This window comes from Astyanax mexicanus, chromosome 10, assembly GCF_023375975.1.
Source record: "Astyanax mexicanus isolate ESR-SI-001 chromosome 10, AstMex3_surface, whole genome shotgun sequence".
Taxonomy (NCBI): Eukaryota; Metazoa; Chordata; class Actinopteri; order Characiformes; family Acestrorhamphidae; genus Astyanax; species Astyanax mexicanus.
The window spans coordinates 4,900,758-5,002,980 of NC_064417.1; the positions used below are offsets into that span (position 1 = coordinate 4,900,758).

A 102,223-nucleotide genomic window follows, 5' to 3' on the forward strand; every position below is an offset into this window, starting at 1 on the left:
TTGTGTGCTCAATTGTATCTTCACTAGGATGAAGAAAAGAACAAATTAAATCAGACAGATGGATTTTGACAGTTCTCAATGAAATGCAGATCCACCCTGTCAAGCAAAGAAAAGCAAAGTGTATTTCAAGCAGCAAACGCAGACGTTTCAATCTGTCTGACGCCTTTTTACTATTTCGTATTCCACATTGTGAGTGCCAGTCAGAACGGCTGCCGAACTCGCCGCAGAAAAATAAATGTCAGCGTTCACAAAGCACTGCGTAATGATGGCTTAAATCACAAAGTAATTCATTGTTTTCTTCAGCCGTGCATGACCACATGACGGTGATGTCAAATCCAAATGTTAAACACAACAGAGGAAAGTTCTGCACACACACACACACACACAAAGATCAAACCCAATCCACCCGCAGAAGTTGTCTTTTATCAGGACCTGTTCATATAACTGTAGTACACTACACTTAAAAAAAAAAAACAAAGCTCCTACAAATGGTTTCCATTTTACCCCTTGGCCCAAAAAATGAAGCCCTACCCCTCAGTTTTGCATGGGCCTGATTAGAAGTAGGGTGTCCTGATTCTTGTTAGAATGGAGCAGTAAGGTTGTGGAACTGTTAGAGCTATAGGACCCTTTAAATAGAGATTTTTGTAGAGGCACACTCCAAACAGAGAGTTTAGAGAACTACAGAACCCCTAAAGTGAAATCATGTTAAAAAAAAAAATGCCTGGCTATGACTTTTTAATTAATCGATGGGAATAATAACCTAATGCATAGAATGAGATAATAAAGGCGTGGAAACAATATCCTAATATGTGGGAATGAGATAATTAAGTTGTGGGAACTAGCTAATTTAATCGTAGCCATTAAGACGTTGTCACAAATTCCTTTAGTTTCACAACTAACAAAGCGAGCAGCTCTCAGGGGTTGTGTACAATATGGCTATCAGATCAAAAGGTCAGACAATCCAACCGTACATATTATTAACCATTCATTCTAATTTACACCCATCCATGAGCCGCAGAAACCATCTAGACTCTACTCCTGCTGTTATTTTACACTGACAGAGCACAGAGTCGCTGTCGTTCCCCGTCTCTTCCACTGTGTTATAATATCACTGACAGTTGACTGTGGAATATTTAGTAGTGAGTATGGGTGGGAGATATGGCTCTAAAATAATTTAATTTTTGCGATAACGATATACTTGGCGATATAGAAAAACTAAAATAATTCATTAATTTCAGGAATGTAGTATAATAGTATAACAGAATAATCATAATGTGACAAAATAAATAATATAGCATAAAATTATATAGTGCAGCAAATAATATTGCAGAATATTTAGTGCATGCATATAAACTAAACTAAACTAAAACAATTATACAATAAATACACCTAAAGCTTCACAGTAAATAATAGACTACTTTTAAGACAGAACAGCCCTATTATCACGATATGGATTTTTAATATCACGATATTTCTGTGTTACGATATATTTTATGCAATATAATATTGCCCAACCCTAGAAGTAAGTATTCAAATTTCACAACTGGACTTATTGCACAGGTGGCATATTATCACTGGTTCAAAAAGATTTTGGCTTTGAACCGTCCCTTCCAATTTAGAATGTTTTCCATCCATGCCAATGTGAAGGTTGCATCGATGTTTGCAGCCAGCGATGGTTACATAATTGGAAATTGACCTATTAATTTTCATATATTTCATTTTCAAATATTTTTAAGTACTCCTATTAGTTTTTAAGGCATTAAATGGATTGGCGCCATCATATGTCTCCTTATGATCCCAGTCATTCCTTAAGATTCATCTTTAAGTACCTAATTCAGCTTAAAGTACCTGAAGTTAATAAGTAGAGAAGCAGTGGTGAAGCGGAATTTAGTTTTTATGCTCCAAAAAAATTAAACAGCTTACTTGTTGAGATCAGACAAACAGCATCAGTAAACAGTTTCAAAAAGCAGCTAAAGATATATTTTTATTAACTTTGTTTTAATAATTGAGCCATTTGTTTTATTATATAGGGACATATGTAACATTTTTATTACTTTTTGTTTAATTTATTTATTTAAATACATCATAGTTACAACCTTTCGTAACTTTACCTAATATTTTATTTGCCTTGTTTATAGTCTTTATAGCTTTGCAATTTTTATTATTTTACTTTCTATTATGTCTTTCTTTTTAATTGTTCATTTTACTTTACTTTTACTGTTTTTCCCTTTCCATTTTCCTTTTTATTGATGTTCTGATTACCTTTCTGTATTAACAGCACTTTGAGCTGCATTTTAATGTATGAAAGGTGTTTTATAAATAAAGTTTATTATTATTATTATTAATATACATGAAAGGTGTAGAAATTAGCCATTAGATTCAAAGTCTGCAGGATGGTTAATCTCCAGGAGCAGGGCTAAAGAGCACCACTGATGTCTTCATTTTTACTAAGAGCTCAAAACTATATCAACCTTCAGTACTGATAATAAAGAAAGCTCATATGTCCTCACGGCTTCTAGAAACACCACATTAAATAACGCCAGCCATGGTCCTCCGCAGTGACCTATGATCTATTGGGAATTATTTAACACAGTTTGATTTCTATAAGGTCTATAATAACTTTCATGCGATGTTAACAGTGATGTTAAAATTGTTGGCTGGAGCGTTCCTTGAAAACTGACTGTAGTCTTCTGCCCTTGGTTATAAATGTAGCCCACACAGCGGCGGTGTAATTTCTGTTGGTGACACACTACCTGCCATTAAGACCTTGCTCAAAACAAAGTACTTAAGAACAATGCCAGCCAGCCCTGAAGACGAGAAGAAAATAAATGAGAAACATCAGTGCGGGCAGATGATTCAGTCGGCTTTATTGAGGCCTGAGACCTTGTGTGTAAAGTGGACAGATGGAATGGATTTCTATGCACTCATAAAAGCATCTCTCTCTGTGGCTTATTTTTTTCAAAAGATAACTCTTAGAATCAGACGCCAATTTAAAGCAAGGTTAAAATTAGGAGATTGCTGCTATTACTGAAAAATTAATCCGCCGTGTGCAATAAAGCCACTGAAGAAATGACCTCAAGGTTTATGAGTGTCTTCGCTCCAAACTCGAGGAGCAATTTCTGACTGTAATTTAAATGCATTACAGTTAGTAAGCAGTGAATATGGCACTTAAATACAAGAAAACAAATGAGTTAAGATTAGGTTAAGACCAATGACTGTATAAAACAGCTCTGAAAAGATTAGCCAACACAATCTAACGCCTCTGCTGACTGGTTGCAGTAGACGTAGTGTAACTCCGCCCAGCCTTATATGTATTTGTTTTAATGGCAACACACTGTATATGAAGTACTTTGCCGTTTTTTCTAGTAAGACTGCTGTTAACGTAAAATGGCCAATGTGATTTAATTTTTGTTAGTGTAGTTAGACATGCCAAGGTTCTCAGAACAGTCAAAATATAGTTTAAAACATGATTTTTCTTTCTTTAAATTGCCACTATCCTGGGCTCTGAGTGGTGCCACTATGATCAGGAGATCCCCAGTTCGAATTCTATCCCTGTAGCTTGCAATCAGCTGCCAGAGCCCTGAGAGAGCACAATTTGCTTTGCTCTCTCTGGGTGGGCAGATGGAGCTCTTTCACCACATCACTCCACAGGGTAATATCAATCAGCACAAGGCTGCGTCTGTGAGCTGATGTATCAGAACCGAGTCGCTGCGCTTTCCTCCGAGTGTGCTAAGATGCGACACGGCAATGCTGCATCAGCAGCAGTTCGAAAAGAGGCGGAGTCTGATTTCACATGTGTCGGAGGAGGCATGTGCGAGTGTTCACACTGGTGTTGGTGTACACTAGTGATCGGGGTAGTCTTAAGGAGTGGGTTGCGTAATTGACCGTGTAAATTGGGGAAACAAATAGAAAAAATAAATAAAAATAATTGTCACTGGCTCATGCTGACTCTTTTGCAGTAGCTTGGGGTTAAACTGGACCATAGTAGCTATAAATGTATGGATATGTAAATAATTTAGTATGATTTATGAATGCATAAACTGCATTAAAATGTTAATGCTGAAACATGACTCTGAACAGGACAATTTTCTTGATATTTAGTGGAAAAACCTGCCTGCTTCTGGTCGTTTAGGCTGCAAGGTAAACTCAATGAAGGCAGTCTGGGACACTTGGCCTGGCAAAAGCGGTCAGGCCTACAAAAAGTCATTTCTATAGAACAGAAGGGAAAGGAACCATGGCGTCCATGCTCATATACAGTCAGAGGTTAAGACACTTATATTTGTATCATACAGCTAGAACATATTCTATTCATATATAAGTCTATTAATTAAAAATAGGGCAGGATGTAGGGTTACAGTCTATAATATACGAACAGTGATAATACAAAACATCTCCCAGCTCTGATGTACAGTGATGTGCAAAAGTCATCAAAGATGACCCCTTTACTCAGCTTCCTATCAAAAACAGCAATTAAGCACAAGTTATTCAATCATTCTCAAAACAATAAGCGTTAGAAAGTAGATTTACCCAAAACTGTAGTGTTAAAAATGTTTAAAAGCAAGTAAAAACCATCAAAACATCCCAACTCAAATAATATGCTTTAAATGTTTTCTTATGTTTGTTTTAGGACATATGGAGAAGTTGGTGTTTCCTACAGAATAGAAGCTGCAAGAGGTAAAATTGATATTACATTGAGAGATTGATGATTCTGGTTCAGTCACTGTTAAAAAGTAGCTTTTTAAAGACATTATTTTCTAATGGCAAAAAATTGAATAGCATGTTCTGAATGGAACAGGTCAAATAACGAAGTGTGTGTAGTCTGATTTGCACAGAACTGTACATCCATGTAGTTACACTACTGGATATTGGATTGCATTGATAATTATTTTTTTTAAACAGTGTTAGAACAAGAATACAATAAAAACGGAAAGTTTCAATTGGTCAGGAACAATATTTCAGGCACTTTGGAATAAAGAAGAGACAAAAAAAATAAAAATCCTGACAACATCCACAAGTTCAGTCAGGTCATCACACAGGAAAAATAAAGCTTTTACATGGGTGTAATAAACAGAGCTCTCTCTCTCTCTCTCTTTCTCTCTCTCTCACACACACACACACACATACACACACACACAGTAATCATTATTAGAACACTGGCTTTTCATTCTAAAGAAGGCTAAATTAAAAAGCTAATCCTCTAACCATCCTCTGTGAGCATCCTGACCAATCACAGTTCAAATAATTAGTGTTTCTCAACATAACGTAGTGTTTAGCAATGCTACAATACTGCCTCTCCATACTGTGTTTTAATATCCTCCCAATCACAGCCTGTTGTGATATAATCCCAATACTACACTCAATTAACAATACAGGTGATTAAATTACAGGCGCTACAAAGGTTTTTTTTCTCCATAAAAACACCAGGTTTGGTTCCATTAGAAACATTTAATAAAAGGAGGTGTATTTGTGAAGCAGGTGTATGTGTGAAAAGCCTTTTTTAAAGGTGTAAAAAAGAGTCAATGTAACATTTCTTTACCAATGTAAATGTTGTTCATACTAGGGCTGCACAAATATATACACATTTTGTTGTTCTGCTACATATGATTATAGTAGGATATTTTGAAAATTACAGGAATTTATAGCAGGTTCTCCAGATGTCAATAATCTACCGTATTTTTCACACTATAAGACACACTTAAAATCCTTTTATTTTCCCAAAAATCATCAGTGCACCTATGTACACCTTATGTATGAATTTTGCCAGTCAGGTATTAAGGAGCAGTAAAGACACTCCGCTGAATACAGCTTTATACAGGAGTTTCAGTGATGTTTCTCCAGCACTGAGACTGGAGCAGTATAAGCATTAGCCGCTAACTGCAGGGCTAGCTCTTTTGTGCTAGCTGATAGCACCCTGGGTTACTGGAACACTCAGGTTTCCTCAGTGTTGCACTGTTCACCAACAATATTTGAAAATCTAAGCTTCCTGTAAATAAACAGAAGGGCTTTACTGACCCAAATAAACAGTTTTCATAAACGAAATCTGTGTAGATTAACATAGAGTCCTCATTTGACCAGATATCAGATGTTCATGTTTATTAATACTGTGCCTTATAATACAGTGGGGTCTATAAAATACCCTAATACGTCATGATATTAATAAAGCAACCTGTGTAGCCAAGACTGGAGTAAATACATGATTCAATGATTTTATATTATATCAAGAAAGTTGTAGAATGATGTTTATTATTTAATTTGACTTGTTAGTGTTATTTAATGTGACCTGTGATGGGAATATGTTGACGAACACATTAGAATAATGCTCAAATTAAATATATATATATATATTTTGTGCAACCCTGCTTCATACAAACAGCTGTTAAACAAAAATGGCTCTTTGTGGAACCCTTCCCACATAACCCTCTGTATCACCCTTTTTATAAAGGTTTTATTTGAGATATGTGATCGGATAAACAAAATTGGTTCCACGGAAACCAATTTTGCATCTCGAAATAAGGATTAAATTAGTCAATTTACAGGTTTCTTAACAACTGAAATGTTCTTCATAGCTACAGCTCTTGAAAAACAATGATTCTTTGTAGCACGTTCAGATTATTTGTGATTTTATGGAACCAAAAGTGGTTCTTTATATAGCATCGCTAAAAAAAAATCTGTATTTTAAGGAAATGTTTTGGAGATATCATACAGTTCACACACACAGACACACACACAGACACACACACAGACACACACACGCACAGTACTGAAGTGTTCTGCATATTAAAAGTGTTCTGTAGTCATGAACGCCACAGAACTGCAGTGCTCTACAGTAAAGCCCCACAGCATCGTTAACACAGAGGTTCCTCAAAGTTGCCAGTGGTCCCGACAGTGTCCCCCCTCAGTGGTCCTGCTCATAGCCCAGTCACTCCACATGCCTGTATCTGGTGAAAAGGTTGTAGAGAACGCGAAGCGTGGACTTCAGGTCGCAGTTGACGATATCTGAAAGGAAGAAAGCCAGATATTTAATTAAACAGAGCTGCTATTTACTTAACACATCAAATACAAAACATACAACTTCTTCATACAATACTGCATTCAGCGCGATGAGGCGCGCACGCTTCCCTCTCCTGTGGACTGGAACCCGCCGAGTGCTTTGCCGCGCAGCAGCATTCACCAGCAATAGAACAGGAGCGAGCCGTTCCATTTTACAGCCAACAAAGAAACACCATCTTCCACAGCGTCCATTATCCTCATCTCCAGAGCTCTATACATACAGTCTACAGCCTCTTCACTCCTCAACGCATGCACATGCACATACACACACACTCTCACAGTCTCACACTCTGCATGTACAGCACAAAACCTACTCCTAGACACAAGGACAGAATGTACCTGCTGCACACAGGACTCAATGAAACATTTCATTTTAAACAAACCATGAAAGAGAGATAAATACAATTAATTAAAAGCATTCCAGACCAACCAGCTCCACACGCTGTATTTACCTCACGTGCCCCCACACAGCGACGAGGACAGAAAACTGAATGGACATCAGTAAAGACTCATAGCTTCCCAGTAATACATCTGTCCCCCTCATTGTTTTGCGGGTGTCGTAACCTTATAGCTTAATTGAATGCGAGTGTGTGTACACACCGGCACAGTGCTGTCAGCCAGAGCCAGTCCCAGTAGTGCTCTGCAGGATCAAATCAATCACTGAGTGCTATTACAGCAAAGCTGCCACACGCCTGCTTTTAGCATTAACTTACTTTCACTCCAACACACACACACACACACACACACACACACACACACACACACACACACACACATTACTATTTTTTAAGTGAATTCGCCTGTTTCAGAACATTGACCTTCTATCAGCAGCACGTTTAAAGGAATGAGCTGAAGTTAATATATACAAAAAAAAAAAAAAATGACTAAACTCTGTATATTCTAGCAGGCTCAGTTTAAACCATCTTGCACTGTTCTTATTTAATAGTTAATAATAATAATAATAAAAAAAAAAAGGTTTTATAATTAGTCAAAAGTGGGCTGCAAAAAAAACAATACATTGGTAACACTTTCTATGAATGTCTCCTCTTCATAAGACTATAAACACACTGATAACACATTATAATGTATTTATAAGGCATTATATACACGGCTATACACATTTCTATGAATGTATAACAAAATCTATAACAGCCATGTTTATTATGCATCATGAAATGTGATCATAATGCATCAATAGCTGTGTTTATAACATTTTATACATCAATATCAAGAAACTCAGTTCCAGCTAGCAGACCATGCCAAAAATGATTTAGTATCTCAAAATGACAGCAAATAAATATATACACATATACAATAACTAATAAAAAAATAATTTAACAAAATAAATTAATACATTTCAAGAAAGTCAGATATTATTAATTTTGCAAAATAACATCAGAAATAAAGGAAAATATATTTTTATTTTAAATTGGACAGTTTTTTTTTTGAGTTTTTAAGCTTCTTTCAATTTGCTTCTATTTGCAAAATGTCTCAACTACAAATTAATACGCTGTGACTGTGTACACTGTCAATCACTAAAATACATAATTATATTGTAATAAAATGTTAGCAATAGCATTATTAATAATAATAGATTATTATTTAAATTTAGAGAAGGAAAACACAGGTAAATATAGTTTCAAATTTTATTTACCTTCAGGTCTGGGTTTGGGTCTTTCCAGTCCACCATCCTGCATCAGCTCGAAGGCGAAGGACACGTTATGCACCTGTAGCAGAGAGAGGACACTGTAATAAAAGCCATCTGTGCTGAAAACTAAAAAAAAAGTCTTTCCAATAAAACATATGTTAAAGTTTCTCTAACTTGGAAAACATCTGTTCTGTTTGCATTGTTCTCTGATATATCTCATCTTATCTTAAATATAGAGCATCTATTACAAAGTCAACACAACAATTGTGATAGAAAGTTGTTCAGTCAGAGAGAAAGAGAAAGAGAGAGAGCAGGTTCACTAAGAAACTTCACTTCAACTACACACTGGTTTACTCTGGTTTTACTCTTTGGTTTCACTTCTGAAGTCTCCATTGCTCCACCAGACACTCCATTCAGTAAAACTCCATTTAGAAAGAAAGAAATAAGCACTGCCACTTTAAAGCTGTTAATTTGAGACAAAATGCTACATAATGTACTTTCAGTCATCACTTTTTCTGCACTTGTTAAGCTGTGAATAGCTGGGCTCTGCAGAAAGCTTAGCTTTACTACCTGAAATCCCTCACTCTCTCCAAACATTCAAATTTGGACAGGGTGTCAGAAATCCATATCAATGCACAGCACAGGCTTTATTTCTGCTGTGAATACAAAGCCTGCAGTTATAAAAGATGGATGGCAAACAGAGCTATAAAGCTTCTAGCAGGTGACAGACCACAGCACCACCAGAGCTATAGTGCAAATACACTACAAGTCCAAGGCCCAATCCCATTTTGTCCCTTGGCCCTTCCACTTAGCCCTACCTTTCTGTTTTGCAGGTGCATGCCTAGAGTTAGGGTATTTTGTTAGTGTTGGGGCTACATGGCCCTTTAAAATAAGAGTCACACTCAAAACAGAGAGTTATAAAAATCAATTGCAAGATGGCAGTGGCACAAGTGACCAAAGAAACAACAAATTAGTATTTTCCTTGTGAAAAGTTACAATCCACTGTTATTACCATAGTTTAATGTGTAGGCACTAGGGGTGCCATATCGTATCGTATGCAATAATATCGCAAACATCTTTTTAGCAAAAAATCACACTGTTTTCAATTCTCATTATATATCTACTAGAGATCGAGATTGATTATATCTGTCCAGTATCATTTATTTTACTTTAATCCTGGATATATGGAGATATTTGGAGTGCATTATTATTAGTTTCATGACATTCTGGATCATTGACTTCGGTTACAAATCTGATAAAATTCTTGTGTTTTCTAATATCCCTCTCTCTTTTCCCACATCTCGCTCTTTTCCTACATCTCGCTCTCTCTCTTTTTCCCTTTTCCTACATCTCTCGCTCTCTCTCTCTTTTTCCCTTTTCCTACATCTCGCTCTCTCTTTTTCCCTTTTCCTACATCTCGCTCTCTCTTTTCCTCCCTCCCTCCCTCCCGCTTTCTCTCTTTTTCCCTTTTTCTACATCTTGCTCTCTCTTTTTCCATTTTCCTACATTTTGCTCGCTCTCTTTTTCCCTTTTCCTACATCTCTCGCTCTCTCTCTTTTTCCCTTTTCCTACATCTCGCTCTCTCTTTACCTCCCTCCCTCCCGCTCTCTCTCTCTCCAGCTGAATGCTAATCTCCGTGTCACTTCTCCATTTCCTGTGCGGAGGCAGATTACAGCTGTACTCTGCTGCTACATGCCCAGTTGGCCCGGGCCGGGCGTGCTGGAGTCGACCCAGGCGGCCGGCTGCCTTTCGGCTGGGCCAGCTGACAGGACCAGACCCCCAGCAGCCCAAGCACCCCGAGGAACCTCAGCACTTCACATTATAATGCTTTACAACAATACACAACCAGTCCGAGTGAGCAGGTTTAAACCCCAGCCTCGCACAACCGCCCTGAAACTCACAAGCATCACTTTCAGATGTTTCACTGAGACTCACGTCTTTACCTCCACTATAGACTGTGGACCCCTGAGGAGCTCCAGGACGAGGTTTGAGTTTTGGTTTACTATAATGGTAATGATGATCAAAGCAGGGTGTGGAACAGGGACGGCTGGTATGACAATCAGAGCACAGAAAAATGAGTATAAAAGATTCTTCTCAGATTCCTTTTATATCTGTTTATAAATAAGAGTTAATCTACTGTTAAAAAATAAAAAATATATTATAAAAAATAAATTAATTCACAGTCTAAAGGGAATCAGATTTCGGCACAACACTCTGGTTTGTTTAAAGTCTGACTCAGCTTACTGTAATTATCTGAAAGTCTAAATCATGTAGAAAAAAAAAAAAAAAAAAAAAAAAAAAAAAACGATAACAAAAAAAAAACATTGTACAAACACGTTCAACGTAGCACTACTGATGTGTTGTGCTTCTTCAGTTTAGAAGTATTTGTTGCATAATGAAATATATAAAGAAATAAATAATAATTTTTGCCAATTGAAACAATTGTTCATCCAATTGTAAATTTAAATCAACCAAATAAATAAACAATTATTTGGATTTCTGTTACTTTTTGGGCTTCAGAGTTTCCATATTTTCTCAAATTTAGAACTATAAAAAAATAAACAAACAATAAATAAATAAATAAATATCTGGATTGTATTTTATTTTATACTGCTCTATTTCTAGCAGCTCTGTGTCATCATTTTGACATGGCATCTAAATATTCTTAAATTTGTAACCACGTAAAAACAAATAAAAATATTTTTGGATAATTCTCTTTTCTGACAGCAATGGTTCAAATTTACAATCACAGTTTATTTCTTACTAAATAAATAAATAAATAATACATAATGCATAAATAAAGTAAGTAAATAAATGGTATCTCATCTCGGAGATAATAATTCTTTCTGACCATGCTAAATTTCAAGATACTATGTAGGAAGCTTCCCTGAATCATTAATCACAGATATAAAACAACATACCGCGATGTGTACTGATATTGTTTATCCTACAAAACACTCATGTCTGGTCCAAATGTAGGATCCCACCTTTTGTTCAAAGTTTTCAGGAGTGAGGAAGAAATTGTAGAGAGGAACAAAGTAGCCCTCCAGGAGTCCCATCAGAAGCACCAGGTACACACCATCTGCAAACTGAACACACAGAGTAATTACAGGGATCTTGTATAATTTTAAAATTCAAATTTAATGTTTTTCAAGACCCCCAAAAAGTACTCATAATTTCTTTAATAAAAATGATTTATTGTATTGGAAATCAAAACCTAACTTTTCCCATTTTTTATATTTTTTTTCTTCAATTTTGTTCCATTGTGATGCAGAACATGTTAGCATGTTAGCTAGCTTGACACTAATGTTAGCTAGCTCTTTGCTAACTCTAGTTTTTCTCTGGTAATGTACCAAACTTGCCGCTAACATTAGTATGTTAGCTAGCTCGCCACTAAAGTTAACTCCGCTAACCTTAGTTCTCTCCACAGTAACGTTAGCTAGCTTGTTGTTAATGTTAGCTAGCTCTATGCTATCCTTAGTTCTCTCCAGAGTAACGTTAGCTAGCTCGTTGTTAATGTTAGCTGGCTCTATGCTATCCTTAGTTCTCTGCCTATCTACGTTAGCTAGCTCACAGCTAACATTAGTATTATAGCTAGCTCACCACTAAAGTTAACTCGGCTAACCTTAGTTCTCTCCACGGTAACGTTAGCTAGCTTGTTGTTAACGTTAGCTAGCTATCTGCTAACCTTAGTTCTCTTTCCGGTTACTCGACGCTCGATGTTAGTATGTGCTTTCCCACCGGCATTAAAAACACTAAAATTTAATACCTTGAGCAAATTTACAGTAAATTTAAAACAATTCAAGACATTAATTACCCAGATCTTAATTTAAGACAGGTGGGAACCCTGAATTACACAACAATACTACGATGCAATACAGCACCAACACCAGAGCATACGGTCACAAACTAAAACAGATTAATTAGCCGATACACAAAGAATTTTTGTTCCAAGTTTTAGCTGCAGTCAGTACCTGAGTGTCCAGTTCAGCCACTTCCAGATTCAGCTTATTCAGATGTTTGTTGACAAAGGTGATGAGAGTCTGCACAGAAGGTCAGAAGATCAGAGGATCAGGGGGCTTTCAGTCTGTTAAAGTGGTATCAGTTCAGAAATCACAGACTATGGTCATGTTAATTAGTTACCTTCTTCACCACGCTCAGCTTGTCAGGGGCGTGGTCAAACAGGGTGTCGAAAGCATCACGTTCTAAAGACAGAGAACAAAAGCTTTCAGAACCTGAATAAGAAACACAATGATGCAGCATTAAAACACAGACTCATTAGTGAAGCCACAACACTTACTTACCATGTCTGCCAGATAATGCCCTGCAATAAAAACACACAGGAGTCAGTTTGGTTCATGAATGGGAGGACAAAAGAACAGAAATCTTAAGATAACCTGTAGAGCAGTCACCCAAAACATGGAGGTACTAATTCTACTTGCTATAAAAAGTAATACATTTTGCCTGATCTGATTCTAAGATCTTTTTAAACCTCTTTCTATACTCAGCAGCATCTACAACCTTTTTTTTGAAGGACTTTTTGGATCTGATCATGTTTTTCCACTCACTTTATCAATCAATAGCAAACAAAACTAATGTCTGTGGTAGAGCTGGGCGATATTGTATTTGCATCTCAAAAAAATAGAATATCATTGGTAAGTTGAAAAGCATTAAATCAGTTAAAAATGTGAAACTTGTATATTATATAGATATATTACACACAGAGTGATCTAATTTAAGTGTTTATTTATTTTATTGTTAATGATTATGGTGTACAGCCTATTAAAACCCAAAAATCAGTGTCTCAGAACATTTTAATATAATATAAGACCAATTGGTACTTTTTACAGTGTGGGCAGTGTGCCAAGTCCTGCTGTAAAATGAAATCTGCATCTGTAAGATTTGCTGGGAAAACACTGCACTGACTTTAGACATGATAAAACACAGTGGATCAACACCAGCAGATGACAGACATGTCTCTCCAAACCATCACTGATTGGTGGAAACTTCACACTAGACCTCGAGCAGTTTGTACTGTGTGTCTCTCCACTCTTCCTCCAGACTCTGCTCCCATGATTTACAAATGAAATGTAAAATTTACTGATGATCAGTGATGGTTTGTTTGGAGAGACATGTCATCTGCTGGTGTTGGTCCACTGTGTTTTATTATCAAGTATAGTATTAGTACACTACTGACAGTCGAGTAGGTCACAAACCTATATTAAAGCCCAGTCATGCAAAAATATAAATAAATACATAATAATAATAATAATAATAATAATAATAAAAAACTGTAATAAACTGTGAAACAATCAGAATCTTGTTTAATACCTTCATACACATTTTTGGTTATACCTCCCAGCACTACTTACTCAGTATTGCCAGTGATCTCCTCCTGAATCTGACGGGACTGAAGGATTCCCTCTCGTTTCTGTTAAAACAAAGAAAATGAGGATTACTAAATGGAACCAACACACAAATAAAGAGAATAAATAACAAGCAATAAATGAAGGCTGAGGATGTGCAGTGCTAAACAATAAGAAGTAAAAAGGTGTAAAATCATTGTGGTAGGAAAACGTTAACTTGCAAAGAGAAGAGGATAAATTCTGTTAATGTATTTTAAAACAATCATGGCCATTATTAACCTCTTTACAGGCCTTGGAAAAATACAGGCTACAGGTGTAGGTGATAAAAAGCCATTTTTTCCTGCAGTAAAATAACTTCTTTACATTCTGAAAATTTGAGAGCTTTGAAATCTCCTACAGGACACTTGGAGAAGCTGCCCGTTTTCTCTTTACTTGACTTAATAATTTCAGATCAGTAACAGGATTCAGACCCAAAATCTGCAGGTTTAAAAAACAGATATAAAAACTTGACAACTGTAAAAAATGAAAGGTTTAAAGGACATTAAATGTTTTTTTTGTATTCAGGAAAATACTGATTTTAAATGACGTTTATGAAAGTGACAATTTTATGATTGTTATTGATTATATTTTAAAATTTGCAGATTTTCTTTTTTTTTTATAACAAATACAGTTAGGATATGAAGTGAAGTTTCCTTTTATGTAATGCTTAAATATAAATCCCCAAGATTTAGGCATGTATTATTAGGCAGAAAATTAACAGAAATGCTGGCCTGTTTGCAGTGAAGCTGAAAAATAATCTGATAAAATCAAGAGAGTGTTTATTAATGAATTAATAAAATATTTTTTCCTGTGGTTGTTTGTCGTGCTTTGTGTGCATTCACTAAAAGAGAAAATGTCCCACAGCTGTGTCCATCTGAGAGCTCTTACCTGAACCACCACCACCTGAATGGACACATGGTCAGGCAGGCGGATTGGAGCTCTGAAGTGCTGAGACAGCGCCACCAGCAGGTGCAGAATGGCCACCATGCTTTTAGCATGAACCGCTAATGAAGCAGCAGCAGAGAAAAAAAGGAGAATTATTGACAGCTTCATTAATAATGTTTTATGATTTAATTTAGAATAAAATGGAAATGAATATGAGAATATTATGAGAACAACCCTAAAGCAATATATTGTGTATCCCTAAAATCATATGTAATGTCAACTCTTTTAGAACAACAAACACGCATATCTAAAACTGTCGTTTTTATTACAGAAAGCCTGTAAACAACAGTAACCTGCAGCAGTAATAATGACCGTCTATTATGCCATTATCTTATTTTTAGATAAGAAAATCATGGTCCGATTCTGAAGTCCGTCAACGCAGATACATGAACATTTATAAAATGTATAAATTGGGACTAAATTTACCTGGATTAGCATTACACAGAAATATAACATTTATTTCGTAGGATTACAAATTTAGCAACATAAATAAAACACAGTTTTATCAGAACATGCTCTTCTGGAGTTCAATAAATACCGTATTAAATTAAAATCAGTAAGAAACTTATCCCTCTCGAGAAACTGACTCATGACCTTAACCACCAAAGTCGGACAAATTTTGCAGGATCTGGGAACTATTTTATTCTTATTTACAGAAACTATAACTTAATTTGTTTCTGGAAGAGAAGGCCTAACTGCTCTTTAATTTTTATTTAATTCTATCCATTTCATACATGCTACTCCTTTACCTGTCTCCTGTCAGATTGCTAACTGTTTATTTATTTCATGTGTAAATAAGTAAGTTAGAAACTAGTGGTGTCAATCGATTAAAAAATGAATATATAAAATTAATCCCAACAGAATTCTGTGATTAATCATTAGAAACACTACATTTGGTATTATCAGTGTCAACCCATTAAAAAAACCTGTATTATCAAAACCAGATTCTGTGACTAAATCAGGGATAAAATCATGAATACATTTTTTAATGCTGGTACTCAACTCTATTTTTGGGGAGGGGACAGCAATAATGGTTTACTGTGGTTTACACCTACAGCTACACCTGGTAGATTTACTGTATTATAACATCTCAGGGTAGTTTTGATGCTTTTTAAACTGAGTTGCTGAATTTAACTGAGAGTTTAAATGGAGAAAATAAATGCTAGCGTAGCCCCATATTCCACACTCGACCGTTTTTAAAGAGAAATCTCTGATACAAGATATGATTCTGATATTTATTTACATGCCTAATACTATTATTAATGTTTTTGTTTGATATAACACAGTGGATCAACACCAGCAGATATCAGACATGATTCTCCAAACCATCACTGATTGGTGGAAACTTCACACTAGACCTCGAGCAGTTTGGACTGTGTGTCTCTCCACTCTTCCTCCAGACTCTGATCCCTTGATTTACAAATGAAATGTAATTTACTGATGATCAGTTATGGTTTGATAAAGAGAGACATGTCATCTGCTGGTGTTGGTCCACTGTGTTTTATTATCAAGTCTAAAGTCAGTGCAGTTTTGTTTTCCTCCAAAATCTTACAGCACTTCATGCTTCCCTCTGCTACTGACAACTTTTATGAAGATGTGGATTTCATTTTCCAGCAGGACTTGGCACACTGCCCACACTGCCAAATATAACAATTGGTCTTATATAATATATAATAATAAAATTTTCTAAGACACTGATTTTTGGGTTTTTATTGGCTGTGAGCCATCATCATCATCAACAATAAAAGAAATAAAAGCTTAAAATAGATCACTCTGTGTGCAATACATCTATATAATATATGACTTTCACATTTTCAACTAAATTACTGAAATAAAGTAACTTTTCAACGATATTCATTTTTTTTTAGATGCACTCATATATACATACAAAAATTATGGCACCACAAACGGTGAAATTGGAATGTGATGTTATATTCCATACAGCGCACTTCAGTAAAGCTACTGCTGTTATTCTAAAGCCTCTGAGGTGCTTAAAATAGCTGAGTACCTGGGAGTGCAGGGATCTCTAATATACGCTTTAAGCTCTGTATTAGAGGACCACCAAATCATTCCATTTAATACAAAATCAATAATCTTGTTAAACGCTGTGACCCATAACGTTTAAACGGCAGCTGATCGACACACAACACTTCTGCTCTGAGCTTCAGCTAATTGCAAACACACAAACCCAATAGACCAGATGCTTTTAAGTGTTTCTGCGCTTTTAAAGCAAAGCTGGCATTTTAGAGTAAAGCTCCACAACTGTCTCACATTCCTTTATCTGCTTTATTCCTTTACTCCTGCACGTCTGAAAGCACACGGGAACGTCTACGTCCTGAAGGCCAGCACACACTAATCTTCTTTCTTAAGTGCAGACTAGACCACCTAACGCTTCCTGCACTGTCCCGAGCTTCTGAAAGACTTACAGTCCACGTTCCACTTAGTGTTCCTGGTGGAGACTTTTAGAGCATCATTGATGCGCTCCAGAACTGTCTGCAGCTTCTGCTTCTGGGCGATCTCAGACTGCGTCACTTCTGCCACGTTCAGCTTCTCACCCTCCAGCTTCTCTGAACGGCCAGAAAAACAAAAGGGAAGAGTGATGAAGAGTTTGTCCACAGATGATTACTAACACTGGCATTCCAAAAGTAAAGAGTAGGAAGTACATTTTTGCACCTTTTGTCACCTTAAAACCACAACATTAAACAGACCAACACAAATGTAGCAAATACTTGTGAAGTGAAACAAAAATGTTACATTTTTATTTTATTTAAAAAAAAAAGTATTTAGCCCCCCCCCATATCAATACTAAGTAGAGCCTTCTTTTGGGGGTGATGTCTCTACCAGCTTTGTGCATCTAGAGACTGAGATTTTGCTCATTATACTTTGCAAAACAGCTGAAACTCAGTCAGGTCAAATGAAGAGCATGAAAAACAATATTCAGGATTTAGGTCAAAACTTTGACTGGACCTTTCGAACACATGAATATCTTTGATCTAAACCATTCCACTGTAGCTCTGGCTGTATGTTTAGGGTCATTGTCTTGCTGGAAGGTGAATCTTCTTCCCAGTCTCAAGTCTTTTGCAGCTTCCAACAAGTTTTCTTTTTTTTTTTAACAGGACTGGTATGTATTTAACTCCATCCATATTCCCATCAACTCTGACCAGCTGACCTGTCCCTGCTGTCCCTCTACAGATGCTTTAAAATTCCTTGGTCTTCATGATGCTGTTTGTTTACTAGTGTTCTCTAACAAACCTAGGAGGCCTTCACATAATATGCATATTTTTACTGAGACTAAATTACTCTAAACTCATTAATACATTTCTGAAGGCAATTGATTGTACTGCATTTTATTTAGGAGTTTCAGAGTAATGGGGGCTGAATACTTTTGCACATCATTTTTATTGGATAGATTTTTTTAAAAACATGTATCATTTGCTTTTCACTTCACAATTATGTGCTAATTTGTGTTGGTCTATCACTTAAATTCTCAATAAAATAAAAAAAGTGTGTGGTTACAAGGTGACAAAATGTGAGAAGGTTCAAGGGGTATAAATACTTTTTACATTTTTAGCAAGCCAATGTCATTAAATAATAAATAAATAAAAAACCCTCACCAAAGAGCTTCTGCAGAACCTGCCCATCATATAAATCCTCTGCCAGGTCCTTCACAATGATTCTTTCACCCACCAGCACGTCGTTGATCCAGTCAATAAGCACCTAATTAACAAATTAACAAATAAAATATTACAGATACTGATTTTACATCACAGACTTGTTTCATATCTCAAAGTTTCTTATTCTAACCTTGATCAGCTCCTGAAGTTTGCGGTCGTTCTTGGAGTTGGGGTCCACCATGGTGCGTACCTCGTTCTCCTCTGTTAGAGGACGAAAAACACAAGAGATAGTGAGATGTGACAGATGTGTAGTGAAAGTTAACTGTTTTTTAGTACTGACCAAATATACTAAACAATGAAGTAGAAGAATTCATCAGTTAAATGATTAAACATTGTTGTTCTATTCTATAAAGGACAACATTTCTTTCAAATTTCAAATAAAAATATTGTCATTTAAAGCATTTATTTACAGAAAAAGAGAAATGGATAAAATAACAAGAAAGATGAGGAACTTTCAGACCTCAAATAATGCAAAGAAAACAAGTTCATATTTATAAAGTTTTAAGAGTTCAGAAATCAATATTTGGTGGAATAACCCTGGTTTTTAATTACAGTTTTCATATTTCTTGCCATGTTCTCCTCCACCAGTCTTACACACTGCTTTTGGATAACTTTATGCCTTTAGTCCTGGTGCAAAAATTCAAGCAGTTCAGTTTGGTGGTTTGATGGCTTGTGATCATACATCTTCCTCTTCATTATATTTTAGGGGTTTTTAATTTGGTAAAATCAAAGAAACTCATCATTTTTAAGTGGTCTCTTATTTTTTTCCAGAGCTGTAAATTCATTTTTCAGAGTACTGTTCTAAAATCTGACTCCCGTTCACATACACATGCAGCAGTATAGCAGCAACAGCTTACACTGCTAACTCCTGTATCTACTGTAACTGTCAGACCGGTCACCAGACCAGATAATTACATTATCAAATTATCTTACAATATCAGGACACGACCTCAAAACGATTCACTTATCGAAAAGGGCCCATTAATGTGAATGAGCACGAGTGTGTTTGTGTGCAGAATGTTCAGTACCCAGCATGGTGTCCTCTGGATGCAGCTCGTATGGAGTGGGGCTCAGGGGCAGGTTTATGGCGTTCATCCCCTCCTCCTGCAGCTCCGACACTACAGTACACAGGACAGGACACAACAGAGGACAGAGCACAGAGAGAAAATAACACAGATATTAGGGTCGTACTTTACTGCACCTTTAAACTGCTATGCATCAAAGTAAACACTGTAATTCAATTGCACTGATTTTGCAATGTATACAGTTTTATTGTATATGTCCTCCTACATAACAGCGATTTAGGAATGCACACTACAATCAATATTTTGCATTGATTGCATCTCCCCAGAATTTATAAAGAAAATGCTCTGTTCTAAGAGATAATGCACAGATAGGTGCAAACCCATACACTAAAGTTGCAGAAGGATCCCAATGAGTCTTGTGTTATCTATTTTAAACAGATGATATCAACATCTAATTACAATAATGATTTAGTATAAAAGCAACATTCACAAAAGAGGCCATGCAAAGCACAGATGGCCAGAGGATTTCCAGTTTGTAAGAAACATAAAAATAAAGTATTGAGATGATTAAAGAAACAGATTTGCATATTTCTCTCTGAACTCTTTAAACAAATTTGAACGACAAAGAGGCACTGGGAGTCTGTAAAGGGCAAGAGTTCAAGCATAAGCTAAACACTCGTGACCTCCCATTCCTTTTTTTGACAATTACTGATAGAACTACATGGGCAAGATTTTACTTTGAAAAAAACTCCCTCAAATCCCTACAATACAGCGTTTAAAAGTTTTTAAAAACGATTTCGGTACAGATACGATACTTTGAATTTGCTACCGATACCCAAACAATACTTTTTTTCTATACCTTTTTCTAAATTTTAACAAAAAAAAAAATACAAAAAAAAAGATACTTATATGAGTAATCCCATTCTATTCTGTCGCCATGAGAGACTCCATCTTTCTGGATCACAAGTGAGCATGGTTGTGGCACTTTATTACGGACAAAAATCACTGCTTGTGCTTAAATTACAAATATTTTTGTGCGAGTGAGAGAGAGGAAGAGACAGCGCTAGTAAGAGACAGTGCAAGTAAGAAATAGGAGGAGACAGCACAAGTTAGTGAGAGACAGTGTGAGTAAAAGAGAGGAAGAGACAGCGCGAGACAGCGAGACAGTGCAAATGAGAGAGAGGAAGAGAGCGCGAGTTAGCAAGTGACAGTGTGAGTGAGAGAAAGGAAGAGACAGCACAAGTTAGTAAGAGACAGTGAGAGTGAGAGAGATGGAGAGACAGCGTGAGTTATCGAGAGACAGTGCACGTGAGAGAAAGAAAGAGACAACGCGAGTTACGAGAAACTGCGTTACAGAGTTACATTCATAAATACCACTGCAATACAAAAGCCTTATGTTAACCATGTCCAGAAGTGGCGTCAATGTCCCTGTGCTCGGATGAGTCTGGGGTGAATCATCACACAGTGGAAATGTGTTTTCCAGTCAGATTAATCAGTATTCCAGATCTTTTAGGGAAGAAACAGATGTGTGCTTTGGACCAAACCTGAAAAAGGACCATCCAGATTGTTATCAGCAACAAGTCTAAAAGCCAGGTTCTGTAATCTTATAGGGTTGTATCAGTACACTTCAGTGATGGCTGCATTTACACAGAACAGTATATTACATTACCCCAGATTCCCATGTAAAAAAACTAATGCCATCCAAATATGGATAATGGCAGGTACATAGCTGACCACTGGCCAGATAGCTCAACTAGGCCTAATGCTGAAGTAGCTGCTGTAAATTACCACACATCACTTAAGCAGGAGGTGTGTGTTTTAGGCCTCTGGATGTTTTTACATTCTCCTCCTAATGAAGCAGTGGGTGAGCAGCTGGGAGTGTTCGGGAGGAGCTGAGAGGGTGTTGATTGCTCGGATGTTGTCCGCAGCAGGCGGGAGGGTTTTGAAATCCAGCACAGGAAGTTCCCTGCTCTACAGGCATGGCTGGAGATGGTAGTGTGTGCAGGGGTTCGTGCTGGGTGTTAGCAGGGGTGAAGGGATCTCAGCCTTTGCGCATGCTGTTACTGGCTGGTGGGGAGATGGGGCTGTGAATAAAACACTCACAACAGTGATATTAATATATACATCTTAATTAAAGTAACTGTTTCTGTTACAGTCAGAACAAGTCACTTTTGCAACAATTCATATCTTATTTGAGACAATATTTGATCCAGTATTTCAAACTCAATCCAGTTCCGATCCTTTGTAATAAGGATGTAACAGTATAAAAAAACTAACGGTTCGGTATGTTTTTGATATGGTTGGTGGAAAAAAAGCCTGGTGTATAGCCTCACCTTTATTAACTTCATAATAACAATGAACCTTCATTATAAGCAGTTTTGTTTTTTGGGATGTAATGTTTTTAATGTATTTTTAATGCTTGAAACCAGGGTTCTCTCCTACTGTCACCATGAGAGGCTCCATCTTTAGGATCTTGTTGGAACAAAAAAAAACAAAACAATACACATGATTGTGGCGCTTTATTTTTTTTTTTAACAAATTAACAGCATTAAGCAACTATAAATACATTTTTAGGCAATTTCTCGATGCATTTCAGTGTTTGAGTTCTTTTTAAGAAATATCAGCATTAGATTAGATCAAAAATCAATTATATTAGTGGTCACCCAAGGAGTGATGTGGGGAAAGAGCGCCATCTACCAACCAAAGGGAGCAGGGCCAATTTTGCCCCCTCTGAGCGCCCGCAGCTTGACGGCAAAGCTGCATGTGCGGGGGTTCGAACCTGCGACCTCCCGCACATAATGGCAGCGTGGACACCTGAAAAACGTAATCATTTATTGGCCTCAGTTTCTAAATGTTTAAAATACTACCATGTGTACGATAAGGTACAATATACTGTCGCTGTCCAATGAAAAACACAGATGCAGACAGTCAGCAGGGAAATGTTTTATGTGATTCTATAATTTTTGAAAAGAAATGCTATGCTAATGCTGCTAACCAAGCTCATCTCTGCAAAAGCAAAAATGTCTCGACACATCCGGATCATTTTCGTCATCTATTCTTCAGTAAAGCTCATCCAGCCTCACACAGGCTGCTGGGATGGAGTGTGTTTGTGGGCGGAGCCTGATCAGAACTGATCAGATGATATGTGCAGGAATGCAATCGCATTACAGTATCTGTCCATATAATACAGTTCTTGTGTGTGTGATGATGTAGAATGATGGTGGTGTGAAGCTGAATGATGAGCTAAAAAGAGCTCTTACCTGGACAGAAAGCAACACAGCCCATCCTTCTCTCTCTCTCTCTCTCTCTCCTTCAGCATCATCCTTTTCTGCAGACACGCCCTCCGCTCACTGTCATTCACACATATCCCCTTCCTTCTCACCTACTGACTGTCATCTCTCTCTCGTCTCTCTGTTTCTTTCTCTATCCAGACCTTCTCTCTCTCTCCCTCCCTCCCTCGTCTCTCTGTTCCTCTTTCTATCCAGACCTTCTCTCTCTCTTCCACTCCTCAGTCTGATGCTGATAAACTGGCTGTGACAGTGAGACGTGACTCGTCTGATCAGTAGAGTGATTCTGCCTTCACAATGAATTACACGAAACTCAACATCCCCTCATCACTATTCTCTACACACTCTACAGAGAGAGAGAGAGAGAGAGAGAGAGATGAGGAAGAGGGGAAGAGAGTGAGAGGGGAGAGAGAGAGAAATAGTAGTAAAAATATGAAGTTTGAAAGTTTAGTGTTTCTGCTTGGGTAACTGTTTGTTAGAGATGTAGTTTTGTTTTTTGTATTTGTTTAAATTACTTATATTGACAGTTTGTATACATGACTTTTATTTTGACACTTTTAGTGACAGTTCATTTATAGTACTCAACTGTTTTTGACATGGCATGTTTGTACGAATGTCTTATATTGAAGCGGTTTATATTATTGTATTAGGGGTTGCGTACTATTCAATAAAAAGAAAATAAATAAGAAGGAGCCCAAAAGTTGCCCATTTACAAATAAAAAAATAATGAAAAAATGAAATATTAATATATTTCATATATATTTGAGAATAGCTTATATATTTAAAGAATATAGATTAATATTATTTTTTTCACAATATCTCCCACATTTTTTCTGTATTTATTTGCTTTAAATCATACAGTATTCATAATCAGAGAAATTGATTGACATCCATTACAAGCATCTTTGCATTTTTCAGATATATTAATTTTTTATTTAATCATGAATCAATATATGTATGTATATATATCTAGGGTTTTGGTACACAAAAGGGGTGTAGTACTCATGTTTAAAGAAAAGAAGTGGTTGAAATGTATATATAATATTCATTACTAATCAGTGCTTCTTTTACTTAGCATATTAAAAAATATTATAATTAAAAAAGACGTTCTAGTATGTTTATACATAATTTTACACAATTATTTCTTCCCCACAGGAAGAACCAGTTTAGAACCAATATTAAAAACACCTCCAGACTGGTAAATAATAAATGTAATTACTAAAAAAGTCTAAAAACACATTTCAGTGTAATGCATCAGGCTTTGAATAATTTATTTTCTCTTTTTTAAATCGTATTAATAATTACACTTTCTTTATCAAAACCTATCAATAAGGATATAACAGGGAAATAAAAGTCTCCTAAATAACAACTGTACAGAAGTCCACTTATCATTTAATACTCACATAATAGACAAACAAATGGACAATGAGATGCAAATAATCAAACAGTAAAAACAGCTAAACATATAGTTTTTGTTATTGTGATGAAGTTATATACAAATTACATAATCAACTCTAAATGTGTGTGTTGTGTTGAAGTGAGTGCAGACTCATTCCTGACTGCTAACATCTCTCTCTACCCTACATGGTAACAATACACACACTGCCTGGGCCTGCAGCTCTGCAGCTCACCCCACTCCACTCTACTCTACAGGACCTGAAGGAAGACTGTCAGACAGGGCTATGAGCAACACACCACTGGTACAGAAAAAGGTGTTGAAACTTGCTCTGTGTTGTGGATTATTAGCTGTTAATCAGAGCGTTGTTGCTGGCAAGACCTGGTAGGTGTGGCGCCATTACTAACATTACTGAAATAAGCATGCCTGCAGGACACGTTTTACTACATCACACAGCACCACGATTACACCAACAACACATCATAGAACATTTTTATATCCATTCTCAAAATCAATATATTTAGCAATTTATCTCTCACAACAACTCTATTGATCACTTTCTTCCAATCAATGTACAGTATCTCACAAAAGTAAGTACACCCCTCACATATGTGTAAATATTGTATCAAAGCTTTTAACAGGACAACGCTGAAGATATGACACTTTGATACATTGTAGAGTAAAGTATTCAGTGTACAGCTTGTATAACAGTGCAACATTTCTGTGTCCTCAAAATAACCCAAACACAGCCGTTAATGTCTAAACTATTGGCAGTGAGAAGTGAGAAAATGGCCAAATTGTGCTCAATTAGCCATTTTCCCTTCCTGGTATCATGAGACACATTAGTGTTACAAGATCTCAGGTGTGAGATTTCAAGATATCAAGATTTGGTGTCTTTGCTCTCTCATACTGGTCAATGGAAGTTCAACATGGCTCCTCACAGCAAAGAACTCTCTAAGGCTTTAAAAAATATAACTGTTTTAGAAGTATGAGTCCTGCCAACTCCCAGATGACCACTGCCTTGCTAAAAAAAATGGCAGGTAAGAGGGTAAAAGTGCTGGTCAAGTATGTCTCCAGTCCTAAATCCTATTGAGCATCTCTGGGGCATCCTTAAACTGAAAGTAAAGGAGCGCAAGGTCTGGAGAAGTGCAAGAGGATTTTAGGGCAACTTGTGAAGCTCTAGTGAACTCCAATTTGACCATTTGTATGTGATATTTTTTATATGATATTTTGAGTTCATAGTTGAACACAAAGCTGAACACTGACTACTTTACATTGTATCAATGTATCATATCGTAAGTGTTGTCCCATAAAAAAGATACAATCAAATTTTCAAAAATTTCCATCTAACTAGCTGAGAGTTTATAATAAACACAGTGGATCAACACCTGCAGATGACAGACATGTCTCTCCAAACCATCACTGATTGTGGAAACTTCACACTTCACACCTCAAGCAGTTTGGACTGTGTGTCTCTCCACTCTTCCTCCAGACTCTGATCCCTTGATTTACAAATTAAATGTAAAATTTACTGATCAGTGATCAGTGATGGTTTGAAAAAAAGAGAGACATGTCATCTGCTGGTGTTGGTCCACTGTGTTTTATTATCAAGTCTAAAGTCAGTGCAGTTTTGTTTTTTTTTCCCCACAAAATCTTACAGCACTTCATGCTTCCCTCTGCTGACAACTTTTATGGAGATGCGGATTTGATTTCATTTTCCAGCAGGACTTGGCACACTGCCCACACTGTCAAAAGTACCAATTGGAGAGACAGTTTTTTGGGTTTTCATTGGCTGTAAGTCATAATCATTAACAATAAAAGAAACAAACGCTTAAAATAGAGTTTCGCATTTTAACTTATTTATACTAATCTCTGAACATCAGTTTGCTGAGAAGCTCCACCCATGTGATTCAAATATATTAACTCCTCAGCAGACTAATCTCAACTCCTGTACACAACTCAACTCCTCCAATATAGCTCCACTAAAGCTCTCAGCATCAAAACAAACACAAAAACACACACAGGCCGAGCTTTCCACAGTATATTCTGGGCTGGAGCTGTAGACTCTGCTCTGTGGAGTTGCTGTTAGAGCTGAACTCAGAGCGCAGTTCAGAACTTTTCTCACCTTCTTTCGCTTTTTTTCTTCTGGCCAGAGTTCCTCCGAGTTTCCCGAGAAAAGAGTCATCCTTCTTCCTGGAGGAGGGAGAGATGGGGGTCGGAGATTTTGGGGATGAAGGAGATTTCTGAGGGGAAGCCGCCATTACTGTAGATTCTACCTCTAAAACTCAGAAACAGGAATTCTCCTCCTTCACACCCAGAGCCAGAAAAACAGTCCTCGCAGCGGAAACGGAATTCCACACACTTTAGTCCCGCCCTCAACAGGCGAATTTGGGATTTTTTTTTCCCGCCTGTATTCCGACAGGAGCCACCCGTATTCCTTCAGGCCCCGCCCCCTCAGCGGAATTGGCTGTTTTACCTTGGAGTTCTTTAATGTAATGTAAAAAAAATATTTATCAAATTAAACTAAACGTAAAACATAAAATACAATAAAACGGAATGTTGCTGGAATTAATCAAACTTAAAATATGTCGAAAATATTCATATTAATTACTCTAATTAAAAAACACCTAAAAAATAATGAGTTTCTTTGATTTTACCAAATTGAAAACTTCTATAATATAATCAAGAGAAAGATGGATGATCAAAAGCCATCAAACTGATGAAGCTGAACTGAATTTTTGCACCAGGAGTAAAGCAGCATAAAGTTATACAAAAGTAGTGTGTAAGACTGGTGGAGGAAAACATGATGCCAAGATGCATGAAAAAAAACTGTGATTAAAAATCACCAGGGTTATTCCACCAACTTAAATTCTATGAATATGAACTTGTTTTCTTTTAATTATTTGAGGTGCTAAAATATAAAAAAACTTACTGTAAATAAACAGAAGCACTTTACTTACCCAAATAAACAGTTTTCAGGAGAGAAATCTGTGTAGATTAACATCCAGCACTCATTTGACTTTAAAACTATTTTTTTAAGTATAAAAATAGACTAGAAAATAGATGTTCATTGAAAGCATGCCTTATAATACGGTCTGTAAAATACGGTAACTATTAACATTTCACCTACATGTATTTAAATATTATTATAACTGAGTGATTTAAATTAAATAATTTATAGTATTTTCTTAGTGTGAATAGTATGACATTTTCAGTATGATTAATATGATCTTTTTAATCAGAAGGATAAAACGAAATAAAAAAACTACAGTCAAGCAGGCTTCAGTATCCAAACTGACAGATGCCGGCTCTAATAAGACGTTCCACTGCAGGCTTTCAGGGAATTTCAATAAGACCTGAATACGAAATAAATAAAGTAAATAAATAATTAATAAAAATGACTCAAATCTTTGATATAAACATTATAACCTGATTGTCAGCATTTCTTTACATTCAGTTAGGTTGAAATAAGAGATAACAGAAAGCCTTTTAAAAGCAGCGAAAAATGTTTTATTAAATCAAACCAGCATTTGGCTTCATTTTAATCACATACATATAATTACACATATTTCGCATTGCTGTAAGAGAGCGAACTGATTCTTCTTCAGCAATGAGAACACCCTTAAAGAGTAGACTGGAACACTCATATATATTAAACTTAGATTAATTACAAAAACATCAGCAAACAACAGGTACAGTCATTAAAGTCACATTCAAACAACTCAGTAAGACAGCACCTATAAATCATTCAGTCAGGAACATTCAGAGCATGAGCACAAACATGAACATACACAGTATTATTGTACCCCTGTGAGATCAACATTTATTCAACTAGGCAGTTTCAGTGTAAAGCTTAGTGTCCTTACAGTGTTTAATAGTGATTTACAGTGTTTTACAGTGTTAAATAACCCTCATCTGAACCTCTTTTTAATACAATCAGTTTCTTCTGAATACAGTGTAGAGTTTAGGAAAGGCACGCATCAGTGTTTGGATTAATTTACTGTGTATCAGGAGCAGCAGTGGGCAGTAGTGAGTGAGAGTCTTTGGGTTTTGGTTCAGACCTGTACAGCCAAGTCCAGGACAGAGCTTGAATAAACAGTCAGTGTATAGAAGCCTGTTTCAGTTAGTTTCAGTGTATCAGTAGAAATTGCAGTATTTTTACAGTGAACGAACATAATAGTGTTCCAAAATTCCCATATTTGGAAAAAGTCAAAATGTACTGCACAAAATTCCCCATTAATGTAGTAGGTCAATATATACTGAACAGAATCCCATATGTGAAAAAAAGCCATAATGTGTGGGGAAAAATTCCAGTACATGGAAAAAGCCATGATGAACAAGACAAAATTCCCAATTAAGGAAAAATCCCCAATTATGGACATGGCCAATATATGGAAAAGCCATAATTTATGAGGAAAAAATGTAAATATAGAAAAAAAAATTCCCATATATGGAACAAGTCAAATGTGCTGCCCAAAATTCCTATTTATAGGCAAGGCCAATTTGTACTGCACAAAAAAATAAGAGACCACTTAAGTTTCTGAATCAGTTTCTTTAATCAAATCAATATTAGGTGGAATAACCCTGTTTTTTTAATTACAGCTTTCAAGCGTCTTGGCATCATGTTCTCCTCCACCAGTCTTACACACTGCTTTTAAATAACTTAATTCCACTCCTGGTGCAAAAATTCAAGCAGTTCAGTTTGGTTTGATGGCTTGTGATCATCCATCTTCCTCTTGATTATATTCCAGAGGTTTTCAATTTGATAAAAGCAAAGAAACTTATAATTTTTAAGTGGTCTCTTATTTTTTTTCCCAGTGCTGTATGAACAAGGCCAACATTAACTGGACAAAATCTCATATACTGAAATAAAAACAGTAATGGCTGGGAAAAAATCCACACACATGGACGGAAATATAGTTTTAGAATGAATTGCAGTGCCAGTGGAAATTAAAATGCTTTTTAGTTTGGATCTACAGTAATTAGGCAGGGTCTGGGAACCTGGTCCTGTACCCCAAATTTACACACATCAGAAACTGTGCACACAGGCCCATGCTATAACCATTAAACATACATTGTGAATGCTGATCTAGCATCGAACGAGAATGTGCTCAGTGCTGCTCCAGGAGTCCTCCTGCCCTGCACCACTTAGACCCCCTCCCTGATCCAGCACAATCACCTCAGCTCAGGAGAGCCTGTTAAACACTAAAATGCACAGAGCAGGACAGAGCTATTCCAGGATCACAATTATAAAAACAGCTGAATTTGAGAAGGTAGGTGGTTTTTATTCTTTCGTTAACATCTTGACTTGACTTGACATCAGCTGCTTCTATAACTGCTGTCACTCCACTCATGCCCAGTGGAACTGGTATCCCTTAGACAGGATGAGGCCCTCTAGGTCCCGGTCCTCAGCTTTCTCCTGCAGACGCTGCTCCTCCAGCAGACTGACGAGTCGATCCCTCTCCTCCACAGCCTTCATCACCTCCACCAGCAGAGCCTGCTCCTCCACCAGCTCCCCTGCACTCTTCTCACAGTCTGCACCAAAACAGGCACATTAATATTAGTACCATCAAAACTATAGCTAATATATACTAGACCAGGGGTTTTCAACACATGTTCTCATGGTTATTAAGTTAAATAATTATTATTTATATAAATAGCCTTCAAAAACCCATTTAAACATACATATGCATATGTTAAACAAACATCTACATTTATAAAGTGATTTTAGGAGTATTTTTTTTAAGAAAGTGAAGAGGAACATGACTAAAATAAATATCAAAACTGGACAAAATAAATAAAATATTTTACTATATATTCTTTACTATTATTATTATTATTATTATTATTATTATTATTATTATTATTATATATACCCCCACTATAAAAGACGAGTACAACGCAACCCACTTTTGGGTCCCAATGCACCAGAATCGCTGTACTAGACAGTACAAGGAACCTTTTTTTTTTTTTTTTACATTTACGTTTATTATTATTATTATTATTATTATTATTATTATTATTATTATTATTCATAAGCATTTATACAATTTGTACACAATATTAAAGGATGAGGATAATATTTTCTCTAGTAACTCATTACATGATCAGGATGTATCATCAGATACTAAGGAACATGCTGAGTTTAAGCCCTGGCAGCTCTTTTCAGCAAAGCTTCAGCCAGTATTATTTATTTATTTATTATTTATCTGAACTGTGTGGTACATAACGGCAATCTGTGTGGGTTGTAACCTCCGAATCTTTTCACCTCCATCCCCCATTCCAATTTCCACATGCTGGGTTGCCAGGTATAGACAGCAGCACATAAACAGTGTGCTACGGCCATGAAAACGGGTAATCACTGAGCTTCAGTAAGGTTGCTTATTGCAATATATTCACTGATCATCTACAGAGTCATTATTCATCGTCGCTTTCCACTGTGCAACCCTGGCAACTCTGGCAACCCATGGAAGTGTACCAATGAAGATCTTCGCAACTGAATCATGAAGGTAATGATAGATATGTTACAAATATCGGCGTTTAGCTGAGTAGCAATTTTTGCCTAATAAATACAAAGCTACTTGTATTACATAGATTCAGATAATGACTGGGTGCCTCAGAATCCTGTCTGACCTGTGGGGTATGTATGCGTGGCCTCCTGTATTAAATATGGACATGATTTCTCCCAGAGCTGCTTGTCTGTTTGCACACACAGTTCTAGCAAAGTTTTGCCTGCCATGATCATTACCACCCACTGCACTGTCCACTGTGGGTGGTAATGCTTTCCATACTGTATTTCTTGCTATGCACTCGACTCTGTAAATCATGGAACATTTAATGTCCACACAACTTCAGAAATGCAATGTCAGTCTTCTGGCAGCCACTATCAGGCACTGCTCAAACTCAATGAGCCTCGAACAAGCAGGTCATGGTTAAAAACCTGTTTTTCTGAATAAATACTGTTCTACAATAAAAGGCACTCCAATTCCTCCTCAACAATAAGTACAGCTGATATCAAACTATAAGAAATGTAGGTTGCAGTTCCTACTGCTGAAGGTCATGAACCAGTTTATTCATTTTAAGAGGTTGTTACTATTGTACACAGGTGAGTCACATCCTGAATAACCTTCCTCCTATCATCTGTGAATAAATGTCTTGTGTTTAATAAGATTCTATATTTGTAATATTATATTTTCTCCAAATAACAAAAACGTTCACTATGATAGATGTGAAAAAACAGGGTCAAATCTTTTTTTATTCAATTATTTCTACATAACCCTGCAAAAATTGTTGTTACAGTGTTTTTGATTTTGTTATATATTGGACAGCAGTCTTTGTATAGTTATGCATATCCAATAGCAGCCAGGTGGGCCTAAAAATAAGAGAAATGGGATTGGGCCTGAAATATCACCAGTTTCATCCCCTGAAGAGGCAGGATGTGAGTGGGACCCAGGAGCAATGAACCAATGAAACTACTGATTGCTCCCAGTGCATTGTGTGTGTAGAGTATATAATCACTACTGTGTGGGTAACGCGAGTGTGTGTTTGTAAAAGCATTCTAAGAGGCGAAGCATATAAGAAATTCATAACATTATACCCATGAGGTGTATTAAGAGTTTACTGGCTTTTTATGAATGCTCCTCTAAGGTAATGGAGCAGATACACTGTGTGGAAATAATGTACTCGTTAATGTTAATTACAGTAAGTACTACTATAAAACTGCATTTAAACAGGTGCTTAGTCTACAAGCTTAAATTAAAACAATGAACTCTTTTTCACACATTCTTACTTTAAACTGGACTAGAAAAAAGGGTTTCTTCTATATACAACTGTATAACTGCACATAGAACTGTGTTCTATAAGGGAATGACTGGTCTGTCTGTACTAAAGTGGCCATTCTAGAACTAACAAAAAGAAGAAATCAAATTCATGTTTTGCATAAAAATAACATTTTCCTGGAGGCACTGGACCAACCATTGACTTGCAAATGAAGATTCTATCATCTTCCTCTGTTGACATGCAAAAACAACGCTGGAACATTTTATTAGATAATACATTTTTTAAGAGCTGGGATTTCTATCAATTTCAGCATGTTTTACAATCCAAATAAGATTTTAATATTCACAAATATAAAGAAAAGAAGTGGATGTGTGGTATGTGGATTTCAGTTAGGTATAACTGGTTCAAAATTGATTTGTACACATTTTCTCCATTTACTAATCTGTAAATAAAGTCATTAAGGGTGGTGGTATACACCAATAATCCATAATCAACTTTCTATTTAATAATTTAACTGGTGAGTTTAAACAATTCATATTTTTGTCTTTATAGTTTGGAAGACTTTAATATTAATCTACAATGCTGATTTTTTTTATTATGAAAAAAAAAAAAAAAAACACTAAATTTAACATGTGTCCAAACTACTTTTAATGATTTGGGGATGTAATTAGCACTGTTCACTTTAACCATCAGTGTTGTTAATAATATGGCTGATCTGTATGTACTGTTTGTGCACGTTTTCCTCACCTTCAACGGCCATCCTGCGTCTGAGCTCCTGCTGCAGCTGACTCTGTCTGTCCTCCAGCTCCAGTTCCTGAGCGCTGCATCACAACACACACTGTTACACACACACATAGCCTTTACACAACCTCTAATACACTATCAGCACACACACAGGAGCACTGTCCTTCAAATCCAATCCTTTAGTTTTGCTATTTATTGCTCCAACACACAGGACATCCATCACTTTTTTGCATTTAATGACAATATACAATATTTTAAGATGATGCATAAGAGATAGATAAAAGCTTTGACATAGGTTCCAAAACAGTACATTACTCATATACTAGTGCATCTTAAAAGTTTAATTTAAATATAACTGAAAATAATTTATTTTAGTAACTCAGTTAAAAATGTGAAACTCATATATAATATATACGTATTATGTGATTATACACTTTTAAGTATTTTTTCCTTTTATTGTTGATGATTATGGCTTACAGCCAATGAAAACCCAAAAAACAATATCTCAGAAAATTAGAATATTATATATTAAGACCAACTGGTACTTTTGGCAGTGTGGGCAGTAAGTCCTGCTGGAAAATGAAATCTACATCTCCATTAAAGTTGTCAGCAGTAAGTTTTCTTACAAGATCATCAGCTCTGATTCATATCTGGCCAGTTTGTTCTTTTCCAGGACAAGTTTAAACCAGGTCTGCAGGAGTTCAGCCTCATCTGCTGATGGGTCATCTGGGAAAAAAAAGAAGAAAAAAAAAACATTGAAAAACATCAAATAAACAATTTGAACAGTGTGTTATTTAGCATTATTTAGAAAGAGAACCACTGATTATCAGTCTCAAGCAATCTCAATCATCCTACTCATGAATGACTTCCTGGGATTTATAGATTAATAGCTCAGATAATTACAAGGGCCTAGATTAATCATTTTCAGATGGGTTAAATTTTTGTATTTTAAAGAATCTCTTCTTTCAAATATGCCACAGTGCTCACTGAACGATTGAGGAGTATGTTAAAGAGTATGGAAATCTAGGACATTTAGCAGATTTAACCCCTACATGTTTTAAACACCTCCATTTAACCCCTTCATGTACTAAATTCTCCTAACTTTCTCTGATATGGGGCTGTACATCTACGAACTACATCTGATGTACGCATGTTTCATCTAAGTAATAAGAATACCCCTTTTACTGGATGTGCGTAGAAGGTTAGCCTAAAATACAGTATAAGAGTGGATGGGAACACATGCATCGTCACCGCCTTACACAAAGGCCTCACTAGTAAGACTGTATCCTATTTTAAATTCTCAATTGTCCTCCGCCTACGCCGACCCACTTTACAGTCATATGGAGGGTGTGAATGTCAATCACAATGCATCCATTCAGTCTAAAGCCCTGCGTCCTCTAAGCTGACACAATCATCTACACAGACCAGCAAATGCAGGGACAAAGGCTGCTGGCCTGCTGCAGTTCTTCAACAGAGTAGATGCTCCTGATCCACTTATTCACTGAAATCTGTTGCAAGGCTACTGTCAGAACTCACTCCCGAGGACAGCAGCTGTCTGTTTCCCTCTGCTACTGGAATTTGAAGACAGCACACAATGTTCAATGTCCCATTTTTCTCCCCAATTTAGCTATGTCGATACTCCCCCTATCACTAGTGATGCCCCAACACAAGGAGGGTGAAGACTAGCAAATGCCTCCTCCGATACATGTGAAGTCAAACAGTCTCTTTTTTTAAACTGCTGCTGATTCAGCATTGATAAGTAGCATCACAGTGCACTCGGAGGAAAGCTCAGCGACTCTGCTCCGATACACCAGCTCACAGAGACCTCATGCTGATCAGCATCACCTTAGGAGTGATTTTAGGGCATGACCAGGATTTGAACCAGCGATCTCCTGATCATAGTCATAGTAACAATTTAGTCCGATGGATGACCCGGAGCCCTGAGAAAGATTTTTTAAAATAAAGCAAGCCAAGGAACAGTCCAGAGTTACACTTAGTAAAGAATGGCATTTTTTAGGGTTTTAAGCCTATGTTTGGGGTTTAGATGGGGAGAAGTTGTTTGCTATGAAAGTCTTTATCCATCCATCCATCTGTCCATCAAAGAACCAACATTGTCTGTTCAGAATACAGTAAGTTGTCGGTGTCCAATATAAAACAATTATCCCCACCAACTTCACAGAAGAGAGATAAAACTTTCTTAAATATACTGTAAGTGAAAGTCAAAAGTCAAAAATGTAAAAAGAGTTTATTTCAGGTAATTTTGGAGAATTTGTTTTGGTCCATTTATGATCCATTCATACATTTTGACCCAGTTTTAAGAAAGAGTTTGCGTGTTTAAATTATGTAGTAAACTAAAACTTGACAAAAATGATGCCTGTTTTTCACTGGAGAACAAAGCTATGCAAAATAAATAGAGAGGGCAAAAATCTGTGAGATGGAAATTAATTTCATCCATCCTTCCATCCATCCCAAGTTTCTCTATACTCTTGTCAGAATGAAAAATAAATTAATTTCAACCATCTGTTCACCTATTTACACAATCATTACTACCAACTGCCAACATCACCTTGTCAGAATATATGCTAGATATAGAAAGACCAAAAATCTGAGAGACATAAGAAGGTATTTTTAAAACGGAAATGACAAAAGAAATTTCATCCATTCATCCATTCAGCCATTCATTCACACCATCACTACAACTACCAGCATCACCTTTTCAGAATATATGCTAAAGATATAGAAAGACCAGAAAAGCTGACAGACATTAAAAGGTATTTCTAAAAAGGAAAATGGCAAAATAAATTTCATCCAAGCATCCATCCATTCATTCATCAATTCATCAGTTCAGCCATTCATTCACACAATCACTACTAGTACCAACATCCTTTTGTCAGAATACAAGCAGAAGAGAGGCCAGAAAAGCTGAGAGACATTAGCAGGCATTTCTGAGAAGGAAAATGAAAAAAGACTGAATTTCCCCTCCCCTAAAAGATGTTAAAATTCAATTTACCGTTCCGCCAACAACACGCGGCAGCTTTCAGAGCCATGATTATAAACTCATTATACAGACAGGCAGGGTTAGCCTTTTTTCATCAGGAAGAATTGAGGGCTTTAATAACCCCCACGTATATCAACATTTGCTAAAATAATGAAACGTCACATTTTCAGCCCATTTTAGAGCACTTTTCCTCTTTCCAGTCTATTTACAGGACCCATTACCTCTACAATCATTTCAGCACAAATTACACTCTAAATGGCTATTTGCTTTAAATGCAAATCGCTATTATTTGAATCTCTAATTTTGCCCTCATATACACGCGCACAAAACCCGCACACCAAAAGAGCACAGACCGGGGAGTGAGACGACTAATTGGAGGGGTACACTTCATACTCTACAAGCCTATTTCAACTTTGCAGGATAACCTTGCGTCTTTCTTTCACTTCAGAAGATGAAAAGATAAAGACACAGTCTGAGCAGCAGCTGATGAAAGCTGGGAATAATCACGGCGTACCAAGGCTACCTGAAGACCTCCGACTTAAGCGTTCTGCTCACAGAGCGCCGAAGAAAAGTGGCTAAGGCTGCATACCTCAGAGTGACACTTTACAATTGCAAACAGTCCGAGACTCGGGCAAACTCAGGGTGAACTGCAGTTATCTGTCTAAAGTAAGCAGATTTCACATTTTCTGAAAGGACACTGAAGGTTGTACAGAAAAAAAGGACTCAAGTCTTGAATGTGCTTTTTGTTACTGGTGGTAGGGGTTTAGGTAAAGGCATGGTTCACTCAATTTATTTATTTTACTCCAACCTCACAAAATGTTGCTAAAATCAACTCAGACCTATGTGGTGTTTTGCACTGAACCTAATAGGCTACCGTATCCTATCATCTGTACACCTGTCACCCCAAACACTTATTCAGAGGCATAAAGACCTTTGTACAGTAGCAGTTTTTTAAACTGTTGTATTCAGACACATAACGTTTAATACACAACTTGTGTAACATTAGACAATTAATAATGAGGAATTGTAATGGTATTACTCAATCTACACTTTTTCTGTCATATGTTTTTCTGTCTGTTTTGTTTTCCATCTGATATTAGTTTCTTTTCCTTTTGATCTGGTTTGATATGGCCTGCTTTAACACAGGTTGTGTTAAAAAAAAGAAAGCTGAAGTGTTGTTTACTCATTTCTCCCCTAAGAACCTTCTCCAGCGTGACTCCTTTCTCCTCCAAAACTCGCTGTTTCTCCTCCACCTCCTCCAGCTGCCTCTGTATAGCCTGCACACACAAGCACACACTGTTACAACCCTTAACTGTACATGTTATAAACCTGCATACTGCATAGGTTCTAGATGATTAATAGAGATGCTTGAACTATATTCAAAAAATACAAAACATTAACAACCGCAATAAAATTCTAATATAATTTCTTATTTATATCCATTTGTTTGATAAAAAAGTGTGTGTTTGTACCTGTGCTCTGTGCAGTCGTTTAAGTTGCTCCCTCTTGCTCTGCTGGATGAGGATTTTCTCCTGCTTCTTTCTCTGTCTCTCAGAGTCGTCAGAAATAGACTACAAACAGAATAAAACAAAGAGAGAATATATGAAGAGAAATGCAGCCGTGGAGGCTCAGCAATTAGAGCACTGGGCCATCAATGACAAGGTTGTGGGTTTGATAACCAGTTTGGCGGGCCGCCACTGTTGGGCCCTTAACTCTTAGATTAGAAATAGATTAACATTATTAATATTAAAGTGTATTTTTCCTTTACAATGCTCAGGAACATTACAATAAACTCAAATATACAAATACAGTAGGCAGTAGTTACAATAACTAGGGATGCATGATGATATCAGAATTTTATCATTATAGGCTGATCATTTCTTTTTTTTTTAATCATCAGAATTGGCCATCATGGCCAATATTTCAAACCAATACTTGCTGACTTATTTACTGTATGCTGAAAAATGAACTGGTCTGGAAAAAATAAGAGATCAGTTAATTTAAAACCTCTGTAATATAATCAAGAGGAAGGTGGATGATCACAAGCCTTCAAACCAAACTGAACTGCTTGAATTTGTGCACCAGGAGTAAAGGCATAAAGGTATTTAAAAGCAGTGTGTAAGACTGGTGGAGGAGAACATGATGCCAAGATGCATGAAAACTGTAAATAAAAACCAGGGTTATTCCACCAAATATTGATTTCTGAACTCTTAAAACTTTATGAATATGAACTGGTTTTCTTTGCATTATTTGATTTCTCACAATTTCTCATGTTGTCTCATGCAAATAAAAATGCCCAAAATGACAATATTTTTATTTGAAGTTAGGGAGAAATGGTTTCCATAGTCTATCAAATATAACAGCAATGTTAATTTTCCTCAAACATATACCTATAAATAGCAAAATCAGAGAAACTTAAGTGGTCTCTTATTTCTTTCCAGAGCTGTATATATTGGATCACAGGCTAAAATACAAAAAAAAAAAAAACAGATGCACCGTAATGGACAAAAAGAACAAACTGGCTGAAACACTGCTGTGAAGAGATGCTAGTGCTTAAACTTATGTTTATGTATGTTTTCTTAATATTTAAGTATTCATTGCCTAATAGTTAGTAAATAAAATACACAGATCCATTGTAAAAGAACAACCTGCTTGCTTCTACATCTATTATCAATTTTCAGCTTCACTGAGCCTATAGGAGCACTTTTAATATCCTGCTTTCACCCTGTTCATTGAGAACAGGACCCCACAGGATAGACCAGAGCAGCTACTGACATGGTGGTGGTAGTGTGTTAGTGTTGCACCAGTATGAGTGGATCAGGCACAGCAGTGCCGCTGGAGTTCTTAGACACTGTACCTACTTATTTTTCACTATTTATGAAAGTTCTTCCTATCTGCTCCACCTTGTAGATGTAAAGTCAGAAGAGACAGAAACTCATCTGTTGCTGTGATGATTATGTTAGGGATTCTCTAGTTATTTTTCAGTGGATGAGAAATTAAAAATAACAAGACAAATAGGAATTAGGAATACTATAAAAAGTAGAAAAACCCAATATCCAGCGGAGGTTGCATTTCTAACATTTCTAAAGAATTTCTTGCCAAACAGTCCTGCCTCTGTAATACTTGTATAACAGTGAAAAATAAAAAAAAATAAAAAGACACAGAATGATGATGATTGTGGGGAGGGTAGGATCATTGTTCACATTCATGCTTTTGTACTCAGATGTAAAATAAAAGAGCTTTACATTTAACCAGAATTCACCGGACCAGCACCTTCAGTCTGCTTTAGAGTCAATTCATAAAGGCCTACAAAAACGGCAATGCTAAATCTATTCAGTGGCTACTTTTCAAGCAAAAACATCAGGGGGCAAGGCTGGTCACTGAGATGCATTGTGTCTAGTCAGCTTATAAAAGCGGTAATGTTAAAAGATGTGTAAGAAAGGAAGATATATAATAGTCACTGTTAGAGTTGGTCTTTACCCGTGGTGCACCAGACTCTGGGCCTTCCTCACTGGAAGAGTAGTCATCCTCCTCGTGTTGCTGCTGCTGTGTGGAGGCTATGAACACAAGGCAACAAATATTCCTTGTTTAGTAAGGAGGACATTAGTAAGTCATATTCATGGATAGCAGTACAGACTGGCAATATGACAGTTTCATCTCATAGTGATGAATTCACTTTACTAATTATGGGAGAGTTCTTAGACAGCAGTGTTTTAAATTAATGGGTTTGAGGATAGAGGTCTTGTGATGAATGTTTCAATCCTGCCTTCACTGTGAAGTTGTGATGATCTGGGGAGCATTAAATTCGATAGTCACCTCTAGTAGCAAAGATGTCAAAAGTATTCACATTCATTACTCTGTAGGTAGAAGTTCAGATACTAGTGTTTTAAAATACTTCTGTAGAAGTTGAAGCATCAACTCAAGCTTTTTACTCTTTCAGTAAAGGTGCAAAGGTACTGGTTTTAAAACTACTTAAAGTTTAAAAGTAAAAGTAATGTAAAAGGAAAAAATAAAGCCATTAAGAACAAAAGCTTAGGTGGTACCACAGGATCCTATAGTGCACTGCCTCCCCTCCCCAAAACACTTTTTCTAGAAGCCATAATGACTAAAATGTTATATTAAAATGTTATAGTTAATAAATTTGGGATGCACTAGGCTGTTTACTGTTTCAGCTGTATAAATGCCCCATTGTAAATGACTGTATTTTAGTGGAATGTAAATATATTAAAGAAGCTTAGTTGGACTGGAGTTTGTCTGGAGTTCTCTTGAGTCCACAGGATGTGCAGGACATCCTGTGGCCACATGTTGTCTCTTGTGGTAGGGTTTGCAAATGGATTTTTTTCAGCAGGATAATGATCATTCATAACCACAGCAAAGATTTCCCAAGAACTTCGCCTCTGATTGCAACAATCTCTTGGTCTGGAAGGCTGGCTTTGGCAACGTATGAGTGTGCAGGATGTACAGACCCAGCTGTACAACATCAGTGGACGAATATGCTACAGGATGTCATACAGAATCTGTATGCCTCCATGGTCAAATGCATCTCATCATGTTGTATGTAGGCTAGAGGTGGCCCTACAGGGTACTAGAGCCTCTTTTCAATTGCTTCTTTCAATTGCACAAACTTATTGATTACTTTCTAGCTACATTTACCTTCTAAGCATAACTAGTGGTGCAAACGTCAGACCCTGAACATGGATGGTATGGGCTGACTGAGTACGTCTGTAGCAAGGGGAAAACTGTATTTGGATTTTAATTAGATTTTTTTCAAATAAAATGCTAACAATAGACATTTGGCCTCATGGTCCGAACCTCAATGGGAGCCAACTAAGCAAAGCTGCACACAACACTGGCTACATATTTACAAAGCAGATTGAGGATCAGCGCTGCTGTTTTGTGTTTTGATGCATATCGCAGTCGGCGCAGTCTGTGCGTGCTGGATTTTAACCATCATCACATGCTTTCACAGATTCCAGGTGGCATCTGAGGTTAAGCCTCACACTGAGCTGCTTTTATTGCACTGCTTGAGTTAACTCCTTAATGACTGGACACGTGAGTTAAAAAAAAAAAACAAACACATTTTGTTTTTCTGGTCACTTGCATCCAGCTCACTTGCATCCAGTTTCCAATCTTGGTCCTGGAGCAGCATAATAGTGGGCCATATAATATGTCCCAAACATGAAAACATAATACTTCCCAAAAACAATATTTTTTTCCCATTTCTGAGGTTAGTCATTTTTTAAATGGGCAACATGTAGAACTACGAAGGCAATTCAGATTCAAAAATCTGACAGCATCAATTTGTGAACAAAAAGCTCCTACCAGGAGATTTAACAGCACTTCATGCTTCCCTCTGCTGACAACGTTTATGGAGATGCCCATTTCATTTTCCAGCAGGACTTGGCACACTGCCAAAAGTAATTACTGGTCTGATTTTCTGGGTTTTAATTGGCTGTAAACCATAATCATCAACAATAAAAGAAATAAATGGTTAAAATAGATCACTCTGTGTGTTATACATCTATATAAAATATGTTTCACATTTTGAACTGAATTAATAAAATAAAGTAGCTTTTCAATGATATTCTATAATGTGTGTCATACAAACGATAAATATACTTCTAGTGTTCTAATATTGCTGTAACCTATCGTTACACCACGACCCATTCAGAGAATGATGGGCATAATCATCTTTTATCATTTTTATCCCATCCATATCCCTGCCCTGCACATTTTAGTGCTCTCTCTGTTCAACATGCTCCCATTAATTCATGAAGGGCTTGTAGAGTAGCTGAATGGTGAAAAATGAAGGTTTAATTTTCCTTATTTTGCTCACACCTTTGTTTCTGAATTTGGACAGGATGCTCAAGATGTCTTTGGTCTGGTTGTCTGTCTTGCCTCTGCCTGTTCCCTCATTCCTCTTCAGCCTCAGAGAAGAGAAGAAGTTAAGCTTCCTGGGAGGCAGTGAGGCCATGTCATCTTTGGTGCCGCCTGGTGGCTTGGTTGTGGTGAGAGACACCTGCTCCAGCATGGTGGTAATCTCGCTCCTGCCCTTTAATCTGGATTGGCTTCCTTCAGTAGCTGCTCTGGATCGTTTTCTCTCATTATCGTCCTCCTCTTCCTCCTGAAACTGCGTGGAAGCACCGAACAGCGAGCTGAAGCTGAAGGATCCCTCAGACAGAGGCCTGGCTCTGGGAGGCCGGTTCCTCTTGATGACTTTGGGGTTGTTCACTGAGCTGGAGAAGGACCTCCTCAGGACATTAGCCCATATCTGGAAGAGTGGTGGGCTGCGTTCAGTATCGTTCTGAGGCTTCGGCTGGTCCTCGGTGCAGACCTGGCCGTTCTTCTCCGTTCTGTCTGTGGTCACGGCAGCTTGTGAGAACTGTGTGGGATTGGCCAGTTCCCAATTCAGCAGCTTCTCCCTCTCAGATGAGGACAGAGTGAGCTTCTTCTTAGGGCTCTGCTGGTTTGTGGAGTTATATGAGATCTCGTTCTGCTGCTCTACAGATGAGGTGCTGGGTTTAGGGGGGGATGAGATCCCATGAGTGCGATAGTGGGGAATCTCTGATTTAGCTGCCTGATCCTGCTTGTCCTGTAGAGGGCAGTGTGGGTCTTCAGGATGCTTTGAAGACTTTGCAGGAGAATCCTGTTGAGTTATAGAATAAACGGGAAAAAAGAGTTTTTAATATTTTGAATAATATATGATTCATGAACAATTCTACATCACTAATATAATAATACAAAATATTATGTGTACTATTATATGCATTATAAACATTATAAAGCATTATAAAAATGCATATGTGAAGCCATTATTTAGCTTTTGGCTGGCTGATTACATTTTTGGAATTATATAAAAGGAAATTAGTTACCCTATACTTGACCACACAAGTATATTATTTTGTTCATTACTAATCCTATGTAATATTTCATATTGTGTATTGTACACAAAGTTTGGGAGTATGGGTACAAGGAAAATGTAAAAAAAAAAATGCTTAAAATCTTATTTTCAAATATGTAAAATAATGTAAAAGAAAAAGTAAATTACAAAACATATTTTATTATATTATTATATTAAAATAAATTGTATGTACATATGAAACCACTGACACATATTTGATTAACGTCAAGACTATACAAATGCAACAAAATAAATAATAGTAAAATAAATAAAAAAATAATAAAGACATAAAAATATATGTATACGTTTATGGATACTTAAATCTCTTTTTAGCAGCTAGTGCATAGTACTGTCTTTTTTCAGTCATATTGCACACTTTCAACGTAAATTTTCACTTACACTGTATAGTATGTAGTATTGTATTTGTACTGTAATTGTAGTCTAGGTGGAAGTGCAGACTAAGCATTTATTCTATTACCAGTATTCTTGTTCTTCTGCTTGTTTCTCTGTGTTTATGATACTGACTTCTGGAATCTTGAATGAGCACCTAACTTGGTACTTCTACTCATCAGTAGATGTAGCATGGAATGTACTTTCTATTGAAAGGCAGCAGTCCCCCTGTCCCTGATTTTCCCCCTTTGCACCTCTCAAGCCCTTTGAGTTTGTCACTGATCATAACACAACATCAAATTGTCGCTAAAGACTTGTTTTTGTCAGCATTCTTTAAAATTTCTGCAGTGTCTCACAGGTGCATGTATCTCCTCAAAGTCGGAATCTTCTTCTATGAGCGCGTCGTCTTGTCCTCCTATTCGGCTACGGTCCAGCGTCTTAACCAGGATCAGTGGCAGAGCTTTTATATATATATAAAAAACAAAAACAAGAAATAACATAATTTAAACCAGGATGTCTGGATTGTAAAAATGCAATAATTATTTTATTCTTTTACTTTGATAGAGAGGTGGAACTATGAACAATATTTCTCCCAAATTCCAAATATAAATATCATAATTTAGTTTATTTGCAGAAAATGAGAAATGGCTAAAATAACAAAAAAAGATGCAGAGCTTTCAGACATCAAACAATGCAAAGAAAACAAGTTCATATTCATAAAGTTTTAAGAGTTCAGAAATCAATATTTGGTGGAAAAAAACTGTTTTTTAATCACAGTTTTAATGCATCTTGGCACCATGTTCTCCTCCACCAGTCTTACACACTGCTTTTGGATAACTTTATGCCTTTCCTCAAGCAGTTCAGTTTGGTTTGATGGCTTGTGATCTTCTATCTTCCTCTTGATTATATTGCAGGTTTTTAATTTGGTAAAATCAAAGAAACTCATCATTTTTAAGTGGTTAAGTGGTATTTTTTTCAGAGCTGTATAATATTTATGCAATGTATATACACTCACAGGTTTTTTTTTAATGAACAATGACTGAATATGGTGAAGAATAAGAGCCGTGTAAGCAAGTTAGTAAATGATTGACCAACAGCGCCATCTAGTGAACAGTAACAAGTATTTACAAAACCTTCAAACATTAATTGTACTGTCAAGTTTTACTTAGTATTATTCACTTTTTAATTGTAATCTTTTTTAAAGAATATTTGATTAGTCACATAGCTCCAACATGTGCATTGAAACACGTGTAGGATTATTGTAATGATGCCATACAGTCAGGTGTGACCTAAAGCTGTATTAAGTTCTATAAATAGAGTCTGTGCAACTTGACGTTATTAATCCAATTCGGATTATAATGAAAGCATGAATGAACACAAGCCATATGCTACTGCAGGTTCAGGCAAGAAGCAGAAGTGACCGAAGCCTCTATAAACCCTGAGAGCTTTCAGAAGGAATGATCAAGAATAACATTATGACCACATACTTTTTACACCCATCATCCATTTTCAGCTAAAATAAGCACACAAGATAAATCTGTAGCTCTATGTTTACAGAGAGTAGAAGTTGCGTGTAGAAACCAGGTGGTGGTTATAATGTTATGCTTGATCAGTGTAGATTAAGTGAGAGATTTATCTTACTGTTTCTGATCTTCTTCCTCCAGCTGATGTTTCTGTTTGTGATCCCACCTTTGGCATAGGAGCGCTCCACTTAAAAAAAACAACACACATAATACCCAAATCAGCATCACTGTCTGTATAAACAAGAACTCAGTGATGACTAAACATTATTTTAAGTATTATTATAGTATTACTATATAAGGAATAAAATAAACATACACTGACATGGCAGATATCATGGGAGAGGACTAGAATTTATTTGTCTCCTGTTCCATGCAATCTGACGTACACTATAATGCACGTGTTGGGCCTCAACAATTCTAGACAGGTTTCTTGCCACAATTATCATTTATTGAGCTGTCCACCTACAAAGGTATTGCCATCTACTAAGTATTTTTTATACACATAGCTGTGCATCAGAAATACAGCTGTGAAACCATTCATTTTTGTATAATTTTTCATTTTTTTTACTTTTATAGTTTTACTGAGTAAATAAATGCTAGTAATGAGCTATTTTATTTTTTCATGAGGAATAAACATTGTCTGAGTGCACATATACAGCTCTGGAAAAAAAATAAGAGACCACTTTAGTTTTTTAAAATCAGTTTCTCTGATTTTACTATTTATAGGTTTATGTTTGAGTAAAATTCTTTATTCTATAAACTACAGACAACATTTCTTCAAAATGCCAAATAACAATTTTGTCATTTAGAGCATTTATTTGCAGAAAACGAGAAATGGCTGAAATAACAAAAAAGATGCAGAGCTTTTTTAGAATATTTTGCATATTTAGAATAATGCAAAGTAAACAAGTTTATATTCAGAAAGTTTTAAGAGTTCAGAAATCAATATTTGGTGGAATAACCAGTTTTCATGCATCTTGTCATGTTTTCCTCCACCAGTCTTACACACTGCTTTTGGATAACTTTATGCTGCTTTACTCCTGGTGCAAAAATTCAAGCAGTTCAGTTTGGTTTGATGGTTTGTGGTCATCCATCTTCCTCTTGATTATATTCCAGACGTTTTCCCTTGGTAAAATCAAAGAAACTCATCACTTTTAAGTGGTCTCTTATTTTTTTATAGAGCGTTAACAGTTAAAGCTTAAGCAGCTGCTGTCTGTCTGAAAGAGAATCTGCCTCTGAACTCAATGTTCAGGCCAGCAGCGTCCCAGCCAAAACAAACACAGCCAGACTGAAGCTCTAGCCTCACTCCACTGCTCCCACACCCACTGATAAGAGAATTAGAGGGACGGAGGGGGAGAGAGCGAAAGAGAGGGAGAGTGAGAGGGAGAGAGGGAATCTCAGGCCTAGAGAGAGAGAGAATATGAACGCTCACCTTTGTTGAGCTGTGGAGAGTTTGGTTTGAGGGATTCAGACTCGGCAGGACTGTCCTGAACAGTGGAGTCCACAATCCTGCAGCAAAGCAAGAGAGAGGGTCATAAAATAAGACATTAGTTGAACATTTCCTACAAACATTTTTAACCTAATCTTTATTTTCTGCCTCTTTCACATACTGTAGTTCATTACTACATATTAAGAAAACAAAAACATCCTTTGCTGATATTGTTAGTTTTTTTTTTTTAAGGCTACATAGCTGTTTAGTCCCAATCCCTTGAGTTCCCTTCACACTGTGAATGCGGAAATGCTCTTACTTTCACTATTATACATATCCATGAGATCTAGTGGTTTTCTACAAATTGATTTCACCAAACCTTTAAGTGATTGCCAATCACAATCAACCAAGATTTTTTTTCAGACCACATTCCTTCCTCGAAAATGCTGTTTCCCCACAGTCCTTACACTTTTTAATAACGTAAATATAATTTTAGTAGTTTTAGAAATTTCCTTAGATGTTTTCTCTGTTAAATGCATGCCAATAATTTGACCCTTCTGCATCAGATTAACATATTTTCACATGGTTGTTTACATAACCTGGAATTGGACTCATCCCCTCTGAAAGGAGACCGCATCACACCCGCCCAGTTGAAAATGATTCTTCTGCATGCTCGGTGCAATTACCCATTCTCACCAGAATAAGAAGCTACTCACTGCATCAGTTAGGGTTAAATAACTTCGCAGTAATTTTCCAATGGGAGGCTCTTACCTATTTGCTTAGTTAAATGCAAGAGGTGACCTTTTATTTGGCCAGGCAGTGATTAATTTTCAGGTTACTACCTGATTACTGTGGATATTAGAAATGTTTAGGGAATTGCACAGTAACCTGAACTGTCACTACAGTGGAAAAATAAAATAAAAAACACTGTATTTAATTTTCTCAGTATTTTTCATTTTGTGCCAATGTAGTCCGGGTTGGTTTAACCCTCCAGTAGTGTGTACGTGTTTTAGCACTGCACCTTATTTCACTAATGGATTCAGCTCCTTAACACAGCAGGGAGCGAGTTAGTGCAACCTGCTGTTTGATTACATGCTGAAACAAACACTGCAGGCCTTTGGCACAGTTACTCAATTATCTACATCCTAAGCAAGCGCTCCTCAGACTCTCATATTCATATATTTCCTTATTTATCCATCATATAATCTCTTTCAGAGAAACCTATAGGATCATATGCAAGGGTCTTGCTGTTCCTCTAATCAAGGGTCTTCAATTAGGGGCACTTATGTCTCCAGGTTACAAATTTATGTAATAAGACATTTTAACTAGCTTTGAAATTAAGTGATGGAAATGGAAACAAACCTGGCAGTAACGAGCCGCTCTTCAGCAGGAGCCTCGGTCGCTATGCTGGGGTTCTGCAGACTGTTCTGGACCGGGCTGCGCAGCGTCACAGTGGATGATCGGACTCCTAACATGTCTATATATAAAAAATATATACATGTACACAAACTACAACTGAGAAAACAACCAAACCAGAGTCACTCATCATCTGTAGGAGCTGTAGAAAATGTTGTCTAGAACTTATTATATACATGGCTATAAGCTTAAGGTTTAAGGCTAATTAAAATACATTGTTAGACATCGTAGGAACATGGACACTGTGGATTATTATTTTTTTTCTAATGTGCTGAATAATAAAAAAAAATGTCTTTAGAATTCTTGAAAATGGCTCAGTGTATTTTTTACATTTATAATATGTAACAAGTGTTTGGGGAAAGTCATTGGAAAGCATGTTTATGATAATATAATATACAATATTATAAACACACAGACACAGAGGCAGAGGCTGTATCCACCGCTGAGACACGCAGCATTTTTAGCTTCCATGTGCTATTGATAAAGTCATGGGACAATACTTATCCCTCGTCTCATGAGATTTGGCATGTCGGTATATATTTTCTACATTGTCTGTGTTTTTACTGATTGTGCAGGCTAACTGCTCTGTTAGCTCTTTGGCTATCTTTCTCCCCAGCCATGCCTACCTCACTGTGCCAGATATATATTTTCTTCCTATAATTCAATGGTTAAAACCACACTGTACTTAACTTAAATAAAACCTAATATACATTTAATTTAACTAAAACTCAACAATTTATAAAACCTGGTATGATACGGAAATTGCAAATGCAAAAACACTGTTTTCAACATTTACTTTAACGTTTTGCATTGCAGGCAGTATGAACCCAAGATAATTTTTGTTTGGTCATCTTCATTTCATTTGTTAATATACATCCATCCTTGCATTTCAGACCTGCTATACAAGACAACATAATTGGAATAGGGGATTGTAGGGCATCTAATAAGGTTTAAAAAATATATAATAAAATAAAATAATTATGTGATTTTAAACATAATGTGATTAGAACTCATGATTTGATTTGACGATTAAAGCAATTTGGAGGAGTTTCAGTGGGTAGAGGGAAAGGGCACAAGCCTAAGCTGAACACCTGAAATTTCTGCCCTCTAAGATCATGGCACTGCATCAGGAACTGTCCTCCACCAACAGCTGATAGACCAGCTGAAGACATCTAGGATGGACCATCATGTAGCAAACACATGTGCTGTGGTCAAACACTTTTGTATTTTAGATGTTTTTTTGGAAGAACATTGCGCTCGGACAACCCCCGAAACAGTCAGTCAATCGCATGACACTGCAAAATGGTGAAAGTGTTGCAGGTCAGCAATGCAGGAAGAGAGAAACATGTATATTAACAAATAAAATTAAGTTGATCAGACAAAACATTAAATACCTTCGGTTCATACTATATGAAAAAGTGTAAAACAGTATATTGTTTTTTTTTTTTATCCATACAGTGCCAAATTATATAATACTATCTAATTTTGGTATGCATAATAACATTGTGTGTGTGTATAAATGTGTGGATTAAAGTATAATTTAAGCATTCAGCTTTAAGGTTAAGAAAAGGACAGAGAACAGGAAAGGCCACAGAGTGAAGTTTGCCCAAAAAGTTGCTGAGAGTCGCAGTGGGTCTGATGCAAGTATGCATTGTTTTTTGTTTTGGACCTGATGTTGAGTAAGAAGCCAACTGTACCATAAATTGTTGCGTTAAAGCTTTAATTAACTGACCACCAATAAACTGTATTAAATGTTTAGGGCCAAAGTGAAGAAAGTGCACTTTACTAAAAGAAGTATTAGAAGAAAAGTAAAAAATAAATAAATAAATAAATGTTACATGTGAGTGCGTGTGGAGTGGATGTGAATGGTGCATGAGTGGGTTATTGGGTTGTGACGGAGAAAAGAAAAAAAAAAAGCAGAGAGCTTTTTTTTGTTGCCTGATGAAGCCTTTGTGTTGTTAGTATTAATAATCTAAAATAATTATTCCATTGGCAAAAGTGGATACCTTGAATTCTCTAATACAGTACAGTACTTTTTAATACATGTAGCTTTTTGGTAAACAAAAGGCAGAAACGGAAATAGATTTGAAAAAAAATCAATTTATTTAATACTTACAGGCTTTAAATAATAAATAAAAACATTTTATTTTTCGCTGAGAAATGTACAAGCTTGAAGAAGGGGAATTATAAATAGAGCTAAAATTTACAAACATGAATCGAGAAACTGTGCAAAAAAAAAAGCTAAGATCTTCCTTTAAGTGGTGACCTCAGAGCAAGGTGGAGGTGTGGAGTGGGACGTGGATAGTAAAGCAGCCTCTGCAACAGGAAGTGACATATGGGGACAAAGAGGAGAAAGGAGAAGGGTGGGGTGGGAAGTGGTTATGTCATGTAAAATAAGAACAGTGCAAAAATTAAATAGTAGGTTATAAAGGCATCCAGTGCTCTCTTATAAGCAGCAGACCTGCAGGTATGTGTGGGTAGGGGGCACTAGTGCTAGGCACTTCAGTTAGTGAGTTAGTTCTGTTAGCTCAGGGGAAAAGGGGATGCTACTATGTGGTCTTGGTCAGGCACAGCGACTCTTATTACAAAACATGCTTAAAATAATGCATTTCATACAGAAGACCCAAAGCCACGTTCTCAACACTTTCAAAATGTGGTTAATGAGGGGTTATATGAAGCAGGAGAGGCAGCGGAACAAGAGGAAAGCAGAAGACAACACCCTGATCATCTGACTCATGCAGGCCAATCACCTTCCTGCTGCCACCATTCACCAGTCACAGTCATTCAGTCAGGGGTTGGAGCATTGGAAACTTGAAACAGACCAATGAATGAAGTGGAAGAGAATGGAAGAGAAATGTGGAATGAAGAGAAATAAAGGAAAAAAAGGAAGTTCTTAAGTGTGAATATATATATATATATATATATATATATATATATATATATATATATATATATATATATATATATATATATATATATATATATATATATATATATATATATATACACATATAGCACTTAGGAATACAAATATCATAGCGCGTCAAATATCATAGTACATACAGTTTCTTACAGTACTAGAAAATGCCATGTAAAACTTGAATACTGCAAATCTTCCTCATCATCATCAGTCTTTGTAAAGCATAAATACAAAACAAAAAAACAATACTGTTTGGCATTTCCATTGCACGCAACAAGGTCAGAAAAAAAAACACCATGCAGATTAGTTTGTTCTGCACGGCCCCTCGGAAGTAAAGTGCTCTTTATAGATTCGTTTTTGGTCACTGAGTTATTAGACACTGCAGTAAACACAAACCAAAACAGGGTTAATCACGTATTAATACATCATACAACGACCGGGGACTTCTTAAACCCTATAGAATGTGTGTAGAATGTATGAACGAATGTTTCCCATTCCTGAATTTGAGGGCTGAGCAAATGTAGAAGCAGGAAAAAGGTTAAACTTTTAGGGTTGGATTAAGCCTAGGCTAAGACTATACAGCATTTTTAAATAGATATTTTCCATTGAAAGGAAAATTCAAATCACTAGGCTTAATCCCGGTCTGAGAAGCTGTCCTTAAAAATAAAGAAGCTTTAAATGGTGCTTTGTGTGATACCATAGACCAGTGTCTCTCAATCCAAGTTCTGGAGGCACCTTGCCATGCACATTTTAGTGGTGTCTGTGCTTTAACACACTGACCAACGGCATTAAAGTGCTTGTTGACCAACTCATCAGTTGAATTTTTGTGTCTGAAATGCAAGAAATGCTGACTTGATGATGCCTTGCTGCCAATACGATCTCACTTAGAAGGCAGTTGACAATACACTGCTGGATATGAGAGATTAGCTGTGCTAACATTAGCTGTTAGCATTTTTAAAAAATAACACAGAAGCGAAGGATAACTAAACTTCATTTCAGACATTACAGGGTGCCTTCCTGCCTCAGAATCCAGCCTGAGCAGGCAGCATTTTTTGCATTTCAGATACATCCAATAAAACTGCAGCTCAGCATGCCACCAGGACTGGTTCTGTTTTGAGAAACACTGCTGAAAACAAACCACTTTTAGTTCCATAAAAAGCCACATTTGTAATATAGATGTAGAATGAATATGAAGAAAAAAAAGCAATAAAACATTCTTCACACTCCTACATATCTATTACAAACATGAAAAACTGGATCTGCTATGGCATCACTCAAAAAAAAGGACTTTTAAAGCACCTTTATTTATTAATTAATTAATTTATTAATTATGTGGTGTATTTAAGAGCCAATACTGGGAAACGCTGCTCTAGTGCATTAAAAAAGGGCGTGTCCTCTGTGATTAAAGACAGATCAGATCCAGCTGCTTAGAAAATAATATAATCTAACATGAAGCACAATTTAGAGTTTGCATTCAATCAAATACTTAAAGAAAATAAGATACCATTTTAGCATTTCAGCTTTAAACAGTATTATTCAATTTCTGCAAAAAACAGCCAAGACTACAGGGTTAAAGATGACCTCACAGGGCAGCAGACAGCCTCCTAGACCCATAGCCTTCCAAAGGCTGATTTATCTAGTACCATACTAACTCCATACGCTATGCTATGCTATGCTATACTAGGCTAAGCCTATCCCTGAGTGCTTCCCTCAAGGCTCATCTGGCCGGCTATCTCCTGCAGCATAAACAGCAGAGGGACTCCCAGGCTCACAAGCTCATAAAAGAAGGCATAGTCCTCCTGACGCTCTCTGAGGTGTTCCCCTACAGCCCGGGCCGCCCCATGCATCCGGCGGGCGAGCCAGCGGGGCGTACTGCTCAGACCGCGGCCCACATGCAGTGGCCACTGCAGGCTTTTCCTAAGGAGGAAACTCAGGGTACCTGAAGGCTGGCTGTGAAGGCTGCTAGTGGCTGAGTAACCATCGCTACCATCAACTAAGGACACACTGCCTCCAGGGAGCTGCAGGAAAAGGAAATAAAAACAGAGGATAAATAAATAGAATGGATGCATTGAGATAAATGGAGTGAGAAGTGAGCAAAATGAGAGCATAAAGTAGCAAGTTCCAAGCAAAGCACTGGAATTTACCTCTTTCTTTCTACTTCTATGGCTGGTCTTCCGCTGTGCAAAGTGGAGCTTGCAGTAAAACGTGCCTAAAAAAAAAAAAAAAAAAAAAAAAGCAGCATAAAACACACAGCAGTTCTAACTGCAGCAAAAGATGACATTCTGTTATTTCCTGTATATTTTTTTGGTCAGATATCTTTTTTTTCCTCCCCATTCAGAATTCAAACAATCGGAAAATGGCACGGTACTCACTGAAATTAAATTGTATTGACTACTAAAATATTAATAAATAAAATATTAATATAATAAATATTAATAAAGACATCAATTGAAAACGGGTAAAATATGATAATATAAACTGTACCAGTCTCATGCTATGTTTTATATTTTATTTAAAATTGCTACTGAAGTCATCCAGACAATGAAGAAACACAAACACAATTTTTTTATCTTCTTAATTTCTTAAAATATTTTTATCTTTACTAGTTTAGTAGTTCTGGTCATAATATGGATTAGAACATCAGTTTCACTCAGATTTCCTCTGGATGGATAGATTTATCTGGATAGCGTTAATTATTATTATTTTTTGAACGATGAGAAGTCGTAAAGAAAGAAAGCTGAAATGAAACAGGAGTAACGAGGCTATTTTTAAAATTTAAGGAGTAGAAAGTTCAGATAATTGTGTGAAAACGTAAAAATCGTCTGAATTATAATTACTCTAGTAAATTTCTACTTAAGTGAGTTAATGAAGTATTTGTACTTAGATACTTGACATCTCTGTTACCAAAATCACCAACAGTCTTTATGTAATTTTTTTTTATCACTCTTGTTAAAATAAGAAACTAAATGGGCGTACCCTGGTCAGAGTCGAAGGCATGTCCTCCCAGCCTCAGGGTGGCGCTGCATACATCACAGCGGAAACACTCGCGGTGAAAAAAATATCCCTCAGCACTCAGTCGCTCCATCACGTACACGCGCTTCTTACAGAAGTGACAGATGTCACTGCCACCCACGCCTGGAGCAAACTCTCTTCGTACGTTAGCCTGTCAAGGAAGCACAAACAGGACACTATAAAGACAGGAACAGTGTTTAAACAGACCGGGGGGTTCAGGGTGTTGTTGTCCTTACACACATGATGCTGGAACCAGAGTGTGAACAAGGAAAGCCAAGTCCAACCCACAACTGTACAATCTTAGAAATTTAGTGTTCATTTCTTAACCTGTCCATTGTGAGACGCGGTTAGCCATATTACTGACAAAGCAGGCAGTATTCCCACAGAGTAAATCAGGTGAAATCAAGCCCAAAACTCAAACAGGCATGCTCCCCAGAGGATTACCACAGCTCCTCACCCAATTAGACCTTAACGATTGCTGGTAAGCTTAAAAGCTATTTAGGCTGCCAGACGAAAAACAATGCATGGGAATTGTGTAGTGCTGTAATGTATATTACACAATCAACCACATAAAACCAGATTATGACAAATGGCAAGAACACTTAGGTTTGGTTTAGATTAAACATGCAAGGTAGCTGTTGCAAGCTATTAAGAATTAAAGCTGAATTATCCAGTTAATTCAGTGTGTTTACCGATCCAGCATCTTGGGCCCTTCTGGCTTCTGTCTGTAGACAAAGATTTAAATGAAATAAATACATCTGAACATAGATTTAACCCCCCTATCTCCTTTCAGTGGAAAAAGTAAGATGCAAATGTGCTGTTCCCACATCCATACTTCCAAACTGGATTTATTTAGGTAAACCAATGACTGTAGAAAAACATGGACACTGTGATTCCATTCCTTTCTGTTCAACAGAAATGAAATCAAATGTCTGCAATTTTGTTGAACATGCAATCGAAGTCTGAGCAGTAAAGACCAAAGGTAAATTTTGGTGGACCAAGCATCTCAGACCACCTTTATTGAGTGAACAGAGCAGCCTAAAAGACAAGAATCTTTTTCCCATATTTCTTTTACAGCAGCTTAATAAGCATAATGTTTATAATTAAACAATTTTCATCTCTGTTTGGTCAAATTGCCACTGAGAAGAACCAAATCCACCATAAAAGTTAAAATGGAATTTGCATTCAGTCAAGACAGAAAAAAGTAAAATGTGACCAACGCACTGACTGAGACCAGGCACAAATATCTCTGGTACTAGCTTATTTAAAAGCAGACCATTGCTAGCTGGCTGGCTAACAGCTAAGAAGCCAACAGACTTCACACAAAAAAAAATTAAAACAACAACAACAACAAAAAAAAACATATATAGTGCTTTTTAGAGATTGTCTGATTATGTGATCAACAGAACATCAACTGTAGGATTAGCTAGCTGCTGGTCGTGTCCACTACAACTCAGCTACTCCATGTAATGCAGACAGTCTGTTCAGCCAAAGATGCCCAACACTTTATTTTTATTATAGCAGAATATAGTTTTTAGGTTTTTTGGGAGAAAAAAAAACGTAGCACAGAGAGAAAACTAACTAATAGAACAGACCACGGCACTAGAGATTATAAGACTATTAGAGGAGATAAATGAAATGTGAGATGAGGCACTATCCATACTTTTCTACAGTCACTGAGGCAAACAAATGTCCTAAAAACAATAAACAGAACAGAAAAACAACTCATGACATGACCCAGGAGCAAATATCAACCAATGACTATCCCTTTATAAGAATAATCAAATGACCCGCCACAAGCAGCTAAACCAAACAATAAGCTCTTGAAATCTGCCCGACAGATCTTTGTAAACTGGGGCAAGAACATCAATTTTGCCCCGGGTGCAGTTGAGGCTGCTTACCAGCGAGAGGGTGACTGGGTTGTTGGGTCTGTGATCGGTTTCGTAAAGGATGGCCAGAGCAGCAGCTTTAACACCTATAGCAGAGGAGACCTTTCCAACTGTCCTCTAACCCAGAATGAGGAGAAGGATGAAGGAGGAGGAATGGAGGAGGAAGAAGGCAGAAACAGAAGACTAGATAATGGACAATAGGAAATGGACAGATGGAAAACAAGGGTATGGAATGAGATAAACAGTGTTTCTGCGTGCCACAAAAGTGTTAAAAAACTGTTATTCCTCAAAGTTCCTTTACTCCTGAAAAACAAACACATCATGCGTGTCCTAAAAAGGAGTGGCATGCCTGCAAAAACATCTGGGACTGACAAAGTGCGCCAGAAAATTAGCTTCCCATGAAAATGTTTTGGCACAGTAAGGTCCACCATAAGGTCAGTTAAGGTGGATAAGGAGTGAATTAAAATTAGAAAGAAACAGAAGGAAAAGTAAACGTAACGTTACTTTAAAATTGCTAAATGTGTGATGTGGATTATTTCATTTTAAATTTAATCAAATCAAAAAGTTGCAAAAATAGTTGCACCCAGAAGGAAGTGTTAAATTGCAATTCTATATATGAATTGCAATACTCTCATTCCTTTCAGTTGATTCCTTCTGAATACAACTACTTATAATGTGTATGTGTGTATTATTTTTATTACCATGTGCTAATAAAACCATGCACAGTCATGCCAAACCTCTAATAAATATTTATATAAATACCTGCTTAGAAGGATCAAGATTCTCTATGCGTTTGATTTCCGATCTATCTGTATTCCTTTGGTGATCGTTCTGCTGTGATTCTGAATCTTCATTACACTATAAAATCAACAGGAACAGCACTCTTATGCCTCTTATGGGTTTTATTCCCCTAATCTAGTTATACATTATATACAGCTCAGGGGGAAAAAAAAAACACTTAAAAATTACGATTTTCTTAGATTTTACCAAACTGAAAACCTCTGGAATATAATTAAGAGGAAGATGGATGATCACAAGCCATCAAACCAAGCTGAACTGCGTGAATGTTTGCACCAGGAGTAAAGGCATAAAGTTATCCAATAGCAGTGTGTAAGACTGGTGGAGGAGAACATGATGCAAAGATGCATGAACTGATTAAATTCTTGGCATTAGACATGGTTCCAATATGTTCAAGTTTATCTGCTCCAGAGAGTTTATCTGGTTCTATTCTATTGGCAACACTTCTCTACAGAGACTAGGTAAGCTCTATGTGTGCATTTGCATATCTGTAATTCTGAATATAGCTGAATTCTGTGAAGTCCAAAACTAGGCTTAATCCCTGTTTAGGAAACTAAACCGTGGTGTATTTTTAGGTCTAAGTGACTAAAACGGCACACGGACCGCCATCAGCGTTCCAGCGAAAACTTCTGCAGAAGATACCACAGTCCCTCTGGACGTGATCCACAGAGATTTATTTGGCCACATACACACCCAGTTAATTGAAGCACTCATGTACATCAGCACCATCAGTGTAATTACATCAATGCAAGCTCCATTTCACACCGTGGGCCATACATGGGCCACTGGGGTTTCAATGATTGTGGTTTGGGAGGAGGACTGACCAAACCCACACCCCATTCAAAAAGAGGAGAATTAAGGGAAATTTAGTTTACCCAATCCCAAGTCTGTTGTGCCTGAGCTTTTATTTCTACCATACAGATGAAACACAGCATGCTCAGTTAAAATAAGCAATAATATCTGTATAATAACTAGATAATGAATAGTTGGGCATTCCTCCTTTTTGTAGGACACTGTTTGTTTGGAAAATAGAAAATAGCAATTTTACCAAAGGGGGGAAAAAACCCATAACTTTCAAGTCAGTGTAAAAAGAAGTGATTTACCCACTATTTAGGAAACTTTGCTACAAAGTAAAGAACAACTGCAAGGTTCACATTATGCCCAAATGGGACAAACTGACGCAGTGTATGTACTTTTCTGGGTATTAAAATTTTTCCAAAACTCCAAAAATCCAGGCATAGAAATTGCTATGTTCAAATCCCATGACTTTTACAGATTTTTCATGACCGTACAGACCCTGGTAATAAGTCTTACAAATAAAAAAAACTAAAAATATTGGTCTCAACAGCAGTAATATCAATAAAACTGGATGTAACACACTCCTTTAACTTCTCACTGAGAGTCTGCTGTTACCTGCTTCTGTGGAGGTGGAGGAGGAGGAGGGGAGAGCAGACAGGAAAGAGCAGAACACGCAGGGAGAGAGTGGACTGACAGAGGTTTAGGAGGAGGAGAAGGAGCAGGAGGAGCAGGAGAGGATCCATCTACCTACAAATTGAAGTAATGGAAAAAAGAAAGACTGAGAAACATCCATCTATATCAGAAGTAGGGACATGGTTCATGTACAGTACACTGATCAAGCATCCATGCAGAAACTGGAATGAGGTAAGTACTGGCAGAAATCCAGTCAACATCATAACTACAGATCAGCTAAAATCAGGGGGTTTAGTGCCCCTTTAAGATCCAGGTGCAATCCTTTGTTTTGCTCAAGCAGAGCTTCCACTGTGATTCTCCAGGAGTTATTGCTGACATTATTCACCGCCTGTAGCATTGAGTAGTGTCTTAAGGTAAGGCTAATGACTCTGCAGAGCTGTCTATAGTAGTAGTAGTAGTAGTAGTAGTAGTAGTAGTAGTAGTAGTAGTAGTAGTAGTAGTAGTAATGGAAGCTTCTAGAGTTTAGGTCTTTGTGAGCCAGCACCTTGGTATTAAAGCAATCCTAAAGGACGTAATGAGAAATTAGTTCTTGAAGGTACTCAGATGCAAGCCTGTATTAAAGGGTTTATATGCCAATAAGAGAATTCTATATTCTAAGTACATTTCTTTTTCTCTTAATGTGTTTTAATGAGTTTATTGTGTTGTTAATCTCTTGACTTGCATTGCATTTGGGCAAAACCACTGGAACACCAACTAAAACTATAATTCTAGTAATTGTATTGAGGTGATGATTCACAAACAGAAACCAAAACTCAAAGAAAACAAACAGTGACCATGTTAGTCATCATGCTTGCAAACAAAACTCTCATCAGTCTGGCTAGATGTGAAACACGACAGGCTGAGGAGATTCAATAACACGACCCGTCTCCAACTTTCACCTGAGGCTGTTTCCCAGTAAAGAGGGAGCTCAGCACCTCTGCTCTCTCCCTTATACTCTTTCGGCTGAACTCTCGAGCACTTTGAGTCTGGGCTTTCTTCTGCAGGCAGTCAGAAAGACAAAGGGAAGGTAAACGAAAGAAAAAGTGTGACAGGAGTAAAATAGAAGGACTGATTATTCCTGACTGAGGCTACATATTTCAACCATGCAGTGTTGGGCCACACTAAGCTGCTGATGCTAAACACTTTTTGAGGGAAATAGTAATATTCAGCAACTAGTTTAGACAGCTACATTTCAGATTAATTAAAGCAGCATTATATGGTATTTTATGACTTTAAATAGCAGCTTAACTTTGATTGTGAAATCCTACTAATTGCATTATGAAATGCTGGTAAAGCAGGCAGTAAAATGCAGTAATTTTGCATAACAGAGTCAATATTTGTGTACGATCCTGTAATATTACTCTATGATGGCTCAATATCATTCAGCTTGTCCAGAAAGTCACGTGTATAGCATGTCCTTTAAATATGGCACAAAGTGTAAACTGCATTATATGACTCCTGAATCCAGGAGCAAGAATTGCTAATTGTCACATGCTGTGGATGACCAATTCACCTGATTCATTTGGTCTTCCACTTGCTGTAGCCGTGAGAACATGCCTCCCAGAGCAGCTGTGGAGGTGTGCAGAGTTTCTGAAGCACTAGAAACCAGTGAGTGCTCTCTGGACTCAAGGAGATGGCTCAGAGACACCAGCTGAGGAGCCAAAATGGGACTGCGTGGAGAACTGGGTCGAGGTTCAGGAGTTTGACAGTTAGAGTGGGGTTCAGGGGTTTTAGGGCAGGACCAAGTTTCTGTGGAATTGCAGCTGAGCAGGAGGTCTGGTGTTTGATAACCAGCATGATCGTCTAGGTGGTCAAAAAATGACTGGGTGTGCTGGTGAGGATGCTGGTTCTCCACACTGCCATGTTTGTAGCCAGGCTGCAGTTGAGACTCTAGGAGTCTTAAGTAGGGGGAGGGCTGGAAATGGGCACAAAGATGGGTATAGATGCAAAGCAGGAAAGGAAGAAAAGAAAGAAAAGGCAGGAAAGGTAGGAAACAACTGATGGGCTATGGTGTGTCACTTACAAAAAACAAAATCACCTACATATCATTTTCCCTAATAAAACGATTAATGCATGCAGGTGTATGTATGTACACTAGTCATTTTGTGTATGTGTGTATAAAGTGGTGATGGTTTAAAGCTGTTTATTGCATGGGTTAAGCCTACCTGCCACTTTGGCTTGGGTGGTGGAGAAGGGGGTGAGGGCTTAGGTTTAGCAAAGCGAGGGTTTTCCGTCATATCCAGAGTAACAAGCTTTTCCATAGAGGAGTTTAGCTCTAAATCTGACTGGTTAAAGAACCACAAGAAGGAAACAAAAGATTAAGAGTAGAAGAAATGGAGATTAAGAAAGAGAGACAAAGAGACACATTGGGGTTCCTTAATTCTGCTGTCTATCTGAGCACTATAACCAGTGGTGAAAGAAGTACGCAAGTCCCATACATAAGTAAAAGTAAAAATACTGCAGTTAGAAAATGCTTGAGTAAAAGCTGAAACAGTTTACTTTTTTGCTTGAGCAAAATAATGCAGGTGCGTGCACAAAAATATATTTATACAAAACAGCTTCTTATTCCTTGATTTTAAACAGTCCTAATATGTTTTCTATGCAAATGACCTACCAGCTCCATTCATTTTCTTTTGCACGTTCAAGTCTAGGGGTAGGGTGTATGATTCTTGTTGGGCGTAAAGGGGAGGGTTTTGTGTTAGAGCTACATGACCCTTCAAAGTGAGATTTTTCAGAGGGACACTTTTTAATCATTACGATAACCACTATATTGCCATAGTTTAATGTGTAATGTCAATGTTTTATAGTCAATTTCTTCATAACAAGCATACAAAAATGCTAGTAGTTCATCTCAATACCTAGCTATATTTCCTTTTTGACTTGTGTGGAACAGAACTGCTGTGTTTTTTATGTAGAGTTTGTGTCAGTGTGATAGTAAGAGGTTATCAGTCACATTAAACAGTTAAACTGATTACAATAGATCATTTTGAGAAGATTTAAAATCAGATTACAGAACTGAAGATCAGCCAAGTTAGTTTTTTCACACATGATTTTAAAATAATAAGTACAGCACAAGTAATTAGCATGATAAAAAAAACTGTGTGATCTAAAAAATAAAGTAACAGGTCTGTTGAACATGTATAGGGTATAAAGTACAGATGTTTCTCCAACTGTAGGAGGAATTGACAAACACTGAATATATAAGAAGTATCTGTACTTATGCTTTGTAACAGTGCCAGAGGTGGCAAATCATGAACCTGATTCAGCTAATGAAGGATTTAATCTATGTTAGAAGAAGGATCACTGCAGTACTCTAAACATTGCAATACCCTGTATAAAAGACAAACTAAGTGAGTCAACTGAGATTCCTGAAGGTCATATATGGGGCACTTCACTGCTGTGTTTGACCCAAATCCTATAATCCCCCAACAGGAGGTCAAGCAACCTCACATGACCACTGCTAATCTCAGGGTTCAAGATACCATAACAAACACTGTTTGGCCTGGGTTAGAGATTTAATGAGAACTAAGAGCCTACTAAGAACTACTGTTACTAGTCTATAACTTATTAAAAGTTCCCTAACTGACCACTTCACACACCAACAAAACCAGTTCAATAGCATAACAGTTTTTTTTCCAATAGACAAACACGAGTCACAAAACAGCTGTGGATCAGCCCACATTCCAGTCATGACTGAACATCAAGTGCACAGCTCCCATTTGGTCGAGGCTATAGAACTTCACAGCAAGACCTCCAAAAAAAAATCTAAAATCACACACATGACCCATGTTTAATGAAATAAACAGTTATTTCCAGTACATGATCACATACATACAGTTCTTATGGGGTCAATCAATCACTGTGCAGACATTAATCTGAGAATTAAACCTTTTAACAGGAGCTTTAATTCCTGCATATAGAATATACTGTAAAACACTCCTTAGGAATGGCTTTGAGCACAAAGCATGCAGTAGACTCTTAAAGCTCACCTTCCGTCGTTTTTTCTTTCATTTTAAAATGTCTAGTTGTGGTCTCTAGTATGAATGAATGACATGTGAGCCGTTTTTGTAAAAAAAAAGTGCTCAGGTGTCTCTGTATAGCTCTTTTTTAATGGACAGTTTTAGGGGTATGTCCAAAATGACCGGATTCCAGCTTTGCTCATGAATATTCATACATGCAAACAGCATGCAAATATCTCTCCTCTGATTGGCTAGGAGCACTGCGACGCCCCTCCGCCGCTCTGCCGCTCACTGCCTCCCACCTCCTAACTGATGAGCGGTGATGTTGCGTCGCTTCAGCTCCGACTCTGGGAGTTTCTCGAGCCAAGGTGGGCTGGTCTGTGAGTTTCTGCCTACGTAGGCAGAAAGATAATTCAAAATTCACCCGTTTTTCGGAGGGGGGGAGGGGGGATTTCTTTGCTTAGCTCCTGCAGACAATGGGGGCTGCAAAACAGTTTAATGTGCAGGTGTACACATTCAACTCGGAGAGACCTACTGTATTCCACAAAAAACAAGAAAAATCGGATTTTCGCGGAAGGTGAGCTTTAAGCAGAAGGTGAGTGTAGGACAGAACTGGTGGATTTGCGAGGTCTTTAAGAAATCCCACTACACAAAGACAGGCATTCAAACAGGATTAAAGCAACAGTTAAAAGAGATTCATGCTTCTCATTCCTTTGCCTGAAGGTAGAACTAAGGAACATCTATTCAACAACCACTGACTTAGAAACAGCTGCTCAACATCTACTGCAGAGTTTAGATTCTCTACATAGATTTCCAATCACTTTCCTCAGGCCCTGTCGGGTCAGGCTCAAGAAAATGGTCTGTGACATAGGCCTACGTTTGTTTAATTCCTTTTTTTTATATAAAGCGATGCCATAATAACCACAATATAGCAAAGTAACAAATCACATTGTGATTACAAAAAAAAAAATAATAAATTGCGCAACTTAGAAATGTTATAAAATCACACAGCACTGGCAGGCACAGTGCACACACACGCAAGCTTCTCCACTTGTCCACATTGGTTTATACCAGACACTTTCCGGCATAAACAAATATAAGCATAAACACATCTTCATCAAGAGCACATGTGGACAGTATAAACCAGCCTTTACACTTGACCTACAGCCTTGTATCTAACAGTGCTCTTTAATAATAGGCCTGTACTTCTTCTGTGTTGCACTGTTCATTAACATCATTCTGAACCGATTTCACTCATTTAACACCTCCGAATTGTATTTAAAAATGCCAGTTTTAATGATCTAATTACTAAATTTCTTGGGCCTGATCTAAGTTCCAACCTACTGTACAAAAACTGGCTCAAGAGAAGTTCCTTAATAATTACTGACTCAAACTCTACAAATTCAGCTACTATTAAGCTACCCATCAACCCCTGACTCAGGGAAAGTTCCTAAAGACAGTCTTAAAATCTACAAATTCAGATATATTTCAGCTACTTATCAACCCCTGACTCAGGAACTGTTCCTCAATACGGAGTCAATATCTATAAATTCAGCTATAATTCAGCAACTGATGACTCAGAAACAAATTCAGCCACTCATCCACCCCTGAATCATGAATAGTACCTCAATAAAATACTGACTCAAAATCTACAAATTCAGCTACAATTCAGCTACTCATCAAACCCTGACTCAGGAACTATTTAGGCACTGATTCAGAATCTGTTGAAGAACTGACTCAGAAACAGTTACCTGTCGACGTAGGGCACAGCTGGGGGCGTTCTCCTCAAACTTGGCCAGAAGCTGAGTTGCCATAGAGCGCACCTTATTCTCCTTCTGCTCCAGGCCCTCCCCTGCAGTTAAGGCATCCCGGCCAGACAGCTGTAATAAATACAGATAAAATGATTAGCAGAACCCGGATATCATGCAAGAAACATCAAGATATAAAAACGTCACAACGAATGGATGAATGGAAAATACATAAAAAAACAAATTCCAAAACATTACACTGATTTTTATTGGAAGTTAGGAATATATTTATGTTGCCTTCTCTTGTGTAAAGCTCTTGTGAATTTTGTGTAACAGCACAAACAAACTGCATAAACTATGCATAAGCACACCTCTTCTAGGTAGTTGTAGCCTTTCCGTCTTTTCTTGTTCGGGTCATTGTCGTCCAACTTCTTATCATCCTTTAAAAACAACAAAACATGCCCTTGTTTTATTACTGGTACAGATGGGAAATGGGACCAGAACACAGTCTGCTGGTTCATGCATAGTATGGCACACAACTGAATGACATAAATACACTCAAAGGCCTGTGAAAAAAAGAAGCAGTGTAGTGCTTGTTTAGAAAAACAAGGAGAACATACCTTTGGAACTCGTTTCCTGGGCTGTGATACGTTCATTAAGTTGTAAACAGAGTTAGTGGACTTTGATGAATAGTCCTCATTGTTCTCGTCTGTCTGTCTTGGCGCACCTGCAAGAAAAGAGCATATGCTAAACGTCTGGTGTACAGTCTACTGTAGATAATTCAATAGTAGTGCTTTAATTATGGGTGGATATTCAAGACAATGCTAACTGTCTATACATATACAGCTCTGGAAAAAATAAAGAGAGCACTTCAGTTTTGGAATCAGTTTTGGAATCAGTTTCTCTGATTTTGCTATTTATAGGTTTATGTTGGAGTAAAACGAACATTGTTGTTTTATTCTATAAACTACAGACAACAAATTAAAGAATATAAAGCATGTATTTGCAAAAAATGAGAAATGGCTGAAATAACAAAAAAAGATGAAGAGCTTTCAGACCTCAAATAATGCAAACAAAACAAGTTCATAATCATAAAGATTTAAGAGTTAATATTTGGTGAAATAACCCTGGTTTTTAATCACACTGTTTATGCATCTTGGCATGTTCTCCTCCACCAGTCTTACACACTGCTTTTGGATAACTTTATGCCTTTACTCCTGGTGCAAAAATTCAAGCAGTTCAGCTTGGTTTGATTGCTGTGATTATCCATCTTCCTCTTGATTATATTCCAGAGGTTTTCAATTTGGTAAAATCAAAATAAAATAATTTTTAAGTGGTCGTTTCCCCCCCCCCCCCAAGAGCTGTACATGTATATCAAGACATATATATTACAGACTGCATTTGCACAGAGTTGGGTTGTGAAAATAATAATATAAACCCTGCCCACCGTCAGTGAATGACAGAGCTAGAATTTGCCCACAAACTAATTTTTGTTTGATTTGATCAGTGGAATAAACCTTGAAGATAGCCACCTTGTTTAAATGTTAAGTCAATGGCCAAAGCTTGTTCATGGGTAAACTGCAACTCTGCCATCAACTAATTTGTGTTATATTTGTATATTGGTGCCTGGAAACCCCCAATCTTGTTCAACTGTGCACTACCTGCTGTGCAGTCTGACTCGAATATGTAGCACTGTTCATATGTAATGCATCTGAAGCCATTTTAACAGTGTGAAATTTTCAGGTCTTGCAAAACAAGTTAAAAGCCTTTGCCTTCAAGGTGAGATCCTGTGTCACTGGGTGTGATGTTGCACAAAAACATGTAATTTAATCCTCTTCTCCAGATGAAAAACATAAATCAGAGCTTATGGCTCAGTGTAACATATAGCACTGTCAGGATGTCAATTAATACCTTTACACCCTATGTAATGCTGTATGTGGAAAACACGGGTAGTTGCATCATTTTAAAATCTCAGAGAGTCTCAATTTCAGGTAAATGGTAGTACCAGAGACCAATATTTAACAACTTTCTTGTGCTTTTAGTTACAGTTTGGAAATGCTGCAGTTTATGGGGTGTCATCTAAGGACAAGTGAATGCAGAGGCAGGTAGTATAGAAAGAACTCAAAGCTTAAACGTTCAGTCTGTAGATGGTAAAATAACAATAACAACAATAAAAACAATAGATTGCTGGGAAACAGTATAGAAAACTACTATGGCATTAAAAATACACAATAACAACAATAAAAACAATAGATTGCTGGGAAACAGTATAGAAAACTACTATGGCATTAAAAATACAGTGTCTCAAACTGCTTTCTAACTCTGGATGCAACAATTCAGTGGTTGTGCTAGCATATATCATTTCTAGAGCCACAGAGTTGTGTGTACCGGAAAAACACCATACAAGGCGTTATCACCCACAGCAGACAGGGCAGTGGGCATCCATGGGGACTTAATGATTGTCAATGGTGAGAACTAGCTAGAACCATCCATGTGAACAGATAATTTAACTGAAAAGCACATGTACATTCAATGCATGAGGCCTCATACATGTGTCCTACAAATCCTACATCTCTCCAGAGATTCTCTCATGGAATCAATGCCATGTTGACTACCGTACCATGACTTTTGTCATGCCAGAAAATAACCCACTAATGTACAATTTATTACCACTAAAAATCAATAAGACAAAAAACATATTAAATAATAGGATTTATAGCAGACGTTTCAAAAGTAGACTTTTCTTTTTTACCTGTGACAGGTAAAGAAGAGTTGCGGAACTTTTCGTAGAACTTTGAAAGGTAAAGCACCATCACCAGCTTGTCCGGCTCCTGCTCAGCCACCATCTCCTTCCCCGTGATGAGTGGCTGAATCCCAAAAGCCCTCTCTGCCACCTCAAATGCCAGCTGATTGTTCTTAGCGCAGTCTGCCTCGTTCAGAGAGTCAAAGTCACTGAGAGAAAAGAGAGATAAACATTGTACGTAAGTCATTAAATGAGCATTGAGTGAGTAATCAAACGGGGTATCTATATATTTAACCAATAAAAGCCCAGACCTATTTCTGAATATTGATACCAATTTCAAAATTGAATCTGATAACAAAATTCACAAATTTAGTAAGCAGCTCATTCATGTTTGTTTCTTATTGTGGGCACATAACTGTACACATTTTTTAATTTAAAATCATATTATATCACATTTAGTTCAGATCCTGCAATGTGATTGGCTGAAAGACGTTTTATGAGTGACATTATCAGCCAGTAATGGACTAACCAAACAGAAATAATGGAACTGTGGTATAATCACAATAATACACTTGAGTTTCGTGCTATAATGTGTAAAATTGGTAACTCCAATGGAACATTAATGTACAGCTCAACATGCTTGGAGGAGACCCTTAACAGCCTGTTATCAGCAAACATGTGACAGAAACATCCTGTAGGGTTTTTATTTTTGTAAATTACAACAACTGTGGCCAAATCTGTAGAAAACACCAGAGTTTCTTAAAACTTTTTGGTAAACCTTTTGGTCGTTTTATATCAATGATTTATGGTTGTGTTGTTTTTAAAGTAAACGCAAAAAGAAAGAGCTATTGCTGTGGACACACAGGCTACTTATCACTTATCATTATTTAGAGCTATATTTATATCTAATGTTTCCGTAAGTTAGACCATTTATAGAATATAACTTGCAATTTCATGATTATAAGCTACCTCACTCTAACCTGTCCCTGTGTGTGTGTGTTTCTGGGTAAGTTGTATCCATAGATACGATGAACACAAATACAGCCCTGGTGGTCTTCCTCTGTGTACTGTGATAATGTGCTGGAGAAGATTAATAGAGTTACATCTCCCTGTGATCCAGTGACACACTGAGCTAAAGTGATGAGCTGACTGCACGGTCATAATTTCCAACAAACACATTCATTCACACTCACACACACATACATTCAGTAAGTGTAATGAGAAGGCATAGCATGATTCACTGCAGCAATACATCCTGTGTTAAGGCGACTAATGCAGCAGATGTACTGCCACACAACTGTGATGAGATAGGTGTTCGACAGTCATATAATAAACCTTTCACCCTTTAAACTCTAATTTTAACTACTAAAGAGGGGATGTGAAAGAAGATAAATTGATCCTATTGTTCAATTTTTAAAACAAACAACTTGTGACATTAATCCCGAGGCGGTTTGTGAGCAGATGCCCGAGAGTGGTGAGGGTGCTGATGGGAAAGATAACAGATCATTAGTGCTCTTGTGTGTAAGGTTTGTATGAGGACAAGAGGTTTAATGTTTTGTCTATTTGAGTGTTTATGTCTATGTGTTTATTCTAATCAGTGTTTTGTTGTTAGTGTTCATAGCTACTGCAATAAACCACTATTATTTTATCAAGCCATTAAAAGCACATTACACATGTATGTATTGTCAATTTTGTGTTATTATCAGGAACAAAGCTTAAATACTACACACATGAATTGTAAAGCTATTTATCTGGGAAAAAAGCATAACACAAACATTAAAATAAACCCAAATTAACAACAAACAGTTTCACAACAGTTAAACAAAAGCCCTGACTACTGACTTTATATAAAACATTAGAATAAACCCAAACAAATAAATTAAGTGGTCCGTGAGTGCATCTACCCGTTTTACACTTAGTGGCCACTGACCATGTTTATTTGGGTTTATGTTAACATTACATAGCGTTTTACAGGTAGACACCCTCACTGACTACTCGATTTTTGTATATAACATTAGAACATACCTAAATAAATGTCTAAAATATAGAATCAACCCACATATTGTCTTAAAATGGTAAGCACATTTACTGACCACTGACTTGGTTTTTGTTTATTTGTACTTTAAAATGTTAGATGGGATTTTGCTTGTAAAAACAATTATTAGACATATAAAAGGAGTTGAATAAAATTTTCACAGCCAGACCCAACCAGTTCGGTGGTCCAACAGGACAATGACTCAAAACACCAACAGAATGGCTTAAGGAAAACTAATTCTGCCTTTTAGAGTGGCCAAGTCAGAGCTCAAATCTCAGATACTATGGATTGACTGAAGAGAGACATACACTTGAGGCATCCAAGGACTACAGCAGAGCTATAGCAGTTGTGACCCTGAATGATGTGTGGGTATAACCCACAGCTACAGGAAGTGCGTTGATAAGATTATTTCTATTTTAGGTACATTATATTTGTCAAGACCCTTAATGGGGATAAAAACTTTCATCAAAAAAAAATCATGAAATTTCAATTTCATGGTCCATATAATTTTTCTTGCCACTGTATGTGTGTGTGTGTGTGTGTGTGTGTGTGTGTACACAAGTGCATTAGACTCTCACATGAGGTCAGGACGTTGGCGGTGGATGAGTGCACACAAGGCCAGGCCGCTCCTCCAGGACGTGGTGAGGTCAGTGACGTCCACCCCTCGGTATCCCTGAGTCTGCTTCTGACACCACAGCAGCAACCGGCTCGGCCGCACCTCTGACTCTGAGACACCAAAACACAGAGAGGCTCTTCCAATCAGCATATATCAGTGATGGAGACATAACATCACTATGGATTGTAAGATAATAAACACAAAAACAAGGTATATTGCAAAGAAATAAGTCATATTGCCTTGTTGCCCTTGTAAAACTGAATGTGTTAAATAAATAAATGCTCAGATTCAGTGTAGTGCCTCTGTCTGAGCTATTAAGAACAACACCTGAGACTGCTTCTTAAGGTCAGACTTGATAAGAACGAGATAAGAAGGTCAGATGTGGTTAAAGAGACACTACACACTTTCAGTGAGTCTTTCTGACGCTGCATCATAACACAGGCTCTGTGAGTAAACTGAGGGTGTGGAAGTCTGATAAGCCATTGATTATTTTCTACTGTGTACAAGTGCGGCACGCTGCCACACATAAACGCTATACAGTACAGTATAAAGTATTTTACGGACTATAAGGCGCACTGTACTATAAGGGGCACTACCAATAAACGACTATTTTCTGGTCTATTTTCATACATAAGGTGCAATGGATTATAAGGCACATTTAAGCGACACTAGTAGGGACGGTGGTGTCACCATATTTCCCTTCTAATGGGGAAGTGCCTAAGTAAACAAAACTAATACTTAAACATTTTTTAATAATTTCTATCAAAGTCAAATGCTAATGAACTTTAATGCTAATCTACACAGATTTCTTTCTGGAAAACTGTTAATTTGGGTGAGTAAAGGCCTTTCGTTTATTTACAGTAAGCTTAGATTTCTAATATTTAAATACTAGCACCAGCGCAAGTAAATGCCAGCCGACAGCACTATACTGTGGAACCCTGAGTGTTCCGGTAACCCAGGGCGCTATCAGCTAGCGGTATAAAAAAAAAAAATAAAATAAAAAAAAAAGCTTAGCACGTTTAGCGACTAATGCTAATACTACTCCAGCCTTGGTGCTGGAGCAACTTCACTGAAAATGCCAACTTATAGCACTGTACTTTAGTAAAGTGGCTTTACTGCATTTTACAACCTGACTAGTAAAATTCATATTTAAGATGCAGTGTATTATACGCCATACTGACAATTTTTTTTGGAAAATTAAAGGATTTTAAGTGCACAAAAATACTGTACTTCTAACATTTGCACATACAAAAACTTTAAAAATGTAAAATATCTGATCTCTGTATCAAAACATGTTATTTTTTTGTTTTGTCTTTAACAATCCCTTCCCATATTGTTTGCAGATAAATCAAACAGGTGCACAGAATAGCACACAAACCGACTATAACTCACCTCTCCTGGAGATATTGACAGACCTGCGCGTAGGTCCGCCATGTTCCAGCATACAGGAGTTCTGCTCTCCATTAATGAACAGATGACGAACCTTACAGAGAGACTTATTTATGAATTAATATATTATGGTTTCTCTGCTCAGGTAAATATTTACAATATAATTGAATAGTAAAAAATATATGTGAAAATGTATTAGATGCATTAGTTAGTGAGCTTACCTGATGTGGTCGTACACAGCTGGAGTTAAGGTTGGGGTAGCGGGTTGCTGGGTCTATTGTGTATTGCTCAAAGTTCTTTGTGATGTTTTCTGCAGTGGTCTGAGGCAGCAATCTGTAGATACTCTCCCTATAGCAAGATCAAGAAGATCAGGATGATGATTTATTATGATGATTGCACATTATGATGATCATAAAGGTGTCCCAGTGCTCTTCTGTAAGATCCTGTAAGATTCTGACTGGTACCTTATATATGTTCTTATTACTTTGTATAAAATGTTGAGGATAAATACACATTAAAATTCTGTGATATTAAGTGAAACCCGACTCATTTGAAAAAATGATTATGTTATTATGTAAATGCATATAATCTAGTGTTTATACTGTTTTTTTTGTACCATTTGATTAGAGCAAAAAAAAATTAAAAGTCAATTTATTTTAGTAATTCAGTTGTATTACAAAAAGTGATCTATTTTATGTTTTTATTTCTTTTATTGTTGATTATGGCTCAGGAAATTTTAATATATTAAGACCTTTCAATAAAGTATATACTTTGTACTTTTGGCAGTGTGCCATGTCCTGCTGGAAAATGAAATCTGCATCTCCATAAAAGTTGTCAGCAGAGAGAAGCATGAAGTGCTGTAAGATTTCCCAGGAAAACACTGCACTGACTTTAGACTTGATATAACACAAAGTTGCTTGAGGTCTAGTGTGTAGTTTCTACTATCAGAGATGGTTTCAGAGAGCTGTAAGACATAATCATCAACAATAAAAGAAATAAACGTTAAAAAAAAACATCTATATAATATGAGTTTTACTAGTATTTTGAGGTGAGCACATGAAGTTAAAGCAGAACCTGGTGAACTCTGTTACTGTTGAATCTGTAAATGTTTTCAATATAGACTTACTATTCCTGAGAAAAAAAACAATTATCAGCTGGAATAGTCTGTATTACTGACCTCTCACACAGGACCTCCAGAGGGGATTTGCCCTGAGCCCAACCCTGCACCATCCACACAGTGTCAAACGCAGCCAGGAAGCCTCGAGCACATCCTGTTCCCATTGGCCAAAAGGGCTGAGGAACAGAAAACAGTATTTTAACATTTTCTGCAGTCAAAACACAAATCTCTCCAATGGGTAGATTAAAACAACCACATTTGAAGCCAGAGTGAACATTAAAATACTGAGTTAGCTCTATGTGGGGACCACAGATCAAACACACAGACAATCATCTGACAAACCAGGGAATTTTATCTTTTCCTGCATAGATCCTCTGATGATGAACATGAAGCAGCATGTTTTGGAGCAGGCTTTAAACTGCCTGCACGCTGGAGAAGAATATCATCACTGAAAGGTACTAAAGGAAGAGATCAAACTGCATTCAATGTAGCTTCAGTAACCAGCATAATTTATCCTAAATACACTTTCCAGTTTAATTTCCTCTACAACTGTGACTTTTAAAGAACTGTATGCATTCATTCACTTTACCAGCTTTACGTTTTTATTATTCTTTTTTTTTTTAGTAATTTAACAGTATAAATAACTGTCATTCCCTCTTTAATTCCACCCACTATCGCACTATTGTCTTGTGTCTTTTGTCTTAGGTATGTCTATACCTGTGACCTTGTTGTATTGTACATTTTAGTGTCTCTCATTCTTTTATATTTATAATTTTATTTTGCTGTAACTTTGGGAAAGAGAGTATTGTAATTTCAATCTTCTGTATGTCTTGTACACATGCAGTATTTACAATAAAACTACTGGACTTAAATGGCTTTCACACATGAAAAAATATGGCATAATTAAGCTTAATAGCATTAAATAAGCATAATTTAACTATAAGGGATTAAAGCTAGATGATACTAAAAAATGCAAAGAAAAAAAAGTCCACCTCCAGCAGGCTGTCTCCAACCAGAGCCACCAGCAGCTGATGGCCGTTCTTCTCTCTGATCAGCGCTGCGTTCTCCGAGGCATACATGCACGTGAAGTCAAACATGGCAACATCAGGCTGCCCATAGTGGTTAATGGCATAGTCCAGCGAGGGCAGCTGATAATTGGTGCCGAAGTCAGCGGCCTCCCGAGCATACGAGAGTAAAGCCTCCTGGTTCACGTTGTCACTGTGAAGAAGTCTCTCAGTCTCTATGTAATCCTAGTAAAAGAAAGAGAAAGGGCAGGAAACATTAAAAGCTACCTGGCTTTCTGCACACAGAACAGAAAATGTATTGCGATTTTAAAACCTTACACTGTTACAAGCTACAGTGATTTACCACATGTTAAGGGACAGCAGAACTTAACCTGGCAATGAAATGTTGCCTCCCATACATGTATATGTTGTTTTAAGATATTATCTTGTTAGTGAGGTTCAAGATTAAACTTTTCTGAAGTTGTGTAGACATTTAACATTCATAAATAAACAGTGTGATCTGCTGGTGTTGGTCTACTGTGTTATACAGGCCCAAAGACAGCACTTCATGCTTCCTTCTGCTAAAAAACTTTTATGGAGATGTGCATTTCATTTTCCAGCAGGACTTGGCACACTGCCCACACTGCCAAAAGTACCAACTGGTCTTATATAATATTTTAATTTTATGAGATACTGATTTTTGCCTTAATCATAAACAATAAATGAAAAAAACCCTTAACAGAGATCACATTGTGTGTAATACATCTCTATAATGTACGACTTTGACATTTTGAACTGAAGTACTGAAATAAAGTAACTTTTCAAATGATATTACATTTTTTTGAGATGCACCTGTATATGGTTTATGCTGGTATGTTAAGGCATTCTTGAGCTGAGAAAACAACAAGGTGAGATTGTCAAACGTGGTATTAAAATAACAAACATGGGCGCTGAGTAGTCCAGCGGTCTAAAGCGCTGCTACTATGATCGGGAAATCGTTGGTTTGAATCCCGGTCATGCAGCTTGCCATTAGCTGCCGGAGCCCCGAGAAAGCACAGTTGGTCTTGCTTTCTCTGGTTGGGTAGATGGCACCCTTTCCCATCATCACGTATCGGAACAGATTTGCCGCGCTTGCTACTCGGCAAGCTTACACTAACAACAGACCATTCTTTAGCCCTCTATTCAGAAGCATTATACTGAGCTTAGTCAGGGATGGTGTGTAGTTGTGTATGCCTTCAAAATCTCCAGGGCTTCACACATCCTGGGAACTGGGAACATGACATGAGACAGCTGAGGGCTTTTGCTTGAGCTCTGGAGTATCGCTAGACTTCCCGATAGGGTTCATTTAATAATAAAACTCCCTCAACATTCTGTATCTGCTCTGAGAGCAAAACATCCTGCAGACCAGACAAAAAGCTGGGGCCGGTTTTACCCACACGAGTGTAGTGAATGATGGCGTTCTCAGGGGGAGACAGACAGAATGTGGCTGTGGCCATGGCTGCTATTATTTAAATCCCCCCTACACACACACAGTTGGACCAGTACCAAGAAATAAAATGCCATGCCTAACTTTACTTAGCAACCATTCTACACACGTAACTTTTCACACTTGCTTTTGTTTTCACCTCTCAGTAGTGCTCAGGCATTCACAGCTCTCTATACTTAGAAAGGACAGACTGAACTGTAGTCACTGAAGTGTGAACTTAAAGGCATCCCACTACTTACGTGAATAATAACACCCTTGTCCAACAAACTCTGTTTCTTTGCAGTCATCACGAAATAGTGCGTGTTGTCCTTATAATATACAATGTTCTCCAAGTCGACCCCTGTAAAAATAAGGAAATATGAACACATATCTGTGTTGATAACATGCATTTAAATTAATGATGGGGAACTGTCAGGGAACACACACACACACAGCAGCTGTCTTATTAACTTTGATGTGGTTGTGGTGGTAAATTGTGTAAACACAGGATATGAACATACAGTCAATCTTGTGGTAAGACAGGAACTCCCCACTTTAGCACTTCCCATCTAATTTCCTACGTGTGTCAGCTATAAAATAACTAATAATAAAGTCAAAGATATTACATTATCAAATTAAATATAAATTGCAATTTGTCATGCAACAAAAGTAATGTAATAAAGCGGTGGTCATGTAAAAAAAAGATGGTGTTTTCATGGAAGGGAAAATAAAAATGCGTTCATAAATGCTAGTATAATCATTGTAAAATGGTATGATATGTGACTTCAGCTTAATTTATTCTATTAATTTGGTCAGTGGTTATGCACGGAATACATTTATATTCAAAACGAGGTGAAATGCAGCGCAGCAGAGCTAGCTAATAAGTTAATTGTCCTGTCTTTCTGCCCATGGACTGAGACGAAAAACACTAAAAACACAATATACAATACAAAAACGACAGAAAGAAGATACACAATACATAGTGTTTTAATATACTGATTTCACACCCTCAAAGTCACTTCCCTTAATAAGTACAAATGCTATAAAAAAAAAAAAAAAAAAAAAAATTGAACATTTTAGAGCTTAGATTGGGTCCAAAGAATACAGCCCGACCCGGACTAAGCCTGTGCACGTTCTGCCCGAGCTCGACCCGACCCCCCCCGCCCCGCCCGAGCTGACCCGCCCCGCCCTGCCCGAGCTGACCCACCCCGCCCGAGCTAGACCCGCCCCACCCCATAAACTCATAATTGTTATAACCCGATTAAAAGATGACTGTTTAGAATTATGTTAATTAACATTTCAAGACTGAAGACCTATTATTTAAGAAAAAATGTTTATTAATAACAGCTATACCCAGCGGGGAGGAGCTCAGTGTGCACCCTAGAGCTGCGCGATTATAACATTCTAACTTGTCGTCCAAATCTCACTTCGAACCGGCTCCCGTTCGGGTCGAGCATTGGGTTGGGCTCGGGCAGAGAATCTAAACACTAGCACATTTAGTTTACAAGGCAGTTTATTAGCACAAGTATCAATAAGTATTTGAAACAATATAAGATGGTGAGACTACTGAGATTGAGATTTTATGCTTACCAGTTTCTTCCTTCAGCTCCAGGAAAAACTTCTGGTTGAAGATGAAGGCCACTCCGCTGATCTCTTCTACTTTAGCCTCTGCTGTTGTGTTGCGGTTCACAAAGTTGGCTGTAATGGCGATGGCCAGCTTTCCTCTGAACTCCTTCCTCTTAAAACCTACAATCAATAAACACACAAAAATACATAAAGACTTATTTACTTATTTATAGAAAATATAGTCAACAATCTGTAGCTTTTTTGTCAAAGATTACATACTAATAAGAACCAATCAAAGTTGCATGGCTTTATTATTATTTTTTTTTTTACAACCTTTTCTTCACATGCAGCCTTTGCATAAATGTATGCAGCCGTAAAGCAAAATAAACTACAAATCATGTTATCTAATAATAAGCAGTTATAATTTTTTAAGATAAGATAATGGGAGTAATGGGATAAGTAATAGGATAATAAGGCTGACATTTTGAGCAGACGTTCGAAGTGCACGAGGTGACACTTGTACTAATTAACTCTGCTTACTAAGTAATCTGAGTAGTATGAATATAAAACCAGGATCTTCTCCTTTAATGGAGATGATTACACACCTAGCAGACAACACCACTCCCTGCCCCTCAGCTGCACAACAAGTTTTATACAGTAGTTTAGACATCCATTAACCAGCACAGATGGCAAATGTATCGAGTCCAGTTATTGCACTACAATCAGCTTTGGCAGAAAAACTGAATAGTGAACTTCAAATAAGCAAAGATAATCAAGCAATTAAGTAAAATTGCCAAAATATTATGGTGTTAAATAAAATAAATACATTCATTAAAATGTATACATTAATACATTTTTGGCTTACTTTGATATTTACTGTACTCAGATGACTCATGTAAACAAAATGGGTCACTTTAAGTGTGAATTATAACACTCCCCATTCAGACAACCGGTTTCATGAGAGAAGAAGAGACAGGAGTTTCTGCTCAATTAAAACGTGAGTGAAAGTGGCCTGAGCATATCTGTGTCAACAGGAAGCACGGGACACACTAAAAGGAGCACCACGCTGGCCTGGACACGACTGGCAGACACACTTCTTCCCACAAACAAAGAGAGGAATGGGGGTTTGACAGTCAAATGTGGGACAGATCATTTGGATGACTAAGGGCCACTAGGTCATCCGTTCTTGCTGAGTCGGGAGTAAAAACTCTCAGGAAGGGTTTGACTGGTTTTGACAAAACTTTAGGTGATAGAAGTGTGTTAATGTTTTAGACCAATTAATTTTACACAATTTCTACCTACCCAAAGTATAAAAAAAAAAAAAAAAAAAAAACTTTAAATTGCCCATATGAGCCACTGCTACGAGGGCATTTATAGTACAAATCTAACATTTGGACACACCATAAATTCAGAGTTAATCATTATTTTAAAAAGGCCTGCATTGTATATTAATACTAAAGTCATCCAAACTATGAGGAAAACCATATGGAATTGTGTTAAACAAAGCAAAATGTTTTATATTTTAGATTATTCAAAGTAGCACACCTTGCTTAGATGACAACTTTGCACATCTAGGCTGGATTTTCTCAGCTTTATGAAGTAGAGTCACCTGGAATTCAGGCTTTCAGTTAACAGCTGTGCTGAACTCAAGAGTTAATTACTTAAAATTATTGCCTTTTAGTGTGTTAAAGTTGTGAAGAGGCAGTGTTACAGGTAAACAGTGAATAGACTGAGTTGATTTGAGTAATATTCTAATCCATATCATTGTTTGAATTTCTTAGTACTAAGTAAAGAAAAAAATACTTTAAGAATTGAAGGTCAGTCAATATGAAAAATTTCAAGAACTTTAAAGGTATTCTCAAGTGCAGTCGACAAAACTGGCACTCATCAGGACTGCCCCAGGAAAGGAAGAACAAGAGTCCCCTCTGTTGCTTCTGCTTTCTGTCCCTCTGCTCCTATTGGTCTTTTGCTCCCTTACAGAGCAGATAAATTTGGCCACAAGCTCAAGAGAACATAAAAGAACACTTTAAAATAAAATAAAGTCACATTTAGAGCGGCTGTATTTAAAGCAAACTTCTTTTCCATGGACAAACATGCTTTTTTCAATAAGGCATTGCAAAACCACATGCTGCAAACATCAAATCTATTCCAAAAAAGGTTCTTCACAGAATCAAGCTGTTTCTTCTATAGTTTTGCTCTCTTTTCTTTTCTTTCCTTTCAAGAATTTAAGGCATAAATGAGAAACATCTTGGAACAGATACATCCCCAGCAAATTCTACAATGCTGATGTATACATTCTGATGTTTGTAGTTCCTGGAACACTCTGTAATTACACTAGAATAGTCTTCAGGCAGGAAACTCAGGGCTCCATCCATTTCTACTTCAGAAGGAAACACACATTTGGAATGGGAGGGTTTATTTTACTTGGGAACATCCAAAAATAAATCTTCTGTATGTCCAGCTGGAACCAGTTCATTTACTAGGGCTGTTTCCTGTATTTCTCAATACACTGAACTACCACAGTATGTACAGTATGACCAGGTTACAATGTGGAGTTCACATTACTGCAGCTACAGTCCTGTATTTTGTCCACTGTTAAAGACTTGATGTCAAAGTACACTGACCGAGTGACCAGAGTCAGGCACCCTCAGAGTGATAAGGTCAAGAATGTGCGAGTGTGTGCAATGTTGTTTTCTACGAAGTTCATTAAAACTACTGTACTTTTAAGGAACTTTATGTGAGCTGCTATTAATCAGCTTCTGTCTTTTGACAATTTCAAATAAAACAATTAACCACTATATATGCCACACAATGAGACACATCCTAAAGAGACTTATGGATTAATAAAAGTTCTAACTAGTGCCGTGAAAAGTTAACATATTTTGTGCATTTCAATAAATGTGTGTATTACTGAAAACAATTGCTGATCATCAGTAAATTTTGCATTTCATTTGTAAATTAAAAGCAGCAGAGTCTGGAGGAAGAGTGGAGAGACACACAGTCTAAACTGCTTGAGGTCTAGAGTGAAGTTTCTACAATCAGTGATGGTTTGGAGAGACATGTCTGTCATCTGCTGGTGTTGATCCACTGTGTTTTATTATCAAGTCTAAAGTCAGTGCAGTTTTGTTTTCCCACAAAATCTTACAGCACTTCATGCTTTCCTCTACTGACAACTTCCATGGAGACGGATTTCATTTTCCAGCAGGACTTGGCACACTGCCCACACTGCCGAAAGTACCAATTGGTCTTATAAAATATTGGTCTTATATAAAATTCTAATATTCTAAGATAGTGATTTTTGGGTTTTCATTAGCTGTAAGCTATAATCATCAACGATAAAATAAATTAAGGCTTAAAATACAGTAAAGCTCACCGTCTAGAGTGCTTCTCCGTCCATCTGCTCCTATTAACACATCAAACTCGTAGTCGGCAAGGGGATGACCATCAGGGCGGATTTCTGCCCTCCATCCAATCCCTGCAACACACATTTACATGGACACACACATTCAGACAAGGATACAGTACAAGTTATTATCACCAAAATAAAAAAAAACAAACAAAATAAATATATTTTAACATCCCTGTTAAGATGCAGATTAAATTGACCCATTTCCTCTAGGCTAAAGTAGTACAATAAACATGTAAACAAAAAATGACCAATTTAATGTATTTTTAGCTCCACCCGCCCCAACATATATATATATATATAGATGATCAATTTAAACAAAAATCAAATGTGTTCAATGTCTAGTTTTAGTCTTTTTCTTATTTTTTTTTTAGTGAGGTACCCTGATCTATCTACGTGCAAAACACATCACATGAAGGAAGTCCAGAATTGCATGGAAAGCAAACAGGGAACATTCAGCATGGGGAACTATCACAGTAGCATCAGCTTACTGGAAAATACAGGCTCAGTGTTCCACTGCTGCGCATCACCTTTGTAATGCGACATAAGCTGGACGGGGCGTCGTTGTTGGGAGCTGCATAACTAAAGAGGTGCTATATGGACCCTGATGGCCTACGCTCTATATATAGAGCCGAGTTGAAAGCTTATCAACTCTACAATGAGCAGGCAGTGAGTGGCAATGACGCGCAAGAGCAACGGAAACCTTCTAGGTATCAAGCTTCACCATGTAGCAGGTGTATGCAGGAACGCAAGATCAACATTACATTAGGCTGCCATTAAATTACAGAGCTTAGATAGGTCGCAAAATAAGCACGCACTATTTTTTTATGGAAAATATATCCAAGACATGTTTGTGCATATCTCTGCGCTGCAGCATTTGAATACAAACCACTGAAATGTGCAATTCTGACTCGAACTTCAGGTACCTTCAGGTGACTTCAGAATCAGATATTACGAGACAAATTGAAAAATGCATACAAATTGATGAATGTATTTAGTGTTTTTGCTCAATAGACTTTGAAGCAGAAATTCTGCAAAGAGTGTTTATTTTAAAACTACAGCTACAGAAAATGGAGTTTGATTACAATTTTCAGCAGGACTTCACACTCGAATGTTGTTTTTATAATTCATTTGCACACAAGCTATAAAAATATCAACTTGGTTCAGCAAATCGTGCTACAAACTGTGTCCTCCTACAGGTAATAACTGCCAGTGTTAATTTGGAGATAATGTTAACGAAAAGCTTATGAACTTCCTACCATCATTGCCCTGATCTTCAGGCGGCTCCAGGAGATTGACAAACTCAACATTGACGTGCACCTCCACCCCCATAATCAGACTGACCTTCAGCAGGATCAATTGCAGCTGACGAATACCTGAAGACCACAGAAGAACAAGACTATAATTAAAAAACAAAACACCACAACAGACATCCTAAAAAAAGATTCACCTCAACAACAGATGGGGTATATTCTTAATCTAAATAAGCTATGTGACACCAGGCCTTCTGGAAGCACAAGAACAAATCTTTCATCTTGGTCCTGTGTGGACCACTGTGTGGTCAGCAGCAAGACTATTGGTTTGTTGTCACTGGTTTAGGGTACAATTTCATGTGATGCCAGATCACCATTGGTCTTAAATCCCAACGATAGGTTAATAATGTCTTGCAACTATTTTATTTAAACACACACTTTGGTGCACTATATTAACAGAACAATTGTCACCCAAATATTGCTGCTGTTTCAGAGATGTATTGAAGACACCTCTACAAATCCATACAAAAATATCCAATTCATACATCCACATTACTTCTGGACAGTATTTATTGAGATACATGCACAGATACATTTTCAAAAGGTCCATATGCCTGGCAATTTTTACCTTCTTTCTGAATAGCACTGCAATCCAACACTTCTGGGCATAAATATTTTATTATCAATGATGATCGACACTTACTGATATGGTCTATGGCTCCTGCACAGAACTTCCCATAGAACTTCTTGGCTCCAAGGTTCCTGAGGTCATGAATGGTGAAAGGCCAAAGGTGGAGAACATTATTCCTAGAGAAGGTGTCTCTCTTCTCAATTACCACAACCTTGGCTCCAAGCAGGGCAAGCTCTATGGCTGTACGCAACCCACATGGACCTCCACCAATGATCAGACACTGTGGATAAAAGAAGGGAAGCATGAACACTGGGATAAGACTGGAGAACATAAAATAAAATAAAACCTCCACTATGCTCTTACTGGAGACCTTCCCAGACACAGAGAAAAAGATGACTATGAATTAGTTTAGCCCAGATACAGGATGCGCTTCACATTAGAAGGTTACATCAGGTTAGTTTGGGTGCGTGCTTGTGTGCTTATACACACACCTACACACACTTCCCAACACTCTGAATGAGTTCATTCACCTTTGGACTGATCTTCGTCAACACTGCAGTGGCAGCCAAATAATTTCTCAAGTTTATCACTTGTAGTTCTAATCTGGGCAAATCCAAACAAGTTCACAGTATCACCTTAACCCTTCTCAAGAGGATAGAAGTCTTGCATGCAAGCTTTAAATGGTCCATGAGGGCCAAACAAGACTCACCAGACTGACTGTTTGCTCATAGAGCTCTGTGCATAGAGCAGACAGTCTAACAGCTGCAGGGAAGTGGTCTGGATTAAGTGATCAGAGGGATCTCTGAACTGCACACAATAAAAGATGAGTCATTGATATTGTCATAAGTGGTGTTTACCCGTTACAATACACCAGCTGCTGAGTCCGTAAAAGGCTTGAACTGAACCGCATGTGTTTCAGACTGTGGGATGCATGATCATTCTTTATTAGAGGAAGTCTGATTAGATAGGCTGGCAATTCTAGTAAGGTGTATCACTGAAAAGCCAAAAAAGGAAGTGTTGAGATCAAGGTGTAAAACACATGAGTGCTGATTGGATTGTACCTGGCATATTAACCATTTAGGTCCATATACGGTTAGGTGAATAAATTATGACACTTGGCTTAACACTATAAATATTTGACCTTCATTTAACCATTATTAAAAGATGGAGCCAATATATAAACACATAAAACTGAAGAACTAGGCCTGTCAATTTAACTTGTGATGGAAAAATATCCTGATATAGGCAACTTTATATCATGATAATGATACACATCAAACTAAAAGCACACTTCTATAAATTCAGCATATATAAAAAAAAAAACACAAAACACCTACTTCTTGTTATATGTTGAATTACACTTGAGTGACACGTTCTTATATTTTATTATATTTCTCAGTTTATTAAAAAAAGTTGTTAAACATAATAGTTTCACTTTTTAACTGAAATTGTACAATTAGGAGGCAAACAGCATGAGTTAAACAACTTTTATATCAAAATTTCTTAATCATGGTCTTGTGCCCACATACCCTAGAGCATTGAGAACAAATAAATAGCATTTATTTTCTTTATTTTATAAATTAAATAAATATAAATTTAAATTATAAATACATATATTTTATAAAATAGATTTTATAACACATTTCCAGATGTTTAAACATGCTAAAACAGAGCAAAGTTCAAGATAACTTTAATCTGTGTCCTAAACCTATTTGTGGGTCCTGCAAGCTACAGCATATCTTAGTACTGCAGAACTGCACTGGAACCTAAGATGTCAGCACCATGTTGGTATCTGCATTGGCATGATGTGGTGGGCTTCCTGTGTGAGTCTGCCCTGGTTTCCTTCACAGCGCTGGGCACCCACGCTGGAGGAAGCACCCCTCCCCTCTAAAGGCCATGAATGTTTGTTTTTCTGCAGTCTGGATGACATTAAGGAGAGTGCTTAAGCACAGAAAAGCTAACAGAGACTCTGTGTGACCCACAGAGGCAGGCTAAAGGATTAGGCTAAGCTGCTTCAGGCCTGTGAGACTACCAGGTGTTCAGCGACTGAGGAAAGAGCCAAGACCACAATCTGGGTGATGGAATTTAGACTGTAATGGTTTTTAAGAAACTGGGATCTGATGTTTGCTGAAATCACACTTTTAATTAGGCTAAGGTAACTGTATTTAAAATATCCGGTGACTTCTTTAATATTTGAACTGGGCAAGACAACCTAAATCAATATCAGAATAAATGTAACATTTTACCTTAATTACGATTCATCAAGAAAAAAAAAAAAAAAAAAAAAAAAGATAAATGTCATGTCATTGATACAGTAGGATACCAGGTTTCTGTAGCAGACAGAATACAAGAACATGCACCCTGAGTCTGTTTGCACTGATAATTCAAGTCAGACGTCACCTGTCACAATCACCACCAACCATCATCTCAATTGCTCTGATAATTCACATGGGCTTGCCTGTTCAACCTCACTCACAAGATAACACCTCACAAGTTACACAGGAGAGGGATTTCCCAAGTTTCTAAGCCATTCGAGGTAACATTTCATGAACGTTTCATCAATTTACTTACTGCTATTGCTTGCCATTTGGCATATGTAAGTGTATGTGGGTCCCCATTACAGCCAAATGTGCAATAAAGTGATCGAAGCTGTTATTTTAGGAACAATTGCTACAGAAATTTAGCTTTAAATTGAAAAAAGGCTAAATAAGGAACACTGTTCTGAACAACAATGATAAACTGCTAATTTTCTTTATGTACATTATTAAATAACTTTTGGAAATAGGATATTTCCAAAAAATTATAACCGAACAATTCCTAGTGATTTCTAAAAGCATGGTAATCAATGTGTAGTATACCTGAGCCAAGCTGAACTTTAACTAAACTTAGCATTGACTTATATTGACATAAGATCTCCATTCTGTTTGCTTGAACAAGGTTAAACATGTCCACTCCACAGATAAACAGACAGGCATGAACATGTATGAATTCAGGTATCCTGTTAGAAGGAACAAAACGTAAGAACTAGTCTATGTACACAGATAAAACAACCACGCTTGAGGTCATTCATAAGACTGATGAGGTAAACACTGACTTACTGCTGTACTACTTACTGTAGGTAACACATTAAACTGCTGTATTCACTATGGAACAATAAAGCTACACTGTGCACTTCTCTCGTAGTAGCCTCGCCGTGCTTTTCTCTGTTTATGGCCTCCTATCAGCTCCTTATCAAAGGCCTGGGGAAGAAATGAAGTCATACCAACAGCGCACCACAGAACCTCAGTGCTTACATTCTACAGCCAACGGATTTACACTCGCGTAAGCAAAGTTAGGTGATGATAAAGTTATAATTTATGTAAATACAGAGTAGCTAGTTGTTGACTGTCCAAACAGTTGATTCACCACAGTTTTAATATTTGTACTACATGTTCTCAAAGCGAGCATCCCAATCCTAATCCTGATTATTCATCACTGCACAATTTGGTGATGTGCCTGCACCAACAGCTCCTCATATCTGTCAGCTCAGCTAATTAACAACCCTCTCATTAGTTACAGCAAGGGACACACTGTTAATAGGGCAGCTTCACTGGGGATTTAGTCAAATAAACACAAAATATTAGCCCCTTAAAATAGGGCTCTGTATTGGCAGGAACCTGCGTATATGTATCACAATACTATTGGATATTGTATGTAGGGGAGATATTGCAATTTTACTTTTTATCCAGTCTGAACAGATGAATATGAAAACCAAGTACAACACGGCTATTTAACTCTTGGGGTTTAAACACAACAGCTAAATGAACCATAGTCTGACACCAGTCTTTACATGTAAATTAATAATTGTAACCCTATACTGTGTTTTTAAAAAATCAATACAGCAAACAAAATATTGGGATGCTTCAATATGAAATCTATGGTGCTTCAAAAAAGAGGAGTAAAATTACTAATCTCCAAATCATCGTTGATCAGTACATTTTACATTTCATTTGTAAATCAAGGGATCAGAGTCTGGAGGAAGAGTGGAGAGACACACAGTCCAAACTGCTCGAGGTCTAGTGTGAAGTTTCCACCAATCAGTGATGGTTTGGAGAGACATGTCATCTGCTGGTGTTGATCCACTGTGTTTTATTATTAATCTAAAGTCAGTGCAGTTTTGTTTTCCCACAAAATCTTACAGCACTTCATGCTTCCCTCTGCTACTGACAAATTTTATGGAGATGCGAATTTCATTTTCCAGCAGGACCTGGCACACTGCCCACACTGCCAAAAGTATCAAATGTTCTTATATAATATTCTAATTTTCTGAGAAACTGATTTTTGAGTTTTCATTGGTTGTAAGCCATAATCATCAACAATAAAATAAATAAAGGCTTAAAATAGATCACTCTGTGTGTAATACATCTATATAATATATGAGTTTCACATTTTAAACTGAATTGCTAAGATAAAGTATCATTTTTCAATGATATTCTAATTTTTTGAGATGTACTAGTACATGTAATATATCTCCTGGTGTGTTAAAAACTCTTCATCGGCCACAGATACACTGTGAGGCTTGCAAAAGCATCTTCACTCATAACAGACCCTCTGTCCAGTTCAAGGGTCACTTTAGTGACAATGGCAGTCAAAGTGAACTCACTGATAACAGAATTTCCATTTCCTATACAGGACTAAAGTAGAACACACACAAAAAACAGAAGAGCTGAGACAGACATAACACTCGTCAGTATCACATGCAGATCAGCTGAATCCTGCCAAACTGATTTGATTAACAAAAGACATGTAAATGAGCTCAAATTTGACTACAGCCTCTCTTATCGAACTTACTTTTCCTGTTGTTAGTATTTCACATTGTTAATTTCAGAACTGAGAAATGGTTAAAAATCACAATGCTTCCTTCTCTAATCACACAAGTATTATTACATTAGTTATTCTGTGAAATGATGGTCATTTGTATCTCAACCATATTAAAAGATGCATTTAATTACAAGAAAAATAACCAAAGTGTGTTTAAGAACAAATGTCATTCAAGTGTAGGTATGAGAAAATATAATTTTTAACTTTTTTTTTGTAATTTCTCATTAGTACATTTAGCCATTTTCACAAGTGTTGAACATCACAACATTGCATCTAAAATATTCCCAAACTATATATTTTTTAAGCAAACTTCTATTATAATCAGGATTGTATGTGATCCTGTTTTATACTTATTCAAAATAAAAATATTATTTGAAAAAAACTGCATGCTAAATAGAGAGAGTCGATAGACAAGAATCCCATGTCAAACCTCCGTTTGATAGAGAGGAAAATTTACATTTTAAAATATGCAGGAATTCCAGTACACAAAATGCAGTTCTCATCAACATTATTCAGAATGTAGGCCATGCCTGCATAGTGCGGTTTGAAACGGAATGGCATGAGTTTCCCACTCTGGGGAAAGTTGTTGTGATGAGGGTTTGTGATGAGGTCAGAGGGATTGGATGACAGGAGGTCAGATTACAGTGCACTCACCTCACGTAGAAGAAAATTTGAAGAACACGTATTTACAGGAGTTTGAAGCTAACTATAGCTTGCATTTTCTATATTCTATCTGGGCTACCCCACACATGTGGATGGTGAATGAATGTAAACACGCAAAAATGTAGTCAAAGATCAAAATGTCTAGAAAAACGTTCTCTGGATAAGCAAAGTTAATGATTGTGATCAACGGCACATGGCTAAAATTGCAAAACTCATGACACACAATACAAGTTCCTGTGCCATGACTTTTGAAATGTCAGTGCATATTAAGCATTCTCTTCCTTAAAAAAAAAAAAAAAAAAAAAAGCATCAGCGACATACCCGAGTGTCTGGACATGCGTTGCCTTTCTTGTACTCCTTGTGGCTGGCCCTTTTGTCCAGCTTGGCCCAGAGGGCCTTGGCTTTCCAGGAGGTGACGGCTGCTTTGAGACTGCTGTAGAAGTCTTGGTGGTCAGCAGGGTCCAGCTCCAGCTGTCTGCACAGGACACTGAAGGCCTGAAGAGTGCCTTTACATGTGGATGCTTGCACAAAGTTCTCAAAAAGCTGGCTGGCCTGAGAGTTCCTCTCATCCTCAGTCTCCCCCATCCCTCCTCTCCTCCCTCGCTTTCTCTCCCTCCGTCACACAGGGGACGAGTTCAGCGAAAGGCTGCGGCTGGCATTCTGGGCAAATGCTGGAAGAGAACAAGACAAAGTGGTTGTTTTATTTGACCTTAGGAACACGGACATAACAGGACGAGAGTAACACAAGTCTAGTATTTTAGGTTTTAGTTTGAGTTTTCATAAGAAATGTAAGTATTTTTGTATAATAGAGTAGTGCCACATTCCATTTAAAATCTGATGCAGAAATGTATTAGCTCCAAGAAGACATTTTTACTTGAATGTCCCCTCAGGTTGTAGATACGTTAGCTAGAAGGCTAAACACTACAGCATAGACTGTGTTCCAGTCAAAGTGTCAAAGGTATTCACATAGGTAGAAGTATAGATATCAGGGTTTTAAAATACTTCTGTCAACTAAAACGTTTTACTCAAGTAAAAGTGTAAAAGGGCTGGTTTCAAAACTACTTAAAATGTTAAAGCAAAAGTAGTGTAGGAGGAAACAAATGCCACAGTGGTCTATAGTGCACTGTGAAATTGTAAAGAGTAGAAGTAAAAAGACTGAAAATTAATTACTCCAGTAAAGTATAGATAAGCAAACTTTCTACTTAAGTAAGGTAACAAAATATTTGTATTTACACCTCTGATTCCAAAAATCACACAAAGCATAAAATCAACACTGGATATAAACTTGAAATCTGTTTAGATTTTAGTTGGTGAGTTCAGGCCTTCAGTATCTGACCTGTTGGACTTCAGAATGGATTTGTGGAGGGTGCTATATCAGTTAAAGAGTTGGACACTCAGGTCTGCTCCAGATTTCTCAAACACAACAGAACGGATGCCAGCTTAGCATGTGGGTAAAAATAGGTCACAGAAAGCATTTCTTTGGAGAAACCGGTCACATCAACTTAGTGGCATGGAGTGCTGATAGGATTACTGCATGCAGTGAAAAGTACAGGAACCAGAACAAAGGAATTTTTGACCCAGGAGTGAAGGAGAGTGGAGGTTTTGCCGAGAGAGTGTGAAGACTGGGAGACAAAAACAGAGACATGTATTACACATAGACTGGTCATGATGCAGATTTTTGGGTTTTTAAAATATAAATTTAAAGATGGAATAACTGGAGTATAAAAAAACAAAACTTTTAAAACAAAGAATAAGACCGTAAATACAGAAAGTAAAGTAGTAAATATAAAAATATATATATTTGTATATTTTACTAAAAGTACACAATGTAGAAATTATAGTTACAGCCAACTGTGTAAAATGTATACGTCTGTTCTAGCAGGTAGCTAACTAGCTAAGCAAGCTAATCACCCTCTGCATTGATATTTCCATTAGTAAATTTACCTTAGCATGTATTTAAATCGTAAATTTTTAGTCACATGTAGCTCCCTAGCTAACCTAACACACTTGAATTCTACAGAGACACACTCAGTTGTTTGGTAAAGTTAACTCCACAATAGATAAATAATTTTATAGATGTACAGCTTGTATTTTTTTGGCTGGAAAACAGCCAGTTTATGTTGAGGTATTAAACTGACAGCGCATGATAAGTGATTGCTCAGTATAAATGATTTGTCTTGGTGTTTTTACCATTTATTGTTGCCAAATATTCAGTGATTCGTGATTATGGCCAATGTTTTTTAATTTTGATACAATAAGTTGAAATGCCTACAGGCCTACTGTATTTTTAAATAATAATAAGGAAAACTACATTTATAAAAGACACAACTGAAGTAAAGGGTCTTAATTAGAACCAATTTTAATTCTGAATAAAATAAAATAATAAATAAAATTAAAAAAATAAATGACAAAGAAAGTTTAAGATCCGAGTTAAAAAAGTTTATGCTTTCTGTCAGGGTCACCCTAATGAATCCATCCTGGCTAACTGCCCTCTCACAGCCCCTGCAGAGAACAGGATGCATGCCTGGGTTTGAAACAGGAGCTCATGGATATGCGTGTCATTTGGATGGGTGTATCCAAAGAGATGAGTATAATAAATACTTTTAGAGATAATAAGCTCAGCAGCAGTGCTCAGTTTGCTGCAGTGGGATTGCGGAGGGTTTGCTACTTGATCAATTTTGGCACCTAGCATCACCATCTCATCTAACAGCCAATGTTCAAACAGCTGCACTCGTCCACCTCCAGCACTGTTGGACAGACTCACATTATCCTTTAATCTAGTTTTCTCCTTTTCTCTCTCCTTTGAATCATAAACTCAACCTGACCCAAATCCCTTGACCTGGAATTCACACAGGACTGATGGACACAAACTCAGAAATGACCAGGATCAGTGCGGCCTGGGAAAGTATTCTCTGCTATATTTAACCATGCACTGAAAATGGCAGTGTGGGACTTTGTCTAAAGCAGCCAGAACCACAAGGCAAGATTACAGCCACAATCTGTCTCTGAGTGCTGCACATAAGGCTGTACTTAAGAAAGACAACACTAGAAGCCATAAGCGGTAGTCTACACACTGGAAACCTGCATTTTCCACTAACACATTCTACCAGAATGTAGGCCTATTTAGGGGAATGTTGGGAATAGTGCAAAAATATGCTTTGGTAGAAAAAAAAAAAGAAAAAATAGTCTACCAGATTGAGATTTTCTTTAGTCAGATGGATTCTAGTTGTTTCTACACTGCAATAAAGGTGTCTTGGCAAAGGCAGCATCTTGAGTAGCCTGTCCCCTAAATTTGTTGTTACATTTGCTGCAGCATAGTTTCCACAAACTTCTTGGGAGAATCAAGTATTTTCATTCAAAATAGAAAATTTCATCTTCCAGGACATGAACTCCTACCATTTATAATCCTTCTTCCTTCTTTTCCTGTGAATATTCTCACTGTCAACACACCAAACTCAAAAATGACCTCTGGACAAAAAGTCCTTGGCAGCTCCATTTGATAGCCCAGCAGTGTTTCACTGTTCTTTATGATCTCTCTTTTTAATATAGCAGCCTGTGTTTGGAGGTTTTGACAAAACTCTGTGGAATTCCAGTGGAAAGAGCAATAGATATGGCCAAAAGTCCAGACCAGCCTGGGAACTAACATGAGCCAACCCGGTGACCTTAAAACACAGAATTTATACCTCACCGTTAGCCAACAAATAATACAAGTTGTCAGCAAGATGGGTCTGACTGAATTAATTGTAAGGCTGGGAGTGCAAAAGACAGGAATATTACCCAAAGTAAATGGACTTAACCTGAGAAGATCATGTCCAAGTTTTATGTTTTAAAAGCCAGAGTGTCAGATTACATTAACATAGTCTACTCCTGGTAACAGGCAACATTTTCCATCAGCAAGACCTAAAGAAATCATACTTATAATGTCTTTTAATTTTATCATTAATGTTGAGACCATAAAAAAGCAATGCAGAATTCAGCACACTCTAATGTATGTCTGAAGTACAGTAGACCAGGTTTCTTGTTCATGACAAAAAAAAGTAGCTGGCTGATACACAGCCTAGATGGTGGACGATCAGTCAAAATGATCACCCTGCTTCTCTTAGAGTAATGATACACCCCCCCTCTCAAAGTTCAAAATCTTATCATAAAGTCATTTTTAGCAGTTGACAATCCCTAAGCAAAAATGGCCTCCGAGAGTCATTTAAATATATGCCTGATGCATAAATGTATTTTATGTATATGAGTTTTGTAGCAATGTAGGGTGTGCATTCTTTTTTTTTATCAATGAGTGTATTGTAAAAGTTTTACCTCTGATGGAATACTACATTTAACACATCTCATTTAGAATAATCTTCAAGGAACTACTCATTAAAAGTTTCTTTAAAGATTCATCTTCAATAGTAGTAGTTCACCCCAGTCTCCCAACATACTGGATACAAATATTGAACTAATTACCAAGCCCGTCCTGAGGTGAACTGGACATGCTGGCACACGGAAATCACTCCAACATGCTGGGCAGCAGTACCCCAAGACCATTGTTCTTGCCATTTCTCCAAATATTCCTTTTTGACACTGTTATTTTTAAAGAGTGAAAGTTGGCATGTCTTTTGCATTTAAAATTTTAAGACTGAAGGTCACAGAACATTGAAAATATCAGGGCAATCAGAAGCAGGTCTTTCAAATAAAGCCAGTCATTTGAAACGCTGCATTACTCTGCAAAATGTGCACAGCTGCCCAGAAAACGAGACAGAGGAAGGAAGGAGAAGAATGCGAAACAGAAAGTTCTCCCAGCGTGAAAGGAGGAATGCTGACAAGTGCTGGAGTGGTGCGCCAGGAACACCTGAGAAAAACAGGAATATCAAAAGAGGCACCCAGCATCCCTATAGTAAAACGTCCTTTGGGTGCTTTATGACACACAATGCAGTCTTTATGTCTATTTTCGGCAGGATTCATAACTGAATTGAGAACAAAAACAGAAAAAAGGGGTGAAAAACAGTACAGAAACTAGTATTGTGCCCAGTGACTTTTGCCATATCCATGAAAGCTGAAGAACACAGTACTGACCTGAAGATAACGTATGTAGGGCCTCCTGCATTGAACATGGGTTGCTTGAGTCGCTTGTCTGTTTGCACAGACGCCAGACGCCAAAAATATGGAGATCAGGTAAATTGGATATTCTAAATTGGCCAGAAAAAACAATTACTCTAAATTGATCTGGTGTGTGTGTGTGTAAAGTGTGTGGTACGTATGTAAGTTTGTGTGAGTGTAAATGTGTGTATGACGTATGACTGTGCTCAGGTACTAATTGGCACTCGGTCCTGGGTAAATGCTATAGTGTCCGATGCAGTCCTCCTGTTGGCCGGTTGTTTCCAGTTGGGAGTACGCTGTGCGCTATTGGCTGCCGCTTCTCACTGGTGTTTGGATGAGTGCTGAGTATGAATGGTTGGGTTTAATACGTGTAAAATGGAAAAGTGTCCTTAAGTGTCCAAATAAGTTGTGCACTAGGGGTGGGTGATATGGCCATAAAATAATCACAATATTTCAGGTTACTTTTATGATTACGATATTCATGAAATATTAATATATATTTAAAAAAATCAAGAATACATTTCTATTATTGCATACAATATGATATGGCATATCCCTAATTGAGATTTTCACCAGATTGTCAATGATTCAACGTATAATACTCATAATGAACTAATATAAATGACACTAGACAGATATAATCTGTCTCCAGTAGATATTTATTGGGAAATGAGAACAGTGTGATTATTTCTTTCAAAGCAAGCAGCAAAAACGTTGGACCATGATAGCCCATATGGCCCTTAAATTATATTACAATATGCCAGGGGATTTTTGCGATAACAGTATAAAAAGAAATTGCAGACATTATTGTGTATGATACAATATGGCACACCCATAGTGTACACAAAATTCAAAGTTCAGTTCCAATAGAAGTTTGGACATCATTGATGGGCATCAATACAATGACCCATATACCGGTGTACTCATACCGAACACTTAAAGGGGGGACAAACAAGACTACAGTTACCAGCTGTACTCCTAAAAATCACTGCAGTTCCACAAATCCAGGTGAAATATATGCTAGTGAAATATTTACCATAATACCACAGACTGCATGCTCCGCACCATGACATTTGTACTGTAAGGGTTTGGTAAGAATACTCATACTATTACACACTGAAAGGCCAGTCACTCCATATTTGTGTGCTTCAGAGCTTCTAGGATATAAAGGAATTCAAAATATTCTGGGTGCTTCATTACAAACAAGAATTATAAACCCTGAAAAAAATGTTCATGCATCACCACGTTCTGTACTCCCAGTTCATCAGAGGAATCTAAAAGATCCAAACAATGCTAAGTCCTAAGGCTGGTCAACAGAGGCTCACAGTCCCGCTTTCACAGTTGCCTAGAGTGGCATCTACTCTCACCATTCCACACAAACACTACAGCATGATCCCTCATATGTTAAACTTAATGAGGGTGGAATGTGGGTCATTCTTAGGTTTGTAACTGCCCATAATGACTTCCATATAACAGAATCTTCTGCAAGGATCTGCTCTAGAAACAGTTAAACTGGACAACACCCATATTTTACAAAAATTTCCTTTGGCCTCCCAAAGGAAGCCCAACGGTCAGCTTCCCGGAGAGCCTGGGGGCAGAACAGGACTATGAGGAAGTGCATCTTTTAAGTTTGCACATGACCGTTATGGTGGTTATCTCTATGGAAGATAAAGAGCACACACTGAAGCTTCAAGGGAACTTCTGAAACTTTGGGAGGACTCTGTGACTGTTTAATGTGACATCTTAAGCTTGCCATTACCACATGACGATAGAGCAGCACAACAATACAATATTAATATATATTGCAAATCGAATGGGGCTGGAGCCTATCCCAGCTGGCATTTGGTCATCATATCGATATACCAGCCAGCCTTACATGATTATTATTAATATTTTTTATTATTTATTTAATTACGGTTTCCAGTAAGACAGTATCAAATTCCAGAATTATACTAGTAAATCTTCATAGGATGTGCTGTTTTTTTTCAGTAATAAACACTGCTCTAATCCCAGTGCTGTCTGATCACATTTATACACTAATCTCTCTTGATATGGCATTCAATATACAAACTAGCCTCCAGCAAGTCTTAGTTCTGAATCCTCAGTTCAGAGAGTCTGACTTGTCCAGGAGTGTTCAGATAGTTTCCCGGCTCAGAATAGCCAGGTTTCACATTTCAGCTTCCAGGAGGGTGTGATCGTATAGCCTACAGTACAGCAGGTGAGAGCCACACTAGTGAAGGCTTATACTATATGATCACAGAAAACATGGTTTATGACAAAACAACCACTTATTATACTGTATTACTAACAAATCAACCAGGATTATCACGCAAACCTTTTTTGGACAACATATTGTCTCAACCGGAAAATAAAAGCACTGCTGGTTCTTTCACTGCCCTGTTCACATCACAGTCAACTTAGACACTCAGAAAGGTCAGTGCTCATTGGCTTCCTCATGGTTTTCAGATTGCTTCCCACTGGGAAGTGTTAAACAAAGACAACCACTTTCAATAATAGCTTCCCCAATATGGGAACTTTATTTTCAGACCTTTTTTTGCCTGAGAATTAACTGTAATAAACAATATTGTTAAAGAACATTTATGTCATTATATCAATGACAATGCAGTAGCATAATAATGCAGTTCGCATTACAATAACAATGGAATGGAATAGTATTACAAAAATATTCTACATACCAGTTTATTGTGCTAACTGCCTCCTTTTTACTAAGCAAACATAATGGGTAACATTATAGTGGTCCAGTGCTGCCACTATGATCAGGAGAACGCTGGTTTGAATCCCAGTCATTCAGCTTGCCATCAGCTGACAGATGGAACTCTTTCCCCACATCAAGGCCTCTGTGAGCTGATGTATAGGAACCGAGTCACTGTGCTTTCTTCCGAGTGCACTGTGATGCCATTTGGCAAAGCTACATCAGCAGCAGTTTGAAAAGAGTCAATATGCTGTTTTGTGGTCAATTTTTGTTGTCACATTACATTACATTTCATACAAAAGCAGGTCTTGGAAAGTTGCTGTTTAAAACATAGACATTTACATTTACAGATTTTTTTTGTTTCTAATGAATGTATAACTGAAAAAAAACAGCACTCAGTCAATCAATAAGTTAACCAAATTAACTGGAATTATTAGGATAGCAATAAACTATATGGGGGCTAGCAGTCATTCAGTACAATTTAGATGTAGATGTACAGTATATTTCAGTCCTGAATCCATGTTCCATTTCAGTTCTATTCATATTTTTAGTGTTTAACTGTTATATATACCCCTCTAAAAAGCTCTCTTTGTGCCAAAAGCAGATCAGAGCTGTACAGTATGTGACAGAGTGAGCCACAGCTCACAGTGGCTGTAACCAAAATGGATCCTCACTCCCTCATACGTGAACCAAACAGTTTTTACTCAGATTTTAACAGTAATTTAAAATACGTTGTTGGAAAAAGACAACTCAATACATTTTGAATGAAGACTGGGGTGATGTATTGGCAAAAATGTGGCAATTTAATAGACATCACAATACAGGGGTTACGATTCAACATAGAGTCATACTGCAGAACTGTAAAGGTACTGGCAATATACTGTGATTTTATAAAAAAAATACTTCAGATAAACTGTCATATAAAAGCACATCATGTCCATAAAATCTGATTAAAAGAATAAATATCATTAAATTCAGTCAGAAAAGTTGAATCTGAAGACAGAGCACAACACTGCTATCTAGTGGTTGGGGTTTAAACACAACACAACATGAACCACTGTCTTTACACACACAGAAACTATTCACTATTCACAAAGTCCACAGTGTGTTTAAATATCAATTTGATGTATGAAAACACAGACATATGTCAAACAGATTTCAATACACTATTCCATCTATACTGTATATGAATCACTGAGGGACTAAGAAACCTGGCTGAGAGCTGAATGGCTTTATCCACCATTATCCTTTTGAAAGGCTACAGGGCTCCCACAGGAGCTTATAGCTTTCTACAGCGGGCTAATATTCTAATTGCGGCCTTCAACACAGAGCCAAAGCGCTCCCTCAGCGTGTTCCTGTTAGTCGCTCCTCAAGGCTGTGGTAAAATGCTGCTACAGGTCTGACAGATCTACACTGGACGTGACAGCGAGGCCACTCGGCTAGTGTATTTTTGTCATCTTGTCTACCAACACTCAGGACAGCCCTTATAAGTCAGCAGCACAGCACTGTTCTTCACTCCACAGGGAAGGGAAGAAAACAGTATTTCCCCCCCCCCCAAAAAAAAAAATAGGGCAGAGACGGAAAATGTTCTTGATATAGCTCAGAAATGACACAGATAAGGCAACACAACAGCTTAACTTAAGGAGGAACTTAACCCATGACTCACAAACTTCATTTCATTTGTAAATATACATCTATACATTTCAGGCCTGCAAAACATTCCAGGTGTTATTTTGTCAAATTATTGAATTTCTTGCTGATAACTGTCTGGATGGTTCTTTTTATTTTTGGTGTGAAGCTCATGTTGCCCATTTCCTCCAAAAAAGACCTGTCATCACAGATTCCTCAAAGCTCAGAAATGTCAACAAAGTTACCCAGGGTTAACAATGGGTTTTTGTACCAAATCATAATTACAATTATTTATTGATGATATCACCAGTCACATTATTTAGTTTTGTTTTGTTTTTACCTCCTTACTATCCCTTTCCATACTGGCCAACCTTTTCTTGATTTGTGGTTACAATTCTCATGCCTTCATTTGGTTTGATTTAACTTGTTTTACAAGAACAAGAAAACCTATATAAATAGCCCTTACTTCTTCTAAACCTCTTGCCTGGAAACAGTATAAATGGCAACAGATAAGATCTGCACTATTTCACTAGAAAGTCCCCTTGTTTGTATTCATTGCACAACACCAAATTTCATCTAGATGAACCCAGCTATTGGGAGTTAAATGCCTCAAGGGGAGAACATTCAATTCCAGATCAGCTGCATCCAGTGGCCTTATCATTTGATCCACAATGGATTACAACAACAGCCAGAACAATAAACAGCTACAGTAATCCTGCACTGTAGAGCCAATAAGCTGCCAATGACTAACTGTGTCTAATGGAGGCACCTGACAAGCAGCATGCAGCTTACTCTGTGTGGTGTGTAAAACTACACCCAATTAATTAAAACCTTAATTAGACGTACATTAAAAGGTAACTAGAAAGACAACATGGCAATAACGCTGGCTGCAGATCTTATCCAAAGTGACTTGCATGTACAATACTCAGTATCTGCATCAGTCCAATACTGGCCTAAATCCCTATTGAAAGAAAATTAAAAAGGAGGGATGCACATGATATCAGAATTATATAGCTATCAGAAAATAATGCCTTTTTTTAAGAATCATCTGAATTGGGTTGATGTGTAGATTTGATCTTTATAGTGTGCCCAAATAGGACCAAGCCACACTGGCCGTGCTGCTCCAACTGGTCAATGCTAATTGATTTAAGCACATTTTAGGAGAGGGGAATAAAGGAATCTAATATCCCAATCTGCAGATACTCAAAGTTGCAGTATTGTGTCACCCCTACATGTTGCACACCTTGAAGAATGTAGAGTTAGAGTTTTGCCAAAGACTCACAAACAACTTTAAAATCTTAAAAAAGAACCACTTCCAAAAAATGTCTTACACAACTGCAGTGGAACTTCTTAGAACACCTAGTACTTAGTTTAGTTTGACTTTACCTTTAGTAATTCACTTGGTCTGAAATAAAATGCTGGAGCTCCAAAGAGATGGGTGTGATTACAAGAAGAGTACTGCAGGTGCAGAGCCAACTAAACACTATGAAATTACACCCAAGAAAACTAATAGAGAGATAGCAGATAATACTGTATTATATCACAGGCTACTACTGTATAATGCAGGTGAAGACACTGAAATACAATGAAATAAAAAAAAGAAAAAAGGATTATGATTTGAGAGTATTTTTAAATACAGAAACTCATCAAAAACCCCTCAGTTAATGTACTTCATACCATACACACCAATGGAAATGGATAACAGATATACCACCACACTTGCATTCATGCTAAAAAAAAGTTTGAACAATTGAACAATTATCTGAAAAGTCCTAAAAGTAGATAAAAATGAGACAGGATAGTTATCCAAGATTACCTAGATGTGAGAGAATAAAGTATGTAAGAAATTGCTTCATAAACTGGTATGTCCCCACTTGTTTAGAAACACCTGCAACTAAACTAGGCGTGTGTGTGAATGGCAGACAAAATGGTATGTCAAATTTACCGTATGGAGAAATACTAAACATTCTAAAACGTTTCCAAACTTTCACTACTGCACCTCCACAGTTACTCTACACCAAAACTAAATAAGAATAGCCAGCAGCCTGACCTCATTAATTAAGGCAGCCCAGGTGAAAACATTAAAATACAATGAACACAAAAAGGAACTAGGATCAAACTGGTAACCTAGATGTACCACTACAATTATGACACTGTATTGGCCAATACCGTCAAAAGTTTGGACACACTTTCTCATGTGACTGATTTTATACATGGTATATTCATATTAAAGACATGAAAACAATTAAGAGACACATATGGATTTGCTGAGAAAATAGAAAAAAGTGTTTGTCCTCCACAATCCAATGACTTAAACCTGAAAAGCACATCCTATGTTCTACAGAGGGACTGTAGAAAATATCCTGAGCACCTGCATTACCGTCTGGTTTGGGAACTGCAACACCTCAGATTGCAAGACCCTACAGCGGATAGTGAGGACCGCTGAGAAAATCATCAGAGTCTCTCTTCCCTCCATCACCGAGATCTACACCACACGCTGCATCCGCAAAGCAACCAGCAATGTGGACGACCCCACCCATCCCTCACACTGACTCTTCGCTCTGATGCCGTCTGGCAGAAGATACAGGAGCATCTGAGCCTCCACTACTAGACTCTGCAACAGCTTCTTCCACCAATCAGTCAGACTCCTCAACGCACAGAGACAGAGCTGATCTCCCCCTCCCCAACACACTCACACAAACAGAACTTGACTTGGTGAACAGAGGTGGACTACTCCACAAAAGTTTGCACCCCAAGTCCATTTCACACTGGAGTTTTTCTTTAACAATGCAGATGCTTTAATTAAAGTTTTAGATACTATAAAACTAATTTAGACCATTTCTAAAAGAAAATGTTGCATGTTACATGAAGAAAAACAATAACAAGAAAGAAAACACACTGAATAAGAGGAGTTGTGTCCAATTTTTTGACTTGTTCTGTATATCCAACAACTTACCACAGCAAAAAGAAACTTCTTAACTAAGCAAATTTGTCTGAAAGCTAAAAATAATCCAAGTGAAAATCCAGCAGCCACAAGCTGTGCTGAAATATTTAACACTGCACTTGATACTCAGCCCTACAATATGGAACAGGACACCTGACTCAGATATGCGATATGCTACCACACGACTCAGTGCTCAGTTTTCATTATCATAGACCTGTTTGAAGATAATAAGTTTTATACAGATATGTTTGCTGAAAATTAGCTTTAATAAAAGAACAGAAATAAACAGTTAAAAGTCCTGTAAACTTACCTCAGTCTGTCTGGCTCGTTAGTGAGTGTAGTTAGTTAATTCCCTGCGACAGCTGCTCCTCAAACCCGCACACAGCCTCTCCTCCGCCTGCTGTCGTGTATTTATATATCCGTGAACTGTTTCCAACCTCTAACGTGTGTTTTAAACTAATATAAACTGAAAATAACCAATATTTACTTTCTCAAAACAATTCTCTCTCTCTTTCCTCTCAGCGGTTGCTAGTTAACTAACACGCTCGCGCCCTGCTTACACAGAACTTATAGTGGAGGGCGGGGCTTAGCAGGAGCGATGACCAATCAGGAGCGCGGATAGTGTAAAAAGGTGTGTCCTAGGGTTTATTGAGTTTACAGTGCAGCGGTACAGCAATGTACAATATGTAGCTAAATATACATATAAATACATCTCTTCAGCTTCAGTTTCTGAATCAGTTTATCTGTTTTTGCTTTTTATATGTTTATGTTTGTGTAAAATGAACATTGTTGTTTTATTCTATAAACTACGGACAATTTTAGAGCATGTATTTGCAGAAAATAAGAAATGGCTAAAATAACAAAAAATATGCAGAACTTTCAGACGTCAAATAATGCAAAGAAAACAAGTTCATATTCATACATTTTTAAGAGTTCAGAAATCAATATTTGGTAGAATAACCTTGAAATTTAATTACAGCTTTTATTAATTTTGGCATGTTCTCCTCCACCAGTCTTACACACTGCTTTTGGATAACTTTATGCCACTCCTGGTGTGAACATTCAGGCAGTTCAGTTTGGTTTGATGGCTTGTGATCATCCATCTTCCTCTTGATTATATTCCAGAGTTTTTTTTTTATTTGGTAAAATCATTTCTAAATGGTCCCTTATTTTTTTCCATTTTTTTATTATTTAAAATTATTTATATAATATTTAAACTGCAGTCAAAAGGGCAGAGTAAGTCATTTTTTTAAATATTTTTTAGACATATTCAACATTAATCCCATGATATTCCATGATATATATAGTTTTTATTATTATTATTATTATTATTATTATTATTATTATTATTATTATTGTGACATAATAATTTAAATAAAATAAAAAAGACTTAAACAAAAAATTGTTTTAGCAGCTTATAGAACTGCATTTGGCCTTTTCAGTACACCCAACATCTATCCATAACATATAATGTACATAGCAGAATTAAATAAAATAAAAAAATAAATAGAATAAAACCATTGAGACTAAATACGGCATGAATTTGAGTTAGCTTATAGCTTTTTACAGTATTAGCTAACATTTAATGCAGTATTTATTTTTTATATTTTTATGCTTAAAATGTGCATTTTTACACTGATTAAAAATATTGTATACTGATCATAAATAAAGGTGAAACAGACGCATACTACAGTAAGTAGCACATTGTGTAACACACACACACACACATCCACACACACAAACAAACAAGTAAGGGGGTGTCCTCTTCAGCTCAGGTTTTATTGCTACGCACCAGCTGTCATTGGAGAGCTTCGGGTTCCAGAGTCACGTCCCTGTGAGAAAGGACACTGGGCCTACCTTAGATCTAGGCCTAAGTCCCCTTAAATTAAAGCTTATCTATAATTACCTTCCATTACATTAGAACCCCTACACCTCTCTACTTCCCCTCATTCCTCTAGTGAGAAGCTTCACCTACAGTATAGGCCACATATAATGTGTGCTTCACTCTTTTATCTAGTTTTCTGCTTGTCCTCGGCAGTGTGGGTCTTCACTGTAGGGGTCATGGCAGGAATAAACCCCTTCATAGGCCACCAGTTCAAGCACATGCATTATTGGCATGTTTAAGCTCATGCATTTGTTTTTTGTTTTTTTGAGCCATTCAGAGGTGGACTTGCTGGTGCGCTTCAGATCATTGTCCTGCGGCAGAACCCAAATACGCCTGAGATTAAGGTCAGAAACTGATGAGCAGACATTATAGTATAACAATAACTATAAATCTTAATATATTCACTATAAATAATTATAAAAAATACTACAGATAAAAACATTTCACTTATTACAAAGAGAGTGCAAGAATATAAACAAGAAAATATTTCTACACATATACACTAACACTGTAGTCTTGCATGATTTGTCTTGTCCCATTCATCAATCAATCAATAATCAATTTGATGAGCTTTTTTTTGCCATTATTTTTATTAGAACAGAGTATCATTCATAACATAACTGAAGAATCTACACAGTCAATGACCTTTTTGGAGAGGATTTAACTGTAGTGTGAAAAGAACGTGTACTCTAGCTCCATCTACAGGACAAGAAGAAGAAGTGCAGACTTATTTAAAATAATATTTTGAGGTTAAGAAATTTGAATTAAGATCTCCAGGGATTAAATAATTTATATATATCACAGGAGGAAATATGAAGCAGTTTGATGTGTATTTCAGTAATTAATTATCTGCATATCCAAAGATAAGATAATGAAAATAAAGGGCACTCAGGTACATGTATTTTTTATGTTTGAAATATTGTATAATGTATTTCAGGATTAACTGCATTTATACAAAATGTATTTTAAAATGTATTATATAAAAATATATGGATAGATTTGAGGCATATCTTAAAGTTAAGTTTTCGTAAATACATTTAACATGACAAAAACAAAACTAATGAATAAAAATCTAACATAAAGATACATGTGGGAAATAAATTATACTGACATGTATTTTTGCACATATGAAATGCATAGCTCTTCCTTTCCTTGGGGGTCCTGATGAGAGCCAATTTCATCATAATGTTCATCATAACTTAATATATGCCAAACTTATGTTTAAAAATATTTAAATATATAAAAAGTTAATTATTTAATTACATAAAATATATTATTTGTTAAGCTGATATTAAAATACATTTATTTTTATATATTTAAATGTATATTTAATAAAAAACCTGTTCATTGGCCAATTTAATATACTGAAAATATATGCAAAAAATTCAAATGTAAAAAAACTATAAATAAATCAATATATTTATCATATACAGGTTTGACCATTTTTTTATAAATTGCAAAAATATAATCAGGGTTGTTTTAAGACATTTGGGTGCCCAAAGCAAATGGAAGCAACTAGTGTTTATTCTGATATCAGAGGAGTTGTACTTTTTTGTATTGACCGTCACAGTATTTAAAGAGGCGCTCACACAGTTCATCATTGTATTTAATTCATAACAACTCAATGTCATGGAGCCCCTGGCAAGCCCTGGTTTGCTTGTCTTGTTTGCAACGGGCGTGAATATACTTGATAAATACATTTTAAATATGTTGTAACAGTCACAACATCATTAATGTGAGCTCAAAGCATGAAACACATATAATTAACAATGATGAAAAAAAAAAATGAAATGCTTCTCTGGTGAGATTT

The 102,223-nt window shown here is 37.0% G+C and overlaps 2 protein-coding genes across 17 annotated transcripts; both read right to left on the minus strand.

Annotated features, from left to right (window-relative positions):
• Positions 1-2,850: 2,850 nt before the first annotated feature.
• Positions 2,851-26,779, minus strand: parvaa (parvin, alpha a). The gene is made up of 13 exons (XM_049484267.1): positions 26,556-26,779; positions 19,751-19,840; positions 18,853-18,923; positions 18,663-18,765; positions 17,475-17,615; positions 14,992-15,107; positions 14,071-14,129; positions 13,003-13,022; positions 12,842-12,903; positions 12,673-12,741; positions 11,686-11,787; positions 8,705-8,777; positions 2,851-6,996 (listed from the first exon to the last, which is right to left on the minus strand). Exons 1-13 carry the CDS (start codon positions 26,689-26,691, stop codon positions 6,920-6,922), a joined length of 1,119 nt encoding a protein of 372 aa, XP_049340224.1. The 5' UTR covers positions 26,692-26,779; the 3' UTR covers positions 2,851-6,919.
• Positions 26,780-27,917: 1,138 nt separating this feature from the next.
• mical2b (microtubule associated monooxygenase, calponin and LIM domain containing 2b) lies at positions 27,918-99,052 on the minus strand. Of its 16 annotated transcripts, none has more exons than XM_022683797.2 (37): positions 98,839-99,052; positions 86,476-86,825; positions 80,704-80,911; positions 80,007-80,123; positions 78,715-78,816; positions 75,366-75,521; positions 74,036-74,136; positions 72,299-72,556; positions 71,367-71,482; positions 70,411-70,537; positions 70,193-70,283; positions 68,763-68,910; positions 66,159-66,358; positions 64,027-64,133; positions 63,778-63,846; positions 63,410-63,538; positions 59,865-59,984; positions 59,213-59,614; positions 58,599-58,697; positions 57,643-57,774; positions 56,194-56,289; positions 55,444-55,548; positions 54,235-54,267; positions 53,507-53,693; positions 52,675-52,739; positions 52,470-52,548; positions 47,557-47,671; positions 46,198-46,274; positions 44,884-44,952; positions 43,599-43,702; positions 41,790-42,597; positions 39,432-39,508; positions 37,424-37,522; positions 37,135-37,228; positions 33,580-33,679; positions 32,957-33,030; positions 27,918-29,965 (listed from the first exon to the last, which is right to left on the minus strand). In XM_022683797.2, the coding sequence occupies exons 2-37, from the start codon at positions 86,737-86,739 to the stop codon at positions 29,781-29,783; spliced, it is 5,313 nt and encodes a 1,770-aa protein (XP_022539518.2). In that variant the 5' UTR covers positions 86,740-86,825; positions 98,839-99,052; the 3' UTR covers positions 27,918-29,780. The 16 variants fall into 16 exon arrangements, 14 of the variants coding, with proteins under 14 accessions (XP_022539518.2, XP_049340211.1, XP_022539519.2 ...); XM_049484254.1 differs by having other exon boundaries at positions 70,193-70,295; XM_022683798.2 differs by lacking the exon at positions 54,235-54,267.
• Between the last annotated feature and the right edge of the window lie 3,171 nt (positions 99,053-102,223).

What these genes read in the sequence shown, in the direction of transcription:
- parvaa (XM_049484267.1), bottom strand. Translation starts at nt 26,691, where the DNA reads ATGGCGGCTTCCCCTCAGAAATCTCCTTCATCCCCAAAATCTCCGACC. An exon ending in AAGAAAAAAAGCGAAAGAAG is followed by an intron (nt 19,841 to 26,555) that starts GTGAGAAAAGTT and finishes TGTGTACTGTAG; the next exon opens with TGTCGGAGCTGCAGGAGGAG. An exon ending in AGCTGAGCGTGGTGAAGAAG is followed by an intron (nt 12,742 to 12,841) that starts GTAACTAATTAA and finishes CCTTCTGTGCAG; the next exon opens with ACTCTCATCACCTTTGTCAA.
- mical2b (XM_049484254.1), bottom strand. Translation starts at nt 86,739, where the DNA reads ATGGGGGAGACTGAGGATGAGAGGAACTCTCAGGCCAGCCAGCTTTTT. An exon ending in ACAAGGGTGTTATTATTCAC is followed by an intron (nt 72,557 to 74,035) that starts GTAAGTAGTGGG and finishes TTCTTTTACTAG; the next exon opens with GATTACATAGAGACTGAGAG. An exon ending in CCAGGAAACGAGTTCCAAAG is followed by an intron (nt 63,847 to 64,026) that starts GTATGTTCTCCT and finishes TTGTTTTTAAAG; the next exon opens with GATGATAAGAAGTTGGACGA.